General features: G+C 44.4%; 2 protein-coding genes across 2 annotated transcripts; both read left to right on the forward strand.

The window, feature by feature from the left end:
* Nucleotides 1–353: 353 nt before the first annotated feature.
* On the forward strand, nucleotides 354–67,507 carry LOC309553268 (solute carrier organic anion transporter family member 1A2-like). Its single transcript, XM_082254269.1, has 14 exons — nucleotides 354–444; nucleotides 30,405–30,546; nucleotides 44,218–44,350; nucleotides 47,578–47,687; nucleotides 47,786–47,935; nucleotides 48,197–48,295; nucleotides 48,461–48,688; nucleotides 51,439–51,603; nucleotides 51,769–51,964; nucleotides 53,318–53,480; nucleotides 60,252–60,421; nucleotides 62,536–62,600; nucleotides 63,365–63,482; nucleotides 67,065–67,507. The coding sequence occupies exons 1-14, from the start codon at nucleotides 388–390 to the stop codon at nucleotides 67,171–67,173; spliced, it is 1,905 nt and encodes a 634-aa protein (XP_082110395.1). The 5' UTR covers nucleotides 354–387; the 3' UTR covers nucleotides 67,174–67,507.
* Nucleotides 67,508–127,747: 60,240 nt separating this feature from the next.
* On the forward strand, nucleotides 127,748–133,530 carry IAPP (islet amyloid polypeptide). Its single transcript, XM_082256010.1, has 4 exons — nucleotides 127,748–127,952; nucleotides 128,132–128,228; nucleotides 128,320–128,445; nucleotides 133,096–133,530. Exons 1-4 carry the CDS (start codon nucleotides 127,868–127,870, stop codon nucleotides 133,283–133,285), a joined length of 498 nt encoding a protein of 165 aa, XP_082112136.1. The 5' UTR covers nucleotides 127,748–127,867; the 3' UTR covers nucleotides 133,286–133,530.
* The last annotated feature ends 10,649 nt before the right edge of the window (nucleotides 133,531–144,179 follow it).

Genomic DNA, 144,179 nt, shown 5'->3' on the forward strand with positions numbered 1-144,179 from the left:
ATGTTGCCTTTCATAAACGGTTGCGCTAATGTCATGTAACATAAAAACATTTGAGTTAAAAACATTTTATTTTGTAAGGTGTCTGCTTTCAAAAAATAATAATAATATTTTGGGGGCTTTAGGCAATCTTCAGGCGTAAAACATGTAAAAAAAAATGTAAAATTAAAAAAATGGCTTCAGGCCTGCCATTGTGGAGGGGGTGGTGGGAGGACGGCAAAATGCACCTTGGCCTAAGTAGACAAAAATCCTTTCATCGGCCCTGGAAGGGTGTATGCAATACTTTGACAGGCAGGCTCGCAATACAGTTGATTGTTTTTTTTTATCACCTCTTACTGTCATTTGTTTTCTTGCAGAAAATATATTTTGGAAACAAACTAAAATTTTAGAATGACACAATCTTCAACTCCCCCGACACAACGGAAATGTCACCTGTCCAAACTGAAGGTAGGTCACCATAAACAGAACCGAGAAATATGAGACTGCTACATAGCAATCTGTATCATTACTCGTTATTTAATGTGCATTTTGTATTGCTGCACCTACAGAGTCTAAAGTCTTCCTGATCTCTGACACCTGGTCCTTTTGTCATCATGGAATCTCTAATCAGATATGTAAATCCCAAATCTAGTACTATCAAATAGTAAATACTAACTATTGCTTAGCACTGTTCCATTTGTGGGTCATATTTACCAGAGATGCTCGATTTTCCTTAGGCTACAGGATCTCCAGGCTCAATTCTCCATCTGCCCTCTAATTGACAGAAGTGACAGCAGCATCACTCCTGTCAGAGAGAGCAGAGGGGCCTTGATAGCTGCTGGATGGAGGATTCTTTCCTCTCCTCCCTCCAGTGGAAGCCTAGAGAGAGAGGGTGCCTGCTGAACACAGACCTCCTTCTCAGTATGGGTACCTGCTGGGCATGTGACATACGCATGACTATAGACAGGTCCTCTGCTGCCCATCCCATCCCTATTCTCAGGCTCACTCATATACAAATATGCCCAGATATGCATAATTTGATAATAGCAGAAATTATACTGTAATTGCTTTGGCTGAATTATTGTCTTTTTGCGTGCATTTTTTAAAAAATTTGGGCAAGTGTTTTGTCATGTGTTGACATCAGTGCCGGGACAAGGTCATCCAGCGCCCAGGTTAAGGATGCCAAACTGCACCCCCCTTCCCTTAGGGTTAGGGTCAAGGCGTCCCCCCATCCCTGCAATAAACCATTGCACCCAGGTCAACTAACCCTCCTGCCCACCCCTTGTCCCAGCCCTTCTGTCAGGGAAAAATGCCTTGTTGAGGTCAGAGGAGAATGGGCAGACTGGTTCCAGATGATAGAAAGGCAACAGTAACTCAAATAACCACTTGTTAAAACCAAGGTATGCAGAATACCATCTCTGAACGCACAACACATTGAACCTTGAAGCTGATGGGATACAGCAGCAGAAGACCATACCGGGTGCCACTTCTGTCTGCTAGGAACAGAAAACTGAGTCTACAATTCACACAGACTCACCAAAATTTGACAATAGAAGATTGGAAAAATAATGTCTGGTCTGATGAGTCTCGATTTCAGCAGCGACATTCAGATTGTACGGTCAAAATTTGGAGTAAACAACATGAAAGCGTTGTTTGCCTTGTATCAATGGTTCAGGCTGGTGGTGTAATAGTGCGGGGGATATTTTCTTGCACTCTTTGGGCCCCTTAGTACCAATTGAGGATCATTTACTGCAAACACCGCAGCCTACCTGAGTATTGTTGCTGACCATGTCCATCCCTTTATGACTACAGTGTATCCATCTTCTGATGGCTCCTTCCAGCAGGATAATTCACCATGTCACAAAGCTCAAATCAGCTCACCACTGGTTTCTTGAACATGACAATGAGTTCACTGTAACCCAATAGAGCACCTTTGGGATGTGGTTCGTATCACGGATGTGCAGCCGACAAATCTGCAGCAACTGCGTGATGCTATCATATCAATATGGTCCAAAATCTCTGAGGAATGTTTCCAACACCTTGTTGAATCTCTGAAACCAAGAATTAAGGCAATTCTGAAGGCAAAAAGGGGTCCAGCCCAGTACCAGCAAGGTGTACCTAAGAAGGTGGCCGGTGAGTGTATGTATATATATATATATATATATATATATATATATACACTGTATTTCTCCCGCTGATAGCAATGATGGAACACTATTCCTATCACTGGCATCAATGTTGGGGCACTATTCCTCACACTGACACCAATGATGAGGCACTATTCCTCACACTGACACCAATGATGGGGCATTATTCCTCACACTGACACTAATGATGGGGCACTATTCCTCACACTGACACCAATGATGAGTCACTATTCCTCACACTGACACTAATGATGGGGCACTATTCCTCACACTGACACTAATGATGGGGCACTATTCCTCACACTGACACTAATGATGGGGCACTATTCCTCACACTGACACTAATGATGGGGCACTATTCCTCACACTGACACTAATGATGGGGCACTATTCCTCACACTGACACCAATGATGAGGCACTATTCCTCACACTGACACTAATGATGGGGCACTATTCCTCACACTGACACTAATGATGGGGCACTATTCCTCACACTGACACCAATGATGGGGCACTATTCCTCACACTGACACTAATGATGGGGCACTATTCCTCACACTGACACCAATGATGGGGCACTATTCCTCACACTGACACCAATGATGGGGCACTATTCCTCACACTGACACTAATGATGGGGCACTATTCCTCACACTGACACCAATGATGGGGCACTATTCCTCACACTGACACTAATGATGGGGCACTATTCCTCACACTGACACCAATGATGGGGCACTATTCCTCACACTGACACTAATGATGGGGCACTATTCCTCACACTGACACCAATGATGGGGCACTATTGATCTTTTATTGAAAAGGATCAAGCAACATATTTTATACAAAAGTAAAATAACATAACTATAGTACAATATTCCAACCGAAAACAAAGGAATACACATCCATGTGCAGAATATATACAATATATACATAATCCACTTCCAACATTTTTAGAAAACTATTTACATAAAGCAACAGAGAGGGCCTAAGAGGCACAACCCATCACCTATGTATGCAGCCATTTATCAAAAACTAAGCATTAAGAAAAAATCTAGGGTGATAAGAGACAGAAAGCCACACCCGGGAAAGAGACTCCTGGCAGTCAGGGAGGCTTGAAACCCCTCCACGCCTTCAGCCAATCCCTCTGACCCCACTTGTCTCTCTCAAGCGCTCGAATCTTCCCCACCTCATGCAGAATGTCACACACCACCACCTGAACAGGAAGGATTTTACGCCGAAGGGTGACCTGACACCGTGCGTTCCATGTGTAATAACGGACTACTAAACTAACTAAAAAAAGTGTATCCAAACAAAAGCCCCCACCAGTGTTGAATGCTCCGTACACCCACTCAGCATAACCCAGCCTGGAGAGGAAAGGAACACCGAGGGCCCGCCCCACCTGTTTGTATACCTCTATGTTAAAAGGGCAACGAAGCAGAAAATGGTCCATAGTCTCCTCCTCACCTGTACATTCCTCCCGAGGACAACCACGATCCACCCCACTGCGGAAATTCAAATTGCCCCGAACATGGAGCCTCCCGTGGAAGCACAACCAGGCCAGATCCCTGAATTTAAGGGGGACTCTAGCCAAATTAATCAATCTTAACCCTTCCCTCAAAATTGGGCCTGGGCAATCCCTTAAGGCCAGTGGGTCATGAAAGACTTCGCTCAAGACTCGTCTCATAAGGACTTTCCTCGGAGCGGATCTGAGATCTTCAGCCGACAGTCGCCACTGCCGCAGCAACTTCAGACACGGAGCGACATAGGCTGGAAGCTGACCACGATGACCCCTGAGATTCTTCACTTGGCCACCTTCTTCCCAAAGTCGCAGAAAAGGCCTAAACCAAGATCTAAACATGCCTGCCCATCCAGGAGGTTCCACTGCAAGCATACTACCAATGTTAAACTTGAGAAATAGCAGCGAAAAGAAAAGAACGGGGTTGACCATACCTAAGCCACCCTCCCTCCTGGATAGATAGGTGACATTCCTCTTGATGGGGTTCAGTCTGTTCCCCCACAGCATCTGGAAGAACACACTATAGATCCTAGCATAGAGAGACACTGGCAAGATGCAGACAGGGCTGACATACAAGAAGATCGGTATCAGGTAAGTCTTAATCAGATCAACCCTTTCCCTCAGAGATAACTTCCATCTCTTCCAGCTGACCACTCTAGTATTGGCAACTTCCAGCCTGCCTTCCCAGTTTTTGAGGCCATAATCGCCAGGTCCAAATTCAATGCCTAATATCTTAATTTTTTCCTGGGGCACTGGAAAGGTGTCCGGGAGATCAAACCCCTCACCTTCCTTTCCCATCCAAAAAACTTCACTCTTTTCCTGATTGATCTTGGAGCCTGATGCTTCAGAGTACCGTGATGTCAGAGAGACCACCTCCTCCGCTTCATCTGTCCCAGTGACAATCACTGACACATCATCCGCATAGGCAACAACCCTCAAAGGCGGCTCACCCGGGATTCCCACTGGTACCCCACACAACATGCTGCTCTCTAGTTTCCTGATGAAGGGGTCGATTGCAAACACATAGAGCAGGGGACTCAGGGGACAACCCTGGCGCACCCCAGAGCCAACCTCAAAGGACTGTCCAACCCAACCATTAACAAGAGGGAAGCTTTCTGCCCCCTTATACAAAACTTTTAACCAATCGACAAAACCACCCGGCAGACCGTACTTACTAAAGAGCAACCACAGGTACTCATGATTGACACGATCGAAAGCCTTTGCCTGATCCAATGCCAGTAGATACTTTCCCCAGCCTGCAGCCCTGCACTGCTCCAAGGCCTCCCGGACAGCTAAAACTGCTGTGAAGGTGCTCCTACCCTGGATCGAACAGTGCTGATGGCGAGAAAGCAAAGACTCTGCTACTGCCGATAGGCGCCAGAAAAGTACCTTCGCCAGCACCTTTCTATCGACATTTAGAAGGCTGATGGGGCGCCAATTCTCAATCATCGAAGGATCTTTACCTTTTGAAAGAAGAATCACAGCTGAGTGTCTCATGGAAGGGGGAAGCACCCCCTCAGCAAGACAACTATTAAAAACCTCTACCAGATGTGGGGCCAGAACAGACTTAAAGGCTTTGTAAAACTCAGCCGTCAGACCATCCGGTCCAGGTGACTTCTTGATGGCAAGCTGTTCAATTGCCCTCGTCACCTCTTCAACTGTGATCTCTTCTGTCAAATTCATCAAAGGGACATCTCCACCATTTAGACCTGGAGTAGAGTCCAAAAAGCTTTCCATCTTGTCCCGGTCAAGCTCTTTCCTCCCAAGAAGTTCAGCATAAAAAGACCTCACGACCTCCAGGATCCCTGACCTGGACTTTGTCAAGGAACCCGTACTATCCTTAAGGCCAACGACCATCTTAACAGCTACACCCTGTTTGCAGTTCTGGTAAGGGTCAGGCGAGTGGTATTTCCCATAGTCCTGCTCCAGAACCAAAGAGGTATGCCGGTCATATTGACACTTCCTGAGGAGGATTTTCACTTCAGAGATTGCCCCAGGATCTCCTCCTCTCGAGACAAGAATATCCAGCTTCCTCCGCAAACGTTGGTAGGTCATGTATCTATTAAACTGTTTTTTATTGGCTAGGCCCCTGAAGAATCCAGCAATCCTCTTTTTGGTCAGCTCCCACCACTCAGCCTTGCTGCTACAAAAGTCCAGGATGGTCACCTGTGCCTGAAAGAATTCCTCAAAGGATTGTCTAACATGTTCTTCCTCAAGGAGAGTCGAATTTAATCTCCAGATGCCTTTGCCCCTCTGAGGGAAGTCTGAAGCATTCAAGACCGCAGAAAGCATACAGTGATCAGAGAACTCCACTGCCTGCACCACTGGGGGTGAGAAAGCAGAGGCCTCCTTCAAAAAAAACCTATCTATCCTACTCTGACTATTACCTCGATGAAAGGTGAACCCTGTGTCATCCGGAAGGTGCTTAATGTGCACATCCACAAGACCAGCATCCCTAACCATACTATTTAAAAAAACGCTATCATATCCCAGCCTGTCATTGAAGTCCTTCCTGTCCTTGGGCCTAGTCACAGTATTAAAGTCACCTCCAAAAACCACTTGCCGGGATGTAAAAAGAAATGGCTTGATCCTTGTAAAAAGGCATTTCCTGTCCCACTTTGTGTGCGGCCCATATATATTAATTAGGCGCAGGTCCTGCCCTCCCACAAGAACGTCTAAGACCATACATCTCCCAATCTCCACCTCAATAACCCGCCGGACAGTTACCATGCCGGTTTTAAACAACACCGCCACCCCGCCGTAAGGCTCGGCCGCAAGAGACCAGTAAGATGGACCATACCTCCACTCTCTCTTGGCCATATGAATATCTGCCAAGGAGGTGAGCCTAGTCTCTTGCAAAAATAAAATTTCAGCATCTAATTGGCTGAACAAAAAGAAGGCCATAGAACGAGCTCTTACTGACTTAATACTGGCGACATTTATTGTCACCACTTTTAACGGAGGGGGAACCGCCATTTGGGTTATTGGGTGGACTGCTTCTTAGCTCCCCTCTGCAGCTCATCACCAGAAGCCTCTCTTTTTCTTGAGGCCTCCTCCAACTCCATTTCTGAGTCTGAATTTTGTTCAGAGGAAGCTCCAGATGAGGAAATATCCCATGCAGAAGCCCTAGAACGGTTAGGGACAGACACTGGGGCTTCCTGCTCCGTCCTCACCGCCTGTCTCTTCCGCCTCACAACCTTCCTTCTCTCCTCCAGGTACTGCAGGTCAGACTCCAAGATGTTTTCATCTCTTGTTTTCTTCTTCAAAGTCTTTGCAGAAGACTTCTTTACAGAAGAAGCAGCAGCACCCTTTTTGGCACATCCCACCACTCCGGGTGGGGGGGGGGACCTTCCTTTAAGTCAGACCTAGGAGACTCATGGGGCAAGACTGACTCAGGGGGCACAGACTTGGAAGGTTCTGACACAAGAGGAGCGGGTACAGTAGGCTGGGGGGACACAGAGACAGCCACAGAAGGAATACCTACAGACACAGGAGGGTTTGCCACAGAAACTGGGGAGGGATCCTGAACAGGACCAGGGGAGTCAGTCACCGCAGGGGAAGATGGTACACCAGGGGCCTCATCCTCCATCCTGTCCAGCCTCAACAGATCATCTACTACCTCCTTCTCCATATTGTGCCAGGCCTCCGGACATCGGCTGTAGGGGTGGCCAAGGCGCAGGCACAGGTTGCACCTTATCGCCTGGGTGCAGTCCCTGGCCACATGACCCTGTCCCCGACATACCGAACATATTAAGGCTGAACAGGAGGAGCTAAAATGCCCCTTTTCTCCACAGCGGTGACATAGCTTTGGCTGACCAGGATAAAAAACAGTCATCCTATCCCTCCCTATGAAAGCTGAGGAGGGCAGGTGACGGACAACATTCCCATCCCTGGCCAACCTGACCGTTACTGACCAACCCCCAGTCCATATGCCACGTTCATCAAGAATTTTATTTGGTGTTGTCAAAACCTCACCATAGTTCCTTAACCAGACCTCTAAGTCCCGAGCAGGAACACTCTCGTTAGTGAGAATGATGGTTATTTTTTTAACCGTTGATCTCTGCGAAACAGCAACTGGTGCCAGATCTTCCCATTCGGGTCTTGACCTGCACCGAGCTTCATATTGTTCCCAGAACAGGTCAAGACCCTCTGGCCTGGTGAAGCTGATTGTGTACTCCCGGCTCCCAGCTACGTGTATTAGGGCATAAAGGTCATTCGCCCCAAAGCCCATCTCCAAAATCATATCCACCACCACACGCCGTGCTGGAGAGACTGCACCACCTTCCCATTTAAGTATAACGACATTACGTCTTGGACCCCCAGCAGAAGCCAGAGACCCAAGACCGGAACCAGGGGTGCTCAAAGTGGCAGTTTGTGGTGTTAATCTCTGCCTGGAAGCAGGGTTCCTCATTGGCTGCAGCCCTGGCCTAATAATATTACCAGGAGCAGAGCGTACCACCTGAGCAAAAGAAGGCTTATCAGGGCCAAGACCCCACACTGGTGTAACTTTAGCCGGTACATTATTATTATTATCCTTATTATTAACTTCTTGTACTGAGCCAGCAGGATTGTCCATTAAACACACATTAGTAGGATTATTCAGAACACCTGTGTTGGAAGAAATGTCAGAACAATCAGTATTCACTATCACAGTTTCTGCTGTAGTACGACAGGTGGCCTGATGCTGCAGTATAGAGACAGCAGCTGTGACTGGACAAACAGCCTTTGACTCAGCAAAAGGGGGGTTAATTGGTTGCTCTGGCTCTTGTAGTTCCTTTGCTGCAATGTCATTTTTTAAACGCAGTTTTTCCTGCAAGGAAACATCAGCTGCTGAAATATTGCTGGATATGAAATTACCAGCCTGGGTGTCATTGGGCAAAACATCAGCATTAGCCAAGGTGTTAAATGGCACAAAAATAGTTTTATCAGTCACTTGGGACTTGCTAGGCTTTACCTTATCAGGCACATTATCAGGAAAGTTCTCCTCACCAAACACCAGCTGATCCGCCCGTAATGGAGACTCCACTGCCTGGATCACTGTCAGCATGCCTCCTGAGCCCTGAGAAGGCAACGGGTTGCTTACCTCACCTTGGGGAGTCAGGGGGTCAGAACCGGGGGTCCCCTCCTCCACCTCCATCTTTGCTATCCTTGCAAATCTCCGGTCATTGCAAAACTTTTCCTTAAAGGGCCCCTCTTTACCTTCCATCATGGCCACAATGGTTTCCTGGTGTTGAACCCGGACCTTTGCCAACTGGATTTCCGAATCCATAGATCCACGGCTGCGGCTGTGCAAACCTTCACGTTGCTTTCGCAGACGCTTCAACTCCGCTCTCAATTTGTAGAGCTGGTCTCTCTCCCTATTCAGGACCTTGATCCCGGCCACCACTCGCTCCCGAATGGACTCGGTATCCTCATCCTCACCAGGGGCAGAGAGATCCCCAGCCATGGCTTGTCCAGGAGCAGGTATGTCATCCAGCTGCCCAGGGGATGGTTCAGAGCTTCCAGCAGGAGAGGCCCTGCTGGCCTGCATGGCCTCCCCAGATAGGGGCCAGCAGGGCTGGGAGAGATTTTACCGAACTTCCCTTCTCACAGAAATCACCTGGAGCAGACACACAGCCAGAGAACCTTCCTGCAGCCACACCCGAAGCTGAATAATGGGAAACTACTCCTCCCACTGACAGCAATGATTGGACACTATTCCTCACACTGATACCAATGATGGGGCACTATTCCTCACACTGACACTAATGATGGGGCACTATTCCTCACACTGACACCAATGATGGGGCACTATTCCTCACACTGACACTAATGATGGGGCACTATTCCTCACACTGACACCAATGATGGGGCACTATTCCTCACACTGACACTAATGATGGGGCACTATTCCTCACACTGACACCAATGATGGGGCACTATTCCTCACACTGACACTAATGATGGGGCACTATTCCTCACACTGACACCAATGATGGGGCACTATTCCTCACACTGACACTAATGATGGGGCACTATTCCTCACACTGACACCAATGACGAGGCACTATTCCTCACACTGACATTAATGATGGAGCACTATTCCTCACACTGACACCAATGATGAGGCACCATTCCTCAACTGACACTAATGATGGGGCACTATTCCTCACACTGACACTAATGATGGGGTACTATTCCTCACACTGACACCAATGATGGGGCACTATTCCTCACACTGACACTCATGATGGGGCACTATTCCTCACACTGACACCAATGATGAGGCACTATTCCTCACACTGACACCAATGATGAGGCACTATTCCTCACACTGACACTAATGATGGGGCACTATTCCTCACACTGACACCAATGATGAGGCACTATTCCTCACACTGACACTAATGATGGGGCACTATTCCTCACACTGACACCAATGATGGGGCACTATTCCTCACACTGACACTAATGATGGGGCACTATTCCTCACACTGACACTAATGATGGGGCACTATTCCTCACACTGACACCAATGATGAGGCACTATTCCTCACCCTGACACTAATGATGGAGCACTATTCCTCACACTAACACCAATGATGAGGCACTATTCCTCAACTGACACTAATGATAGGGCACTATTCCTCACACTGACACTAATGATGGGGTACTATTCCTCACACTGACACCAATGATGGGGCACTATTCCTCACACTGACACTAATGATGGGGCACTATTCCTCACACTGACACCAATGATGAAGCACTATTCCTCACACTGACACTAATGATGGGGCACTATTCCTCACACTGACACTAATGATGGGGCACTATTCCTCACACTGACACTAATGATGGGGCACTATTCCTCACACTGACACTAATGATGGGGCACTATTCCTAACGCTGACACCACTGATGGGGCACTATTCCTCACTCTGACACTAATGATGGGGTACTATTCCTCACACTGATACCAATGATGGGGCACTATTCCTCACACTGACACTAATGATGGGGTACTATTCCTCACACTGACAACAATGATGAGGCACTATTCCTCACACTGACACCAATGATGGGGCACAATTCCTCCCATTGAGACCAATAAAAGGGCACTTTTCGGCCCATTGATATCAATGATGGGGCACTATTCCTCCCATTAATACCAATGATGGGGCACTATTCCTCCAGTTGATACCAATGAGGGGGCACTATTCCTCCCACTAATACCAATGATGGGGCATTGTTTACTCCCACTGACACCAGATAATTTTCTGCTCCCACTGGCCACAGTCCAGCCCTCCTAAAGTATGAAGGACAGTAAACTGGCTCTTTGTTTAGAAAGTTTGGAGACCCCTGCTATAGTGTATACAAAAACAAAAAAAAATGAGCCGTGCGCCACTAAAGTGTTCAGGTTTGGCTTGAAGAAAAAGTAGCAACTCTATGAGCAGCACCAGTCAGCACACTGACACCAATGATGGGGCACTATTCCTCACACTGACACTAATGATGGGGCACTATTCCTCACACTGACACCAATGATGAGGCACTATTCCTCACACTGACACTAATGATGGGGCACTATTCCTCACACTGACACTAATGATGGGGCACTATTCCTCACACTGACACTAATGATGGGGCACTATTGATCTTTTATTGAAAAGAATCAAGCAACATATTTTATACAAAAGTAAAAAACAGAACTATAGTACAATATTCCAACAAAAAAAAAAACAAAGGAATTCACATCCATGTGCAGAATATATACAATATATACATAATCCACTTCCAACATTCTTAGAAAACTATTTACATAAAGCAGCAGAGAGGGCCTAAGAGGCACAACCCATCACCTATGTATGCAGCCATTTATCAAAAACTGAGCATTAAGAAAAAATCTAGGGTGATAAGAGACAGAAAGCCACACCCGGGAAAGAGACTCCTGGCAGTCAGGCAGGCTTGAAACCCCTCCACACCTTCAGCCAAGCCCTCTGACCCCACTTGTCTCTCTCAAGCGCCCGAATCTTCCCCACCTCATGCAGAATGTCACACACCACCACCTGAACAGGAAGGATTTTACGCCGAAGGGTGACCTGAAACCGTGCGTTCCATGTGTAATAACGGACTACTAAACTAACTAAAAAAAGTGTATCCAAACAAAAGCCCCCACCAGTATTGAATGCTCCGTACACCCACTCAGCATAACCCAGCCTGGAGAGGAAAGGAACACCGAGGGCCCGCCCAACCTGTTTGTATACCTCTATGTTAAAAGGGCAACGAAGCAGAAAATGGTCCATAGTCTCCTCCTCACCTGCACATTCCTCCCGAGGACAACCACGATCCATCCCACTGCGGAATTTCAAATTGCCCCGAACATAGAGCCTCCCGTGGAAGCACAACCAGGCCACATCCCTGAATTTAAGGGGGACTCTAGCCAAATTAATCAATCTTAACCCTTCCCTCAAAATTGGGCCTGGGCAATCCCTTAAGGCCAGTGGGTCATGAAAGACTTCACTCAAGACTCGGCTCATAAGGACTTTCCTCGGAGCGGATCTGAGATCTTCAGCCGACAGTCGCCACTGCCGCAGCAACTTCAGACACGGAGCGACATAGGCTGGGAGCTGACCACGATGACCCCTGAGATTCTTCACTTGGCCACCTTCTTCCCAAAGTCGCAGAAAAGGCCTAAACCAAGATCTAAACATGCCTGCCCATCCAGGAGGTTTCACTGCAAGCATACTACCAATATTAAACTTGAGAAATAGCAGTGAAAAGAAAAGAACGGGGTTGACCATACCTAAGCCACCCTCCCTCCTGGATAGATAGGTGACATTCCTCTTGATGGGGTTCAGTCTGTTCCCCCACAGCATCTGGAAGAACACACTATAGATCCTAGCATAGAGAGACACTGGCAAGATGCAGACAGGGCTGACATATAAGAAGATCGGTATCAGGTAAGTCTTAATCAGATCAACCCTTTCCCTCAGAGATAACTTCCATCTCTTCCAGCTGACCACCTTAGTATTGGCAACTTCCAGCCTGCCTTCCCAGTTTTTGAGGCCATAATCGGCAGGTCCAAATTCAATGCCTAATATCTTAATTTTTTCCTGGGGCACTGGAAAAGTGTCCGGGAGATCAAACCCCTCACCTTCCTTTCCCATCCAAAAAACTTCACTCTTTTCCTGATTGATCTTGGAGCCTGATGCTTCAGAGTACCGTGATGTCAGAGAGACCACCTCCTCCGCTTCATCTGTCCCAGTGACAATCACTGACACATCATCGCATAGGCAACAACCCTCAAAGGCGGCTCACCCGGGATTCCCACTGGTACCCCACACAACATGCTGCTCTCTAGCCTCCTGATGAAGGGGTCGATTGCAAACACATAGAGCAGGGGACTCAGCGGACAACCCTGGCGCACCCCAGAACCAACCTCAAAGGACTGTCCAACCCAACCATTAACAAGAGGGAAACTTTCTGCCCCCTTATACAAAACTTTTAACCAATCGACAAAACCACCCGGCAGACCGTACTTACTAAAGAGCAACCACAGGTACTCATGGTTGACACGATCGAAAGCCTTTGCCTGATCCAATGCCAGTAGATACTTTCCCCAGCCTGCAGCCCTGCACTGCTCCAAGGCCTCCCGGACAGCTAAAACCGCTGTGAAGGTGCTCCTACCCTGGATCGAACAGTGCTGATGGCGAGAAAGCAAAGACTCTGCTACTGCCGATAGGCGCCAGAAAAGTATCTTCGCCAGCACCTTTCTATCGACATTGAGAAGGCTGATGGGGCGCCAATTCTCAATCATCGAAGGATCTTTACCTTTTGAAAGAAGAATCACAGCTGAGTGTCTCATGGAAGTGGGAAGCACCCCCTCAGCAAGACAACTGTTAAAAATCTCTACCAAATGTGGGGCCAGAATAGACTTAAAGGCTTTGTAAAACTCAGCCGTCAGACCATCCGGTCCAGGTGACTTCTTGATGGCAAGCTGTTCAATTGCCCTCGTCACCTCTTCAACTGTGATCTCTTCTGTCAAATTCATCAAAGGGACATCTCCACCATTTAGACCTGGAATAGAGTCCAAAAAGCTTTCCATCTTGTCCCGGTCAAGCTCCTTCCTCCCAAGAAGTTCAGCATAAAAAGACCTCACGACCTCCAGGATCCCTGACCTGGACTTTGTCAAGGAACCTGTACTATCCTTAAGGCCAACGACCATCTTAACAGCTACACCCTGTTTGCAGTTCTGGTAAGGGTCAGGCGAGTGGTATTTCCCATAGTCCCGCTCCAGAGCCAAAGAGGTATGCCGGTCATATTGACACTTCCTGAGGAGGATTTTCACTTCAGAGATTGCCCCAGGATCTCCTCCTCTCGAGACAAGAATATCCAGCTTCCTCCGCAAACGTTGGTAGGTCATGTATCTATTAAAATGTTTTTTATTGGCTAGGCCCCTGAAGAATCCAGCAATCCTCTTTTTGGTCAGCTCCCACCACTCAGCCTTGCTGCTACAAAAGTCCAGGATGGTCACCTGTGCCTGAAAGAATTCCTCAAAGGATTGTCTAACATGTTCTTCCTCAAGGAGAGTCGAATTTAATCTCCAGATGCCTTTTCCCCTCTGAGGGAAATCTGAAGCATTCAAGACCACAGATAGCATACAGTGATCAGAGAACTCCACCGCCTGCACCACTGGGGGTGAGAAAGCAGAGGCCTCCTTCAAAAAAAACCTATCTATCCTACTCTGACTATTACCTCGATGAAAGGTGAACCCTGTGTCATCCGGGAGGTGCTTAATGTGCACATCCACAAGACCAGCATCCCTAACCATACTATTTAAAAAAACGCTATCATATCCCAGCCGGTCATTGTAGTCCTTCCTGTCCTTGGGCCTAGTCACAGTATTAAAGTCACCTCCAAAAACCACTTGCCGGGATGTAAAAAGAAATGGCTTGATCCTTGTAAAAAGGCATTTCCTGTCCCACTTTGTGTGCGGCCCATAAATATTAATTAGGCGCAGGTCCTGCCCTCCCACAAGGACGTCTAAGACCATACATCTCCCAATCTCCACCTCAATAACCCGCCGGACAGTTACCATGCCGGTTTTAAACAACACCGCCACCCCGCCGTAAGGCTCGGCCGCAAGAGACCAGTAGGATGGACCATACCTCCACTCTCTCTTGGCCATATGAATATCTGCCAAGGAGGTGAGCCTAGTCTCCTGCAAAAATAAAATTTCAGCATCTAATTGGCTGAACAAAAATAAGGCCATAGAACGAGCTCTTACCGACTTAATGCTGGCGACATTTATTGTCACCACTTTTAACGTAGGGGGAACCGCCATTTGGGTTATTGGGTGGATTGCTTCTTAGCTCCCCTCTGCTGCTCATCACCAGAAGCCTCTCTCTTTCTTGAAGCCTCCTCCAACTCCATTTCAATATCTGAATTCTGCTCAGAAGAATCCCCAGATGAGGAGATATCCCAAGCAGAAGCCCTAGAACGGTTGGAGACAGTCACTGAGGCATCCTGTCCCTGTTCCGTCCTCACCGTCTGTCTCTTCCGCCTCACAACCTTCCTTCTCTCCTCCAGGTACTGAAGGTCAGATTCAGAGATGCTTTCATCTCTTGTTTTCTTCTTCTTCTTTGAAGTCTTCACAGAAGACTTCTTTACAGAGGAAGCCGCAGCAGCACCCTTTTTGGTACCCTCTACCACTCCTGGTGGGTGGGGGGCTTCTTTAAGGTCACACTTAGGAAGGGAAGACTGATCGGGAATAACTGACTCAGGGGGCACAGACTTGGCAGATTCTGACACAAGAGGAGCAGGGACAGTAGGCTGGGGGGACACAGAGACAGACACAGAAGGAAAACTTACAGATACAGGAGGGGTGGGCACAGGGACTAGGGAGGGATCCTGCACAAGACCAGGGGGGTCAGTCACCGCAGAGGAGGGTGGTACAACAGGGGCCTCATCCTCCATCCTGTCCATCCTTAACAGATCATCTATCACCTCTCTATCCATATTATGCCAGGCTTCAGGACATCGGCTGTAGGGGTGGCCAAGGCGCAGGCACAGGTTGCACCTTATCGCCTGGGTGCAGTCCCTGGCCACATGACCCTGTCCCCGACACACTGAACAGATCAGTGCTGAACAAGAGGAGCTAAAATGCCCCTTTTCTCCACAGCGGTGACACAGTTTTGGCTGACCGGGATAAAAAATAGTCATCCTATCCCTCCCTATAAAAGCAGAGGAGGGCAGGTGACGGACAACATTCCCATCCCTAGCCAACCTGACTATTACCGACCAACCCCCGGTCCAGATGCCACACTCATCATGAATTTTATCCGGCCTGGTCAAAACATCCCCATAATTTCTCAACCAGACCTCTAAGTCCCGAGCAGGAACACTCTCATTTGTAAGGACAATAGTAATTTTCTTCACTGTTGACCTTTGGGAAACTGCCACTGGCACCAGACCTTCCCATTCGGGTCTTGACCTGCACCGAGCCATATATCGTTCCCAGAACAAGTCAAGACCCTCTGGTCTGGTGAAACTAACTGTGTATTCCCGGCTTCCAGCCACATGTATCAGGGCATATAGGTCATTAGCCCCAAAACCCATATCTAAGATCAGGTCCACCACCATACGCCTTGCTAGAGGGACTGCACCACCTTCCCATTTAAGGAGGACTACGTTCCGCCTTGGACCCCCAGCAGAAGCCATAGATCCAATACCAGATCCAATGGTGCTCATAGTGGCAGCCCGCGAGGGAAAACCCTGATTAGAAGCAGAGCTCCTCCTTGATTGTAACCCTGGCTTGGTGATATTGCCAGGAGCACAGCTTACCACCTGTGCAAATGTAGGTTTTTTAGGGCCAAGACCCCACACTGATGTCACATTATCAGGTACACTACTATTATTATTTTTACCAGCTTGGCCTTAACAAGCAGCATTATCAGTTCCACATATAATGGTGGGATCCACCATGCCTGCAATGTTATTAGGGATAACTGTTTCTGATGCAGTACCAGATGTTTCCTGCTGCTGCGCTGTAGAGTCCTGTTCAACAGTGACTGAAATAGTTTTAAGCTCAGCAGAAGGGGGGTTAATCGGCTCTTCTGGGTTTTGTGGTTCTTCAGCAGAAATGTCATTTTTTAAACACAACTTTTCCTGTGTAGAGACATCAGCAGCAGGCACAACATTGCTGAGCATAGGGGAATCACCCTGAGTGTCATTAGGAAACCCATCACTAGGCAAGGTGCTAAAAGGCACAAAAACTGTTTTATCTGTAAGCTGGGGCTTTATATACTTTACTTTATCAGGCACACTCTCAGGTAAGTCCTCCACATCACCAAACACCAGCTGATCTTCCTGCATTGGAGACTCCATTACCTGTATAACTTTCAACATGCCTCCTGAGCCCTGAGATGGCAATGGGCTGCTTACCTCACCTTGAGGGGGAAGGGGGTCAGAACCGGGGGTCTCCTCCTCCACCTCCATCTTTGCAAACCTCCGTTCATTGCAAAATTTCTCCCTGAAGGGACCATCCCTGCCTTCCATCATGGCCACGATAGTTTCTTGATGATCCACACGGACTTTCGCTAATTGGACCTCTAAATCCATGGATCCGCGGTTCTTGCTGAACAAGCCTTCACGCTGCTTTCTCAGGCGCTTTAAATCCGCTCTAAGCTTGTAGAGCTTGTCTCTCTCCTTATTGAGGACTTTGATCCCGGCCACCACTCGCTCCCGAATGGATCCAGCATCTTCATCCTCACCAGGTGCAGAGAGATCACCAACCACGGGCTGCACAGGAGCAGGGGTGCCATCCATCCGCCCAGGGGATGTCTGAGAGCCTCCAGCAGGAGAGGCCCTGCTGGCCTCCATGGCTTCCCCAGAAGGGGGCCAGGAGAGCTGGGAGGGATTTCACCTCACACCCTCTTACACAGATCACCTGCAGCAGCTCCAGACACACAGCCAGAGAACCTTCCAGCAGCCACACCCGAAGCTGAATGATGGGAAACTACTCCTCCCACTGACAGCAATGATTGGACACTATTCCTCACACTGATACCAATGATGGGGCACTATTCCTCACACTGACACTAATGATGGGGCACTATTCCTCACACTGACACCAATGATGGGGCACTATTCCTCACACTGACACTAATGATGGGGCACTATTCCTCACACTGACACCAATGATGGGGCACTATTCCTCACACTGACACTAATGATGGGGCACTATTCCTCACACTGACACCAATGATGGGGCACTATTCCTCACACTGACACTAATGATGGGGCACTATTCCTCACACTGACACCAATGATGGGGCACTATTCCTCACACTGACACTAATGATGGGGCACTATTCCTCACACTGACACCAATGATGAGGCACCATTCCTCAACTGACACTAATGATGGGGCACTATTCCTCACACTGACACTAATGATGGGGTACTATTCCTCACACTGACACCAATGATGGGGCACTATTCCTCACACTGACACTCATGATGGGGCACTATTCCTCACACTGACACCAATGATGAGGCACTATTCCTCACACTGACACCAATGATGAGGCACTATTCCTCACACTGACACTAATGATGGGGCACTATTCCTCACACTGACACCAATGATGGGGCACTATTCCTCACACTGACACTAATGATGGGGCACTATTCCTCACACTGACACCAATGATGGGGCACTATTCCTCACACTGACACTAATGATGGGGCACTATTCCTCACACTGACACTAATGATGGGGCACTATTCCTCACACTGACACCAATGATGAGGCACTATTCCTCACCCTGACACTAATGATGGAGCACTATTCCTCACACTGACACCAATGATGGGGCACTATTCCTCACACTGACACTAATGATGGGGCACTATTCCTCACACTGACACCAATGATGAAGCACTATTCCTCACACTGACACTAATGATGGGGCACTATTCCTCACACTGACACTAATGATGGGGCACTATTCCTCACACTGACACTAATGATGGGGCACTATTCCTCACACTGACACTAATGATGGGGCACTATTCCTCACGCTGACACCACTGATGGGGCACTATTGATCTTTTATTGAAAAGAATCAAGCAACATATTTTATACAAAAGTAAAAAACAGAACTATAGTACAATATTCCAACAAAAAAAACAAAGGAATTCACATCCATGTGCAGAATATATACAATATATACATAATCCACTTCCAACATTCTTAGAAAACTATTTACATAAAGCAGCAGAGAGGGCCTAAGAGGCACAACCCATCACCTATGTATGCAGCCATTTATCAAAAACTGAGCATTAAGAAAAAATCTAGGGTGATAAGAGACAGAAAGCCACACCCGGGAAAGAGACTCCTGGCAGTCAGGGAGGCTTGAAACCCCTCCACGCCTTCAGCCAAGCCCTCTGACCCCACTTGTCTCTCTCAAGCGCCCGAATCTTCCCCACCTCATGCAGAATGTCACACACCACCACCTGAACAGGAAGGATTTTACGCCGAAGGGTGACCTGACACCGTGCGTTCCATGTGTAATAACGGACTACTAAACTAACTAAAAAAAGTGTATCCAAACAAAAGCCCCCACCAGTATTGAATGCTCCGTACACCCACTCAGCATAACCCAGCCTGGAGAGGAAAGGAACACCGAGGGCCTGCCCAACCTGTTTGTATACCTCTATGTTAAAAGGGCAACGAAGCAGAAAATGGTCCATAGTCTCCTCCTCACCTGCACATTCCTCCCGAGGACAACCACGATCCATCCCACTGCGGAATTTCAAATTGCCCCGAACATAGAGCCTCCCGTGGAAGCACAACCAGGCCAGATCCCTGAATTTAAGGGGGACTCTAGCCAAATTAATCAATCTTAACCCTTCCCTCAAAATTGGGCCTAGGCAATCCCTTAAGGCCAGTGGGTCATGAAAGACTTCACTCAAGACTCGGCTCATAAGGACTTTCCTCGGAGCGGATCTGAGATCTTCAGCCGACAGTCGCCACTGCCGCAGCAACTTCAGACACGGAGCGACATAGGCTGGGAGCTGACCACGATGACCCCTGAGATTCTTCACTTGGCCACCTTCTTCCCAAAGTCGCAGAAAAGGCCTAAACCAAGATCTAAACATGCCTGCCCATCCAGGAGGTTCCACTGCAAGCATACTACCAATGTTAAACTTGAGAAATAGCAGTGAAAAGAAAAGAACGGGGTTGACCATACCTAAGCCACCCTCCCTCCTGGATAGATAGGTGACATTCCTCTTGATGGGGTTCAGTCTGTTCCCCCACAGCATCTGGAAGAACACACTATAGATCCTAGCATAGAGAGACACTGGCAAGATGCAGACAGGGCTGACATACAAGAAGATCGGTATCAGGTAAGTCTTAATCAGATCAACCCTTTCCCTCAGAGATAACTTCCATCTCTTCCAGCTGACCACCTTAGTATTGGCAACTTCCAGCCTGCCCTCCCAGTTTTTGAGGCCATAATCGCCAGGTCCAAATTCAATGCCTAATATCTTAATTTTTTCCTGGGGCACTGGAAAAGTGTCCGGGAGATCAAACCCCTCACCTTCCTTTCCCATCCAAAAAACTTCACTCTTTTCCTGATTGATCTTGGAGCCTGATGCTTCAGAGTACCGTGATGTCAGAGAGACCACCTCCTCCGCTTCATCTGTCCCAGTGACAATCACTGACACATCATCCGCATAGGCAACAACCCTCAAAGGCGGCTCACCCGGGATTCCCACTGGTACCCCACACAACATGCTGCTCTCTAGCCTCCTGATGAAGGGGTCGATTGCAAACACATAGAGCAGGGGACTCAGCGGACAACCCTGGCGCACCCCAGAACCAACCTCAAAGGACTGTCCAACCCAACCATTAACAAGAGGGAAGCTTTCTGCCCCCTTATACAAAACTTTTAACCAATCGACAAAACCACCCGGCAGACCGTACTTACTAAAGAGCAACCACAGGTACTCATGGTTGACACGATCGAAAGCCTTTGCCTGATCCAATGCCAGTAGATACTTTCCCCAGCCTGCAGCCCTGCACTGCTCCAAGGCCTCCCGGACAGCTAAAACCGCTGTGAAGGTGCTCCCACCCTGGATCGAACAGTGCTGATGGCGAGAAAGCAAAGACTCTGCTACTGCCGATAGGCGCCAGAAAAGTATCTTCGCCAGCACCTTTCTATCGACATTGAGAAGGCTGATGGGGCGCCAATTCTCAATCATCGAAGGATCTTTACCTTTTGAAAGAAGAATCACAGCTGAGTGTCTCATGGAAGGGGGAAGCACCCCCTCAGCAAGACAACTGTTAAAAATCTCTACCAAATGTGGGGCCAGAATAGACTTAAAGGCTTTGTAAAACTCAGCCGTCAGACTATCCGGTCCAGGTGACTTCTTGATGGCAAGCTGTTCAATTGCCCTCGTCACCTCTTCAACTGTGATCTCTTCTGTCAAATTCATCAAAGGGACATCTCCACCATTTAGACCTGGAATAGAGTCCAAAAAGCTTTCCATCTTGTCTCGGTCAAGCTCCTTCCTCCCAAGAAGTTCAGCATAAAAAGACCTCACGACCTCCAGGATCCCTGACCTGGACTTTGTCAAGGAACCTGTACTATCCTTAAGGCCAACGACCATCTTAACAGCTACACCCTGTTTGCAGTTCTGGTAAGGGTCAGGCGAGTGGTATTTCCCATAGTCCCGCTCCAGAACCAAAGAGGTATGCCGGTCATATTGACACTTCCTGAGGAGGATTTTCACTTCAGAGATTGCCCCAGGATCTCCTCCTCTCGAGACAAGAATATCCAGCTTCCTCCGCAAACGTTGGTAGGTCATGTATCTATTAAACTGTTTTTTATTGGCTAGGCCCCTGAAGAATCCAGCAATCCTCTTTTTGGTCAGCTCCCACCACTCAGCCTTGCTGCTACAAAAGTCCAGGATGGTCACCTGTGCCTGAAAGAATTCCTCAAAGGATTGTCTAACATGTTCTTCCTCAAGGAGAGTCGAATTTAATCTCCAGATGCCTTTGCCCCTCTGAGGGAAATCTGAAGCATTCAAGACCACAGATAGCATACAGTGATCAGAGAACTCCACCGCCTGCACCACTGGGGGTGAGAAAGCAGAGGCCTCCTTCAAAAAAAACCTATCTATCCTACTCTGACTATTACCTCGATGAAAGGTGAACCCTGTGTCATCCGGGAGGTGCTTAATGTGCACATCCACAAGACCAGCATCCCTAACCATACTATTTAAAAAAACGCTATCATATCCCAGCCGGTCATTGAAGTCCTTCCTGTCCTTGGGCCTAGTCACAGTATTAAAGTCACCTCCAAAAACCACTTGCCGGGATGTAAAAAGAAATGGCTTGATCCTTGTAAAAAGGCATTTCCTGTCCCACTTTGTGTGCGGCCCATAAATATTAATTAGGCGCAGGTCCTGCCCTCCCACAAGAACGTCTAAGACCATACATCTCCCAATCTCCACCTCAATAACCCGCCGGACAGTTACCATGCCGGTTTTAAACAACACCGCCACCCCGCCGTAAGGCTCGGCCGCAAGAGACCAGTAAGATGGACCATACCTCCACTCTCTCTTGGCCATATGAATATCTGCCAAGGAGGTGAGCCTAGTCTCCTGCAAAAATAAAATTTCAGCATCTAATTGGCTGTACAAAAATAAGGCCATAGAACGAGCTCTTACCGACTTAATGCTGGCGACATTTATTGTCACCACTTTTAACGGAGGGGGAACCGCCATTTGGGTTATTGGGTGGATTGCTTCTTAGCTCCCCTCTGCTGCTCATCACCAGAAGCCTCTCTCTTTCTTGAAGCCTCCTCCAACTCCATTTCAATTTCTGAATTCTGCTCAGAAGAATCCCCAGATGAGGAGATATTCCAAGCAGAAGCCCTAGAACGGTTGGAGACAGTCACTGAGGCATCCTGTCCCTGTTCCGTCCTCACCGTCTGTCTCTTCCGCCTCACAACCTTCCTTCTCTCCTCCAGGTACTGAAGGTCAGATTCAGAGATGCTTTCATCTCTTGTTTTCTTCTTCTTCTTTGAAGTCTTCACAGAAGACTTCTTTACAGAGGAAGCCGCAGCAGCACCCTTTTTGGTACCCTCTACCACTCCTGGTGGGTGGGGGGCTTCTTTAAGGTCACACTTAGGAAGGGAAGACTGATCGGGAATAACTGACTCAGGGGGCACAGACTTGGCAGATTCTGACACAAGAGGAGCCGGTACAGTAGGCTGGGGGGACACAGGGACAGACACAGAAGGAAAACTTACAGATACAGGAGGGGTGGGCACAGGGACTAGGGAGGGATCCTGCACAAGACCAGGGGGGTCAGTCACCGCAGAGGAGGGTGGTACAACAGGGGCCTCATCCTCCATCCTGTCCAGCCTTAACAGATCATCTATCACCTCTCTATCCATATTATGCCAGGCTTCAGGACATCGGCTGTAGGGGTGGCCAAGGCGCAGGCACAGGTTGCACCTTATCGCCTGGGTGCAGTCCCTGGCCACATGACCCTGCCCCCGACACACTGAACAGATCAGAGCTGAACAAGAGGAGCTAAAATGCCCCTTTTCTCCACAGCGGTGACACAGTTTTGGCTGACCGGGATAAAAAATGGTCATCCTATCCCTCCCTATAAAGGCAGAGGAGGGCAGGTGACGGACAACATTCCCATCCCTAGCCAACCTGACCGTTACCGACCAACCCCCGGTCCAGATGCCACGCTCATCATGAATTTTATCCGGCCTGGTCAAAACATCCCCATAATTTCTCAACCAGACCTCTAAGTCCCGAGCAGGAACACTCTCATTTGTAAGGACAATAGTAATTTTCTTCACTGTTGACCTTTGGGAAACTGCCACTGGCACCAGACCTTCCCATTCGGGTCTTGACCTGCACCGAGCCATATATCGTTCCCAGAACAAGTCAAGACCCTCTGGTCTGGTGAAACTAACTGTGTATTCCCGGCTTCCAGCCACATGTATCAGGGCATATAGGTCATTAGCCCCAAAACCCATATCTAAGATCAGGTCCACCACCATACGCCTTGCTAGAGGGACTGCACCACCTTCCCATTTAAGGAGGACTACGTTCCGCCTTGGACCCCCAGCAGAAGCCATAGATCCAATACCAGATCCAATGGTGCTCATAGTGGCAGCCCGCGAGGGAAAACCCTGATTAGAAGCAGAGCTCCTCCTTGATTGTAACCCTGGCTTGGTGATATTGCCAGGAGCACAGCTTACCACCTGTGCAAATGTAGGCTTATTAGGGCCAAGACCCCACACTGATGTCACATTATCAGGTACACTACTATTATTATTTTTACCAGCTTGGCCTAAACAAGCAGCATTATCAGTTCCACATATAATGGTGGGATCCACCATGCCTGCAATGTTATTAGGGATAACTGTTTCTGATGCAGTACCAGATGTTTCCTGCTGCTGCGCTGTAGAGTCCTGTTCAACAGTGACTGAAATAGTTTTAAGCTCAGCAGAAGGGGGGTTAATCGGCTCTTCTGGGTTTTGTGGTTCTTCAGCAGAAATGTCATTTTTTAAACACAACTTTTCCTGTTTAGAGACATCAGCAGCAGGCACAACATTGCTGAGCATAGGGGAATCACACTGAGTGTCATTAGGAAACCCATCATTAGGCAAGGTGCTAAAAGGCACAAAAACTGTTTTATCTGTAAGCTGGGGCTTTATATACTTTACTTTATCAGGCACACTCTCAGGTAAGTCCTCCACATCACCAAACACCAGCTGATCTTCCTGCATTGGAGACTCCATTACCTGTATAACTTTCAACATGCCTCCTGAGCCCTGAGATGGCAATGGGCTGCTTACCTCACCTTGGGGGGGAAGGGGGTCAGAACCGGGGGTCTCCTCCTCCACCTCCATCTTTGCAAACCTCCGTTCATTGCAAAACTTCTCCCTGAAGGGACCATCCCTGCCTTCCATCATGGCCACGATAGTTTCTTGATGATCCACACGGACTTTCGCTAATTGGACCTCTGAATCCATTGATCCACGGTTCTTGCTGAACAAGCCTTCACGCTGCTTTCTCAGGCGCTTTAAATCCGCTCTAAGCTTGTAGAGCTTGTCTCTCTCCTTATTGAGGACTTTGATCCCGGCCACCACTCGCTCCCGAATGGATCCAGCATCTTCATCCTCACCAGGTGCAGAGAGATCACCAACCACGGGCTGCACAGGAGCAGGGGTGCCATCCATCCGCCCAGGGGATGTCTGAGAGCCTCCAGCAGGAGAGGCCCTGCTGGCCTCCATGGCTTCCCCAGAAGGGGGCCAGGAGAGCTGGGAGGGATTTCACCTCACTCCCCTCTCAAACAGATCACCTGGAGCAGCAACAGACACACAGCCAGAGAACCTTCCAGCAGCCACACCCGAAGCTGAATGATGGGAAACGACTCCTCCCACTGACAGCAATGATGGGGCACTATTCCTCCCACTGACACTAATGATGGGGCACTATTCCTCACACTGACACTAATGATGGGGCACTATTCCTCACACTGACACTAATGATGGGGCACTATTCCTAACGCTGACACCACTGATGGGGCACTATTCCTCACTCTGACACTAATGATGGGGTACTATTCCTCACACTGATACCAATGATGGGGCACTATTCCTCACACTGACACTAATGATGGGGTACTATTCCTCACACTGACAACAATGATGAGGCACTATTCCTCACACTGACACCAATGATGGGGCACTATTCCTCACACTGACACTAATGATGGGGTACTATTCCTCACACTGACACCAATGATGGGGCACTATTCCTCACACTGACACTAATGATGGGGCACTATTCCTCACACTGACACCAATGATGGAGCACTATTCCTCACACTGACACTAATGATGGGGTACTATTCCTCACACTGACACCAATGATGGGGCACTATTCCTCACACTGACACTAATGATGGGGTACTATTCCTCACACTGACAACAATGATGAGGCACTATTCCTCACACTGACACCAATGATGGGGCACAATTCCTCCCATTGAGACCAATAAAAGGGCACTTTTCGGCCCATTGATATCAATGATGGGGCACTATTCCTCCCATTAATACCAATGATGGGGCACTATTCCTCCAGTTGATACCAATGAGGGGGCACTATTCCTCCCACTAATACCAATGATGGGGCATTGTTTACTCCCACTGACACCAGATAATTTTCTGCTCCCACTGGCCACAGTCCAGCCCTCCTAAAGTATGAAGGACAGTAAACTGGCTCTTTGTTTAGAAAGTTTGGAGACCCCTGCTATAGTGTATACAAAAACAAAAAAAATGAGCCGTGCGCCACTAAAGTGTTCAGGTTTGGCTTGAAGAAAAAGTAGCAACTCTATGAGCAGCACCAGTCAGCAACAGTTGCATAATTTGACCAACAACAAATTTGCCCAGAAAAAAAGCATAAACAATGCAAAACACAAATCGCTGCAAAATCGCAGTTAAAAGCACTACAGAAGCACTCAAAAGCAAACTGCATAGGCATAAATACACACGGGCTGAATGTCAGGAGAAAAAAAAATGGCTGACATTCAGCCTGTGTATATGTCTGTCAGTCCGACAGAAGCTGGCGATGCCAGACGAGCATTCTGGAAATCTAGCAGCCAACTGACTCCCACTCCACAAATAGCAGAGAGCTCTGATCAGAGTGTTCTGGTGGGGGGCCGGCCCCACTGGCAGAACACAATAGCTAGGCGGGGGAGATCGATGTACTAATGTCGGATGGTTAGTACAGTGGCTCCTGAAAAAACTGTTAGTGTGTACCAGGCTTTAGTTTAATTTTGTTGAGCCCATGGGCTGAAGGGATATTATATTCTGACTGTAGCTCCCATTACTGTTAGAATACAATGATCAGCAGTTGCAGCAGCTTCAGCAGCTGATCGAGAAAAGTTTTCTAACTTGTCTATTTGAATACATTATCAACTTCTGTTGAACAGAGACTTCCGCAAACTGATTTAAATTTGTCTTTTCCCTGCCAAATACGCCAAATTTCAAACAGTGTATGGATGGCTTTATCATAAATGAAGACACCCTGAAAATATATACAGTATCTGATGACAGCCCCATTTAAAGCCTATTAAGAGATACTTTAAGCCCATTCTCAGCCATTTGCTGTTGTTTATTCCCTTTTATGTCACCTCAGTGGAAAGTAGGACAGTTCTCATTAAATGGAGGAGGTTTCATTTTTTGTCTACTGAGTATACAGTGCCTTAAAAAAGTATTCACACCCCTTGAAATTTTCCACATTTTGTCATGTTACAACCAAAAACGTAAATGTATTTTATTGGGATTTTATGTGATAGACCATCAAAAACTGGCACATAATTGTGAAATGGAAGTAAAATGATAAATGGTTTTCAAAATTTTTTACAAAAAAATATCTGAAAAGTGTGGCAGCATTTGTATTCAGCCCCCCGAGTCAATACTTTGTAGAACCACCTTTTGCTGCAATTACAGCTGCAAGTCATTTTGGGTATGTCTCTACCAACTTTGCACATCTAGAGGTAGACATTTTGCCCATTCTTCTTTGTAAAATAGCTCAAGCTCTGTCAGATTGGATGGAGAGCATCTGTGAACAGCAATTTTCAAGTCTTGTCACATATTCTCAATTGGATTTAGGTCTGGACTTTGACTGGACCATTCTAACACATGAATATGCTTTGATCTAAACCAGTGGCAGAACTACCAGGGTTGCAGCAGTCGCACTTGTGACTGGGCCCTGGAGTTCAGCCACTGTGGGGGGGGGGGCCCGGCCACTGCCTCCGCTTCTAGGCAAAGATCAGGGCAATACATCCCGGACATAGTTGTACACTGTGGGCGCCACCCACTGCTGCCGCTGCTAATTTCAGGCATCATGTCAGTCGGGACATTATATTACTGTGCCTGAGTGAGCACTCACTACTTCTGGCACAGCGCTCCGCCCATTCCTCCAAGCAGATCAATGTCGGGTGGAGGAGAAAGTCGGCTGATCAGCTGATGGGCCAGTAGTGTGAAGAGGGCCAATCCCATGTCGGGAGAGCTGCTAATGGTGGCACTGTGAAGCCAGGCCTAGAGCGCTGAGCAAGGAGGGGGATCGACTGACACTGAGAACAGGTGAGTGCCAGTGTCACCATCCCATCCCCCTCACTATCCCTCTGCCACTGATCCCATCCCCCTACCACCATCCCTTCCCCACACCATCCCTCTGCCCCTGATCCCATCTCCCCACCATTCCTCTGCCACTGATCCTATCACTCCATCCCATCTCCCTGCCCCTGATCCTATCCCAACCCACCATACCCCCTACCATCCCTCTGTCCCTGATCCCATCCCTCCACCACCATCCCTCTGCTACTGATCCCACCCCTCCCCATAATCCATCTGCCCCTGACCTCATACCTCCATCTCATCCCCCCACCATCCCACTGCCCCTGATCCCATATCTCCTTCCATCTCATCCCTCTCACCATCCCATCTCCCCCACCATCCCTCTGCCCCTGATCCCATCCCTCCCACCATCCCTCTGCCACTAATCCCATCCCTCCCATCATTCCTCTGCCCCTGATCCCATCCCTTCACCACCATCCCTCTTCCACTGTTCCCATCCCTCCATCCCACCCCCCACATTCCCTCTGCCCCTGATCCCATCCCTACATCCCATCACCCCACCATCCCTCTGCCACTGATCCCATCCCTCCACCCCCCCCCACCATCCCTCTGCCACTGATCCCATCCCCCAATCCCATACCCCCCACCATCCCTCTGCCCCTGATCCCATCCCTTTACCACAATGCCATCCCCCCGCCATTGATCCTTTCCCTCCATCCCATCACCCCCACCATCCCTCTGACCCTGATCCCATTCCCCCCACCATCCCTCTGCCCCTGATCCCATTCCCCCCACCATCCCTCTGCCACTGATCTCATTCCTCCCACCATCCCTCTGCCACTGGTCCCATCCCTCCTACCACCACCACTACTAATCCCACCCCCACAACCACTACTGCCACTGATTCCAAGGGGGCACTCAGGAGGATGTAAGGGGGTGCTCTGCAGGTACTGTTTTAGTACCTGCAGACTGCCCCCATATATCTTCAAGAGTGCTCCCTTACATCCTCCAAAATGCCTGCAAGTAATAGTAAGGTCAGTGGCAGAACTACCAGGGTCTTAAAGGTCGCACTTGCAACTGGGCCCTGGAGTTCCACTGCCATGTGCGGGCCTCAAGACAGCAGGAGGGGGCCTGCTGCAAAACATGAAAAAGGGCCCCGGGATGGGGTCGGAGGGCCCCCCATGGTTTCTTGCACTGGGGCGCTTAAGGTTGTAGTTACACCTCTGATCTAAACCATTTCATTGTAGCTCTGGCTGTATGTTTAGGGTCGTTGTCTTGCTAGATGGTGAACCTCGGCACCAGTCTCAAGTCTTTTGCAGACTCTAACAGGTTTTCATCTAAGCTTGCCCTGTATTTGGCTCCATTCAACTTCCCATCAACTCTGATCAGCTTCCCTGTCCCTACTGAAGAAAAGCATCCCCACAACATGATGCTGGCACCACCATGTTTCATGGTGTGTTCACGGTGATTTGCAATGTTAGTTTTCTGCCATACATATATTTTGCTTTTAGGCAAAAATTTAATTTTGGTCTCATCTGACCAGAGCACCTTCTTCCACATGTTTGCTGTGTCCCCCACATCGCTTCTCGCAAACTGCAAACGGGACTTCTTATGGCTTTCTTTCAACAATGGCTTTCTTCTTGCCACTCTTCCATAAAGGCCAGATTTGTGGAGCGCATGATTAATAGTTGTCCTATGGACAGATTCTCCCACCTGAGCTGTGGATCTCTGCAGCCCCTCCAGATTTACCATGGCTGCTTCTCTGATTAATGCCATGTCTTGGTAGGTTTGCATTTGTGGCATAATCTTTCCATTTTCGGATGATGGATTGAACAGTGCTCCGTGAGATGTTTAATGCTTGTTTTTTTTTTTATATAGTTATTTGTAAAAAAAAATGAAATTAATTTATCATTTTACTTCCACTTCACAATTATGTTCCACTTTGTGTTGGTTTATCACATAAAAATCCCAGTTAAATACATTCAAGGTTTTGATTGTAACATGACAAAATGTGGAAAATTTCAAGGAGTATGAATACTTTTTCAAGGCACTGTAAGTGATGAAAGTCCAGAGGCAGTGAATGAGGTCATGTGGAAAGAATTCTTGAGGAATGATTACTGATCATGTGCCATATACATATTATAGATTTACAATTAGGGCAATAAGATACAATTGCCCTATAATTGCAGCACTGTTCTGTAAATTGAGGTGTGGCTGCAGAAATTACACAGTGACATCCGAATTGTTGTCTTCTCAGCACATTTCTGTGTCAACGATTAGGAAATCATTTATCTGAGGTTTGGGTATTCCTGGTGCTGCAGAACCACAAGTGCCAGCATTTGGGCTACATAAAGAGAGGAGTGTCAGACCTCAGAGACTAGTTCTCATTTATTACCTCTCATTACTATTTGTCCTTATAAGATTTATCATGGTGTCTTCCCCTGTGCTTTCAGGTTTTTCTCTTCTCCTTGTCCATTGCCTACATCACCAAATCCCTGGCGCTTGTCTATTCCCGCAGCATGATCACCCAGATAGATCATTACTATTTGTCCTTATAAGATTTATCATGGTGTCTTCCCCTGTGCTTTCAGGTTTTTCTCTTCTCCTTGTCCATTGCCTACATCACCAAATCCCTGGCGCTTGTCTATTCCCGCAGCATGATCACCCAGATAGAGAGACGTTTCAATATCCCCTCCAAGCTGGTCGGGGTCATCGATGGCAGCTTTGATATTGGTAAATTTTACAATATGTTACAAAACGATGGGTCTGGGTCACTGATGGGGTCCAGTGATTTGTGAATGAGATGTCCACGAGTGTGAAATGTGTATTTGTGATTTAGATAGTAGGTTCACCATGTCCGGCTGCAGTTTGCAGTCCAGAGTCTGGCGTAATTTTGTTTACTGGTTCAGGTGCGATTCAGGTGCAAATTTTTACCTAACTTCGCATCAAAATCGCACAGGATCCTTTTCAGAAATTAACCGCGCCTGCCCCGGACATGGGAAAACCGGCTCCATTGAAAGCCAGTCCGATTCACATGTTATGCGAATCGTATGTGGTTGAAAACGCATTTGATTCGCATATATGTGAACCTAGCCTATAAGTGGTTAAAAACTGATTGAAATTGCCATGTGTATGGCCAGCGTAGGTTGCTGAGTGACTGGAGTTGTGACACTGATGTCACTACTCCTGGCAGCCAATCAGAAGATGAACTGGAAAGAACTCTCAGCATGCCAGAGACTCTGTAATCTGATTTATTATCCTGAGTCTTCAGACAAAACCCAGAGTTCCCAGCTACAGTATGTACGTGCATCTAGCTTCTTAATGCAACCACACAAATCCTTCACTTTTATGTTCACCTGTTTTGTTTTGTTGTGTTGTTGTTGTTGCTGTTGTTATTATGATTTTATAATATTACATACCTTCCAATTTTTTGAGGTGGGAACGAGGGACACCATTTAGACATGTGCGGTTCGTTTTATTCCGAATCGAAATTCAGACAAATTTTTTGTTATTTGAGATTTTGGATTTCCAATGGAATTCTAATTTAATCCGAACGGTATTTGAATTGATTTGAATTTTCTGAATTTGATTGAATTGAGTTCAATTTGACCGAATTCAGAAAATTTGAATTGATCTGAACTTGAATAAAGGAACCAAATCCTGAAAACAAATTTAACTAATTAAACAATTTTAAATCAATAAATTTATGTAAATAGCAAATTGAAATGAAACAAATGTTTTCATTCTGCACATGTCTAACGCCTATTAGCAAAAGTATGTGGTCATTTGACAGACCCCCTGCCATAGAAAAAAAAAATTAGTTAAACCCACAAGTGCTTTTTTTACCACTACTATTCATTTATACTGGCTTTTAAAATTTACAAATGCAGCAATTTAGAAATTGGATGAAAGGTTTAGCACTGGGATACACTTTTTGAAAGATAAAAAGTGCATTTTATATATAACTATATAGATCAGACCAAACTGGGGGAAAAATGAGGACGAAATATGGACAGAGGGACTTTGTTTAAAATCAGGGACAGTTAAGAGCTATGATATTATTACTAGAAAATTGTATCAGTTCTAGAACAGGCAGAATTCAGGATATTATGAAGCATCTTAAAGCATGTTGCAGTATGCAAAAAGTAAAGAGTATGACAGCAGGGAGTATGTAAAGAAGAGTGCAGAGGGTATGACAAGGGCAGCATGTACAGGTAAGGAGTGTGAAGAGTCTTACAGTCGGAAGCAGTACAGGGGAGGAGTACTGGAGTGTAGGACAGTAGGCAGTATGTGTAGGAGAGGAGAGCAGAGGGTATGGCGGCAGCCAGTATGTACATGGAAATGATGGAGAATATGTGCAGGAGAGAAGTAGGATGGGTCAGGCAGGCGGCAGTATATAGAGGAATGTGAAGGGACTTAAATGGGACAGAATAGAGAGTTTAACTGCAGGCTGTATGTACAGGAGAGGAGTGCAGAGGGGTTGATGTGACAGACTCAACCAGGACAGGGGCTTTTGGAGGAGACTGCAGGGTGGCCTCTTGCCTACTGACTACGTGCCCTGGCTTTTAAGGGAACACTACTCTTTGGGATTGTCTCCCCGAAATACATAGACTCTGGGAATCTAGGCCTCGGATCTATATTTAGGGCCTCTATGCCCACAACAAGCAATGACTGCTTTAGATTGTGATATTCAGAGCATCAGCTCAAAGTAACCAGATTCTGCTAAGTATGCCTCTTCCATTGTTAATTGCGTTCATTGAGTCACCTATTGTTTCTGTCTGTCTGCTTGTCTCTCTGTTTATACTTATAATAATGTGTAATGTACAGTACTTTATTTTCAGGGTTGTAGGTGCAGACGGATCAGGTCGCCTAGGCTGGTTTAAGTGACTAGTTAATAAACTCATTCATTTATCACTGTCAGTTATTAGTTGCTACAGGTGGATTAGCATTATGTTTCTGTTGGCTGTTTCTTAGATGTGCTAATCAGTTAGGATAACGTGATCAAGCTTTTATCTGGTATATACAGGAGAGGAGTGCATAGGGTCTGTGGGTGGTCAATATGTACAGGGGAGGATTAATTTTATTTATTTTTTTTTGTTTGCTTGCAGATATCCTTACCAAGATATCAGAGGTCTATTAGACCCCTGATGTCTCCCGTGTGACAATTTGATACAAATCAGGGATAGAGAATTGCTGATCCGTATCTAAACTGGCTTAGTACACTGACAGCTTGAAGGTGAGAACCTGGCAGGTATTCTAGTCATAGAAGAGATTGATGAAAAGCAATTCACTGATCTTCTCCTGCTCACCATTCTGTTCAACTCTTACTGCAGAATGGCTGTTAAAGTGACAGCTCTGTGCTGCACATAGCTCTGACCGAGCCTCTGTCTAGTGTAATGGGCAGGGCTGTGCTGTTTATTCAAAGTGCTACCATAGGGCAAGAAGTTTGGCAGCTCTCTTATAATCCAGTGTCCCACTGGCAAAATGCAAGCCCAGCTTAAATATTATATACTTATGTAATATTATCATTATTTCTATTTTTATTATCATCACTTTTTTGTGTTGTGGGATTGTTGAGCACTGTATCACTTTTTATTTTTAATTGTCCACTTGCGCGGTCAATTTCACATTTATTTTGTTTGTTACGTTTTTTATGCTTTATGATGTATCGCCACATTAATAATATTTATTTAATTACTGGGATTTTGTTATTAATCCTCTGCGCAAGTGTAGGGGTGTTTTTTACCTCACTTAATTAATTGACTTTCCATACTCTCTACGTTGGAACAGAATATATAGAACAAAATGACCCCCAGGCATCTTCGCTGGGACTTGGGTCCTAATGATGGATTGGTAGACCATGAGTAGGAAAACGAATGGTTCAATTTCTTTAATCAAAGTGAATCTAAACTTTTAACTTTGATTGTATCAAGGAGAAAGAAGAAAATGCTAAAATTGGAAAAAAAGATTGCTGAATTAAAAGAATTATTGAATCCATTTCAGGATTCTTATGAATAAAGAAAAAACATTCAGATCCAAAAATTCTTGGAAAAATTGGATAACGATGTTAAACATATAAGGTAACAGAGTGTTGTAAGGGGGATGGGTGCGCTGATAGTGTGTTGAAGCTGCTCCCGGTATTCAGTGCTTTTGAATATGGATAAATGTATATGTAGTGTGGGGTGCGCTAAACAACAAATAAATAATGAATATATAACATATATTTATATGTGAACCAAATCAACAAAAGTAAATATATATAACATATATCAATCTGTGAAGCCAATTAATAATACAAATCAATTGGTGCATAAACATAAAAGTTCATAAGTGTCCATAAATATTGTGCAGGTGAGTAGAATTGTATTCTATCCAAATAATACGTGTATCCACCACCGAGTGAAATTCATCCTTACCAAACGGAAATAAATAAGGTGCAACTATATTTTCTTGTGCTGAAAAAATATCCAATCTCCTTGTTAACAAACACCACGTGTAAATCACCAAGAATTAGCCTCTTACCAGATGGTAATAGGTATGCACTTGTTCAGTGAAACCACCGCCTTGCTTCCTCTTTAAAATCCTGAAGTGGGATGTAGAACCGCTCTACCTTTCTTTCTCCACTAGATGGCAACGAGTACCAGCAAGAAACACAGCCTCCTCCTTCTTCACAAGCTCACAAAACCACTGTGTATTAAAGGAAAAAGGAGGACTAATAGTGTATTACCCTTGAGATTTATTCAAAAAACAGTTGATATTGCACTTTCAATTAGATGTCTTGTATTCAGCATAAACCTAGGCATACGAATTCCTGCAAAGGCTTGCGGCCGGCTGCAGCACGGACCGCAAGTTGTGTGTGACGTGTGCGCCTCCTAATCTGACCGGTTTCTTCCCATAGGACTTCTACTGAGACAGAAGTAACAGAGACCTGAAGGATTACAATGAGCATACAGTTTATAGGTGGCAGGATGCCACAGAGGATTTAGTGGTTGATTCAACCTACTCCTCACCAGTTGGGGAAATGGGAACACGGGAGAGAGATGCTATCCCCACCCCAGTCCGCGTGGGTTATCCGACTACCCCAGTACAGTCTGTAGGAACTGGGAAGAGGAGTGGGAACTCAACCATGAGGGGAAACATGGGTCCTAAATCTTTAGGAAATAGGCCCCATAATAACCATCCACCTGAGGATATGCCTAATTATAGCGTCCTCATTCAGAATGCTGATGAACCATAGAGAAAGCTACTACTCAGAGGTTTTCAGTGGAGGGAACGAGGGGGTACCCCAGGTCCATGAGGGAGAGGTGCTGGCTACCACCAGAACAGAGGTCGCCCAGAGGTCTGGCTACCACCAGAACCAAAAGAAAAGGAGAACAATAGGTCATGGCATCTTTAAACTTAGCGATGCTGTATTCACTATCTATGAATTGCTAGTGCTGGAATTGGGTCTAAAATATGCCCCAGATAAGAGTTTCCATAAATGTGATGCATTTTATAGATGTGTAGAAGTTCATTAGGAAAATAAAGATAAAAAAAAAAACATTTTTTAGAGAAACAGGCCCAGGAAAATATTGTTAATAGGGAATATAAAGATAGTGGTTTAACCGCTTGCCGACTGCTCACAGTATATTTACTGCGGCAGTCAGCCCCGGCCAGGCAGAGTGACGTAGGTCTACGTCGCTCGCCTGTCACTCCTTCTAGAGCCAATAGCGGGCGCGCCCGCCTTGGCTCGTTCACGGAGGAGTGCGGGAGTGTGACTGGCGGACCCGATGTCCGCCGGTCACACTACGATCGCCGGTACAGCGGGAGAAAGACAGAGCGGCTTATGTAAACAAGCCGCCTGTCAGTTCTCCCTGTGTAAAAATGAAGAACCGTTGATCTTCGTTTTTACACCAATAGCAATGTCCCTACACAGTTAGAAGCACGCCCCTAGGACACACTTAACCCCTCCCTGTCCAATACAGTTAACCCCTTCCCTGCCAGTGTCATTTTTGCAGTAACAGTGCATATATATAGCACTGATTACTGCAGTAATGTCACTGGTACCCCCAAAAGTGTCAAAAATGTCAGTCAAGGGTCCGATCTGTCCGCTGCAATGTCGCAGTACCCAAAAAAAAATTGCAGATCGCCGCCATTACTCGTTAAAAAAAAACCACCAAAAATGACAAAAATCTTTACCTTTGTTAGTAAACGCGATAACTTTTGCGCAAACCAATCAAAATACGCTTTTTGTGATTTTTTTTACCAAACATAGGTAGCGTAAAACAAATTGGCCGAAAATGTTAAAAAATTTTGATTTTTACATTTTTTTGGGGGGGAATTTCATATAAAAAAAAGTGAAAAATATTGTTATTTTTGCAAAAATTACGCTCTTTTTTTGTTTATAGCGCGTGATCAAAAAATCGCACAGGTGATCAAATACCACCAAAAGAAAGCTCTGTTTGTGGGAAAAAAAGGACGTGAAATTCGTTTAGGTACTGCGTCGCACGACCGCGCAATTGTCCGTTAAAGCCACGCAGTAAAAAATCGCAAAAAACCCCCTGGTCAGGAAGGGGGTAAAATCTTCCGGGGCTTAAGTGGTTAAGAAATCACATTTAATCAAGCATTCTTATATTAAGTGGGGACCCTGCGCTAAATGTGAAACAAGAACAAATAATAATAATATTAATTCAAAATATTAGTGTACCAAAATGATAAAAATAAAAGCAGCTAAACACTGGACCTATAGGAATCCAACACAATATATACCAAATTAGTGTAGCGCTAATAGACAAACAGAAGATGTGCATATGAGTGCCACATAAATCTTAAATACACGTGTTGTGACACAACAAAAAACAATACAGTCCACAAAAAAACGTGAGTCCAATCCCAATAGATGGTGAGGCAGGAGGGAAGACACCTGTGAAAGGTAATGAGAGATAGCTGCTTACCAGAATATATGGGCCCCCAAATTAATGGACAGGCCACAAAGGGCTTGGTAGAAATTCAGCATACAATCTTGCCTCCACATACACAGGGATATGGGCATGGATCCATAAGCCAATAATCAACCTTGACTTCAAATGTAAGGAGGTGAAGCGATAGACTCAAATGCAGCTCCAACAGTGTGTGATATCATACACATGGGAAGGAAGATTAAGGGAGACCATAGTGTACTCCAGTAAGATGTACCAAAGCAAGGTTGATTATTGGCTTATGGATCCATGCCCATATCCCTGTGTATGTGGAGGCAAGATTGTATGCTGAATTTCTACAAAGCCCTTTGTGGCCTGTCCATTAATTTGGGGGCCCATATATTCTGGTAAGCAGCTATCTCTCATTACCTTTCACGGGTGTCTTCCCTCCTGCCTCACCATCTATTGGGATTCCATCTTTGGATTACAGCTTTCCATCCACAAACCATTCTTGGACTCACGTTTTTTTGTGGACTGTATTGTTTTTTGTTGCGTCACAACACGTGTATTTAAGATTTATGTGGCATTCATATGCACATCTTCTGTTTGTCTATTAGCGCTACACTAATTTGGTATATAATAAAGCAATCTTGCAATCAATATTTGGAGGTATTCAAATCTATGTTGGAACAGGATATTAGAATGAGTAATGGTCAGAAGTTTAAAAAGAATGAAATCTACAAAAAGGTATAAAAGCGTTGGAAGAGAGGAAAGATATAGTCATAAGGATGGCGGATAAGGGAGTGGATATCGTGGTTCTTAATAAAATTGATTATGATTAAGAACTGGATAGGCTAGTAGGTGACCATAATATTTATAAAAAGCTGAAGGGAAATCCAGCCAGCATATTAAGAATAAAAGTAAAAGGTATGGTTAAAACGGCCTACAAGGAGGGTGTAATATCAAAGAAAGAAGCTAGATACCTTGTGCCTGATGCCCCCAGATTACCCGTTATATACCAATTGCCCAAAATACAGAACAAAACCAATCCCCCGGGTAGGCCAATCATTAGCGGGATAAATCTAGTTTTCTCAAGGATAGGAGAATATGTGGATTGCTTCTTGCAGCCATTAGTACAGGAATACCCCTCCTACCTACAGGATAGCAAGCACCACATCAACATTCTAGAGAATATATCTGTTAGTGATAATACTCTATTGGTCACTATTGATGTAGAGTTATAATACACCAGCCTAGGACAGCAGGATGTGTTAGCAACTACTAAAAGTGCTTTGGACACTAAATCTAGCCTTAGGACAAAACAAAAAGAATTCCTGTTGCGAGCCCTAGAGCTGGCCATGGCCAACAATTATTTTTGACACAATGGCTCCTACTTCAAGCAAGTAAGGGGTGCAGCAATGGGCACAAAAATTGCAACCGCTAACATATTGTTGAGCCAGTGGGAGGAAAATTAGATTTTTGTGAGACAGCAACCTGAGATTATTCTTTATAAAAGGTTTACTGATGATCTAATAATTCTTTGGGATGGGACGGAGGAAAGTCTGATCAATTTCATAGAAAGGATCAATAACAACACATATGGTCTCAAGTTCACAGCAAATTGGGATAAACATACAGTCCATTTCCTTGATTTGGTTTTGCCAAAAAAGGATAGTTCAATCGACACTAAGACATTCTTCAAGGAGACCGATAGGAATAGTTACATCCCAACCGCTAGTTCCCACCCCCCAAAATGGCTGGGGGGTATACCAAAAGGCCAATGAATGCGTATTAGGTGAAATTGTAAACACATAGAGGAATATGTTAAGCAATCCAAAATATTAGTGAATGGGTTCAAAGAAAAAGGGTATGACCTGAGAACTCTATTGTCTATACAAAATAAGATCAAAAATAGGAATAGAATGGAATTGCTAGCTAATAAGCACAAAAGGGCAAGCAATATAGGACAAGGGGCTTTTCTTACTAATTTTAATCGTGATTATAAATAATTTGAACATATTATTCATAAACACTGGCATATTTTGCTGAGAGACAAAACCCTAAAAAGTGTCTTACCAAAAAAAACACAATTCAAACATTGTAAGGCCAATAATCTGAGAAACAATGTAGCTCCTATTATTCCTGATCCACCAAAAAAAAAAAGAACCATATTTATCGGCATATAACGCGCACCGGTGTATAACACACACCTTCATTTTAAGAAGGAAGTTTCAGGAAAGAAACGTTTTAAACAATTAAAAATAACAGTACACAGCCCCTTCATTATACAGCCCCCCTTTACATTACACAGTTCCCCCCATGCACAGTACAAACCCCTTTTTTATAAAGCCCCCTTTACACTGCACAGCCCCCTTGCACTCCCAGGAGACCCCCAGTCTCCTAGGACAGCCCTGCCAGCGTACTCTGAAGTTAAAAAAAAATCAGTGCCAGCCCCTTTTCAAAGATGCTTCCAACATTGTGTCACTGTTATTGTAAACCGATGCCCCTAAATACCTTGTTATCGCCGTTCTTTCATGGGCATTCATGTGCTCGCTCTCCTCTGACGTTTAATGGCTGGTCATGTGATTGCTCCCCTCCACCAATCTGAAGCTACACTCAGAGGAGGAGGAGCGGGAGGAGAAGAGCGGCCAGAAAGAAGGGAGCTAACAAGGTATTTAGAGGCACAGTTTTTAAATGACAGTGATATAATGTAGGAAGGATCTATAAAAAGGGGCTGGCAGTGATTTTTTCTTAACTGCAGAGTACGCAGGCAGGGCTGTCCCAGGGCCAGGAGAGGCGGGGCGGGGCGGCCAGCCTGACACCCTTCCTCCGGACCACCGATCCCTGCCCCCCACATTGGTAAAAAAAATATCGGCGTATAACCCACACTCATTGTTTGCACTATAAAAATGCGTGTTATACTCCGATAAATATGGTAACTTTTTTTGACCAGATGGAATTTTTTCATTGTAAAAGATGTAAGGCATGTAGGACTGTGAAAAACAAAGCTAGTAAGGTAACTTTATTTGCGTCCAGTAGCACAGGGAAAACCTATAAAATAAAGAATTGTACCACTTGCCAGTCTACTCATGTAAGCCGTACTACTAGGAAATTAGGGATCAGGATGAGAGAGCATGTAAACACCATAATTAAGGGTTTCTCAAAACATAGTTTGTCCAACCATTTTAGGACTCATCATAATAGAGACCCTAGCCTTAAGGTTTTTGTGGCATAGATAGGATTGGACAACATTGGAGGGGGGGGGGGGGATATGACCCAGAAGGTGTCTAAAAACAAAACGGAATGTATTTTCAAGATGAATACAGTATACCCTATGAGTATGAATATAGACATTGATTTAAATTACTTAATTTTGAATTATTGATTTTTTAGCTTATATTTCATTTATCCATTTATTTATAATGACTTATTTATTAAATTCATTGTTTATAATTTTATTGTAAATGGTCCAGTCAGATTCATTCCTATGGGATGGTTTGGTATTGTGTGGCAAAATCACTAGAGGGCAATAATTTGGCCTTAGGTTTAATCAACCAGTTGGTTGCCTATTGTAATAGATGGCAACCTATGTGGATGTATTACTATAAATCCCCACTAGCGGCCTTAAGCTGAGTATAAGCCTAACTTAATTTATAATTCAATCAATATGCTGTAATATAAATAGAGCCATATGTGAGAAGTCCATGCGGCCAGTTTGCATATAATAGTGCCGATTGGTCCTGAAGAATTGAAGCAGATTGGATCATCATGCAGCAGTTGTGTATATAAGTCATGCTGAAGTGACGTACGTGATCATGTAACCCTTGATGGCGTCAGGCAGACACTGACGAAATGCGTAGGGTGGGACTAGGATGTGATACGTCAATTACGCTGTTTGGAATGCAGGTGGAGCGCTGAACAGCGTCCCCTGCTATTTTTAATGCCTGAGATCAGTTATTCTTTGTAAGTGCAATTTCATTACTTCAATTAAACTGTTTTTACATATTACACTATGAGAGGCCTATCTCTGCTTTTTTCACCCATATCACACCTTGAGTATACGCATCTTTATTGGGAGGCTCTCCTTTGAGGTTTATGGACTATTATTTCTGCTGCGTTAGACTGCCTGTAATGTCTGCCTGATAAATCAGTAGGGGGATTAGGGGGTGGGGCACCAGATATTAAGGGATATTACACAGCAACTATACTTTCACGAATGATAAATTGGAAAAAGAGAGATTTAGAAAAAAGATGGGTAGGGTTGGAATTTCTGTTAAGTCAAGTACAATTAGATAGGAATATTTGGATTCCACCAAAGTGTAGGGAAATACACGAGGAGACTCACAAAATGACGAGAGTGCCGTATAGGACCTGGGTTGCTTTTTATAAGCAGGCCAGGTGGGAATACAACTCTCCGTTACCGCTAGAGGGCACAACATTTTTTTTACCTGGGTTAGAGAAGAAATTTGGAGGAGGGTTAAGAGATTTAAGATTAAAAGATATAGTACATAAAGGAAAGATTATGTCTTTAGATAAGCTTAACACAAAGAGAAATTTGACACTGAATGAATGAACTTATAGGCAATTATCACATTTTGTTGGATCCCTGCAACAACCCATCAGATCAGGGAAGGAATTATCCCCTATGAAAAAACTATGCAACCCACAAAGGTAAAACATGGTTTGTCTCAGGTCTATTGGATACTTTCTGATCTGGTGCGATTGAGTAGGCCTCCATTTATTGAGAAATGGGAAAAAAAAATTGGAGTTAGTTTAGAGGGTCAGGGAGAGAAAACAGTGCTGAGAGCTGTCCACTGTACTGCCAGAGACATGAACACCATAGAGATGAATTACAAATGTTTGGTAAGATGGTATATAAAACCAGTTATTGTGCATCAATATCAACCAGAGAAGTCGGAATTGTGCTGGAGGGGATGTCAGGTGGAAGGTACAATGTTACATATCTGGTGAGAATGCCCTAAGATGCGCACATTCTGGTTGAAGATACAATACCATATTAAACATATTACCGGAGAAAAAGTTGTAGACGACCCATGGCCATGGGTATGTTTATTTCATCGAGTAGATAGCTCCTTTAGGAAGTATAGAAATACAATTGTCCCAAATCTACTCAATGCTGCCAAGGGAGCAAACCCAAAGAGATGGCTTGAATTAGAAGCTCCCACTGTTGAGAAATGGTATAAGAGAGTGGTATACCATGTATACTTGAGTATAAGCCGACCCGAGTATAAGCCGAGGCCCCTATTTTTACCAAAAAAAGATGGGAAAAATGATTGACTCGAGTATAAGCCTAGGGTGAGAATGCAGGGTGGCGGGCATGGTACAGGAGAATGCAGGGTGGCAGGCATGGTACAGGAGAATGCAGGGTGGCTGGCATGGTACAGGAGAATGCAGGGTGGCTGGCATGGTACAGGAGTATGCAGGGTGCCAGGCATGGTACAGGAGAATGCAGGGTGGCTGGCATGGTACAGGAGAATGCAGTGTGGCTGGCATGGTACAGGAGAATGCAGGGTGGCTGGCATGGTACAGGAGAATGCAGGGTGGCAGGCATGGTACAGGAGAATGCAGGGTGGCAGGCATGGTACAGGAGAATGCAGGGTGGCTGGCATGGTACAGGAGAATGCAGGGTGGCTGGCATGGTACAGGAGAATGCAGGGTGGCAGGCATGGTACAGGAGAATGCAGGGTGGCAGGCATGGTACAGGAGAATGCAGTGTGGCTGGCATGGTACAGGAGAATGCAGTGTGGCTGGCATGGTACAGGAGAATTCAGGGTGGCAAGCATGGTACAGGAGAATGCAGTGTGGCTGGCATGTGCAGGAGAATTCAGGGTGGCAAGCATGGTACAAGAGGATGCGGGGTTGCGGGCATACTAGTGCGGCTGTGTTTCACTTACCTGTTCCAGAGGCGCCTTCATTTTAAAAATGGCGCCGCCCGGCGCCGACACGCCATTGTGCATGCGCCGCCGCTGCTCGGGAAAGTTGGTATACGTTCGGCTTTTCCCGGCCTGTCCCGAGCGGTGGCGGCGCTTGCGCGGTGACATGTATTAAATCTTAAACACATCGGAGCGGCCGGGAACTTTTATTTTTTTTGTTGACTCGAGTATAAGCCGCTGAAATGTGTTGAAAAACTCGGCTTATACTCGAGTATATACGGTATATTTAGAATATGAAATACATGTGTTGTAGAGATGAAGAAATGAATGATATTTTTTCAAATAAGTGGAAAATGTGAAAAAACTTTAAAGAAACTGGAGACTTTATACAAATATGGGTAAATAAATCGTAGAAAATATAAGAAATATTAGAAGATGGATAAATTTGATAGCTAGGGGAAATCATGGGGGGGGGGGGGGGTAAGGGGGTTAGATATGAAAATGTTATAAGTGTTATAAAATAAGAATTGGATTTATTTTCTTCTTTTTTGTTTTATACTGATTGCTTTGTATATTTTGATTGAATTATTAGAAAACATAATAAAAAAAAAAAGCCTGTAATGAGGGTCATAACGGTCTGGTGAGTGTCCTGTGCACGTTAAAGAGGTTGTAAACCCCAAATTTTAATTTTTTTTTTAACCTGAAAGAGAAACACATAATGAGCTAGTATGCATCGCATACTAGCTCATTATGAAATACTTACCTTAGAACGAGCCCCCGCCGTGCCGCCCGCTTACCTCTATGACAGGCGACATGTTCAGTCGCCTGTCTTCCGGGATCGCGGCATCCGGTCATCTGATTATCCGGAGCCGCGGTGACGTCACTCCCCCGCCACTCCCCCGGTCACGGCACAGGGCTCTGAAGGAACAGCACCAGCGGCCGTTCCTTCAGAGCGCATGCACCAGTGATGTCACTGGCTGCATGTAAGGTAAATATCTCCTAAACGGTACATGTTTAGGAGATATTTACAGTACCTATAGGTAAGCCTTATCATAGGCTTACCTATAGGTAAAAGTTGCAGAGGAGGGTATACTTCCTCTTTAATGTCAGTGGAGAAGGGGTTCACAGGTTAATTCTTGGCTGGAAACATCCTGCAGGAGATCTAATTTATTTTTAGGGATTGTGTTGTGGGATTGTTGAGCACTGTATCACTTTTTATTTTTAATTATATACTGTGAGCACGGTCAATTTCACATTTATTTTGTTTGTTACATTTTTATGCTTTATGACATGCTGCCACATTAATAATATGTATTTAACTACTGGGATTTTGTTATTTATCCTCTGTGCAAGTGTAGCAGTGTTTTTTACCTCGCTTAATTCATTTATTATCACTTTTTGTTGCATTGTTTGGCGTCTTTTACTTTTTACCACATTTTCTCTTTGCTATCTCAATATGTTTTTTCAGTTTTCACAAACTTAGGAAAATGTATCTCTTAAATCCAGTAAATAGCAGAGAATAAAACACAGTTTGCATCACTTTATAAAGAGATTTAGATTTGTATGATCAGCGCTGGGGTGGATCTGATTATCTTCCTTCTATTTATTGCCAGGCAATTTATTGGTTATTACTTTGGTCAGCTACTTTGGAGCAAAATTACATCGGCCGAGAATAATCGCCACCGGATGTTTGATAATGTTTGTGGGCAGCTGTGTGACGGCTATACCCCATTTTATTATGAAGAGGTGAGGATGAAAAAAATAATTACCTGGAAAGATTTGTGATGTCAGATAATAACAGTATATTAAATATATAAAACTTCCTGTGTTTTACAAATGTATTCTCTGCATTAATCAATTCCTGCTATAGTGTAATTCATTGGAGATGTTGAAATTCAATTATACATAAAAAAAAACTTGTCGGGGGGGGGGGGGGGGTGGGGGAGTGGGGGGATTTGAGAATATAGAGGGGTTTGTATTAATAAACTCAGTTATACTTATGCTTATACAGTATCTCACAAAAGTGAGTACACCCCTCACATTTTTTGTAAATATTTCATTATATCTTTTCATGTAACAACAGTGAAGAAATGACACTTTGCTACAATGTAAAGTAGTGAGTGTACAGCTTGTATAACAGTGTAAATATGATGTCTCCTCAAAATAACTCAACGCACAGTCATTAATGGCTAAACCACTGGCAACAAAAGTGAGTACACCCCTGAGTAAAAATTTCCAAATTGGGCCCAATTAGCCATTTTCCTTCCCGTTGTCATGTGACTCGTTACTGTTGCAAGGTCCCAGGTGTGAATGGGGAGCAGGTGTGCTTTATTGGTTGTTATCGCTCTCACTCTCTCATACTGGTCACTGGAAATTCAACATGGCACTTCATGGCAAAGAACTCTCTGAGAATCTGAAAAAAAGAATTGTTGTTCCACATAAATATGGCCTAGGCTATGCCTTGCCATGCCTAAGATTGCCAAGACCCTGAAACTGAGCTGCAGCACGGTGGCAAAAACCATACAGTGGTTTACCAGAACAGGTTCAAATCAGAACAGGCCTCGCCATGGTCCACCAAAGAAGTTGAGCGCACATGCTCAGTGTCATATCCAGAGGTTGTCTTTGAGAAATAGACGTATGAGTGCTGCCAGTATTGCTGCAGAGGTTGAAGGGGTGGGGGTTAGCCTGTCAGTGCTCAGACCATACGCACTGACTGCATCAAAGTGGTCTGCATGGCTGTCGTCCCAGAAGAAAGCCTCTTGTAAAGATGATGCACAAGAAAGTCCGCAAACAGTTTGCTGAAGACAAGCAGACTAAGGACATAGATTACTGGAAAAATGTACTGATGAGACCAAGATAAACTTATTTGGTTCAGATGGTGTCAAGCGTGTGTGGTGCCAACCAGGTGAGGAGTACAAAGACAAGTGTGTCTTGCCTACAGTCAAGCATGGTGGTGGGAATGTCATGATCTGGGGTTGCATGAGTGCTGCCGACACTGGGGAGCTACAGTTCATTGAGGGAACCATGAATGCCAACATGTTCTGTGACATACTGAAACAGAGCATGATCCCCTCCCTTCGGAGACTGGACCGCAGGGCAGTGTTTCAAACACACCTCCAAGATGACTACTGCCTTGCTAAAGAAGCTGAGGGTAAAGGTGATGGCCAAGCATGTCTCCAGACCTAAACCCTATCGAGTATCTGTGGGGCATCCTCAAAGGGAAGGCGGGGGAGCGAAAGGTCTCTAACATCCACCAGCTCTGTGATGTCATCATGGAGGAATGGAAGAGGACTCCAGTGGCAAACTGTGAAGCTCTGGTGAACTCCATGCCCAAGAGGGTTAAGGCAGTGCAGAAAATATTGGTGGCCACACAAAATATTGACACTTTGGGCCCAATTTGCACATTTTTACTTAGGGGTGTACTCACTTTTGTTGCCAGTGGTTTAGACATTAATGGCTGTGTGTTGAGTTATTTTGAGGGGACAGCAAATTTACACTGGTATACAAGCTGTACACTCACTACTTTACATCGAAGCATAGTGTAATTTCTTCATTGTTGTTACTTATATAATAGAATATTTACAAAAATGTGAGGGGTGTACTCACTTTTGTGAGATATTGCATAAGCATTTTGTGACCCCTCTGCACAGCTTCAATCAGATAGGAAGAGGGAAGGGTAATATTGGGAGCCAAAGAGGGCTCTGGGCTGTCAGACAACAGTTTGAATATGAAGGAGGAGAGTGATGACCTCACCAGGGTGTACTGCTTATCCTTCATTGTCAAATGACAGGCTGAAGGTGAGTAGGTGACCAAGCTGCATTCCTTTACTATGCTGAAAATAAACAGCTGTGGCTATGCGGTTTCTCAGGAGTGCCTGGATCACAAGACTGGCTTAGCATAAGTCCATAATTGTTTGCCTGAAGTTTAGTGTTGAATGTTATTAGTAATATTCAGTAAAAAATGATTTAAATTTATAGGTGCAATAGGGATAGATAAGAGAGGTCAATGCTGAACACTCTTAAGGATGTTATGCAACCCTTAAAGTGTTACTAAACCCAGGAGCCTGTATTCACTGTATCTGGTCTCCCACAATACACAGAACATGGAAATGAAATTATTTTAGTAAATATAAACTGCTAAACAAACACCTTTTCTCATCAGCAGCATATAGCAGTCTTGTATCAGTGTCTGGTTAAAGCTTGTAGGAGTCGTTTTCATTCTGCACTGACTGTCCTATCAGGATGCAGGACCCCTAACCCTCTATCTGGACAGTGCTGATTGGCCCTGTGCTGATCACATGCACCCTGTCAAGAAAAGAAAAAAAAAACTCTCTAGCTATACACACCAAACTGAGCATGTGCAGCCTGCCCCATGGCTCTGTATTATCAATAAATATATTGAGGAAAGTGAAAGAAGGGGAGGATCAGAGCAGACAGGATCAAACAGCCTTTTTACATAATGCCGAGGATTACCCCTTAGTTTCCACAATGAGTATAACAAGCATGCCTTACTACATATACAGGCTGATTTTACTGTTGTGGGTTTACCGTAGTAACTCTTGGCAACTGAAAAATGATCCCTTGCAGGGGTTGTGCCTGCACTACAAGGGTCAATTGCTCATTTGGCCTAGGGGAACAAAATAACATGATCTACTTATCCGCTTGTCCCGCAGCTAGACTGGTCCCCTCAGCTTCTTCACCCCCCCCCCCCATGCTCCAGCTGTCTAGGATCCTGACTTCATGAGGACCAAAGAGCAGGGTCCATAGCCCTGCGCTGGACGTGAGGATGCTGAGGGACAGTCCAAAGCAGGTAAGTAAAACTATTTCTCATTTCCCCTGGACAAACTGATCAATAACCCTTGCAGAGAGGGTGCATCCCCACTGCAAGGGATAATTTTACATTTTCCCAGAGTTGGGCTTTAAATTAAATGTAATGCTTTATATTATCCCTGACTGATTTTCTGTCCTATACAGATATCAGTTTAACAGAGCGGCTGATTACACATCAGACAATATGACATCTCATGCACACTTGTGTCTGGCCAATCACAGCCGTCTCTCCGCTGAGTTGGACTTCCCGGAAGGTAACTTCTAGAATTAGGTTCCTGGTAGTTCATCAAATGCAAAAAGGCTGCTTTGTACCGTTATCCTTTCATCACGCTGTGGTCTCTCTCTCTGACAGAGTGTGCAGTTGGCTCCTCCGAATCCCTCATGTGGATTTTTGTTCTGGTTGGAAATATTCTACAAGGAATCGGTGAGACCCCAGTAGAGCCTTTGGGACTCTCCTATGTGGATGATTTTGCAAAAGTGGAAAACTCACCATTTTATATTGGTAAGTCGTATTTAATGAGAGAGGCATGAATATTTAATATATTTTTCATTTTCTTGGTTTTGAAATATTATAAAGCAATTGGTCAGATAAATGGAAACCCTGCTACAAAAGTGTCCTTCCCACTCTACGGGCATTCATATTATCATAAACATGTAACTATGCATGTTTTGTTCCTTAAGATGGGGACTGTCATGTAGACATCCCATAATCCTACGAGAGGCAAAATGGATGCTGCATCTGATTTCTTTCTCTGCCCTGCAGGAATAATACAGACTCTGTCCATCCTCGGGCCTCTGCTGGGTTCCTTGTTGGCGTCTTACTTGGCACAGATCTTCGTTGATGTTGGTTTCATAAATCTGGGTAATGTCATGTGGGTCAATTTTATTTCTCTACAATTTACACACTTTAAGGGCAGAGATTTCTGGAGTTAAATGCTATTCATTACAGCCAACTATATTATAAGGAAATAGTGATATCATCAAGGCTTGAGGGGTGTACATTGTTTCACCATCTCTCTCCATGCAGATGAGGTCTATATATCCATGACAGACACGCGTTGGGTTGGAGCTTGGTGGATGGGGTTCCTGGTCAGCGGAGTCCTCAACCTCTTCGCTGCTGTTCCCTTCTTCTTCATCCCAAAGACTCTGCCCAAAGAGGGGGAAGAGGGTCTGACCGAGCTGAGGGAGACACTGCAGCCAGCAGTAACCGACAACAAAACAGAGACTGCCAAGAGCAAGGAGCTCAAAGTGCAAGGTGAGATCAGCCATATTGTCACATAGTGATCTCATTGGGCCACTCAGGCTTAATAGAGTGAAAGGTAACAGTCTTATGATGTTATGTGATTACTGAGAGCCAATGTAGTAAAAACTGTTAGTCTGATGATATCTTGAAAAACAAAGGACTGAGATAATAAATGAACTGAATTATTATCACAATCAGAGCCGGTTCACACTACCACGACCAGAAAGTCGCCCCGTGACTTGAAGAGACTTGTTTAGAGATTTGGAAGAGACTTGGAAGAGACTCGGAAGAGACTTGTGCACTACTTTGAAGAGACAGGCGACTTTGTCTGTGGGGAATGCCTGGCTAATCTCTTTCTTCTTCCTGGAAAGTCTGATAACAAGTCGCTTCAATTAAGATAAGGAGGCAACTCCCATTGAAGTATATGGGACAGTCGGATCACAGGTCGCCTCAAAGTAGTACAGGACCCTTTTCTGAAGTCGGAGCGACTTCAGTAGTGCCAATTAAGATGGCACTGATTGATTAACATTGCTTTTGTTATGTCAAGCGACCTGGGGCTACACAAGTCGCCTCACAAGTCGTGCTAGTGTGAATGGGCTCTCACCCCACGCTTAGGCGATTTAACAAAGCCTGTAAAACAATAAATAAATAGAACTGCATAAGCCCCCATTCACATACAAGCGACGCTACTTCGCACCGCGACCTCGGAGCGGCCGCCACGGACTTCATAACATTGAAGTCTATGGCGGTCGCCTCCAGGTCGCCCCAAAGAAGCTCCGGACCCTTTTTCTAAGTCGGAGCGACTTGTGTCGCTCCTATTAGAACGGGTCCGCAGCTTCCCTATGGGAGGCGACCTACGGCGACCTGTGAGTTGACCAGGTCGCCTCACAGGTCGCCTTAGTGTGAACGTGGACTAAAAGCATCACAAGCTGCTACTCAATGAATAATAACAAAATGTAAAACAATGTGTCAATCCCTTCAGAAGTAAATATATGAAAAGTCCAACACATGAGCAGCGCTGTTTTTACATGTTTCGTCAACAAACTGACTTCTACAGAGGGCGTGGGCGCGCGGCACCGCAACCTCCTTTTATCTCCCCCCTCTCCCATTACTTAACCCTTTCAACCGGCCGGCAACCCATGCGGGCGCAACAGTCTGCAGAGCGGGACAGCACAGGATCATTGGAGATCAGAGATCATACTGCAACAGTCCCTGAATGTATCGGTTGTACCAGGCAAAGTATATAGCTATACCTATCCTAAGCAAAGTCAGCTTCACACGTCGGGGAGAATATGTATGTGTAAAAGACATACTGACCATGCATACTGTATATAAGGAGTTGTCATCAAACTGCAAAAGCAGTAATGATAATGGGTGTATGCCAGAATGTTCAATACCAGCAATCAAATAGATGTAATCTAGATCGTGGGTGGACAAAGAGGGAAGCCCCCCAGACCATACATTCAGAGATCTGTGCTGCAGTTTAACACTTTATATACATGATAAAAATATATAAAAAAACAGTATTCACATCTGAAGTGGCAGTCTCCACTACAGTCACCATCATAAAAACATCAAATAGCGGCATAAACATATACTATATATATATATAATCGACCAGGGCTGCTCATGTGTTGGACTTTTCATATATTTACTTCTGAAGGGACTGATGTAAGGGATGTCAGGTACCCCATAAAAAAAAAACACATTTCTGTTTAATGGCATTTCTAATAAATCACCAGTAGATGGCAGCACAAAGTTCAACTGCAAGCAAGGCATGGGAGGAACTAAAAAGTTAGACCTTTTGTTCCTGGGGGAACAGAATAGCAGTTTGCTGTCCACCAGACTAAAAGGTCATCATACCTCACTCATGTCCTTGTAATTGCAGGTAAGAAGAAGAATATTTAGGGCTATAAACAGGGCGAAATTGATTTCATTTACATCCCTGTGATAAGTAAAGGCTCCTGTCACTACTGTGTGATTAAATAACACTGCACACATGTTAGTGGGTCACATTGTCGCCTCACATGACTACAGTGTACCAGGAATGTGGTTATCATAGTGTTATGTTTTTATATCTTATATTAGATTGTATTATGAGACCACTGTGATACAGGAGGAGTAACAACATATCAGCACATGGTTTAGTTGGTTATTATTTTCTATGAGGATGTTATTCCTGTATATCAGAATGTTGATATTAATATATATATAGTTATGTAATAGTATGTATGAACAGAATAGCAGTTGCTGTCCACCAGATTAAAAGGTCATCATACCTCACTCATGTCCTTGTAATTGCAGAAAAGTTTTCAATAAAAATAATTCTGGTTTCACCCGGTCCGATCCCTTCGCACATTGGAATTATTGACCATACTTTCAGCATACGTGCAACAATGACACATGTTTTACATTCTGATGATATCTTGTTATCATTTGAAGTCAATGTAGTAAAAACTGGTGGTGTTATGTCATGTGATCAGTATATTCATAAAGCTGGCCATTTCATGATGTCATGTGATCAGTCAGAGCCAGTGTCATTATAGCTGGCAGTGGAAATAATGTTATGCAATCAGTGAGAGAGCCAGCATAGTGAAAGCTAGGAATGTGATGTCATGTAAACAGTGAGAGCCAGTGTAGCAAAAGCTGACAGTCCGAAAGTGTCATATGATCACTTGGAATCAATAAGCTATCCTTCCACATGTACAATACATATACAATCCATCAGCTGCTATTAAATTCAACCTTCTTTGTTCTTGCAGGATTTATATTCTTTTTAAAGAATTTGTTGAAGAATAAGGTCTACATGCTGTTCATTCTGGTCACAGTCATTCAGTTCAGTGCTTATGTTGGTTTATTTTCATTCTTTCCCAAATACCTGGAGCAGCAGTATGGGAAGTCTGCATCAGAGGCCATTTTTTTGATAGGTGAGTTCAAAGACTGGCGAGCTTAGGTACCTCTGGAAGCTGGAAACTAGGGGGAAACCCATGGACGTCCGGAGGTACCAGGAGCTCTCTAGGAACATCGCCTGATGAATATCTGTCTATGTCCTTCCCCAAGGCCCTGTCAACTAATATGTCCTGTCTCTGCAGGGGTGTACAGCCTGCCTGTCATTGCTGTGGGCTACTTCCTGGGTGGATTTTTAATGAAGAAATACAAGGTCTCCACCTTTTTGGCTGCCAAGATTGGATTTTTCACCTCCATAACAGAATACCTTATCTATTTTCTGGCTTTCGCTATGTTGTGCAAGAACGCGACTGTGGCGGGACTCACTGTTACATATGATGGGTACGAAACGGGTAAATGGGGGGAACCCCTATATAATTTTATGAGGGGTTCTGTCTTCTGAGGAGACCCTGTACCACTCTCATGCAAGGCTTGAGCGCTTATGATCCAACTTGGTTAATCTAGTGTCAGGGTTAATTCAGTTATTTTGGTAGCGTGTGCAATATTCTGGCAGTATTAATGTTGAAGTGAAGGTACAGTGATTTTAGGGTTTTTTTCTTCATTTCTTTTTCTAATCTATAACAGGAGTGTCAAACTCAATGTTATCGCGGGCAGAATCAGCATTTTGGCTGCCTCAAAATTGCTGGTTGTATCTGTAAAACTATGCATCTGCTCAGACACATAGGAGTACTAAGGAGTATACAACATACAGAGTACAGAGTTCAGGGGTGCGCTTTGTACAGAGTGCAGTGTTGAGGGGTAAGCTACATACAAAGTGCAGGGTTTAAGGGTTCGCTACGTACAGAGTACAGGGTTCAGGAGTAAATTACGTACAGAGTGCTGAGTCCAGGAGTACGTGGCCTGCAGACTTCAGGGGGTGCACTACATACAGAGTGCAAGGCTTAGGGATGTGCTATGCACAAAGTGCAGAGATTGGCTCTCTTTCACAGGTTGTCCACATTTCACTTCCACCCCTCAACCCTCGGATCTGACCTCTGCAGCACACTCCCCCCATCCTCATGCCCTCTGCACATATCTCCCTCCACAGGCTTCATCTCTCCCTCCTCCCCCCAAAAGCTTCCTTGCATCTCACCTACCCGGCCCTTGTCTAGTACCTCCTGGCAGCATAGGTGGCTCTGCCTCTATCTCTAACTTCCAGGGAGATCATTAGTTGGCATCTGTTCCCACCATGCAGAACCATGAGTGCTGTCCTTGTAAACACAGAAGGCTTCTATGTTTATAAATGACGAGACCCAGAGGTAGTGGAATGGAGTTCCACCACGTTTTGGCTGAAAAAAAGCTTGAGTGCATGGATTTGGCCCCTGGACCTGGTATTTGGCACATGTGATCTATAGTATACCTGCTCAAAAAAAAAAAATAGATAGCAGGGAAGATCAGACTATACACACTGCTATAAAAGTCAGAGGGGGTATATCCCATCCCGCTCAATAAACATGCAGGCAGCACTGAGCTGTACAGTTAGAGCACTCAACTCTGTGTAAATTTGTAAAATAAGGGTTTTCATACAAATTGTGGAAAAAAGAAAAAATATGTAAAATATCTTTATTATATTTTATAAAAAATCTAACAAAACAAATCTGAACTTTTTCCATTTAATAAACATATACGTGTTGCTGTGTGAATATTGCACGGCAGGTTTGGTCCACACAAATAAAAAATCTTCATGTGTTTCAGGATTGAGAGCACTTCCTATTCAGATAATTTAACGGCGGACTGTAACCTGAACTGCAACTGCCCTACGGATGTCTGGGACCCTGTGTGTGGTGATAACGGTGTGGCCTTTGTCTCTGCCTGTTTAGCTGGCTGCTCCTCCTCTCGTGGAAGTGGACAGGATGTGGTACGTAGTGATGGGCAGCGTTATTCCACTGAAATTAGTTGCCCAGAAAAGTTCTAATTTTCTTCATCAAAATGTTGTAAAAAGCAGCCTCAGGTTCTAAAATACTAAACACCATTATCTATCGTGACAACATTCCTAAATAAATATGTAAAAATATGTGATAAAGCTCATAAAGTCAGTGCTCAAAGGAATGATCCTTTCCATGTTCAAGTCAGCAAAAACTTTTAAGGACCCTTTCACCCCGAACACAGTTGGGTGCATTTTGAACTGCACTCCAACTGCATAGACAGCACAAAATCAAGGTAATCCTATGGGCACAATTCACATCATTGCAGTGCAGTTCAGCGCAGTTAAAAAAAGTAATTGCGCTGACAGTAACAGCTTCAACGCTTCTGGGAAGGCTGCCCACAAGGTTTGGGAGTGTGTCTATGGGAATGCTTGACCATTCTTCCAGAAGTGCATTTGTGGGTTCAGATTTTGTGTGAGAAGGCCTGGCTCGCAGTCTGCACTCTAATTCACCCCAAAGGTGTTCTATTGGGTTGAGGTAAGGACTCTGTGCAGGTCAGTCAAGTTCCTCCACCCCAAACTCATCCATGTCTTTATGGACCTTGCTTTGTGCACTGGTTCAAATCATTTGGTGGAGAGGGGAGTATGGTGTGGGGTTGTTTTTCAGGGGTTGGGCTTGGCACCTTAGTTCCAGTGAAGAGAACTGTTATGGCGTCAGCATACCAAGACATTTTGGACAATTTCATGCTCCCAACTTTGTGAGGACAGTTTGGGGATGACCTCTTCCCTTTCCAACATCACTGCGCACTGGTGCCAAAGCAAGGTCCATAAAGACATGGATGAGCGAGTTTGGGATGGAGGAACTTGACTAGCCTGCACAGAGTCCTGAGCTCAACCCGACAGAACATCTTTGGGATGAATTAGAGTGCAGACTGAGAGCCAAGCGTTCTCTCCAACATCAGTGCCTGACCTCATAAATGCGCTTCTGGAAGAATTGTCAAACATTCCCATAGAAACATTCCTAAACCTTGTGGACAGCCTTCCCAAAAGAGTTGAAGCTGTTATAGCTGCAAAAGGTGAGTCCTCAATATTGGACCCTACGGACTAAGACTGGGATGCCATGAAAGTTCATGTGCGTGCAAAGGTAAGTGTCCCAATAATTTTGGTAATATAGTGTACTTTAAAGTGGAAGTCCGGGGCTAACTCTATCTTATCTTAAAGTGACATTAAGAGCCGGTCCACACTAGCGCGACTTGTCAGGCGACTTGTCAGCCTGACAAGTTGCGCTCCCTCGCGGTCCACTGACAGCTACAGGACCCATTCTAATAGGAGCGACACAAGTCGCTCCAACTTAGAAAAAGGGTCCTGTACTAATTCGGGGTGACCTCGGAGCGACTTGCATAGAATTCCATTATGTGAAGTCCATGCAAGTCACTCCGAAGTCGTGGTGCATGGTAATGCACAAGTCGCCCCCGAAGTAGTACAGAGTCGTGTCGCCCCAGTGTGAACCGACTCTTAAGGTTCATTAAAAAAAAACAAAAACAAACATGATATACTTACCTGCTCTGTGCAAAGGTTTTGCACAGAACAGCCCCCGATCCTTCTCTTTTCGGGTCCCCTGACTGCCTGACTGCGCTCCTGGCTCCTCCTCTTCAGTCAGTGCCCCCAATAGCAAGCTGCTTGCTCTGGAGGCACTGGTGTGTCCATAGGACACACAGTGCCACAGCTTGGCCCTGCCCCCCGCTTTCTACCCATTGGTTCACTGGCTGTGATTAACAGTAGCAAGAGCCAATGGCTCCCGCTGCTGTCTCAGCCAATGAGGAATGAGAGACTCTGGAGAAGCCCAGCTCTCATGGACATCACTGGATCGAGAGGGGGCTCAGGTGACTATTAGGGAGAACTGGGGGGGCAGCTGCACACAGAAGGGTTTTTAGCTTCATGCATAGAATGCATGAAGGTAAAAAACCTTGAGCCTTTACAATCACTTTAAATTGGCTTCCACTCCCTATGCTAACTACTGTAGACTGTAGTGGAAAGATGTGTATACTGACCTATTCTATGGGCCCAGTTCAGTCACGTGATCGGCCCCCAGCACTGGCTTTAGGGGAGAGGAGGGGCAGTCGCTGACGGATGGCCCATAGTAAGTCTTTGGGTGATGTCACCACCCAGGCATTGCAGCTGTTGTCAGCGATCCCTCCTCTAACCTGAAGCTAGACGCTAGGGAGATCACATGACTATATCGGAGCACCCTAAGAATTGGTAAATATAGACATCTTTCCTCTACAGGCTAGTTAGTATGGGACTTAGTATGGGGATGGCAGCAGAATTAGGATTAGATAATATAACCCTTTAGGAGTTTCTTACTAAAACTAACACAAAATTTCTGCCATTACATGCGCAAAAAAGAATAAAAGAAAACACTTTAATTTTCTCAGTTCCCCTTAGCTCTAATGAATTTACCAGAAAAGGCAGAATTTGGTAAAATTACCTAATTCTCTTCAAACTTTCACTGCCACTTTGTTTCAGCTCTTGTAAATTACAAGGAGTTTCCCTTCATCATTCTATTATCTCTAATATTAGATGGCATTCCGCCTCTGAAGAAAGTCGCAGCTCACACTGTTCGTTCTTCCCTTTGACGTGTAGTGCGTTGTACGCTGCTGTGTAAATATTGTTAGGGTCCATTCAAACCAGATGCGCTGACATATGCTAACGTATACACATTGTAAAAGCAATGTATTTTAATAGGAACAGTTCGCACCAGTGCGTTGCACTGATGCGCCCTGCCCTACGCTGAAAAAAAAAAAGTAGAACATCATCTATTTTTTTCACACGGCAACACACATAAATGCAAAAGTCAATACAGTCAGTTACAGTTTCCTTTACATATAAAGATTAGTGAAGCTTAAAAATAAAAATGTAAAAGTATTTCAGCACATTTTAAAACGCAACGCAAAACAGCATGCAAATTCATGTTAAAGCTCAATGCACAAATTTTTCCTCCTAGACTGCAAGCTTAAATGAGCAGGGCCCTTGGATCCCTCTGTATTAATGCCGGTTCACATATGTGCAATGACAGGCAAATCAATTACTCTGCAGATCACATGCGATGTCTGTGCGATGCAAATTCAGCCATACAGATTGTATGGATGAATCGGATTGCATGGGTGTTGATGCGATCCGATTCATGTCCGAACTGACAGTTTACACTGCGATATGCGAACTGATCTAGGGGTGTCGTCAACTATGTATTGACACCCCCAGCGATTCGCACATGGCAATGTGAACTGCCTGCAAGTTTAATGCGATGCGGGAACCTGCAATGGATTTTCAGGGTTCCCACATTGCATATGTGTGAACCGGCACTTAAATTGTATTGTAACTTTACTGTCTGCCCTGTTAAAGTGCTGTGCAAACTGTTGGCACTATATAAATCCTGTATAATAATAATAATTATAACATTGCAGTGTGAATGGACCCTTATAGAGGCAACACTATGGGGTTGATTTACTAAAGGAAAATAGACTGTGCACTTTTGCAAGTGCAGCTGCACTCTACAAGATCAGTTGCTCCAGAACTTAGTAAATGAAGGAGTTTTCTGCTAAGTTCCATCATGCAATTATATGCAAGCAAAAAAAGATGTTTTTTTATTTTTCCTTAAATGTGATTGGGTATTCTTTGTAAAGTGAAGCTTTACCTCATTTACTAAGCTTTGGAGCAACTGCACTTGCAGAGCGCAAGTGCACAGTCTATTTGCCTTTAGTAAATCAACCCTATTTGTCATAAAAAGCTGCTTCAGTTAATATGACCAGAAGGTGTCAGAGTTGCTCCAACAATTTCCTTATGCTCTGTGATCTCCAATCTCCATAAACATTAACCAGATTGACACATACTGTATGTTACTATTACATTCAAAGGGAATATGGACAATGTAAATATTTACAGAAAAAGAATTATGAGAGAACATGGTATTTATTTATTCATTAGTGTTCTTAAATATGGTCATACCAATGTTTCCAATGTGTCATACATTTATTAGGATTTTTCTTGTAGATGTAATATGTTTTTTATAAAGTAATGACATTTTATTGAAATAAATAGTTAATAAAAATAATTTTTATAATTTAAAATGACTTTATTAAAAATGATAAAAATGTATGAAAAATCAAATAAAAATGATTAATCATAAAAAATGAAATAAATAATTAAACATGAAATACAAAAAGTTAAAAAACTGAAAAAGAAAAAAAATTTCCCAGATAAAAAAAAATAAACCGAAAATGGAAAAAAGTTAATAAAAACTTTAATGAAATAAAGTAATGAAATTTGAATAAAGCAATTAAATTTGAGAGGGTATCATACAATTCTTTACATTTAGGAATAATTTCAGACTTCCAATATTTTGTTATCAATTATTTTTCTACTTTCAATGTAGAGTTGGCAGTATACATTTTAGCTGTGTCACAACTCTGAATCTGGGTATGAAAAAATATTTTTTTAATTTTATCTATTTTGTTTGTGTATGTACTGATAATAATAATTGTAATATAGCATCCCAAAATGGGGCAGGTTAGCTTCATATGTTATAGTCTGTAGTAACCACTCCATTCATTCTTACCATCAGAACTATAATTTTATTTCAAGAAGAGTTAAATAAAATGCCATTTATGTAAAAGCTTATATTGAAGTTCCTGTTATTTTGTAAAAAGTTATCTTACACGTATAATATTTTTTATTCCATTTTTATTTAAAATATTGAAAACAAACCTAAAATACAAGACATATAGTTTACATCCTTAAAGCTGAAATGTAATCTGTTTACATTTTGTCCTCCCTGGTTCCTCTTTCCCCCCTCATCAACAGGCCAATAAAATTTTTAAATAAAACATTTCTGCTATATATACCTCATTATATTTTATATGCCTCATTATATACCTCATTTTAAACCCAGTGATGTACCAACTGAGTCTCTGTACTTCTCTATTTAATACAGGCAGATAATGGCTGATAGGAGGGCCAGTAGGGTGCTGTGCATAGCATTCTAAAAATATCAAAGCTCCCATCCTCAGTACTCCTCTTAACCACTTAAGCCACGGAAGATTTTACCCCCTTCCTAACCAGGGGGTATTTTGCGATTCGGCACTGCGTGACTTTAACGGACAATTGCGGGGTCGTGCGATGCTGTACCCAAATGAAATTGACGTCCTTTTGTTTCCACAAACAGAGCTTTCTTTTGGTGGTATTTGATCACCAGTGCGATTTTTTGATCATGCGCTATAAACAAAAAAATAGCGACAATTTTGCAAAAATAACAATATTTTTCACATTTTTTTATATGAAATTCCCTAAAAAAAATGTAAAAATCAAATTTTTTTTACATTTTAGGCCAATTTGTTTTCTGATACATATGTTTGGTAAAAAAAAAATCCCAATAAGCGTATTTTGATTGGTTTGCGCAAAAGTTATTGTGTTTACAACTAAGGGAAAGATTTTTGTCATTTTTATTGTTTTTTTTTTAACGAGTAATGGTGGCGATCTGCGATTTTTTTTTTACGGGACTGCGACATTGCGGCGGACAGATCGGACCCTTGACTGACATTTTTGACAATTTTGGGGGTACCACTGACATTACTACAGTAATCAGTGCTATACATATGCACTGTTACTGCAAAAATGACACTGGCAGGGAAGGGGTTAACTTTATTGGAGAAGGAGGGTTAAATGTGTCCCTAGGGGCGTGTTTCTTACTGTGCAGGGATGTGGCCTTTCATGTAACAGCAGAGATCTACGATCCTACATAGCAGGACCGTATGATCTCTGCTGTTGCACAAGGGAGAATGACAGGCGGCTTTGTTTACATTAGCCATCTGCCTTTCTCCCTCTGTAACTGACGATCGCAAGTGACCAGCGGACATCGGGTCCGCCGGTCACACGCGCAGGGATCCCAGTGAGCGAGCGGCGGCGCGCGCTCGCCCCCTATTGGCTCGCAGGCGAGTGACGTACCGGTACGTCAATTTGCCTGCACGGGGCTGACCGCCGCAGTATATGTACTTGCGTCGGTCGGCAAACGGTTAAGTGCCGGTTCACATTTATGCGATGCGGGAAAGCTGCAAATATACAGTGTGTTCCCACATCGCATCCGCAGCACAGGCAGTTCACACTGCCATATGCGATACGCTGGGGGTGTCAATTCAAAGTTAACGACACCCCCAGATCAGAGCGCATATCGCAGTGCGATCTGAGAGTTCGCACAGAATCGGATCGCACTAGTGTGAACCACCATGCGATTCTGCTGCGGACCAAAAAAAGGGTCCTGTGCGTGTTCAGTGCAATTGCGGTGTGAATTCAGCCATACAATCTGTTTGGCTGAATTTGCACCGGACAGACATCGCATGTAACTTTAGGAGCAGTGCGCTCCGAATTACATGCGATCTCTGTGATCGCATAAATGTGAACCGGCACTAAGAGTTCACAGAAGAGATAAAAGCAGTGGGTTGGCTCTTGGGAGGAGATATGAAAATATCAAAATGCCCTTTGGTGAGTTGGTGTCAGTCTTGAGGAATGGGTGTTAGGCAAGCTGTATTTGCATGCAGACCACCCTAGGTAATGCCTGTATGTGATGCCGAGCCTCCATAACTGAAAGAACTAAAATTCATTAGTACTTTAATTTGCTGAGTATTTTGTCTGTGGTGATTTTGTTTTCTACATCTTTGATATAAAATGATGTTCCTGTGGATTTGTAATGTGACTCTGGTCACCTTTCTGCAGGTTTTTCACAACTGCAGCTGTGTCCTGTCCCCGAACAGCACCGCCATACTGGGCCAGTGTCCTCGGGAGGAAAAATGTAACACTATGCTGCTATACTTCATGATCCTCAACCTGGTCTGCTGTTTCATTTATTCCCTGGGGGCCATGCCGGGATACATGGTGCTCATAAGGTAACGTGTGCTGAGCTAACAACCTTTCCATTTGCTCAGTGGGTCAGCTAATGAAAAATTAGGACTTTGGTTATAGGGGGTAAGCTGGTAGGCTGACCTACCTGTGGTCTTTAAGAGTAGAGTATTCAGAAGTGAGATCCTCCAGAAGTGAGATCGTCTCACCAAAGACCAAGTACAGTTCCTTCCCACCTATGAACCCTTCATAATGGGCACAGCAGAAGAGACCCAGGAACGCAGTTCAGGGATGGTGGGTTCCCCTCATAATGGGCACAGCAGGTGTAGAGACCTGGGAATTCAAGCCATTGATGGTAGGAACTGCCCAAAGTGGGTACATCTGGTGTGCAGGCCTGGAAACTCACAAGAATGAAATATTTGTTCTGGGTGAACTGGGCCTTGAATTTCATATCTCAGAACCCCAGCCTCCTTCCTACTTCTTCCTACATTATGTGTACATAGTGACTATTCGCTATTATTATTTGTTGTCACAAAGGGGTTAAAATCTTATTTTCTGGGGCATCCAGGCTAGGAGTGACAGACAGGCAAGTAATAAAGCTAGGATCTTCTCTTGGGGATTTAGAAAGCTGGGAGGCAAATTGCTGAAAAGACCGCCAAGTCACTGCATTGGGGATGTCACTCCACCAGCTCTAACCAACATGTGTCCTCCACATACTCTGAGCGGTCAGTGACCCTACCAGGGGCAGAGTTCTGAAAAAATACAGAATAAATATTGTTACCTTAGGCCATTTAAATCCTAAAATATATATATTTTTAAAGCTGAAGTTCTATTTTTGTAGCAACTCCCTAGTGTAGGCTGCTAGGCAAATTTAGGTTTTGCTCCTTCTGTAATCAATGGAGCAGTAATTGTTTATTCTGGCTTGTTCAGGGTCTTATAGGTTGGGAGTTTGATTGCTTCCCTCTGCCTCTGAAAGAATATTCCAGAGCATAGGTTGGGAGATTTAAAATAACCGGCCTAAATATTTATCAGGTTTAGCCAATCCCAGGAGAGGAGTGTCCAGTAGGGAGAGAGATTGGAGATAAATAGTCTGAGACACTGGAGACCAGGGTTCCTTCTTCCCAGGAGGGTTACAGAGACAAAGAGGCTGATGCTCTCAGGCAGCCAATAAACTATACAGCTGCCCTAGAGGCCTCGGCAGTCCCAGAGCTGGGGGCCTGGAAGGACTTTGCTTAGAGCTGATTACAGAAACACACGGGATCTGGTCCAGATAGGTGCCATCTCACTCGCTAGACAGTGTCTGGAGGAAGCTGCCCTGGGGACTTGTGAGTAGTGACTTTAAATTGATCCCTGTGACTGATTCTTGTGGGTGGTGTGCTTGAAGCTGCACTGGGTACCAGAAGTTGTGTGTTACTGCAAGGTAACCAGATACCAAAAAGACTTGCCCCATGGTCTTCAGCTGTGGGGCCTTGGACTTTCCAGCACTAGCTACTACTTCTAGAAAATATTGTCCTCTAATTGCTAACTACCAAGTACCCTATGTTTAAGTTTCCCTCTACGGTTGTTTTGATGAACAGTAGTAGAGGGAAACTTAAACAATAAAATAAAAACAATAAAATACCACAAGGACATTCCTTAAACTGGAGTCTGGGGAAGTCAGGCTGGGGAGAAGAGTGCTGGAAGATGTTGTCAAGAATTAGGCAGGTTGTGTCTGAGCTGCTGTGGCTTCTGATGCACATTGTCAGAAGCTCACAGTGTGCAGTGAATTCAGAATAAGCAATGTCAGGACAGGAGATGCGCCTGTACAACTTTTCAAGACTGAAGGTAAGGCTGGAGTTTCTCTATAAATACAGAAAATAAAATATTACAAAGCCTCCAAAACAAAAAGTTGGAGTCGCCCAGTAAAATTATTATATACTGTATATCTAACATATATATGTACAACTTATAGATCTAACATATACAAAATATAATATATAGTATGCATTCAATCTGATCCAGTAAATAAAGCAAAACTCTCAGTGACCTTAGTAGCTGCGAGCACTGTGGAGCAGCTTTATATAGATGAAAACGAGCTGATGTTCTGCAGCTTCTATTATTGTGTCAATATGGTTGTTTTGTGCAGTTGTTTCTGTTGATGCTATTTTCTGTTCTGTCCCAGGAGTCTCACCCCTGAGGAAAAGTCTTTTGGTCTTGGACTCCACCTCTTAGCTGCACGCGCGATCGGTAAGGATGCAGTGTGGATAGGATAGATAGGCCTGTTTGTCAAGGGATAATCAAGGGGTTGCTAACAGGTTTTATCATTCATAAGCTGAACTCTAGGTTGGTAGCTGAACACACCTCGCTCAAATACATACAGTATATGGGACCTGCCAAAGGATTTCTTATTCTGTTTGGCCAGCAATGGGATCCAGGCAAAGTTGCCATTCTCTGCAGCTAGATAGTTACACTATTACTCTAAACCTGCATCTCTGCAGTTTCCTGTGTCAGCCCGTCAGGCTGTTATTCTAGCATTAGTTCACATTTTTGAATAGTTACAAAACTGAGATTTTTTTTATGCGTCCATTACTCATGTATAAAGCAGTGCCATTGTAAGCACAATTAAAGCATACGGGTATATGAAAAAAAAATACAAATTTGGTGGTGAAACTCTGTAAATGCCAAACCACTGTGCTGAAACCATGTTCATTGCACATGTTCGCAGGACAGTTGCAGCTCAGCCCCATACATTTAACTGGGTTGCATTTGGCTGTGGCAACATCCTGTTTAATTTTAGCATGTGTACAACCCTGAGTAACTGTATGCCCTTCTTTGGGTGGGCAATAAAAAAGCAACCTCACAAGTGGGAAAAAAATGCTTTGTACAGGAAACCTAATTTTATTTCCAATTTGCAGCTAAGACCCCTATCTGTGGGAGGTGATCCTCTGTCTCTAAAGTACAAATTTAACAATTTTGCTTTGATAAGAAATGTTATTGTCCTCCTGTTACAGGTGGGATCCCCTCCCCGATATACTACGGAGCCGCCATAGACTCAACCTGTATAAAATGGGGAACTAATAACTGTGGTGAGCCTGGGGCATGCCGGATGTATGATTCTGATGCCTACAGGTATTTATTTATTGCAGGTATTTATAGAGTGCCGACAATAATGTAGTACATTATATGTAAAGTATGTTCACATCAGTGCCTTCTCTCAAAGAGCTTATAACCTCAGATTTCTACCTCACATGCATACAGACAAGGGAAAGGGGTGTTTTCTGAAAGCAGTAGGCCTATGTGCCAGAATATATATTGGGCCCTCTAGCCTGCAAACAAGAAAATGTGGTGCGCACAGCGCACTGTGGCAAACAGTAGGCATGCTTCTAATTGTGTTGAATATTGGGAGTGGCTCAAAGAGTGTAGATAAAGTCTGAGTTATCTTACATAGTAAAGAATGAGGCAGCGTTTGTTAAATCGTGAATATACAGCACAGTGTTTGTGGAGGTACATTGGTGGGTCCAGGGCCCAATATTAGATGTTGGAGCACCTGTTCGGGGTCAGTAAAAAGTGGCCTATTTACATACTGACTCCTGAACTCTGCATCATATACTACTGACCTTTCCATCTTTACTGACCCCTGAACTCTGCATCACTTACTACTGACCCCTGAACTCTGCATCACTTACTACTGACCACTGAACTCTGCATCACTTACTACTGACCCCTGAACTCTGCATCACTTACTACTGACCACTGAACTCTGCATCACTTACTACTGACCACTGAACTCTGCATCACTTACTACTGACCCCTGAACTCTGCATCGCTTACTACTGACCACTGAACTCTGCATCATTTATTATTGCCCTTTGCACCACTACTGACCTCTAAATTCTCCATCACTTACTACGGACCCTTGAACTTTGCTTTACTTACTAATGATCTTTGCACCACTACTGACCCGTGAACTCTGCATCACCTACTACTGACTCCTGAACTCTGGATCACTTATTACTCCCCTTTGCACCACTATTGACCTCTAAATTCTTTATCACTTACTACTGACCCCTGAACTCTGCTTTACTTACTACTGACCTTTGCACCACTATTGGCCCTTTAAATTCTCCATCACATACTACTGACCCCTGAACTCTGCATCACTTACTAATGACCTTTGCATCTCTACTGACCCCTGAACTCTGCATCACTAACTACTGGCCTCTGCATCACTACTGAACTCTGCATTAGTTACTACTGACCTCTTAATTCTGTGTCACTTACTACTGACCTCTGAGTTACTACTGACCTCTAAACTCTCCATCACTTACTACTAACCTCTGAACTCTACATCAATTTCTACTGACCGCTGAAGTCTGTGTCAATTATTACTGTCCTCTGTGTCACTGCTGATCTCTGAACCTTGTGTCGCTTAATATAGAGATCTGGGGTCGAAGTTCAGTGATGAAGAATTAGGGGTCAGAAGTAAATGATGCAGAGTTCAGAGGTCAATAGTGGCGCAGGTTGCAGAGGGCAGTAGAAAGTGGCCCTCTGACTCAGTACAGTCAAACACAGCTTACCTCTGTTCTTCTCATTGAACAGTACCCAGGATGTACTATGGCTCTGGATCTTCTACTCCTCCTCCTCCTCTTCCTTGGTTTAGTAGATGGGGCTATTATATCACAGCCAATTACAGCTCTGCTACAGAGGCCTGCCCCCTGCCCCTACTCCTACACCAGCCTTTAGCACCATTCCACTCATTGGCATAAACAAACAGTATTTCTGCTGCAGCTGCCTGTGACAAGTGTATCTGCAGCAGAGACAGAGGGGCAAACCCCCTTGGGGCCCATGTACACCACACACATTGCATGGAAGATATGCTGCTGATTAGGACCAATTTAGACAGGGAATAATAAACCTACCACTGTGTCTTCGGAATGTGAAAGGAAATCAGTGTACCCAGAAAGAACATGCAAACTCCATGCAGGTAGCATTGTGATTGGCATTCAAACCAATTACCATAGTGTTGCATTGCAGAAATGCTAGCCACAAAGCAACTGTGCTGGCCCAAGTGACACCTTCCATGTGACAATATGCTGCATTTTGTGCTCCCTGGCATCCATCAACTTTCACTGTCTAAATGTGAATTTATATTTGTTGCACAGATTGCATTATTCCTGTGTCCCACACTGACACACTAATGGATGGACTAGGGCCCTGACATTCCTGGACTTCAGGGCTATGCCTGACCAGCTGTCATCTCCATGTCCAATGATAGTGTTTCAGTGGGCAATCGTTGGCATGTGGGATGGCACTTGGTGAGGGGTAACTCTAAAGTTGCACCCCTTGAAATAAAATGAAACTAGATTCAGAGGGGCACACAAAGGATTATTTTCTGCCTAAACAGATGTTAATGGTTAACAGACATCTTGTGGTGTCTGGTCTTAGGCAAGGTTTTTACATTTTAAAGGTTGATTGGTTGGCAACCCCATCTAGCTACCACCAATCAAATCCCTTCTTGGTATCTCTGGGAAATCCATATCATATGCAGTGCATAGGCATTCACAGAGGTCATAGCTTGCTCCTTGATGCTGATAACAGTGGCCTGCATCATGGCGCCCTCAACTGCAAGTATTACATGTAGCACCCTCCTAGGTAGGTGCTAGTGAGAAAGTATAGTTTGAGTTCTGTCTGCTTACCAGAAGAGTTGCATGTAAATCTATATTGTTCTCTGCCTACTAGAGAGCAGGATCTGTTAGTGAGGTCTGCTCATTGTGCTCAGCATGCAATTCATTCAGTCTAGAGGGTGTTTCACACTGGTCCAATAGGGAGGCATGTTGGACAGTGGGAGGAAACCTGACGAATGGGTGCATAGGCTTTTGATACAGTCCTGATGATTGGCAGAGGGCAGGGCGCCTCGGTGCATTTTTGGATACTGTATAAAAGCCTGGAGCACATGTGCTGGAGGCCTTTCATTGGGGAGCGGAGTCTTCCTCTGTAGAGGTGCTATGTGGCCTAAGGGAGTCGTCCTGAGGGACTGGAGAGTAGCAGTGAGAATCTGAACCCAGAGGTCCAGAGGAGCTGACTGAGAAGGGAGACACTGGAGGATCTGTCTATGCAGTACAGTGAGTACAGAATCTCATGTCAAGGGGCCTGACCTGAGGGGGGCCACCCCTGCTCCTAGAATAGACAGTGGACAAGTGTCAGCTGAAAGAGAATGCTGGTGAGTGTCCTGAAGATAAGATATCAATCACCAAGTTTTCTTGTCAGAGAGTAAAGAGAGCAAGAGACTCAACCCCATCTACACCTGTGGCAGTGTGGATTAACAGCCTGGCTGCTCCTGATAACTAGAGAAGTTCTGAAGATAGAAGTCCTCATCTATGTGAATAGTTCAGTTGGAGTATCCCACTATTCCCTTCTCCTATCCCAATTACAAAATAAACAACAAAAAACCAACACCCCTAGACTGTTTATTTCTGTAAAGAGCCAACAGGAGCAAGGAGGGATTTAGGAACTGTATCTACTTATAGCCATGTGTTGGTAACCGGGGGAACCCGCAGAGTAGGTATCCAGCAGTCCCTATGGGGGCAGTGCTACACACATATGGTCAGTTTATCATTTTTATGTCTCTGAACCCATCAGTGGATCCTCATATCTATTATGGCAGGAAGCGGTGTATCTTACTGTTATATAATGCCCTCCATGTTTCCACAGATATCTGTACATTGGGATCCCCTCTGTACTGCGATTCCTCTCATACATCCCCTGTGTCTTCATCCTCACGGCCCTCAGACGGACATCCCGCTCAGAGGTGGTGGGATAAAAATCTCCAAGAATGGAGGAGAGATGGAAATTATCACAAAATCTTCTAAATATTTCTGTAGGAAAAACAACTTCCATGGAGCTTACCAATAGGAGTCACACCGCAAAATCCTATCCATATAATGGGAGAAGGGTGGACATGCAATTGTAGCACACCATTCGGAAGCTGCTGGGCCAAGAGCCAGGGCACCTGCATGCGACTAACGAAACCATGATCCATCCTGGGAACTGAGCTCATGGACAAATTGTATTATTATTCTGAATGAAATGAATGTGAATTGAATTTCAAATCAGCCATCAGATTGTCATTAAAGCAGAACTCCAGCAAAAAAAAAATGCAATTGAATAGCCCCTAAAAATAATAAATAATTTTTTGCTGCAATATTCAGCTATACTTCAAATATTTCCCCTGCAGTATTTTCCGTCTCTAGATGTCCTCATTCTGATGGCTAGCATCCCTCTTGTGGGTTGCCTTGGACACACCCCCAGCCTGTGACAGTCAATGAAAATGGAAATCAGCACAGTGATAAGATCATTTCTCTGTTGCTCTGCTTTCTCCCCATATCAACATGCTTGTTCTCTGCATATAAACTGATTGGTTCTTTGCACTGCTTCTTCCTCTCACACTCCAGCTCTGCTGTACAGGGGCTATAAGGGCTGATATCAAGTCAACTTTAGATACCTACACTGCTTGTATTCAAAAAATACATTTTTTAATGTATTAATGATTACAGAGCTGCATTAATTTGTGTCTTTTACATCTGCCTGGCGTTCAGCTTTAAAGTATAACAGTGACTGGATCAATATGGAGCACACGGCAGGGTGGATGAAACACTCATCTGCTTTTAGGTTTCACTCTCTTGCTGGCTACTTACATTCTGCAGTGTGACATTTATACCCTTAGCCTCACCCTGCACAGATATTTTTCAGCTTGTGGGACAATAAAGCACTAGCAGACTGAGAATGGTTGTCACTTAGCCAGGATAAAGCTGAACTAAACCCACTGATTTTTACTGTTTGCCATTTACTGTACATTCAAGCCATGCCGGGAATTATAACTTTAACAGTTGCTTGTGCTCTCAATGAAACTGTCAAGCCATCTCAATGAAACTGTCAAGCCATCAAATGGTGTCATAACTGATTACATGTGCAGCACCATGGCAGCTCCATATTGATGGCAGCTTCCTTGAGTGTAGGAGGGTTTAGTTCCAGTATGAGAGGGAGGGGAAGTGCTAAAGCAAAAGATTCATGGCACTATTCCGAAATGAATTAAATAATGGAGGTTCCCGTCTGCTTTTAGATGAGAGAGAAGGGCAGGGACAATGTGGGGGATTTAAAGTGCCTAGTGCTGATGTAAACAAAAATACATAGAAAATCCAAATATAAAATTTTTAAAAAATGTATTAGTACATAGAAAGTTTAAAAACACATTTCTTATGATCAGTACAACAGTATTCTGATCCAGTATTCATATAATGAACCCGATATTGGTGAGATCCAAAAGATAGCATATATGTGCCTAATGATTAACGTGTTTCGCGCTATTCAGGGGCTTCCTCAGGATCCAGGATTATATGCATTACATAAACAAAAATGGTACATATAAAGCCAAATAATAAATTAATTACATGATATTCAATAAAACCATCTAATACGACATTTTTTGTACAACTTATACAGTTATCAATCTTAACAAAAAAAAGGGCAGCAAGCATAAGGGATAAAGCGGGAGGGAGAAAAAAAAAAAGGGGGGGGGATCAATCTGAGGGAGGTAAGTCAAGCCATCAAATGGCTGGTGTCATAACTGGTTACATGTGCAGCACCATGGCAACTGCATATTGAACACAGGCTAGGATGGCAGCTTCCTTGATTGCAGGAGGGTTTAGTTCCACTTGAACTGAGTAGTTAACCCTTTAAACACAGTAGCCACAACCACATGTTTTATTAGAAACATGGACCATTCATAGCATCTGCTATTGCAATTCTGACCTTTAAAAAACAAAGTCTATATCACTTGCTGTCATGGCTAGACAGGAATGTGTACATTATATTCATTATATCATTGTTCTTCACAAAGTTCTTTTATTTCAAATTAGAGCATTCAGAGATTTGGTTTAACACATTTTAAAGAAACAAAAAAAAAAAAAAAAAAACAGTACAATAAATATTTTCAGAAAATATATTACAAAACAGACATAAACAGCAATAAAAATAAAAGGGGTTTAAAAGTGCAAAAATATTTGCTGAGATCAGTTCACTTGCAGCGTCAAAGTTTAATCTGATATAGCAGAGTTACTGTCCTCCGAAATGTGACTCCCAGTAGTCTTGGTATGTTCAATGTCAAAGGAGAGCTCAGAGATGCCAAATGCAACAATTTTACTACTAATTCCTCGAGAGTGTGTTATAAAGCTAACTTCATCCAACCAAAGGTTAAGAAGGGTGTGAGGAAAGTGTGCTTAAGAGCATTTTATTATGCTCAGCAGACACACCCTTAATGCCAACTGTCCTAAAGACATCTATATTTCCATATGATAAGATTTCACAATCTGACAAACAGTATGTTATTTAGCAGGATGAAATTACGATTTGTTAGATATCAGATAGGATGTAGATCTTATGCAAATTTCTCTTTTCCCTATTAGTCTTTCGGACATTATAAGTTAGGCATGTTTTGTGTCTAAATGATTGGTTATAATCTTGTTCATTAAGGTAACCACTTTTTATGTTGCTAATTCAATTACAATAACAGTTAGAGATTATGAATTAGAGTTGAAGATTTAAAGTGAACGTTCATTTTCAGGTCAAAAAGACTGTTTATGACAGGGCCTTTTATGACAGAATCTCTTTGGCAGTTGTTTGAAGACCCTGCTAGTGGATGTTTAAATGTGTCGGGAGCTGAGCTGTGGTTGCCAATGTGTGTCGTATTCCATAAATGCCTAGCACGGATTTAAACCTGACCATTTTTCTTTTCTGAATAAAACCAAGATAACCGCGCTCCTATAGGTATAAATTAAAAAAGAAACATTAGCACAGTGAATACACAAGTACATATAAGTGACTCCAAATTTATAAAAAGTGAATAAAAATTGTGAAGTCCATAATAGGGCTGCAACTGACCATTATTTTCATAATCAATTAGTTGGCCGATTATTGTTTCGATTAATCGACTAATCGGATAAAAACCTCAACAAAAAAAAAAGCTGGTGTATAATTTAGTTAATGTTCTTGAATATCTAAATTCAGTGGTAAATATAAATATCCAGCTATATAGTTGGATATTTAATCCACTCGGAGACAGAAATATGTATTATTGAAGATTTAAATTAGGGATCGACCGATTATCGGCAAGGCCGATATATCGAGGGCCGATATTGATTTTTGCCAATATATCTGTATCGGCCCCTGGAACTGGCCGATATTGCCTATATTCCAAATATTGCTCATGTAAGGGTAAAATTATGTCACATAGCATAATTCCGTTTACAAATGTTATTGAATATGCCACTCACATATGTACAAATTAAAGATATAAGCAATTCCACATTAGCAGATCTGCTGGCAGATCAGTATCTCTCACCCACTTGCCGTAAGTGATACCTGGGTGATACCGCTTTGTTCGGCATCCACTCAATACTGCTCTGTCTCTCACCCGCTCCATCTCCCACCCACCCGATACCGAACTGATATACGTCTGGCATACGATGACGATCTCAGAGGTCACGTGGTCACGCCGGGCATGACCACGTACGTGACCTCCAAGATCGTGTGCCGGACGGACAAATGTTCAAATAGTGTATGTGGTTTTTGCTCAGGAGTTATATTCATTTTAAAATTGAATGTTAAATGCAAGTGGAATTTTCAAACAACACTCGTCCATTCAACAAATATACAAATCATTTTTGTATAAATATAGATGCAAATATTTTTGTCCAAAAATCCAATACATGTATGGGCAGCATAAGACATTTAGTAGCAGCAGCATGCTTTTTTTATCACCTGTCATGATGGGGTAAAAAAAGTAGCAGTAAAAAAAAAAAAACAGCAGATAATCGCTACTGTAATATAATTATAATTTCTACAGTGATACAATGTGTATGTATATAAAAAAAAATATGCCCAGAAGTCGGATATGCAGGATATTTTAACTGGGAGTCAAACATGAAGCTATATGAAGGGTGGAGGGGGGGGAATAACATTTATATATTAAAGTAGCTCAGACTTTTTTCATGGATACAATAATTTTAAATATAATGCACAATACTAGTATAGTAGTAAACTTTTACTCTAAATGTAATTGAAATGCCTTATATCACCTCTAGTCTATCAGCCTCCACCTTCTCTGGGTTCAGATGCTGATCTTCCCTGCGCAGAGCCCTTAAAGTGATTGTAAGCAAGGTATATAGCGAGGTAACAAAAAAAAAACCTCTGCCTTTAGAATTACTTGTTCCTTCTCTTGCCCGGGATTACATTTCCCATGAGGCATTGCTCCTCACACATTCACAAGTTCTCTGCCATCTACTGACATATATGGACCGTGTACTAAGCTGTATGTGCGTTGCACTGTATTTTCTGATATGTAGACAAATAATGCATTCTGTATGCAGGACAACTAATCGGCTGACCGATTAATCGATTGCGAAAATAGTTGACAACTATTTTAATAATCGATTAGTAGTCGATTAATCGATTAGTTGTTTCAGCCCTAGTCCATAATATATCCCAGGTGCAAATATCGTTCTTTTGTAAGTATAGGAAAGTCTCCTCTCCACCAGCATGTGGACACACTACACACCCTTCAGACTTATTTGACCCCTATTACAGGGAATCAAAGTGCACATAAGGGGGGAAATCCCAAGGAATCACACATAAGGTCACATAGATGAAATCCAAGTCACTGCTGCCATCTGATTAATGTGTAGATAAATAATGTATTCAAAACTCCAATGACGCCATATAAAGGTGAAGAATTTTAAATCATTTATTTTAAAACAGTTGTATTGCTTTTACATATAGGAAGACAAAGATCAGCGTGTAAAGTATTGGGAACGCCGGTTAGTGCTCCACCTGACCGTAAACGACATAGCTCGAGAAGGGTGGTGTATGCAGGTGTAATACACTCTAAACTGCGCAGCTCCTTATTGTAATTTATCTGATTTTGAGATTTGTTTTATTAATCCCTAATTTATTTTAATTTGCGTAGGTCTGGAACCTCTATTGGTTCCTTTACTCTCCTAACATTTTTGCTACTGACTTGTGAATTCTGGGGAAAATAAGCATTGTACTGTGTTCAGTAGTCAGTACGACTCTCACGTCATTCCATTCTCTCACACAGTTTTGGGTTCATTAGACTTTGCTATGGTCACATGCAGAATTTATGGCAGTGATACACATACAAGCAGGTGAGTTTTATTCCTGCCAATAGTAGCATTCCTATTGCTGACACTTTTCCAGTACTGACTGCATTGGAAGTGTGATATAGGCTTTACTGGGAGTGTGTGCCTGGCTTTCACGTTATTCTTTATGATGTGTGTGTGCCAGCTTTCACTTTATCCTTAACGATATCGGCTCTGCAGCTCTCACAATGCAGATCAGTCTCTGAGCAATGTGAGTCTCCAGCCATGGTCAGACCCCTACATGCCTCATAATATAAATCTAAAGGTCTATTTAATTTGCAGCGAATGTGATGATTGATTTCATGGTCATTGCAGAAATTTCATTATACTCGCTACAGAAAATTAAATATATCTTGTTATGAGCGAGATTACAGGCCAGTCACATGACTTTCCTCCATGTTGTACAAGAGTGATATTGGTATAGACTATGATCATTTGAAAAGAGAAGAGACTGCTTGTGACTGTGTCGGGATAATAGAGCATAGGTGTCTCTGGTGAAGAGACTGATGTGAATTGATTAGCGTTCTCTGTAAAGCCCTATAGAATATTTCAGAGCTTTATAAAATTATAATATTAATAATAGTGTGTGACCGAGGTGGGACATTAGAGCGTAAGATCTAGGTATGAGGTATAAATTCAGGGCAATGAAGGCCTTCTCATGAACATTTTCAAGCTTTGGTGAACTAAATAACCTGCTTGGTCACCCTCCACAGCCAACCTCCTGCTGTGCAGGAAGTCATTCATTAGTGGCAGTGATATTACCACTACTACTAAACGAAAGCTTCCCATCCAGGGCTACATCCCTGCCCCTGCTAAAAGTAAAAAGTGAGGCCAGCAGTAGCGGCTGGTGCTCCAAATTTTTGGGGGGCGCAAACAGGGACAGGGGGGGGGGACACAGCTCCTCCATCCACGACTTCTCAGCTCAAGTAGTGACGGTTCCCCTGCATCATCTAGAAGGTAGCATATAGTGACCCCCCCCCATCATCTATGACAGGCAGCATGTAGTGGCTCCCCAACATCTAGACAAGTAGCATGTAGTGACCCCCCATCTATTGACAAGTAGCATGTAGTGACCCCCCCCCCATCATCTATACACAAGCAGCTTGTAGGGACACCCCCCATCTATTGACAAGCAGTATAAAGTGAATCCTATCATCTGTAGTCCCCCCAATATAAAAATGTACCATATAGTGACCCCCATCATCTATACACAAGCAGCATGCAGTAGCCACTGTCTAGGACATGCAGTGTCCCCAATGACACCCATGTAGCAGCAACAGCCAGTACAGACATGCAGTGCCCCCCATCTGACACTCACCGATCCGGGTGCGAAGGTCAGTGAACATCGGGCCTCCGGGTCACATAGACAGCAGAGCCGCTGCCTCCTGCACGCACACACAGGACGGAGGGATGGGGGAGGAGGGCGGACGCCCAGCTCTTCTCTCCGGGTCACCCGCTCCACTCATCCAGCGCTCTGCATCCTGGCACGGCCCCCCCCGCACATTCACTTCACTCCTCATCACTGACACTTACCGGGCTGCTGCTGGACTCTTAATTGTGTGTCACTCTCACGCTGCGCCTGCGGCCTGAGCCTGGCTGCGATGATGCGGAGTCGACTGCGGAGCGGACTGGTCTGGAGTGACTCTGGGTGTCACATCGTCGCCGCAAGAAGAAGGATCGCCGGGCCCGAAGTTCCGATCCGACTCCTGGACTTGTCCTGGACTCACTCAGATCAATGCAGATCACACGTGGCTCTCGCTTTCTTTCTCCGTCCTCTGTCCTCTCCTGTCCGACACTCGTCGGGCGGGAACGGAAGCCGAAAGCGGTGATCGTGACGCCGGGGCGGTGCAATGCCCCCACGCGTCACGTCACCAGGTCCATGTTCTACTGTGATTGGTCCAGGCTGGAGTCTGGACCAATCACAGCCCGGACATCAGAAAAGTGGGGAGTGTCGGGGCGCATTGCTCTGCGCCCCGATGACCCCCAGAAGAGCGCCAATCGGCGCCTCTGCCGGCCGAGGGTGGGGTCAAAAACCCCACCCCCCCATACCCAGCACTAAGTCCGGCACCCCTAGTGGGCGAAAAATAGACACATTTTTTTTTTTTTAATCTTCTTCTTTCTTCTTATTTTTGGGGGGTGGCGACCCTGCGCCCCCTATCGGCCGGCCACCACTGGAGGCTAGGGATACTGGCTGACATCATTGACCATGCGACTGCTAGTATTGTAGAATCCACTATTGCTGTACATGACAGAATTGAAGCTATGCTGTCACTCATGGCAAGAGTATCGGCAGAAGAGAATTGGCAGCAGAGGATCGTAGTGTTGCTTCCAGGTTAGGAAGTCTTCAAACAAGACCTTTAAGATGAGATAGTGAGTCCAAATTGATAAAAGAAAAGGTGCATTTATTCACTGCAGTGGACAGGATACAGTTTTACAAAAGCTCAATTTGAAGTGAACTTGGCAAAAGTATTGTCTAGCTAACAAGCATTAGGCTAACTCAGTGGTTCTTAACCTGGGTTAGATCGAACCCCAGGGGTTCGGTGAGTCAGTCTCAGGGGTTCGGCGGGGGGGGCAACAGGGCAATTGCTCCCCCCGAGAAAATATTACTGATTGTGAGGCCAACCCCCCCCCCCCCCCCCCTGGGAAATCAGAGCTGCAGTCGGGACGACTCACGGCCATTACACATAGACACTTGACGCTCTGCCCCCTGTACCTCCCCCCAGCAGGTTTCCAGCCTATCTCCTGCAGGCTGCTTGCTGCTTGAGTGGGCGGGATGGGGATGTACCTGACCACGGAGATCGCGCCCGCCTGGAAGAGCGAAGTGTGAGCAGCTGAGAAGAGGGAGCCGAGTGAATGTTCCTGGAGGTAGGCTCAGCTAGCTGTACATGGTGGATTAGTTTGAAAGCTCCTCTATGCTAAGTCTGCGGAGTTACTGAAGCTTAGCATAGAGGTGCTGTTAGCTGACAAATGGAAATGCATGTCCTTTTCATTTAGCTCAATAAGCATTGTGAATACCCCCTGGTGTGTGCCCTCCCAACCCCCCCAAGTGTGTGCCCCCCTGACACCCCATGGTATGCCCTCCCCCCCCCCCAGTGTGTGCCCTCCTGATACCCCATGGTATGCCTTCCCAACCCCCCCCCCCCCCAGTGTGTGCCCTCCTGGCTCCCCCAGTGTGTGCCCTCCCAACCACAGATGTGTGCCCTCCTGACACCCAGTGTGTGGCCTCCTGACTCTCCACTGGTGTGTGCCCTCACTACCCTCCCCCACAGTGTGTCCTCCTGACCCCCCCCCCCAGTGTATGCCCTCATAACCCCCCGGTGTGTGCCCTCCCAGCCCCCTGGTGTGTGGCTTTACTGATCCCTGTACACTGTCCTATCCTCTCTCCTGTCAACTCCTGTCCTCTGCCCTATTCTCTGTACACCGTCCTACAGCCTACTGACCACTGTATCCTTCCCTACAATCAACTGACCCGTATACACTGCCCTACATGCTACTGGCCTCTGTACACTGCCCTACATCCTACTGACCTTTCTACACCGCCCTAAAAGCTACTGACCCCTATACACTGCCATACATGCTACTGACCTCGCTACACTGCCCTACAAACTACTGAGCACTGTACGCTACCCTACAAACTACTGAGCACTGTACGCTACCCTACAAACTACTGAGCACTGTACGCTGCCCTACAAACTACTGAGCACTGCACGCTGCCCTACAAACTACTGAGCACTGCACGCTGCCCTACAAACTACTGACCAATGCACGCTGCCCTGCAAACTACTCACTACTGCACGCTGCCCTTACAGCCTACTGACCTCTGTACGCTGCCCTACAGCCTACTGACCCCTGTACATTTTACTTTGTATGATACGTTTAATTCAGTTCTGTAAACAACACCTTATTTTCTGGCAGTGCCCCTCCCGAGACTAGACATCATATTTTATTTTTCCAATTAAGAAGGGTTCGGTGAATGCGCATATGAAGCTGGTGGGGTTCAGTAACTCCAACAAGGTTAAGAACCACTGGGCTAACTCATTTATAGTAATGAATATGTATAAGGCATAGGCGTGTTCTAGGTTGTATTCTAGGTGTGATCGTATTATCAATCCAATCAGTGTCCATATCGTCTGAATAGCAAGCTAATAGTTAAATGGCTGTTAACATCATGTGACTGACACAAAAAGGAAACTAGCAGTAGTCCGCCATGACAGTTGTTGGTTCAAACTGGTTCTGACCACAAATGTCTATTCTTTGATCAAACAGGAAGGTAGGTGGTTGGTTTTCATCAGGCGGTGAGTGTCATAACACGCTCAGACTTTTGTTTCCTACAGTTAACAGAAAAGTGTACATTAGCTCTTTAACAGAAATGACAGTGAAAAAGCAGAAGTAACAATAAATATATATACTGTATGTATACGTATACAGAGAACACATTTGTCAGAACCCCAATATATTTTTACTGAGTAGGGCTGGGCGATAATGCGATAACGATATGTATCGCAATAGTGCCATTTTCGATAGCAATAACGATAACACGTTCGATATTAGAATATTACAACTTGAAAGTACTTTTTCCGCTTGTGCAGCCATACACAACACACCCTGGGGGTCCAGCCAGTTCGTAGTCCGCCGCACAGTAACCCCCTAACTCCCCAGTAACGGACCACCGCCTCGCGCCGCGCCTGGATGTGACGTCAGCTGCGGGTGGTGCGTCTGTACAGGGGCTGCGGCGCGCTGTGATGACAGGTACAGAGAACTTCCTGGCCTGGATGTGACGTCAGTCAGCTGCCGGGAGAGGAAGCGGGCGGTGCGTCTGTACAGGCCAGGGGCTGTGATAGGATAGGTACTATCCTATCACAGCCCCTGGCCTGTACAGACGCACCGCCCGTTTCCTCTCCCGGCAGCTGACGTCACATCCAGGCCGGGGGAGTTCTCTGTACCTATCACAGCGCGCCGCAGCCCCTGTACAGACGCACCGCCCCCAGCTGACGTCACATCCAGGCACGGCGCGAGGCGGTGGTCCGTTACTGGGGAGTTAGGTGGTTACTGTGCGGCGGACTACGAGCTGGCTGGACCCCCAGGGTGTGGGGGCTGGCTGCACAAGCAGAAAAAGTACTTTCAAGAACTGTTCTAATATTCTAATAAGAATAGCAGGCGAAAAAAACAATTGTACATGTACAACAAAAACTGAGTTGGAAAAAAAAAAAAATAGTACTTTCATTCAAGTTTCTTTCAACTAAAAAAGGTGGCCGATTATTACTGGGGAGTTCTTCTCTCTCTGTACCTATCACAGCGCAGCCCCTGGGGGTGGTCCGTCAGGTCAGAGTCAGAGTGTCACAGTCAGAGTCAGACACACATATACAGCAGCGCTTCTCCAGACTCCTCCTCAGTCCTCCCTCCACACAGTGAGCTCTCCTCCCTCCCCGCCCAGCCCTAGTTGCTAGGTTACCAAAAGTGTGAGTGCCTTTGTTAATAATGCAACCAATGCAAAAAATGAGTGCCGCAGCGAGTGAGGAAATTGTAAATAAAAGAGGAAAAGTCAGCTCGCCAGTATGGCAGTTTTTTGGATATTATAAGTCTGACCGTACCAGGGGCGTACCTAGAGCATTTGGCACCCGGGGCGGATCCTATATCTGGCACCCCCCCCCCCCCCCCCGGCGTGCAGGCGACGAACCGCACATTGACCCGGCGACCAGGCCCCTCCTCCTCTGCAAAAACGGCGCCCATTGACCTGAGGCGCCAGACAGAAATACATGTAACTGGCAGTGGCATACTTACTGTGTGCTACTGCCAGTGGTGTCACTAGGGTTGGTGTCACCTGGTGCAGTAAACCATGGTGTCACTCCCCCCAAAAAATTTTTCCTGTTTTCTGAAAGCGTGCCAAAGATGCAGCATGCAAGACTTTTGGTGCCCTTTCAGAAAATGCAGAAAAAAAAAAAATCTATAGGACTGCAGTAATAACTGCGAGTAAAATGTAGGAAGACCCCCTTTACATTACACAGCCCCCGTACCCCTGGACCCCTTTACATTACACAGCCCCCGTACCCCTGGACCCCTTTACATTACACAGCCCCCGTACCCCTGGACCCCTTTACATTACACAGCCCGCCCATTGGAACCCTTTACATTACACAGCCCCCCCCTCATGGAACCCTTTACATTACACAGCCCACACCCCCCTCATGGAAACCTTTATGTTACACAGCCCCCGCCCCCCATAAAACCTTTTACATTATACAGCCCCCATCCCCCAATAGAACCCCTTACATTACACAGCCCCCACCCCCCATGGAACCCTTCACATTACACAGCCCCTGCCCCCCAAAAGAACCCCTTACATTACACAGCCCCCACCCCCCCATAGAACCCTTTACATGACACAGCCCTCGCCCCCCCCTCAACAGAACTCTTTACATTATACAGCCCCCCAATAGAACCCCTTTACAATACAAAGCCCCACCAATAGAACGCCTTTACAATACAAACCCCCCCAATTGAACCCCTCTACAATGCAAACCCCCCTATAGAACCCCTTTACAATGCAGACCCCCCAATAGAACCCCTTTACAATGCAACCCCCCCAATAGAACCCCTCTACAATGCAAGCCCCCCTATAGAACCCCTTTACAATGCAGACCCCCCAATAGAACCCCTCTACAATGCAAACCCCCTATAGAACCCCTTTACAATGCAGACCCCCCCCCAATAGAACCCCTTTACAATACAACCCCCCCAATAGTACCCCTTTACAATACAAACCCCCCCTCCAATAGAACCCTTTACAATACAAACCCCCCCCCCCCCCATAGAACCCCTCTAAAATGCAGACCCCCCCAATAGAACCCCTTTACAATGCAGACAACCCCCCCCCCCCCAATAAAACCCCACTACAATGCAGACACCCCCCAATAGAACCCCTTTATAATGCAGACACCCCCCCCAATAGAACCCCTTTACAATGTAGACAACCCCCCCCCAATAAATCCCCTCTATAATGCAGACACCCCCCCAATAGAACCCCTTTACAATGTAGACAACCCCCCTCCAATAAAACCCCTTTACAATGAAGACCCCCCCCCATAAAATCCCTCTACAATGCAGACCCCCCCCCAATAAAACCCCTCTACAATGCAGACACCCCCCCTCTACAATGCAGACACCCCCCCCCAATAGAACCCCTTTATAATGCAGACACCCCCCCCCCAATAGAACCCCTTTACAATGTAGACAACCCCCCCCCAATAAAACCCCTCTACAATGCAGACCCCAGCAATAAAACCCCTCTATAATGCAGACACCCCCCCCCAATAGAACAACTTTAAAATACAAATCGCTATTCCCCCCTCCCCTCACCTTATGTAGAGCAGAGAGGGAGGAACTGTTCAAAGAGAATGGGAGAGAGGCTCACGAGCCCTGCATACACAGCGGTCAGTGGGAAATGCCGAAGTGCTTAGTAGTTAATGAGCCGTGATTGGTTGCTAGGCGGTCCTAGCAACCAATCGCCTTCTCATTATCTAGCACACTTAACTCCGGCATTTCCTGCAGTGTATGCAGGGCTCGTGAGCGAAGTGAGTCTCTCTCCCTTTCTCTGCTATACAGTTTCTCCTCCGGCGGCCGGCCCCGGGTGTCACCCTGGCGCTCGCTGACACCCCCCTAATGTGTGGCACCCGGGGCGGACCGCCCCCCCGCCCCCCCTATTGGTACGCCACTGGACCGTACTCAGACCAATGTCGTCTGCAGGTTATGCAAGACCGTCGTACCTACCAAGACTGGTAATACCACAAACTTGTTTTACCACCTTAGCCGCGCTCATCCTTTGGAGCACAGCCGTATTCAACCAACAACATCTGCAACACCGCACAAGCAGCAGACCACCATGGAGAGGTACTCTGCATCAGTGCCTTATGACAAAGAATCTAAACGGTACAAAGAAATAACGGAGGCAGTGGCATATCATATAGCCAAAGACATGCTTCCGCTTAGCACTGTCGAGAAGCCAGGTTATAAAAAGCTCATACACGTGCTTGACCCACGCTATGTTATTCCTGGCCGAAAGTACTTTTCTAAGACTGCCATTCCTAAGCTGTATGTAATGTGCAAAGAATCTGTGCAGCAAGAAATATTGTCAGCCAAGTACTTTGCAACAACCTCTGACCTGTGGTCAAGCCGTACTTCTGAGCCATACATTAGCTTGACCATTCACTTCATCGACAATGAATGGGGTTTGAAAACCAGATGTCTTGAGACTGCATATTTCCCCGAAGATCACACAGGAGAAGTGATAGCAGAAGGCTTGAAGGAGGCACTGTTGTCCTGGAGTCTGAATGAAGACAAAATGGTGTGCATCACCACAGACAGCGGGGCAAATGTAGTGAAGGCGACTTCACTGAACAACTGGACACGGCCAGGGCCGGCGCTACCACTAGGCAAGTTAGGCGATCGCCTAGAGCGCACTGCCTGTTGGAGCGCCTGGCCGCTGCTTTTCTTCTTAGTCTCTCCCTCTCCTGAGTCCCCCCCGCCGCCTGTGCAGCCGCTCTGGTCTCTGTCAAGGCGCCAGCCCAGCCGTCCGTGCCGTGGCAATGCTTAAAAACTGACCTGGCGATCTGTCAGGGTCTCCCTCCGAGTCCCTGACAGTCTGAGATGCAGTGAGGGACAGAACAGAGGCTGCCTGCGCCGCGCCTCTATGATCACAGTGAGTGACAGACAGGTCACAGTCTGTGACCTGTCTGTATCTCTCAGAGACTGTCTGGTGCCCTTAGATTGAACCTTTAGAAGCGGTGATCGTCCGTCCCTCCCTCCTCCCAGCATGAATCTTCATCCTCCATAAGACCAGACACTCCACACTCAACAGCCAGCACTGAAGAGCTGCAGAGAAAAATCTGATCAGTGACAGTGGCACTGGCGCTCCGGGGGTCGGTTCAGTGTGGTGTGTGTGACAGTGTCACTGACACAGCCTGGACTGGAGACACCGCAGAGGCAGGCTTTGCTGTGTCTGCCCTGGAGAGAGAGAGAGAGAGAGCCATTGGGAGCAGAGCCTTGGTGGTAAGTAATCAGTAAAGAACATATTGAGTGTTTTTTTTTTTTTTTTGGACTTCTTTCTACTGTTCTGTAAATGTATTTAAATAAAACTTTGAAATCCTGAAAAAAAGAAAAAAACATTGAGTTTTTTAACTGTCTGTGTACTGTACTTGTCCCTAAATTCCTGAAATGTGTGATGGCATCCCCTCCTCCACCTTCTTACCCCCACCCTCCCCTCCTCCTCCTCACGTTACTCCCTCTTCCACCCCCTTACCCCCTTCCTCCTCTCTCCCCACCCCTTCCTCCTTACCCCCTTTCCCCTCCACCCACCCCCCTCCTCCTCCTCTCCCCCCTCCCTCATCCTTACCCCATATCCCCTTCTCCTCCCCCCACCCCCCTCCTGTCCCCCTCTTCCTTACCCTCTCCCCCACCCCCTACTCCTCTCCCCTTCCTCCTCTCCCCCCACCCCCACCCCCATCTCTCCTTACCCTCTCCCCCCTCCTCCTTACCCTCTCCCCCCAGGCCCCCACCCCCTACTCCTCTCCCCTTCCTCCTCTCCCCCCACCCCCACCTCTCCTTACCCTCTCCCCCTCCCCTTCCTCCTCACCCCCGACCCCTCCTCCGCCTCCTCTCCCCCCTCCCTCATCCTTACCCCATATCCCCTTCTCCTCCCCCCACCCCCCCCCCTCCTGTCCCCCTCTTCATTACCCTCTCCCCCCCTCCTTTCCCTCTCCCCCCTCCTTACCCTCTCCCACCCCCACCACTCCTTCTCCTTACCTCACCCCCGAACCTCCTCCGCCTCCTTTTCCTCCCCCTCCTCCCCTCCTCCTTACCCCCTTCCTCCTCTCTCCCTACCCCTTACTCCTTACCCCCTTTCCCCTCCACCCACCCCCCTCCTCCTCTCCCCCCTCCTCCTTACCCTCTCCCCCCAACCCCCTACTCCTCTCCCCCACCCCACCTCTCCTTCCCCTCTCCCCCTCCCTCCGCCTCCTTTCCCCCCTCCTTCTCCTCCCCTCCTCCTCACCCCCTTCCTCCTCTCTCCCTACCCCTATCTCCTTACCCCTTTTCCCCTCCAACCACCCCCCTCCTCCTCTCCCCCCTCCCTCATCCTTACCCCATATCCCCTTCTCCTCTCCCCACCCCCCTCCTGTCCCCCTCTTCCTTACCCTCTCCCCCCTCCTTTCCCTCTCCCCTCCCCTCCCTCTCCCCCCTCCGCTTTATCCTCTCCCCCCACCCCCACCTCTCCTTCTCCCCCCCTCCTTACCCTCTCCCCCCTCCCCTTCCTCCTCACCCCCCGACCCCTCCTTCGCCTCCTTTTCCCCCTCCTTCTCCTCCCCCTCTTCCCCTCCCCCTCCTTACCCGCCCCCCTCTCCTTCCCCTCCTCTCCTCCTTACCCTCTCCCCCCTCCCCCTCTCTCCTCTTGCCTCCTCCTCCTCCCCTTCCCCTCTCTCCTTCTCTCCCCTCCTCCTCTCCTCTCCTCCCCCTCCTTAGCTGGTCTAGCAATGCAAAATGGTAGCAGTCATTAAAAAGGTGGGGTATACATATGCAGGGCAAAGGAGGTGGAGTCAGGGCGGAGCCAAGGGGCGGAGCCAAGGGGGCAGAAAAATGAGGTTTTGCCTAGGGTGTCAAAAATCCTTGCACCGGCCCTGGACACGGCTGCAGTGTTTTGGCCATCGTTTGCACTCTGCTATTGGTGAGTAGCTTTGTTATTTTAATGCTTGTCATCAATGTTGTACACGATCTATTCTATTATCAGTTATGTACACTGGCATTGTTTTTCTGCAGGTGCTGCAGGAAAAGATAAAAGAGTGGAGAGGGCTGTAGGTGTGTGCAAGAAAGTGGTATCTGCCTTTTCTTACTCGTGGAAGAAAAAGAGTGCGCTCTCTAAAGCACAGGAACGTCTCCATCTTCCCACACACCAGCTGGTCACAGAGTCACTAACCAGGTGGGGCTCAAGACAAAAGATGGTGGCAAGGGTCCTAGAGCAACAAAAGACCATCATTGAAGTTCTGTCTTCTGACAAAAACAACAGGCACCTGATCCCAACGTGGCAGGATATTGATGTCCTTGAGTCAATGCATGCGGCCTTAACTCCTCTCCTGGAGTTCACAGACTCCCTTTCTGGGGAGTCATATGTGACGGTCTCGTACGTGAAGCCTGTGCTCCACCTTTTCCGCTTCAGTTTGCTGAAAGTTAATGAGGGGGACACTGAGCTCACAAAAGAGCTAAAGACAAAGATAATGACTTATCTCGACGAGAAATATGCTGACCCTGACACAGATGATCTTCTTGACATGGCTACCTTCGTCGACCTTAGATTTAAAGGCCAATACATCAGACCAGAGAAGGTAGGGGCCATTCACATGAGAGCTGTGTCTGAGATCATGGATGAAGACCAGGGCCAACAATCACAGGCAGGGCCTTCTGAAGGAGCAGCAGACCAAGGTGCAGAAGGAGGAGCTGCAAGTGGACCACCTCTGCCACTGGGCGTGAAGAAGCAACGCAAGTCATTGGGGAGCTTTTTCAAAAAACAGTGCTAAGATGATGATGCTTTGCCTCTCACTGAGAAACAAAAAGTGGAGAGCGAGCTGGAAAGTTACCTGAGGTGCCCTGATGCAGACAGTGAGTCTAACCCTCTGGACTGGTGGAGGCTACATGAACACAACTTCCCCAGATTGTCTCAGCTGGCGAAAAAGTACTTGTGCATTCCAGCCACCAGCACCCCCTCAGAAAGAATTTTTAGTACTGGGGGTAATATTGTTACATGCACCAGGGCAGCTTTAGACCCAGAGAAGGTCAACCAGCTGGTGTTCCTAGCACAAAACCTGGACTAAAATATACTTGAATAGTTCAACTAAGTATGATGATTAGAGTAAGAATAGCTTGAAGACTGAGTTACTTTTTCATATTTCTGCAGGTTTTATATTTCAAGCAATGTTACTACTGTAGGTTTGTTTTTTATGTTACAGATGTACTGTACCTCTACCTCAGTTTTATTTGTTTACAAAACACTGCACATACAGTACATAGCAGCTGCTACTACTACAGTGCATTACAGCATACCCAGCAGCCACATTCACACTGGCAATCTGAATCCTGACACAGCTGTGAGCGGCTAGATGTGGCTGCCGGCCCTGTTAACTGGAATGATAGGTCGCAGCTATTCGCGGCTAGCTAGCCTTAAAGTGGTTTGTTAGGGCCAGCTTGGCCCAAATTACAGGCCAAGTTCACCTTTTGGAACATGTTAGTTTCAACTTACAGCCTATGCAGGTTGCAGTTGGTTGGTGCGGTTTTTTTTTGTTTTTACACATATTTGATGCAATGTGTGTTTTTGGGATGGGTCTGTTCTGTCATGCGGTAGAAACTAAACCCTTTATTCACCAGAAGGTGAACAGCTAGTGAACCAGGCTCCTAGCACTAAACTTGCACTAAATTCTCAGGTTTCTCTGTTTATATTTAACAGTTTGCACTATTTTATTACACTTTATTAAGCATTTCTTACATTTTCTTTCATTTTGCACCTAAATTTAAGATAATTGTTAAGTGTTCATTGTGACTTATCTTTACATTTTAATTATTTGAGTTTTACATGGTTGTGTTGACATTTTATTGTCTTAAGAACTGAGGGGATTATTATGATCAGACTGGAGGAAGGTTAAGTTTAAAATAAAAATGTTTAAATGTAACATTTTTCTCCTGGTCCTTATTTTAAATGGGTAATAAAAAAATATCAATAATTATCGATATCGACCGATATGAAACACTGATATCGTGATATAGTTTTCAGCCATATCGCCCAGCCCTATTACTGAGTAGTGGGACATTTACTTTGTGACGCATTCTTTTTGGACATTGTGCAGCATTATTTTTGGACATCCTAAATTTAAACTCTGCAAATTAGAAAAAATCTACCATACACTGCAAGGTTTAAATGCTCATTTAGTCTAGGGCCCCACCACAAGGGTAGATTTTGTCTTAATTCCCAGAGTTCAGCTTTCTGATTCGACTTTGCAACTTCAGGCCAACTTTAATCCGACTTAATGTGACTTTTCACAGTCTATGGCATTGAAGTCGTATCAAAGTCGAACCAAAGTAGTTGTAGCACTACTCCCATGGGAGCTGCTAGTTACGGGTTCCCCTGGGTTACCATTAGCAACAGCATGACAATTAGGCATTTTCCAAGTGATTTTGGCTCAGTCAGGAAACAGTCCAGTAGCTTTGGTTTTTATGTTTTATTTGGAACTTGGATGGGAGAAGGGAATGAATGGGATACTCCAACTTTATACACTATGCACAATAGGCTGGGACGACTTGAAAATGCTAAGTAACGCTAGTCACGGCTAGGCCGCTGCTTCAGTGTTTCACAAGCTGTGACGCAGGACTGAATGAAGTTTCTGAGGTAAACTGTATCCTGAGGTAAACTGTACTGTACTGCAGAACAACTTCAGGGCCCTTCCTGGCACCCCCTTTGTTCCTAGTCTTCAGGGTCAACTACACGGCACCCCCTTTACTGATAAACTCCCTGTGTGAGCTAGCTCCTTGATCCCCTGACTTCTCTGGGGTGGTCCCCTCTCCTAGGCAGACCCTTAGGCAGATCTCCTGGTACTCACGATACTGTTTTTCCCAAGATGATTCTGCCAGCAGCTCCACTTGTCAGCACTCTGGATCCTCTGCAGCTCAGCTCCACACCCGGTTTAATAGGCCGACTGCCTGAACCACCTTCTTCACACCTGCAGGAGGAGAGACCATCTGTCTCCTCCTGGGACTCTGCTTCCCGCCAAAGATGCCCTGTAACATGCTCCCTCTGGATTTATAGCCAATCCCAGGATGCACTGCAGCAATGCCCACCCACTGAGACAGCCATAAACCCTGGTGTGCTACTGGTTAGGTTTCCTCCACTGTCCAACAAGCTCCCTTATTGGATACAGTAGGGAGACTCCCTTAGACCCAATAAATCACACCTGGAAACATGTGACAGGCTAAACTAAATGATCAGTCTCTCCTGATAAGCAGAACAGAGCCACCAAATGCATTTTCCTAGCACCTACCTAGGAGAATGCTACATTGTGCAAGAACCTTTTCTAAAGTCAGGGCGACTTGTGTTGGATCAGTTAAGACAGCTCTCTTAGGGAAACATTGATATTGACATGTCATGCAACATGTGCTCTCACAACTTGGATCCCATATTGCACCAGTTTGAACTGGGCCTAGTAATTATGTACATGTGTGTGTTTGTTTACTATTTACTTTTCTGTGTCTGAGTAATCCTGCAATCCATACCAGACCCTTATTCTAGATCAGGCATGTCCAACCTGCGGCCCGGGGGCCGCATGCGGCCCGGAACTGCAGGCAATGCGGCCCACTGCCCCCTGACAATTTTTTTTTTTTTTTTGCTGGGGAGGAAGGAAGTCAAGTCGGGGGCACTGCCACAGAGGCAGCCTTGGAGGGGATCATCCCCTAGTTGTGTTAAATTAGTGCTGGGGGGGAGGCGCGGTAGCATGGGAAGGGCGCAGCGGCGTTTTATTACTTATATACCTTAACTATAGTATATATTTTATATGCAGCCCGAGAAAATGTCTCTACACTCAATGTGGCCCAGAGAAGCCAAAAGGTTGGACACCCATGTTCTAGATAAAGGTTTGGTATACATGTTAAAGGTAACTCCTAATGTTTGTTCACAAAAAGCAGCTTGAAACTGTCATTTATTGGCAATTAAAATGTTTTTTCTTTATAAATATAACTTTGACTGTAGTACATTGTACACATCGTATGGATGCACGGATTCACAGGCAGGTATAGGGAATCCCCCAAGTATCTTATTTGAAGGAATATTGCATCTGTATGTTTTAAAACTTAAGCATTTTACAAGTGAAGCTTCCTGCACTTGTAAGAAAAAAATATATTTTTTACATTGGTACAAGTTCCCCCTGGCAGTGCAGAGCCTCCCATGCCCTTTGTTTGACAATCCCTTTACTATTAGCCTTGAAAATAGAGGGAATTAACCATTTACTGCGGGCGGGCGGGTGGCAGCTCTGGGCTAAGCAACGTATGGGTACATCGCAGCTTATTTCCTGGTTTTCGGGGGCGCTGCTCGAGCCCCCTGCTGACCACAGCACAAGTCTGTCAGAGGGTTACAGCCAGTGGCGGCCTGTCCATTGGGGGCCCAGGGGGCCGCCCCTCCTATCAATGCATCCGGTCCCCTAATCTACATGCAGGGCGCCGGACGCATGGATTCCAATGGGTTTTTTTTATTTATTTTGAAGCACCTGATTAGAGTCAGAGGCTCTAATAGGCTTCAAAAAAGTGTGGGCTCGGGGTGCAGAGCACTGCGCCCTGAGCCCACCCAGTTGTGTGACAATAGCGAATGAATATTTGCTATTGCCACACTGATTCTCCTCCCGGGCCAATCAGGAAGCGGGTCCTGAGACCTGTTTCCCGATTGGCCAAAAGGAGAAGGCATGTTATTGGCCAAGAAGGTAGGAGGAGAAGGCTGCCGAGAAGGGACATGAAGGAGCCTGAAAGGGAAGCCGCTGCCACTGCCTGTCATTGTGGAGGAACAGAGTAAGTAAACTGACTGACTGACGGATGGGGGGAGAGTTGTGGTGGTGCAGGCTGGAGTGATATGGGGGGGGGGGGGCAGGTCCATCTGCCGCCCCCCGACTGATGGAGCACCAGTGTTTTTGGCTGTATACCTGCTGATCAGCTGTGGCCAATCACAGCACAGAATTCTGTGAATTTGTAAATAGAACACTCAGGATTTGGCCGGTTTCTTCCTCCCTAAGCTCTTTTCATTCAGGGAGAGAAGCCAGCCACATTCTGTATGAGTACAAACAGCACATATACACTTACATACACATGTTAAGTATTTAACCCCTTGATTGTTCTCTACAGTTAACCCTTTGATTGCCCTGTTACCCAGCCAGTGCCATTAGTACAGTGACAGTGTACAGTATTATCACTGATCACTATATTAGTGTCACTAGTGACATCAGTGTCAGCGTCCCTCCCAGCCAGTGTCAGTTAACGCCAGATTGACACACAGATCCTAATTCTATTTTTAGATCTGGTCTAAACTGTTCGATCTATTTTTAGATACTAGATCTATTTTTAGATCATTGTCTAATCTATTCGATCTATTTTTAGATCCTAGATCTATTTTTAGAACCTTTTCCAAACTGTTTGATCTATTTTTAGATCCTAAATCTATTTTTAGATCCTGGTCCAAACTGTTCAATCTATTTTTGGATCCTTGTCCAAATTGATCAATCTATTTTTAGATTCTAGATCTATTTTTAGATCCTGGTCCAAACTGATCAATCTATTTTTAGATCCTAATTCTATTTTTAGATCCTGGTCCAAACTGTTCGATCTATTTTTAGATCGTAGATCTATTTTTAGATCTGGTCTAAAGTCACACTATAAGTTGCTGATCACCTCCATTACTAGTATAGTGTCTGTACGGATCAGTATCCTGATCACTTTTATAACTATACTAGTGTCCCCAACAGTATAGTGTCCCCACAAATGCAGTGTTAGATGTGTGATTTTTTTTTTTTACTAAAGACATGTAGCAGAATACATTTTGGCCTAAACTTATAAAAAATAAATAGATTTTATCCGATATGTTTTATAACAAAAAGTAGAAAATATTGTTTGTTTTTTCTCAAAAATGTTCAGTCTTTTTTCCTTTATATTAAAAAAAAAAAAATCAGTGGTGATCAAATTCCACCAAAAGATAGCTTTGTTTGTATGGAAAATAATGATATAAATTTATTTGCGTACAGTGTTGAGCAATTGCCTGTTAAAGTAGCAAAGAGCTGAATAGCGAAAAAATGCCCTGATCATGAAGGGGGTAAAATCTTCTGGAGGTCAAGTGGTAATATGCACAATTTGTCCTCCTCCACCCCCCCCCCCCCCCCCACACACACACCCCACCCTCCATAGACTTGTTGGATTCAGGGAAGGTTTGCAATTTCTATACTTTTTTTATCTGTTTGGCGAACAGCCCTAGAACAAAACCTATGCACATTCAGTCCATCAGTGAGCTCTTCTGATGCAGAAAATTATGTGAATGGATTAGTGTTTTCTGTACAGCACTGTGAAATATGTCAGAGCTATATAAATGTATAATAATAATAATAATAATAGTGTAGGACTGTGGTGGGGAAATTAGAGTGTAAGCTCCTCTGGTGCTGAGCTATGTGAATAGTTTAGGCCCCTTTCACACGGGTGGTTGTTGTGCCGTTGGTAAAAGCATGTTTTGTTATTTTTAAATTCCAACACTCCTGGCACAAAGATTATTCGCATTGGTACATTGCAATTATGTGGGATTACTTGCTTTTACATGCGGCTGCGTTTAGCTGCAGTAGTAAATTCTTGCCTTTACTATAGCAACAGTTTACTTATTTTTTCTTTGTACTGCGATTAACTGCGTTCATATACAGATGGCTGCGGTACATCGCTCCTGGGTGCTGTCAACTTTATTTTTTGTAAAATCACAAAACCGTATGTTGTCAAAACATTGCTAAACGTAGTGTGTGAATGGGGCCATAGGGATGCATTGTCTGCATTTAGCTGCCGTAAATAAGTTCCTTTTTCCGCAGCTAAATGCTGATATCTAACCGTTCGTGTGAAAGGGGCCTTAGTGTTCTCTGCAAAGCACTAATAGTGTGCCTGTGGTGGAGCATTAGAGTGTAAATTTTTGTTTATTAAAAATCTTACACACATAATAAAAACATATTTACATATATATATACAAAATAAATCAAAATATATATGAACAAAAATAGTTTACATCAGCATAGACACAGAAAATTGCTTTTTTTGCCAGAAAAAAACAAAGAAAACTAAATATACCAACCAAGACACATTTTCATATTATTATTATTATGATTCAAATCAACATAGCCCTAACCTCCACCTAAACACAACCCTCAGGCTAATAAATTATTACACATTTAACCCAGGCTTTAGAGTGTAAATTTTGTTTATTAAAAATCTTACAAACATACAGTCAGGTCCATAAATATTGGGACATCGACACAATTCTAATTTGAAATGAAACAAACAAGATGTGTTTTAACTGCAGACTTTCAGCTTTAATTTGAGGGTATTTACATCCAAATCAGGTGAACGGTGTAGGAATTACAACAGTTTGTATATGTGCCTCCCACTTTTTAGGGGACCAAAAGTAATGGGACAGATTAACAATCATAAATCAAACTTTCACTTTTTAATACTTGGTTGCAAATCCTTTGCAGTCAATTACAGCCTGAAGTCTGGAATGCATAGACATCACCAGACACTGGGTTTCATCCCTGGTGATGCTCTGCCAGGCCTCTACTGCAACTGTCTTCATTTCCTGCTGGGGCATTTTCCCTTCAGTTTTGTCTTCGGCAAGTGAAATGCATGCTCAATCGGATTCAGGTCAGGTGATTGACTTGGCCATTGCATAACATTCCACTTCTTTCCCTTAAAAAACTCTTTGGTTGCTTTCGCAGTATGCTTCGGGTCATTGTCCGTCTGCACTTTAAAGCACTGTCCAATGAGTTCTGAAGCATTTGGCTGAATATGAGCAGGTAATATTGCCCTAAACACTTCAGAATTCATCCCGCTGCTTTTATCAGTAGTTACATCATCAATAAATACAAGAGAACCAGTTCTATTGGCAGCCATACATGCCCACACCATGACTCTACCACCACCATGCTTCACTGATGAGGTGGTATGCTTTGGATCATGAGCAGTTCCTTTCCTTTTCTATACTCTTCTCTTCCCATCACTCTGGTACAAGTTGATCTTGGCCTCATACATCCATAGGATGTTGTTCCAGAACTGTGAAGGCTTTTTTAGATGTTGTTTGGCAAACTCTAATCTGGCCTTCCTGTTTTTGAGGCTCACCAATGGTTTACATCTTGTGGTGAACCCTCTGTATTCACTCTGGTGAAGTCTTCTCTTGATTGTTGACTTTGACACAGATACACCTACCTCCTGGAGAGTGTTCTTGATCTGGCTAACTGTTGTGAAGGGTGTTTTCTTCACCAGGGAAATAATTCTTCGGTCATCCACCACAGTTGTTTTCCGTGGTCTTCCGGGTCTTTTGGTGTTGGTGAGCTCACCGGTGCGTTCTTTCTTTTTAAGGATGTTCCAAACAGTTGATTTGGCCACACCTAATGTTTTTGCTATCTCTCTGATGGGTTTGTTTTGTTTTTTCAGCCTAATGATGGCTTGCTTCACTGATAGTGACAGCTCTTTGGATCGTATATTGAGAGTTGACAGCAACAGATTCCAACTGCAAATAGCACACTTGAAATGAACTCTGGACCTTTTATCTGCTCTTTTGTAAATGGGATAATGAGGGAAAAACACACACCTGGCCATGGAACAGCTGAGCAGCCAATTGTCCCATTACTTTTGGTCCCTTAAAAAGTGGGAGGCACATATACAAACTGATGTAATTCCTACACCTTTCACCTTATTTGGATGTAAATACCCTCAAATTAAAGCTGAAAGTCTGCAGTTAAAGCACATCATGTTTGTTTCATTTTAAATCCATTGTGGTGGTGTATAGAGCCAAAAAGATTAGAATTGTGTTGATGTCCCAATATTTATGGACTTGACTGTATGTAGCACCCTACAGGTAGGTGCTAGGTAAAGGTATAGTGGGCCTTGTCTGCCTAACAGCAGGGCTGTGATTTATTAGTCAGGGTGTCATGGTTTCCAGGTGTGCCTGCTGAAGGGGGAGTCTCCCCACTGGCTCTTGTGAGAGGCTTCTCATAGGGCGGTGGAGGAAACCCAATCAGGGGACACACATCCAGGCTTGTAACTACCCCAGAAGGCAGATTGTGCTTGGACTTTAAGTCAAGGATTCAGCACGTCTATTAACCACTTTACCCCCCAGCCCTATTTCGGACACTTTTTGTTCACAAGTTAAAACCAGTATTTTTTCCTAGAAAACTACTTAGAACCCCCAAACATTATATATATTTTTTTAGCAAAGACTCTGGAGAATAAAATGTCGGTCTTTAAAACGCCATTTTTTTGGGAAAAATTTGAAAAATCACATTTCACTGCATTTAAAAAATACTAAACAGTAAAGTTAGCCCATTTTTTTGTATATTGTGAAAGATGATGTCACGCCGAGTAAATAGATACCAAACATGTTACAGTTTAAAATTGCGCCCCCCCCCCCGTGGAATGGCGACAAACTACGGTCTCAATCTGAGAGAGATCTCAATCTGTGACGCTTTAAATTTATTTAACGGTTACCAGTTTAGAGTTAGAGTGTAGCTCTTTTTTTTAAATTATTGCCCACGCTCTGGCGATCGCGGCGATACCTCACATGTGTGGTTTGAACAGCGATTTCATTTGCGGCTCGACTTTCGTATACGTTTTTTTTTGTGCGCGAGCTAACGGTGACGGGGGCGGCTACATTTTTTTTTTTTTTTTCTATTTATTTTTTCTTTTTTTTTAACTTTATTACAGGTTTTTAAAAAAAAAAAATCTGATCACTTTTATTGCTGTCACAAGCAATGTAAACATCCCTTGTGACACCAATATGTAGTGACAGGTACACTTTATGGAGGGATCCTAGACCCCTCCACTACACTTCCCTGTATTCAAAACTCCGAAAACGGCATTTTTGCATACAGCCGTTTTTTAAATCTGCCGCCTTTTGCAGCACAGTAACCCGGATGTGACGTCATGGACGCCGCCTCCGGGTTACGTCATCGGAGACCCGATCGATGCCTTTTCCGGCATTCATCGGGACTCCATCCAGCCGGCAGACGCGCCAGCTGGGTGCTCGGAGCTCCCGGTGGGACGTGACCCCCGAGCAAAGCCGCGGAAGGCGGCGGGAGGGGGGGGACGTCCCCTCCCGCCCCCCGGGTAACGATCGAGCGGCTCCCGAGCCGCATCGATCATTACCGACGGAAAGCCGACCGTCGGCTTCAAACAACGGTACCGGGATGATGCCTCTAGCTAGAGGCATCATCCCGGTATAACCACTCAAAGTCAGCCGACGTAGATCTACGTGGCTGGTCGTTAAGTGGTTAAGCTACAGAGTATTCTCAGAGTTAGTGAGCGTCAGCTGGCGCCGGCCGGCGTCAAGGAAACGCCAACGGCATTTTTCAGGAACCAAGTCCCAAGTGTACATAGTTGAAGCCTAAAGGAGTATCCCACTCATTCCCTTCTCCCATCCCCTTTATCTACAATAAAACAACAAAACCAAAACCAAGATGCCGGCAGCTTTCCAAAGATTCATAAACTACATCTTTAGAGACTTACTTGATGTCTGTGTTGTAGTATACCTGGACGATATACTTATTTATTCTCGATCTATGCCTGAACACATAAAACATGTAAGACTTGTGTTGTCCAGACTGCTCTCACACAGACTATATGTGAAATTAAAAAAATGTCTATTTCATAAAGAAAAAATATTATTTCTAGGATACTTCATATCCAAAACTGGAATTAAGATGGATATGAGTAAGATATCCTGTATTCTGGACTGGCCTATACCAACAACTCGTAAGGCCCTACAGCGATTCCTTGGATTCTCGAACTTCTATAGGAAGTTCATCAAGAACTTTTCCGCTATTGTTAGACCTCTCACACAACTGACAAGTATAAAAAAAACATTCAAATGGTCAGAAGAAGCAAATCAAGCTTTCTGCTTGTTAAAATCAAGCTTTACTTCTGCTCCCATACTACGCCATCCAGACCCATCCCTCCAATATATTCTAGAGGTAGATGCGTCAAATATGGCAGTAGGAGCAGTTCTCTCCCAACGACCAACAAACACTTCATCACTTCACCCAGTTGCTTTCTTTTCAAAATCACTAAGCAGCCCAGAGGTGAATTACCCAGTGGGTGAAAAGGAGTTGCTTGCCATAAAACTGGCACTGGAGAATTGGCGACATCTGCTCGAAGGTACCCAGTTACCAATACTCATATATACAGATCATAAAAACCTTCAATACCTCCAGACTAACAAGACTCTCTCCCACCGGCAGGTACGATGGTCATTATTCTTTTTAAGATTTAATTTCCTAGCGACCTACACGCCTGCAGACAAAAATAAAAAAGCGGATGCGCTATCACGATTAACCGAAGATAACTGCGCCAAAATCCCTTCCATTCCCATAATACCCTATGAACGCATTATTGGTGTTGTCCGTTCCTTGAAGGAAGAGATTTTGCACAGTATAAGAATGGATTCACCTCCACCACAACTAAGTACTGATGCAGAAGGCTTCCTCTATTACAATGACAAACTCTACATACCCCCTACTATGCGCACCAAGATTTTGGAGTTATCGCATGATGTGCCCATGGCAGGACATATGGGTATAACGAAAACCTTTAATTTGCTCACCAGGCAGTTTTGTCAAATTTTACGCATTGAGCGAAAGCTCACTTCTCCCTACCATCCTCAGACCAACGGACAGACTGAAAGAGGCAACCAGTGCATTGAGCAATATCTACGTTGCTACACATCATACTTGCAGGATGATTGGGTGGATCTCCTTCCTCTAGCAGAATTTGCTTACAACAACGCAACCCACAGTACCACGAAGCAAAGTCCGTTCTACTTGAACTATGGGTTTCATACCACTCTTCTTCCACCACGCATCCTGCCATCGAGTAACCCAGTAGCCTCGGATTACCTTACCCAAATAAAAGACTCCTTGGGCTTACTCAATACCACTATATCACACGCTCACAGTCAACAAAAAAAGTACTACGACCTACGTAGAAGACCTTCTCCTCAGTATGCTATTGGGGACCTTGTTTGGCTATCGACAGAGAACTTAAAATTAAAAATCCCTAGCAAGAAGCTTGGACCTTTATTTTTGGGACCCTTCCCAATTAAAAAACTTATCGGAAAAGCTGCAGTACAGCTCACCCTACCAGCAGATCTCAAGATCCATCCCATCTTCCATGTGTCGCTACTGAAGCCCCATGTTCCTAACCAAGGAATAAGGCCTACCATCTTGCCTCCACCTCCAATACAAGTTGAAGGCGGAGAAGAGTATGAGATCAAGGAAATTTTGGATTCTCGCATCCATAGAGGAAGACTCCAGTATCTCATAAGATGGAAGAATTATGGACCCCAAGACGACACCTGGCTAGATACCTCTGATATTCATGCTCCTAGACTTATACGGAACTTTCACTCGAAACACCCAGAGAAACCTGTCCTATAGGCCTTCCGGAGCCGGCCTTAAGGGGGGGTACTGTAAGATTCTGGTACCTCCGGTACCCTTAATCACCACTTTCCTCTGTAATGCGTCCCACCTTTCTCTTCAGGTGGTACGCATATACCTTTAAGAACGATGATGTCACTGCTGAGCGCCGCAGAGCGGCTATTTCAACCGCCGGCGGTCTCACTCACATTGTTCGTTCAACCTGCCTTGTTACCCACATGCTTTCAAGCCTGTCTCTCGATTGGAACCTCCAGCCATTCCCTTTACCTGGAGCAGACCGGAACCTCGCTACTGATCCCTGTATCTCGCTACCGGATCATTCCTCATCTACTGGACCTCTCTAAACTACTAACATTACAAGTGATAAGTACCCCGCAGGGGAACCCTCCATAACCTTATTGCACTATCTACCTATGCACATTAAGGACTGTTAATACCTATCTATACTATCCTATCATCTGCACTGTTACATAGATTGCTAGCTCTTCAGCCTACTACCATCTATCATCTGCACTGCTGCATAGATTGCTGGCTCTCCTGTCTACTACTATCTATCCTTGCACTGGGTTAGTCTATCCTGTATTTGTCATCTGCTGTCCTCACCACCTGTTAGCATACTCGATACTAACCTATCTGCATTCCTAATACCATCTTGAACTCTCCTATACAACCCTATCAAGTGATTACCATCCTTGTCACTGTTCACACCTGTCCCTTCAGCACATCACCTTCATACTATCATATACATACTATCACTCCAGGAACATCTCATTGAGTGTGTATATATCTGTATGTTGAAGCTGACAGGCCCACGGTGATGAGTCCTGGAGAGTTGGATCTGGTATTCAACACATCTCTACATGACTACTGAGTGGAGATTTTGCAGCTGCAAATCCAGCCTATACTAAAAACGCAGGAGCGTTAAAGAGAGCCAGGCAAAATCCCGAAACATTAAAGGGATTCTCTATAGATTAATAAAATGCAGACCCTCCCTCATAACAGGGTCTGGGCAATCCCTCAAGGCCAGTGACTCGCTAAAGGCAGATTCCACAACCGTCCCCTCCAGGGCCTTCCTAGGAAGAGACTTAATTTCCTCCGCCATCACTGACAAAGCATTTTCAGGCACGGGGCAACGTAAACTGGGAGCTTACCATGTTGGATCCTCAGACTTTTCACTGGCCCCCTATTCTCCCAGCTTTGCAGAAAAGTCCTAAACCAGGACTGAAAAATACCAACCCACTGAAAAATACCAACCCACCCAGGCGTTTCCTCTGCTAGCATATTACCAAAATTATGTTTCAAAAACATCAGAGAAAAAAATATCACTGGGTTAACCGTACCTAGGTCGCCCATTCGCCTGCAAAGGTAGGTTACAGACCTCCTAATGAGGTTCAGTTTGTACCCCCACAACAGGTGGAAGAAACAGCTGTAGATCCTCACATAGAGAGACAGTGGCAAAACACAGACAAAGCTGACATACAGAAATACTGGGTTTAGGAAAATTCCTTCCAGCTGGCAACCATGGCATCGGATTCTTGTAGCTCCCATTCCCAATTTGCAAGGCCATAATCGCCAGGAACAAATTTGATGCCTAAAACTTTTAATTTCCTGCTGGGGCCCTGGGAGGGCGTCTGAAAGATCAAAGCTATCGCCTTCCTCTCCTATCCAAAAAACATCACTCTTATCCTGATTGATTCTTGAGCCAGATGCCTCAGCATACTGCTCCATCACAGAGACCACCTCCCCCGCCTCCTCTGACCCAGAGATGAAAACAGACACAACATCAGCATAGGCCACAACCCTCACAGGGGGCTTACAAGGAATGCCCAAAGGTATCACGCAAAATGATAACCTCCTGATGAAAGGATCAATTCCGAACGCATATAGCAGAGGACTTAAAGGACACCCCTGACGCACACCAGAGCCAACCTCAAAGGGCTGTTCAATCCAACCATTCACAAGCATGAAGATTTTAGCCCTTCTGTACAAAGTCTTCAGCCAATCTATAAAGCCCCCAACCAGGCCATACTTGTTAAGAAGCAGCCAAAGGTACTCATGATTGACCTGATGAAAAGCTTTAGCCTGATCCAATACAAGCAAGTAATTTCTTCAGGCTGCAGCCCTGCACCGCTCCAAGGCCTCCAGGACAGCTAACACTGCTGAAAAAGTGCTTCTACCTTGAACCGAACAGTGCTGGTGGTGTGAAAGTAGATTGCCCGTTACATACGATAAATGCCAGAAAATCATTTTTGCCAGTATCTTCCTATCAACATAGAGAAGGCTAATAGGCTGCCAATTCTCAAAGAATATTTACCCTTTGACAGAAGAATCACCGCAGATTGTCGCATGGAGGGAGAGAGTGAACCCTCTCTCAAACAGCCATTAAAACCTCCACCAAATAGGGGGCCAGAGTAACCTTAAAGTACTTTTAAAACTCGGCTGTAAGTCCATCTGGTCCGGGCAACTTCCTAATGGCAAGCCTATTAATTGCCTTAACCACCTCATCTGCAGTGATGTCCTCTGTCAAACTGACAAAAGAACTACCATTTCCCAGTCCTGGAATAGAATCCAGAAAACTACACATGCCAGCCCGATCGAGGTCTCTACTACCCAGGAGGTCAGCATATTATGACCCTTTGGTTTCCAAGAATCCCGACTTGGACTTTGTCAAGGAACCCATACTGTCAACCAGGCCTAAAACTGACTTAACTGCTCTACCTTGTTTGCAATTCAGGTAAGGGTCAGGCAAGTGATATTTCCCATAATCCCTTTCCAGAACCCGAGACATGCCTGTAATATTGACACTCCCTGAGCAAGAGTTTAACCTCAGAGATCATCCCTGGATCTCCATTATTAGAGACAAGCCTATCAAGCTTTCTCCCCAGATGCTGGTAGGTGACATACTTATCAAGCTGTTTATTTCTTCCAATGGCCTTGAAAAACCCAACGATCCTTCATTTTGTAAACTCCCACCACTCTGATTTACTGCTGCAAAAGTCCATGATTGATACCTGTGCCTGAAAAAAATCCTCAAAGGATTGACTCACCTTCTCATCATCCAGGAGTGCCAAATTCAGCTTCCAGGTACCCCTCCCCTTAGGTAGTGTATCACGGTTATTCAAAGTCACAGACAGAAAACAGTGATCGGAAAACTCCAACGCCTAACACACTGGTGGCGAGAAGGCGAAGTTCCCCTTTAAAAAAAAAATAATAATCTATTCTACTCTGACTACTACCTCGCTAAAAAGTGAATCCCGTGTCGTCTGGACAGGAGAGGCTGGGAGGAGAGTCAGTGTGACAAAAGCGATTATTCATTCGCTATTGTCACACAACTGGGTGGGCTCAGGGTGCAGTGCTCTGCGCTCCGAGCCCACCCTTTTTTGAAGCCTATTAGAGCCTCTGGCTCTAATCACGTGCTTAAAAAAAACAAAAATCCCCATTGGAATACATGCGTCCGGCGCCCCGCATGTAGATTAGGGGGCCGGACGCAGGGATATGGGGGTGGCGCCCCGGCACCCCTGGTTCATTCATCTATTAGTTTTTTCACTTTGGATTTATACATCTTGGTTGCACCTTATTTAATCAGAGACGGTGTCTCTGCAATACATCGCACTTTATTAAGATACTTACCTTATTTGGCACAACATTTTTATGTATGGTACTTAATGTATGTTTTTTACACTGCCTACCTTGATAAAATATGTCACTATCTTGACAAGGAATAAGACACGACAGATCCTGAGACAGGGGTGGTACTGGGGCCACATGTGAAGGCACTTCCTTACCCCCCCATCCGTACTGTCGCCGTTGCTGTGGCATCCACCCCCTGGCTGGTACTCACACTGGCATTCTCCTTCATCTGTTGGAATCTTTCCTCATTTTCATACTTCTCTTTAAACATACTGCTGCTCTCTTTTAGAGAGGCGACTTCTCTTTTTCAATGCCTCCTCCAGAGACTTCAGTTTGGAGTCTTCCCTCCTACTGCTCCTGGTCTTACTATGCAGAGATTTATTTTTACTGAAATCCACTTTCAGAACAGCAAGCTTCTGTTCCTCCTTAGTAGAAGTCTATTCACCACTCTATCCTGGAAGGCAGGTAAGGACTCCCCTTGCATAGGGACAATCCCAGGATCCATTGCAGCTTGAGCACATAGTGTAGGTCTCAGTGCCTCTGCAGAGCCTCCACCTTCGTATTCCCCCACCTGCTGCATGGTGGCTGGAAGGCAACCTGTAGGCGAGCCCCCAGGCTTGATGTTTCCTTCAACTGAGACCAAAACAGAGTGAGCCAGCAGCACCTTGCAGAACAGCACCACCTAATGGAGAGTGTAAGCTCCTCTGGTGCAGAGACTGATGTGGATGGCTCAGTGAGTACTATGTCACAGCTATATACAGTAAATATATAAATATAGTAAGTGAGTGTGGAGGATCATTACAGTGTAAATTCCTCTGGTACAGAGACTGACGTGACTGGCTTGGTATTTTCTGTATAACACTGTGGCATGTTCACCTGTTGTGGCATATTAATAATAATAATGTGTGACTATGGTGGGACAATAGAGTGTGAGATCCTCAAGTGTACAGGCTGATGTGAATAGTGCTCTCTGTACAACACTGTAGAATATGTCAGAGTTATATAGATGTATATTAATAGTGTATGACTGTGTTGGGAATATTAGAGTGTAAGCTCCCCTGGTGCAGAGTTTTGTGAATGGCTCAGTGTTCTCTGCACTGCACTGACAAATATGTCACAGCTATATAAATGTATATTAAAAGTATGTGGGTGTGGAGGGACATTACAATGTTAATTCCTCTGATGCAGAGACTGACGTGACTGTCTTAGTGTTTTCTGTAAAACACTGCGGAATATGTCATGTATAATAATAATAGTGCATGACTATGGTGGAACAATAGAGTGTAAGCTCCTCAGGTGTACAGACTGATGTGAATAGTGCTCTCTGTACAGCACTGTAGAATATGTCATAGTTGAATAGATGTATAATAATAATGTAGCACTACTCCCATTGGAGCTGCTGGTTACAGATTCACCTGGGTTACCCATAGCAACAACTTGACAATATAGCATATTCTAAGTGCTTTGCTCAGTCAGAAAACAGTCCAGGGGTGTGGGTTTTTGTTGTTTTATTGGAGAACTGGGATGGGAGAAGGGATGAGTGGGATACTCCAACTGAATAAACTATGCACAATTGCTGGGACTTCTGAATAAAGCTGAGCGTGACAAGGCCGCTGCTTCACCTTGCCACTAAGTGAAGAAGAATTAGATGAACTGTACTGTACTGTGAATTGCTCTTCAGGGTCCTACTCTGCACCCCCTTTGTCCCTACTCTTCAGGGTTCTATATGGCACCCCCTTTAATCTGACACTCTGTGTGAGCTGACCCCTTGATTCCTATGACTTCACTGGAGTGGTCCCCCTTCCTGGGCAGACCCTTTGGCAAGTCCACTGGTACTCACGGACACTGGTTTTCCCGGAAGACTCTGCCAGCAGCTTCCCTGTCAGCTCCACTGGATCCTCTGCAGCTCAGCTCCACACCTGGTTCACTAGGCCGACTGCCTAAGACCACTTTCCTCATGCAACAGGAGGAGAGACCAGCCGTCAGCCTACTCCTGGGACTCTGCTTCCTGCTAAAGATGGGTTTCCTCTACTGTCCAACAAGCTCCCTTATTGGATACAGTGGGGACACTCCCTCAGACCCAGTGAATCACACCTGGAAACATGCAACAGGCAACCTAATAGATCAGGCTCCCCTGATAAGCAGAAGGAGCATAATTTTGCCTAGCACCTACCTAGGAGGGTGCTACAATAATAATAGTGTATGACTATTAGAGTGTAAGCTCCTCTGGTGCAGAAACTGATTGGAATGCCTTCTCTGTACAACATTGCAGCATATTTGAGAGATTTACATTCACCTTCTTCCCTGGCTGGATTTCTGTAGAAGTGATGTCTTCGGATTCTTATAAATAAAGTTATAGTTTTTCCAACTTGCAGAAAATAACGTCTGTTTAATACACATGGACAGTCTGTGACGCTTGATTCTATTTAAAGATGTAGCAGAGCGCAGGGCACTTCACAGTTGTCCTCATAGATTCCGGGATTGGGTTTCAATTAAATGAGAAAACCTCCACCAGAGCGTTACCTGCTCTTGTCTTATCATGAAAGATATCAAGGTTGTGTCATGTATGCTGTATAATAATATTCTGTATTTCACATGGCCTTGGGCACTGAAGGGTCAGTCCACCAAAACAGATATTTTAGTGTTTAGACTAGGTATCTCCAAACTACGACCCTCCAGCTGTTGTGGAACCACACGTCCCATGAGGCATCGTAAAACTCTGACATTCACAGACATGACTGGGCATGATGGGAATTGTAGTTCCTGAACAACTGGAGAGCCATAGTTTGGAGATCCCCTGTTTAGACAATGCTGCAGAGTTATGACTCCTGACAGTCTCATCTATCTCTCAATTACACTGTTGGTGTCCACAGATAAGTCTCTGGGTCTGCACACGTGGTGTTCCCATTATAAGGAGTACAAAGAATGTCTGCTTGGATCCCTGGAGGTGGGAACACAGGAAGGTGAGCAGATACATTCAAAGGTGGGGTTACAGTGGGCAGCATTTTCTCTAATCAATACTTCTTACCCCTGCACTCTGTGTATTATATAGTACTGGCCTCCACGCTCTGTAAAAGGCCGCTCCGTGAGGACGTCAAATGACGAAACTAGGGCGGGGCTAGGACGCTGGACACTACTGCGCATTCCAAACTTGTACTCGTGGCTTCAGAGTTATGACCGGAGGCGATGGATATATTGTAACCTTAATGCTACAATCCTTAGTGTCAGGGCACACTTGTACAACGTGAGTGTTACATTTTGTTTTTAAATAAATGAGTACGTTTTTATGGATTTACACTATGTGTATTCTTCTTTCCTTCTAAAAATCACATATCCTCATACATCCCTATGAAAGTGCCCTGTATGTGAAGACGGGAACATCCAGTGTTAGATTGTGAACCGGCCTGCTGGATATTTTATATAAAAAGGCGCATTAGCTGGTTTATAATTTTACCAGCCACTCCATCTGGTGAGTCAGTTTGGGGTGATTGTGGCAGGATTGCACAGGGCGTGTTGCACATATCTGTTTACAGAGGAATTTGCACAGTATTATATGCACTTTTTTGGATTCTTTGGGACTTTATTAAATATATGGGACATAATTTGTGAATTTATTCGGACCACTTTATAGGTTATTGAAGTTTGTATTCACAGCACATGTTTTTTTTATGTATGATCGGCATTTAAAAATATTGAATATTTAATTGGTTTTCTTCATAATATTTACTTTTATTGCACATATATATTATAATTTTGATGATCGTGATTATTCAATATTGTTGCACTAGCACTTTAGATATTTTGTCTTATGAATTAGGGGAGTGTAGATCTGCGCTGATATATTTTTTCATCAATTTTGATACTGGATACACCTGCAGACAATTAGCAGCGGCTATGTATTGCATTAAAAAACTCCTCTAATAGTGGCTCACAATCATTGATAACTTTGGCGCCAGTTCTCCTTTGTTTATAAAACTCTGTAAATTACATACCCATGCCCCATGTACATAACATACACCTGACCTCTTCACTTTTGTACATTACATACTCCTGATCCCTGCACTATGTATACTACATACTCCTAACCCCTGCATTATGTGCAATACATAATTCTGACCCTGCACTATGGACTTTGCAAATTCCTGACCCCTGCACTATGTACATTACACACTCCTATCCCCTGCACTCCTTATGCAGTCTTCCAATTTTGCACACCCACAGTTTGCTACAGTGGACTAGCCAACCTGCCTCATTCTTCTCCTCTGTGTGTTCAAGGAAGGAAGGGGGGGCTGTTGGGTAGGCAATATTTCGAATGGCAACTGGCTAATTGATCCAACGCCAGCCCATATGCAAGGTAGGAAAGGGGGGGGGGAGAGGGGGGAGAGAGGGCTAAGGGATATGAAATTCTCCAAGGACCTTGTGACTATGTTCATAATTATTGACTGGATTTCCTTAAAGTGTTACTAAACCTACAACAGTAAAATCAGTCTGTATATGCAGTAAAGCATGCTTGTTTTATTGTGAAATCTAAGGGGTTAATCCTCTGCATTGTGTAAAAAGGCTGTTTGATCCTGTCTTCTTTGATCCTCCCTTTGTCCACTATCCCCAATCCATCTCCTGATAGTACAGAGCCTTGGAGGCACTCTGCACATGCTCAGTTTGGTGTGTATTGCTAGAGAGTTTCTTTTTCTTCTTGGGAGGGTGTATGTGATAAGCACAGGGCCAATCAGCAGGGGAGGACTGGGCCAGGGGGCGGGGGGGGGGGGGAATGCACTGCTTCTGCCACAGACATGCCTAAAGAATTCCTGGTGAAGAGGAGTGAAAAATCTCCATCGCTGACCTACTATGTGCAGGATGAAGACAAGGACAGAGTGCTGGCCTCCCTCCCAAGCATGGATGGTGTAAACTGTGTCTGAGCAGAGGCCAGTTCCATGCCCCACTTGAGGCCAGCCCTAACTGAGCTGTCCCAGCTCCCCCCAACCGTTACCTGCTGGCCAGGCTGGGAACCCGGATTCAGCCGGTGAGTAGAGAATACCTTGAGCCAGTGGCGTACCTAGAGCATTTGACGCCCGGGGTGGATCCTATATCTGGCACCCCCCAACTTAAAAAAGGCAAAAACACCCGCAAAAAGTTGTGATGTTTCCAAGAATATTTATTGCACAAATGTCGCAGCCCCCCTATCAGAGTGCCCTTTGCAGCCTGCCCCCCCCCCCCCCCGGTCTCTCTAATCACAGTTCCCCCTTTTGCACTCTCTGCCTCCCCTGCACAGTCCTACCTTTGGCATAAAAAGATAGCTAATACTATTATCAATGTGTTTAAGTTTGAGTAAGTGATTGGAAACATGCTAAAGGAGATGGTCAGAGACTTGGGGACATGGTACAGGAGATGGTCAGAGACTGAGGACATGATACAAGAGATGGTCAGAGACTGAGGACATGATACAAGAGATGGTCAGAGACTGAGAACATAATACAAGAGATGGTCAGAGACTGAGGACATGATACAAGAGATGGTCAGAGACTACGGACCTAATACAAGAGAAATCAGAGACTGAGGACAGGATACACAAGATGGTCAGAGACTACGGACGGGATACTAGAGATGGTCAGAGACTGCAGACAACATACAGGAGATGGTCAGAGACTGAAGACATGATACAGGAGATGGTCAGAGACTGAAGACATGATACAGGAGATGATCAGAGACTGAAGACATGATACAGGAGATGGTCAGAGACTGAGGACATGATACAGGAGATGGTCAGAGACTAAGGACATGATACAAGAAATGGTCAGAGACTGAGGACATGATACAAGAGGTGGTCAGAGACTGAGGACATGATACAAGAGATGGTCAGAGACTGAGGATATGATACAAGAGATGGTCAGTGACTGAGAACATGATACAGGAGATGGTCAGAGACTACAGACATTATACAGGAGATGGTCAGAGACTACAGACATGATATAGGAGATGATCAGAGACTGCAGACATGATACAAGAGATGGTCAGAGACTGCAGACATGATACAGTAGATGGTCAGACACTGCAGACACGATACAAGAGATGATCAGAGACTGCAGACACGATACAGTAGATGGTCAGACACTGCAGATGTCATACAAGAGATGGTCAGAGACTGCGGACGTGATACAAGAGATGATCCGAGACTGCGGACATGATCCAAGAGATGATCAGAGACTGAGGACATGATCCAAGAGATGGTCTGAGACTGAAGCCATGATCCAAGAGATGGTCAGAGACTGAGGACATGATACAAGAGATGGTCAGAGACTGAGGACATGATACAAGAGATGGTCAGAGACTGCAGACACAATACAGTAGATGGTCAGACACTGCAGATGTGATACAAGAGATGGTCAGAGACTGAAAACGTGATACAAGAGATGGTGTGAAGAGCAGGGGGGGTGTTAAGAGCAATGGGAGGGGGGGTGGAGAGCACTAGGGGGCCAGCAAAAGAAGTTGTATAGGAGATGGGATGGGACAGCTGCATATGGATGAATTGATCTTTCCATATTCCTCCTGCTGATGCTGAATGCCTGCAGGAGGGAGAGGAGAATCAGCCATTCAGCGGCTGCAGGAGGAATACGGAAAGATTAATTCCTCTATATGCAGCTGTCCCATCCCCCTGGAGCAGGGCTTCAGCTTGGAATGGGGGTCAGGAGGAGGACCGGAAGAGGGAGAGTGGGGCCAAGTCGCTGCACTATGGGCCTCTGGTTTCTACTTGCCCCCTGGGCTGAAAGTTGCCAGTCTGCCCCTGCCAATCAGCACTGTTCAGACAGAGGATCAGGGGTCATGAAGCCTCATGGGACAGAGGAGAATAAAAACTCTTCCTACAAGCTTTAACCAGTGCTCGGCCGAACACTGTTATATACTGCTGATGAGAAAAGGTATTTAGCAGTTTATATTTACTAAAATGATTGCATTTCCATGTGCTGTGTACTGTGGGAGTGAATGCAGGGTCCTGGGTTTAGTAACCTTTTAATTCCTACTCCCTATGTAAGAGGTGCTGTGAAAATGAAAAACATATACAGTAATATGCTAATGAGGGTCTAGCAGGTGAAGAACAGGCCCAAGATAGATAAAAGGAGCTTCTGTCATTCTTACTATACATACTGTATAAGACCATTGGAACTACCAAAAGCCACTTTAACCCCTTTATTACCGCAATACAGCTTTTAAAGGCCAAATGTAAAATGCCCCTGGCCATGAGAATGTTAATTAACATTACAGCTAAGAACTAGAATGTGTAATTGTGTGCGTTGCTTGTTCTCAAATCTACTTTCAATCAGAAAAAATGGTCATACCAGTGCTGCAAAACATGGTCTGGGCTTCTATGCTTCAAAAACAAGAGTTTATTTTATCTTACCCATTGACTTCAATGCATATTACCAAAATGCTGATGTTGGAGAAATGTCACGATAATTTCAGAAATTTTGGCACAGCAAAACTCCCACTTTCACTCTTATATTCTACTATTCTACTTTTCCCAGGTTTTTCTTCCCAGCTTGTCAGACTTACAACATTAGGAAGATGGTGACATTTAGAGGTGAATTGTTGCAAATTCCCCAATTCTATACATGAAAACCCCAACGAAGAGATATTTATGTTTCTAAATAAAACATTAAATAGCTCCAATACTCATTTCAGGAAAAGCCAATTCTAGGCTTCCGGAAGGATCTTTAACCCATTGTGAGAAGTGATGGCGGTAGATAAAATGCTATTTATAGCTCGATATTCTCAGGATTAATCCCTCCACAGACAGAAGTTCTGTGTAATACGCACACTGTTAATGGCTGCAGCCTCCTACGTGAAAGCCGCCACAATTGCATTTTGAGATATGTGTTACTAAAAACATTCATTGTGAAATCTGTTTGAGTGTCAGTGAATTGCGCGGTCTGTCAGCTGTAATCCTGGATCTGTCGGAGAAGAAGCTGAAATCACTTCTGTCTAAGTTGCTGTCAACTTTGGTGAACCGGAAAAGTTCCTATACTCTCCGTTTCCAGACTCCATATTGAACTACTAGGGCCCATCAACGCAAACGGCAAGGGACCAAATCAGCAATCAAAGTGCAGAGTGCTACAGACTCTTCTCCTGTATTGAAAATATTCTGATTTCATACCTGCCAACTGTCCCGTTTTTCCCGGGACAATCCCGGCAAATAGGAGCCTGTCCCGGGTAATTTACATTGTCCCTGTTAATCAGGGACAATGTAAATCATTAAAAAAAATGTTTTAATTTTGTTCCACACAGTGTTGCTCTCACCCCAGCTAGGTGTTGTAGTTCTGGCAGCAGGTTGTCTCTCTCTCGGTGCCCGCTCACTCTTCCCGCCTGTTGCAAATTTAACGTGTCACCGGAGGCAGGGTGACAGCATGGTGCACTTTCGAAATCCGCCAGCAGGGGGAGGCAGAGCACCTTCCGACAAGCTGACACTTTAGAATTGCAGGGAATTGTGATGAGAATTTTAAACTTTAGGCAGAAGTAGTGCATCTGAATGGGAGAATTATTCCAACTCTGCTACTTTGGCCTCAAGTTTTTAATTCCCTTTTCAAATTCCTGTAATTCTCTCTTTATGAAGTAGACCCTATAATCTGATAAGTAGGTGGAGATTAATTATGCAGAGTGGGCGGAGCTTCAGGGAAGTGGGTGTGGTAAGTAATTGATAGCTGTGCTGCAAAGTGTCCCTGGAAATTTTTTTCAAATGTTGGCAACTATGTGATTTTACTGCACAATCTGAGCTTCTCATAATGTGCATTAGAAGCTGCTGCAGCTGTCAGATAGAGCCCGCCTCATTTCCTGGCTAGAGCATATTCAGCATGTGGGCGGAGCCAGGAGTTAGGGTACCCAATAGCAAAGGAGCGTGCTCAAAGAGAACAGCTGTCTGTATAAATTCTGGCATTTGAAGAAAATAGTGGTCACAGCAATATTTCAGTAACCGATGATTACACCTGCGGTGATCACTGTTACTCAGCTCTAACATAGCATAGGAGCATAGGAGAGGGCAGGGTAATAGTCCAGGCCTTAAAGCCGTATTAAACCCAAAAGCAATACTGCACTATATTGCAGCTTACCAAATCTTTGATGTAGTGGCTGCATTTGTTTTCTTTTTTTAGTTTTTTTTTTCCCTCGGTTTTTACCTGGTGATCTGGCCAGTAACACACCTCCTGTATTAGGCTCCGTTCACATATTGGTGTCTTTGATCGCGGGCAGAATCGCTGTGATTCTGCCCACCATCCCGAATCATTGCAAATGGCGGGACGCCCGTGTGATTTCCATGACTTGCAATTGCACCCCAAACACGGTGCGATTTTGCTGCGATTTGTCGGGCGACAATTTACTACCCCAAACACAGCGCAATATTTCCGCAATTCGGCGGGCGACAATTTACCACCCCAAGCGCACCGCGATTTGTTGGGTGACAATTTACTACCCCAAATGCGTAGCGATTTTTCCGCGATTCGTCGGGCGACAATTTACCACCCCAAACACACCGTGATTTCACTGTGTTTGCCGCCCAACGAATCGCAGTAAAGTTGCGGAAACAGTTCTTGTACTTTTTTTGGGCAACAGGCATCCCCCGATTCTGTTTGCGCGATTTTACTGTGATAAGTCGGGAGACAATTGTGGCAAAATCGCTCTGCGTTTGGGGTGTCCTTGCAAGTCACGGGAATTGCACGGGTGTCCCGCGATTTGCAATGATTCAGAATTGCGGGCAGAATTGTGGCGGTTATGCCCGGGATCTGAGGCGCCAATATGTGAACTGAGCCTTAGAGTGCCCCCACTCTAGATGAAGGAGTAGAGAGGCACCTTTGGACAGCACCATTGTCAGTCTGGTGGGAGGGGTGTGTTAGATGTACTAATAGATTTACATACACTAACAAACTAAAGTTGAACTCCAGCTCACACTTAATAATCAAACAGTTTTGTTCCTTTTTGGGCTAAAGGTTTTACATTAATAAATAAAAGCTGATCTTTGTAAGCACCCCTGTCAGTGGTGGTTAGCCATCACTGTTCTAGGCTGACAAGATGATAGGGGCAACAGCTCCAGTGATCAGATATAGCACAGCAATTCAGCAATGTCCCTAATCTGTCCCTGCACATGCAGGAATCCTTTCCTCACACTACGTCTCCCTATCCTGTCCACTCACAGAAGGAGTGACAAATCCAGATGGGCACTTAAATTTATTAACACTGCGCACACTAAAGTTGGCTGCCAAAGGCTACTCAGTGGGAAAGCTACTCCCCTGGTGACACCTAGAGGAATAATGTTCCTCTCAGCCTCTGCTCCATCTCCTCAGTGGCACTGCAAAACAACACCACCTACAGGATGGAGGACAAGCTGCACCTGCCTACAAAGATCATCTAGCGCAGTGGTCACCATCCTTTCGCACCTCACAGGCCACTAACATGAATTGTACATAGGTTTTTGTAGTGAAGGTAAATTGTTTGGCTTGGCTGGCAGCCAAGCCTGTGCTTTTAAACCTGGGTCAGGGTGAGTGATTCAGGGAGGCCGGATGACTCATCAGGCAGCACCTGTGGTACCTCCCCCTACTTGCTAGAACGTTTGGAGAAACTTCCAGAAGAATGGGAGGGAGGTTAGGAGGAGCCGCCTTAAGTATTGATGAGGGCCCCAGCCAATCCCTAGCCAAATGGGCCGGCAGGGGGGTGCGCACCTCCTAAATACCCTGAGTCAGTCCAGCAGGGGCAGTGTGGTGTTGGGTGGAAGATTTGAGATGGAGTGCTGAGGGGGTTGTTGGAGGCCCTTGAGGGTACCCCCTACTGTGGGGGGGGGGGGGGTGACCTCGGGCCTGGGGTTTGGGTGCTGGGGGAATCCTCTACAACACACAGAGTCCTGTCCTGGATGCACGGGAGCAAGTGTGAGGACAGAGGGAGAGAGTCAGCATGTCTGGGAGATCTCCAGGGAGCAGTCAGCCACAAGGTTGGGTGAGTGTGCAGTCTGGGAGGATTGTGGGAAGTAGCCAGATGGGCTTGTGAAAGAGGCAGCTGCAGCCAAGTGGGCTGGCAGTGCCTGAAGCTGGGAGCTGTAGCCACAGAGATGGAAGCTGGACACTGACTTTTGCTACACAGTTAAGGGACCTGCGGTCCCTGCCTGTAAGGAGCCTTTGCTGCATCTTAGGGCTCTTTCACAAGGGCGATCCGATCAGATCCACCTGTCAGTTTTTTAGGCAGATCTGATCGGATCCTCCATGCAGCTCTATGGGGCAGCGGATGTCAGCGGAGACACCTCCCCTGACACCCGCTGCCATCCGCATCCGATCCTGTCCGTGAAATCTGGACGGATGGAAACCCTATTTTTCCATCCGTTCAGGGATCGGATTGGATGAGAGCAGACAGGCGGTCCGCTCTCATCCGATCCCCCATAGAGAGCAGCGGGAGCTGTGACACCTCCCTCTCCGCACTGCAATCGGAGACGGAGCTGTCATCCGCCGGCTCAGCGGGGATCGGCGGATCGATCCCCGCTGAGCAGCACGGATCTGCCTACGGAGGCGGACCGTGTGAAAGAGCCCTTACTGTTGCATTTGTCAGATTAACTAACAGTGTGCCAGCTGGCTCTGTGGTTTTGTGCTGCAAGCAAGTGATGTGCTGGAGGAAGCTGAGGAGTGTGTAAATAGACTGTACATATGAGAGTGTCCCTGAAGAGTTGTTTGAAGTCAAGTGGGCATCCCATATTATTCCCATCCCTATCCAAGTTCAAATACCCCTAATAAATACAAAAACAAAGCTGCTGGACTGTTTCCTGGCTCTAGTGTGCCTGTGGAATTCGGTGTGCCTGGCTGTGCAGGGTGAGGGATCCCATTCAATAAATATATATATATTCATATCTGTATCTGTCTGGCTGACCAGATGAGCTCAACCTATAATTATTGATGTAGATTATTGAGGTGCTAGCATAGGTGTGCACAGCCTATTGGATTAGGGTGTGCACTCCAAAGCTCAAACGCATATACTTGTGCATGTGTATATACTGATGGTGGCAGTAGAGCAGTGGACAGTATCATTAGAGCAGAGCTTGGTGTCAGTAGAGCAGTGGTAGGGGTCAGTTGTTTTTATTTTTATTATTTTATATTATTGTTTACAATTACATTTTTCTTTTTGTTTTTGAGCCCCGTTAGGGGAGCTTTGGTGAAATATCAGGGGTCTAAACGAGGAATCTGCAACACACTGGGTGATTTGGATGTTCCCATGCACACCTGGCACAGCCTATGCGCACGGCTATGGGTGCTAAGATAGTTAATACATTTAGTTGCCACACTGTAGTCAGTGTGCTTGTAATTTTGGTTTAGGTAAAAGCATAGTTTGGCTCACTGTACTCAGTGAGCTGCAATCGTTTAGTCAGGCCTGACCTGTGTGCTCTGCTGCTGCGAGTCTGCTGGATAGCTCCCTCTGTATCCAGGCAACTTGGGAAGTTTCTGGATGATAGGTGTGGAGCTATGCAGAGAGCAGCATGAGTATTTATACAGCCTGGGCCTATCATAGAGAGGCAGGTTCTGAAGGTGGGCTGGGAGACTGTATTTATTCTTAGAGCACACAGAGCTCTTGGTCTTTTCCCAGAGTAAAAGAGTCCAACCTGAGGGGGGCACACTGCCCTCTTTAGACACAGGGTACCATATGGAGGCCTCAGGTGGGCAACCTGAGAAATGAATGCAGAGACCCAGGTCCTTAGAAGAAGCAGACTGAGGGGAGCTGTCTGCTACAAATCTGTCTGGTATCACTGGAGGGCTTTGCTTGGAAGATTGGATGGAGGCTTTCATCTGTCCTTGAACCTTGTGAGTGGAAAAGATCTTGGAACCATTGTGCTCTAGCTATCCCTCTGGTGCCTAGTTATAGTCAGCTGTGGGTCGGTTAAAAGGGACACCGGCTGGTGTCCTGAAGAGCTCTGTCCAGATACTTGTCCACTAAAGAAAAAGGGGCTCTTCTGGCTCTACTACTACCTAAGCAGAAAGGAACTAAGAGTCCTCAGTTGTACATAGTTCTTACCTTGGAGCATCCCACCACTTCCCTCAACCCTATCCAAGTTCTCCAAAAATAAAACAACAAAAACATCATCCCTTAGACTGTTTTTTGGAGAAAGAGTGAATGAGCCTGTTGTGTGCCTGGCTGCGGGGCTGAAGTTGGGAAGACCTAGACAAGTAATTTGTGCAGGTCCTACAGGAGGAGCGCTACATTATTATGGAAAAAAATATTATTATATACAGTATAGGGATGCACCGATACCGGTATCAGTATCAATGCCAATACCAAGCATTTGAGCAAGTATCAGTACTTGCCCAAATGCTCCCAATACCGAAACTGATACATTGCAGTGCGATTTGCATCAATACAAAATGAATGGGCACAAATCGCAAAGAATTGCATGCGATTTGAACAGGAATACGGTGTTATTTCCTCCACTGCTCCTATGTGTGGAAAGGGATTAAAGCACCATCTAGTGGGTAATTTAAAAATGTTAGAATTTACAGTACATATCTCGTCACCAGCAAAATAATCTACATAGGTCTCCTGGTCCCGCCAATGGTAGCAAATCAGGGCCACTGAAGGTGCTCACAGGGCTGGAGGAGTTGTACAGGTAGTCTGCCCCCAAGCTGCCATCACTTCTGCCCTATACCTACGGGTCCCTGTGAGCACCTCCAGCGGCCTTGATTTGCTACCATCGGCAGATTGGTACACCTATGTGTAGATAGAGCTTTAATCCATTTCTAAACACACACACACACTTAGGGGCAGTGGGGAAAATCGCCACATTCCTGTTCAAATTGCATTAGACTCTGCAGTGTAAATTGCACCAATTTTTTGTATTAGCGCAAATCGCACCATAAAGTATCGGTATCAGTGAGTACTTGACCAAAAATATTGGTAATCGTACTCGCCAATAAAAAAAAAGGGTATCGGTTCAACCCTAATTACACATATACAGTATCTCACAAAAGTGAGTACACCCCTCACATTTATGTAAATATTTATATCTTTTTATGTGACAACGCTGAAGAAATGACACTTTGCTACAATGTAAAGTAGTGAGTGTACAGCTTGTATAAAAGTGTAAAATTGCTGTCCTCTCAAAATAACTTAACACACAGCCATTAATGTCTAAACCGCTGGCAACAAAAGTGAGTACACCCCCTAAGTGAAAATGTCCAAATTGGGCCCAATTAGCCATTTCACCTCCCCGGTGTCATGTGACTCATTAGTGTTACAAGGTCTCAGGTGTGAATGGGGAGCAGGTGTGTTAAATGTGGTGTTATCGCTCTCATTCTCTCATACTGGTCACTGGAAGTTCAACATGGCACCTCATGGCAAAGAACTCTGAGGATCTGAAAAAAAGAGTTGTTGCTCTACATAATGATGGCCTAGGCCAGCAGTTCCCAAACTGTGGGTCGGGACCCACTGGTGGGTCGCGAGCTGTGTTTCAGTGGGTCGCACTGAGCCGGAAATCACAGAGCGGGCCCGCTTAAATTGTGCTGTGTGAGCCCGCCAAATTATAGAGAGCCAGAGCAGTCAAATTGCGATGGATTCAGGACCCCGCCTGCTCAGTTTACGGAGGCTGGTTTGCATTTCCTGCAAAGAGGATACCTGCATCAGTAAGTAACCATTTCTATGGCATTGTAATGTTGTATTTGTACGTATGTGGGCTGTTATGTAGGATAGGTTCATGGGGTGCAGTGCCAGCTCCTCTGTCCTGCTGGCGGCAGGAGTGGTGGCTAGACTGGCGGCGGGATTCTCTCAGCTAGAGCGGGCAGAGACGGCAGCCTCTGTCATAGAAGGACCAGGTAGCCCGGCGGTGTCAGGAGTTCATGGCATCTTCTGTGACCCCAGTAGAGGATCTGAAGGAGAAAAGCCAGGACACCAAGACCAGCATAGAGCTCCTCATCATGGAGACTCTGGCTGAGGTGTGCTGGGCCCTGGAGAGGGCAAACCGGGGCATCACCTTCACTGTGGACCGCTGGGAGAGGAAGGAGGGTGAGTGCCATATAGCCTGCTGATGACTGTCCTGGGGTGGTTGATTTCTGTCCTCTGCCTGCCTTATACTGTCTATGAGGGTGCTGATTACTTACAACTATTATTTTCATTTATATAGCACCAACAAGTTCTGTAGCGCTTTACAATATTCAATTACAAATAAGTGGGTCCCGAAAAATAACTGTATTCGGAAGTGGGTCTCAGCCCAAAAAAGTTTGGGAAGCCCTGGCCTAGGCTATAAAAAAATTGCCAAGACTCTGAAACTGAGCTGCAGCACGGTGGCCAAGACCATACAGCGGTTAAACAGGACAGATTCCACTCAGAACAGGCCTTGCCATGGTCGACCAAAGAAGTTGAGTGCACGTGCTCAGCGTCATATCCAGAGGTTGACTTTGGGAAATAGACGTAGGAGTGCTGCCTGCATTGCTGCAGAGGTTGAAGGGGTGGGGGGTCAGCCTGTCAGTGCTCAGACTATACGCCGCTTACTGTAGCAAACTAGTCTGCATGACTGTCATCCCAGAAGAAAGCCTTTTCTAAAGATGATGCACAAGAAAGCCCGCAAACAGTTTACTGAAAACAAGCAGACTAAGGACATGGGTTACTGGATAATGTCCTGGCGTCTGATGAGACCAAGATAAACTTATTTGGTTCAGATGGTGTCAAGCGTGTGTGGTGGCAACCAGGTGAGGAGTACAAAGACAAGTGTGTCTTGCCTACAGTCGAGCATGGTGGTGGGAGTGTCATGGTCTGGGGCTGCATGAGTCCTGCCGGCACTGGGGAGCATCCTCAAGAGGAAGGTGGAGGAGTGCAAGGTCTCTAACATCCACCAGCTCCGTGATGTCGTCATGGAGGAGTGGAAGAGGACTCCAGTGGCAACCTGTGAAGCTCTGGTGAACTCCATGCCCAAGAGGGTTAATCCAGTGCTGTAAAATAATGGTGGCCAGTGCCACACAAAATATTGTCACTTTGGGCCCAATTTGGACATTTTAACTTAGGGATGTACTCACTTTTGTTGCTAGCAGTTTAGACATTAATGGCTGTGTGTTTATTTATTTTCAGGGGACTTTTTTCTTTTTCTCAGATCCTCAGAGAGTTCTTCCATGAGGTGCCATGTTGAACTTGTTGGAGATACAACAACTTTAAAGCTTAGCCTATTATAGATTAACTGCAGTTCACAAATAGGACAGTAGATGTCGCTAATGCTCAGTGATATGCTATGCATTCTCTATGATGTATTGTCATTTCCTGTACACAGCACTGTACTTGTTGGTTATCTCTTCCTGTCTGTGTTTTTCTCACCATGAGAAGGTAATCTGTGGTTATGTTCCAATAAAGAAGCCAGTTCCTGTTTACTCCACAATGTCTGATCTGAATGGACTCCGCTGCACCCAGTGATCGCACTCTGCAACAGAACTTCCAGTGACCAGTATGAGAGAGTGAGAGCGATAACACCAAATTTAAAACACCTACTCCCCATTCACACCTGAGACCTTGTAACACTAACGAGTCACATGACACCAGGGAGGGAAAATGGCTAATTGGGGCCAACTTGGGGTGTACTCACTTTTGTTGCCAGCGGTTTAGACATTAATGACTGTGTGTTGAGATATTTTGAGGGGACAACAAATTTAAACTGTTATACAAGCTGTACACTCACTACTTTACATTTAGCAAAGTGTAATTTCTTCAATGTTGTCACATGAAAAGATATAATAAAATATTTACAAAAATGTGAGGGGTGTACTCACTTTTGTGAGATACTGTATATATATATATATATATATATATATATTTTTTTTTTTTTTTGTTTTTTTAATTAATAATAATAGGCCGATCCCTGGTGCCTAGTAGGATGGAGACCCCTGATCTAGTGCTTTCCTCCCCCACCAGATTGCCTCTGGATTTCCCCTTCATTAATTGGAGTTCTTTCAGTTCTGGAGGTTCAGTATCACATGTGTTACCTAGGATGGTCTGCATGCAAACAGTCTGCTTTGGAAAGCCCACTCTTACCGACTGAGATCCTCCTCACATTTTTTATATGTAACCTGCACAGTATTCTCTCTTTTTAAATAAAAACTTTCCATTTTCATGTTTTTAGTGGTTCTCTGTTCTTCACTATGCAGTGCAGGCAGATCTTGGTAAACCAATTGCCAACCACGTAACATACATTTACCGTGGCAGGTCAGCTCTATTTCGCGAAATCACGTACCTGTACGTCATGTCGGCAAATAGCCTCTAGGCTGCCGGAGGCCCGATCGAGCACTGATTGGAAAGAGGGGGAGCCAATTAGAAGGTCCAGTGGGCCCGATGTCCGCTGGGCACCCACGATTGTTCCCGAGAGTGGCAGATCGCTGTTCTGACAGGGGAGAAGATGGAGATGGGGCAGGCCAGGGACAGCCGTTGTGAAACTACACATACCATGAGACAATGGAAAACTCTGACATTCACAGACATGACCAGGCATGATGGGAACTGTATTTCCTGAACAATTGGCAGGCCATCAGGGGAGGACTGGGGCAGGGGGGTAATTGCCCCCTGAGCCCCTCTGATGCCCATAAAAAGGCTGCACCGCTTCTGCCACAGACATGCCTATAGGATTCCTGGTGAAGAGAAGTAAAAGTCCCCAGTGTGGAATAAAGCCAAGGACAGAGCGCAGGCTCCCCCCGAGCATGGATGGTGTAAACTGTGTCTGAGCGGAGGCCGGTTCCATGCCCCATTGGAGACTCTCTCTTCCCCCAGCCAGTCCTGTCTGAGCTGTACCAGCTCCCCCCAAACCGCCCCCTGCTGGCCACGTCAGGAACCCAGATTCGACTCGGTGAGTAGAGAGTACCTGGAGAGGAGCTTTAGCCTGGAATGGTAGTCGGGATGGGGGCCAGGAAAAGGGAGAGGGGGAGGGGGGCCAAGTCGCTGCACCATGGGCCTCTGGTTTGTACTTGGCCCCTGGGCCGATAGTTGCCAGTCAGCCCCTGAAGGCCATAGTTTGAAGACCCTGGGTTAGATGATGCTGGACATGCTCCAGAAAGCACATGAAGTGGGCTCTATCTGACTTGCTGCATCTTCTGATGTGAGAAGCTCACAGTGTGCAGTGAAATCAGAGTAAGCCATTTCAGTTTAGGAGAGAAGCCTGTACAAATGTGCAAGAATGAAGGGAAGACTAGAGTTCAGCTTTTAGATTCTTGACTGGTCCTCTTTAAGTTGCACTGCTTTAAATAGATCTTCTCAGAAACAGTAAAGATATTACAGCACATTTAATAGAAGTTTACATTCAGCTGCAATTCACGATCTCGTATTGTGATGACAAGTAATGGGCTGCGCAGAGACAAATGACTTTTAATTGCAGGATGATCTGTATTGTCAGTCATGATTCCGCCCATAATTCTCATTACTCCTGTTTGTTACTGGAATGATGCGTGGAGGGGAGGCTTTGTTCCCTGGGATCTGTCTTTATACATACACCTTTATTATTATATCTGTATTATATCTGTATCTGCGTGGGGAAATATTTCTAATTTATCTCTCATCTGCCGATCCAGGGATTTAACAATTTTGTGATTGAAGTGAGTGAGCTCTGGAAGGAGACTGCCTTAACCGCTTGCCGACTGCCCACAGTATATTTACTGCGGCAGTCAGCCCCTCACAGGCAAAGCGACGTAGGTCTACGTCGCTAGCCTGTGAGGGTCTCGGGAGCGAGCGCGCGCCTCCGGAGGCGCGGTCACGGACCCCCCCGCGCGTGTGACTCGTGATCGTCGATGGAGAGGGAGAAAGGCAGGCGGCTAATGTAAACAAGCCGCCTGTCATTCTCCCCTGTGTAGGAATAGTGATCATACGGTTCTACTATGTAGGACCGTTGATCACTGTTCCTACACCTCAAGCCACAGCCAATCACAGTTAGAATCACGCCCCTAGGGACACACATAACCCCTCCCTCTCAAAAAAGTTAACCCCTTCACTGCCAGTGTAATTTTACAGTAACAGTGCATATTTATAGCACTGATTACTGTAGTAATGTCACTGGTAACCCCAAAAGTGTCAAAAATGTCAGACAAGGGTCCGATCTGTCCGCCGCAATGTCGCAGTACCGCAAAAAAATTGCATTAACTTTTGCGCAAACTAATCAAAATACGCTTTTTGCAATTTTTTTTACCAAACATATGTAGCATAAAACAAATTGGCCGAAAATGTTAAAAAGTTTTGATTTTTACATTTTTTTTTTGGGGAATTTCATATAAAAAAAGGACGTCAAATTCGTTTAGGTACAGCGTCACACGACCGCGCAATTTTCTGTTAAAGTCACGCAGTGCCGAATCGCAAAATAGGCCCTGGTCAGGAAGGGGGTAAAATCTTCCGGGGCTTAAGTGGTTCCGTTCACACCTGAGCGAACTGGTTTGTGGTTCTGCCTACGATTACAGAGTCACGGTAAAACGCAGAATGCCTTTGCAATGCCATTATTTCTTAATGGCGCCCCAAACACGGATTTGGAGCATTTTTGGAGCAGAGGGAGGCCCATTCAAATGAATAGTGTTGCTCCAAAACCAAAAAAGCCCCTACGCCCCAAAAACTAAAACAAAAAGTCCCACTTCCTGGGTCCCTCTATTGAACTGATGGGGCCCAGGCAAATGTAATTTAGGCCATGGTAAACAAGTAGGAGGAGGGGGGGGGATGTGGTCTAGTAAAATCCATTTCTTCATTTAGGAAGAAATGAACCATAAAGTTGCTCCGGGCCCCCCTGTTTAGCTGATGAGGTTTGGGCCCAGTACATCACGACCAGTTGCACTGCCTTATCAGCGGCCCTGGTCCTAATAGTGCTTCTGCATTGTCACCCTGTCACATGCACCTGGAGAAGACTACAAACAACTGTGCACATAGGGCTGGGTTACACCATAAAAACAAAAAACACACTCCAGATCCGTTCCGGATGCATTTTATGCGCCAATAGCGGAAGGTAGTCCCAGGCAGCTAAAACACTCCTGCAACATCGCTGGATAAGGAGGGGCTCAGATAAGTATTAGGGGGCTTCTGCACACAGAAGGTTTTTTTTTTTTATCTTAATACATAGAATCCATTAGGATAAAAAACCTGCTGTCTTTACAATCCCTTTAAATTATTAAAGTGCAAAAAACAAATATATATTTTGTGATATTCTAGGGGTATTTTATGTAGTGCTTACCAGTGAGTTCAGCCTAGCCAAACAGTCCTGTTTTAGGGCCTGTTGGCCCTTTTTTAAAAAAGAAATCAAAAGTTTCACAAGGCAAATGGCTGCCCTCGCAGGGGTTTCCACCATCACTTCAAAACACTTAAAGTGATTGTAAATCCTTACATATCCCCAGACCTTGATGCAGCCTGGCAGGTCAGGAAAGGGAGGGGACGAGCAAGTGCCCCCCCCCCTCCTGAATCATACCAGGCCACATACCTTCAACTTGGGAGGGGTACATGTTAATGGGGACAAGGGCCTCCTCCCCACAACACTGGGCTGCGGTTGTGGGGGTCTGCGGGCAGGGGCTTATCGGAATATAGAAGCCCCCTTTAACAAGGGGGTCCCCAGATCCCAGTCCCCTCCCTGTGTGAATGAGCATGGGGTAGTACCCCTACCCATTCACCAAAAAGGTGTAAAATTGAATAAAGACAGGAGCCAGTTTTTGACAATTTCTATAATAACCACTTTAAGACTGGAAGGATTTGCCCCCTTAATGACAAGGCCACTTTTTTCAACTTGGCACTGCGTGACTTTAACTGACAATTGCGCAGTCGTGCAACACTGTGCCCAAACTAAATTTACGTCCTTTTATTTCCCACAAATAGAGCTTTTTTATGGTGGTAATTGATCACCTGTGCGATTTTTTTTTTTTGCGCTTTAAACAAAAAAGAGCGACAATTCTGAAAAAAAAATCAATATTTTTCACATTCTGCTATATAACATGCCCAAAAAAAATTAATTTAAAAATCAAAATTTTTTTAAAATTTTAGGCCAATTTGTTTTTTGCTACATATTTTTGGTAAAAAAAATTGCAATAAGCGTATTTTGATTGGTTTGCGCAAAAGTATTGTGTCTACTAACTACAGGAAAGATTTATGTAATTTTTATTGTTTTTTTTTTTACTAGTAACGGAGGCGATCAGCGATTTTTTTGCGGGACTGCGACATTGCAGTGGACAGATCGGACCTCTGACTGACATTTTTACACTTTTGGGGGGACCAGTGACATTACTACAGTAATCAGTGCTAAAAATATGCACTGTTACTGTAATAATGACACTGACAGGGAATGGGTTAACATTGTGGGTGATCAAGGGGTTAAATGTGAGCCTAGGTGAGTGATTCTAACTGTGGGGGGGGGCGTGGCTTGTGAAATTATATATATATATATATATATAGAGGGATCACAGGGGCTCTATGATCATTCCAGGGGGAAGAACGGTCAGCTGTGTTTACAACAGCTGACCGTTCTTCTCTCTCAGCGGGGAACAATTGCGGGTGTTAGGCGGCAATTAGAGCCACCTGCCCGCTGCAACGGCTTCCCCGCGGGAGCGCGCCGCCGGCTTACATGCATACGCACAGCCTGCTGGTCTCCAGTAAAACCTGGACAGAAGATCAAGGCTTTTCCCCCCATCAAAAACATTTTGACGCCTCTGGACTCCAGACCCCAATTCGAGCAATACAAAATCCCTCTGGAGCCCCTTAATCAGCATCCGTGAGAAACGTGTGTGCAACTTACCTCTTCTTACACTGTGGCAGGCCCTAGCACTGTCACAGAATGTGTGTGTGTATATATATATATATATACTGTAAATATATATATATATATATATATATATATATATATATATAAATATAGATATATATATATATATATATATACAGTAAAACCTTGGTTTGAGAGTAACTTGGTTTGAGAGCGCTTTGCAAGACAAGCAAATTTTTTAAATAAATTTTGACTTGATATACAAGCAATGTCTTGATATACAAGTAGCGTCATGTATAAAAAAGAAGAGAGGAGCCTCTAAGTGTAGCAATATGATTACATTTAACCACTTGCCGACCGCCGCACGACTATCTACGTCGGCGGTCAGCCCCTCACAGGCAAACTAACGTAGGGCTACGTTGCTTGCTTGTGAGGGTCTAGGGAGCGAGCGCGCGCCCCCGGGGGCGCGCTCCCGCGTGGTCACGGACCCCCCCGCGCGTGTGACCAGCGGACCCGATGTCCGCCGGTCACTCGGCGATCGGCGGGGGAGAGGGAGAATGTCAGGCAGCTTGTGTAAACAAACTGCCTGTCATTCTCCTCGCTGCAAAGACACTGATAAAACGGATCTGGTATGTAGATCCGTTGATCAGTGTCCTTACAGCTAGAGCCACAGCCAATCACAGTAGAAACCACGCCCCTAGGGACACACACAGCCCCTCCCTTCCAAATAAAGTTAACCCCTTCACTACCAGTGTATTTTTACAGTAACAGTGCATATGTATAGCACTGATTACTGTAGAAATGTCACTGGTAACCCCAAAAGTGTCAAAAATGTCAGTCAAGGGTCCGATCTGTCCGCCGCAATGTCGCAGTACCGCAAAAAAAATCGCAGATCGCCGCCATTACGCGTTAAAAAAAAAAACAACAAAAATGACAAAAATCTTTCCCTTTGTTAGTAAACGCGATAACTTTTGCGCAAACCAATCAAAATACGCTTTTTGCGATTTTTTTTACCAAACATAGGTAGCATAAAACAAATTGGCCGAAAATTTTTAAAAATTTTGATTTTTACATTTTTTTTGGGGGGAATTTCATATAAAAAAATGTGAAAAATATTGCTATTTTTGCAAAATTGACGCTCTTTTTTTGTTTATAGCGCGTGATCAAAAAATCGCACAGGTGATCAAATACCACCAAAAGAAAGCTCTGTTTGTGGGAAAAAAAGGACGTCAAATTCGTTTAGGTACAGCGTCGCACGACCGCGCAATTGTGCGTTAAATTCACGCAGTGCCGAATCGCAAAATACCCCCTGGTCGGAATGGGGGTAAAATCTTCCGGGGCTTAAGTGGTTAATGAAGGTTCAACATTTAGCAACTCACATGGTTGATGATTAAAACAAACACATCTAAGTATGCAGGCATCTGGGGTAAAGCTGTCCACATAGACCATCCTCTGCACAGCCATCTTCATCATCCCTTCCCTGCTGCACTCCACAAGTGATTCAAAGCCTCACTTTCAGATCGCTCTACTGCAGGCTATTCTTCCTGGTCATGATTGCAGACTGACAGTGGTGAGAGCCGGTGGTTCAGAAGATGGTCTATGTGGACAGCTTTACCCCGGATGCCTGCATACTTAGGTGTGCCTATTTTAATAATCAACCATGTGAGTTGCTAAATGTTGAACCTTCATTAAATGTAACCATATTGCTACACTTAGAGGCGCCTCTCATCTCTCTTATATTCTGTAGCTCTGCTAGATTTTGCTTCTAATCCCCTTGGGAAGGCTGCATATTGTGGATGGACATTTTATGGTTACACAACCCATCACATTGCTATAATCTTTGTATATAGACTATAAACTGAAGGACTTGTGGAACGAATCATCTGAGTTTCCATTATTTCTTATGGGGAAATTCGCTTTGATATAAGAGTGCTTTGGATTACAAGCATGTTTCCAGAACGAATTATGCTCGCAATCCAAGGTTTTACTGTATATATATATATATATATATATATATATATATATATATATATATATACTGTATATATATATATATATATATATATATATATATATATATATTTATATATACACACACAGTGGGTAAAACAAGTATTGAACGAGTCACCATTTTTCTAGGTAAATATATTCCTAAGGTGCTATGGGCATGAAATTTTCACCACATGTCAGTAACATCCCATGCAATCCATACATACAAAGAAACCAAAACAAATATGTTCAGAAATTATGTAAAAATGTAAAAAAAAATTATCAGAAGTTATGTGTAATAAAATGGGAAAAAGTATTGAACATGCTAACTGAAATGTATTTAATACTTTGTACAAAATCCTTTGTTGGTAATGACAACTTTAAGACGCCTCCTCTTGTATGGAGAAACTAGTCGCATGCATTGCTCAGGTGGGATTTTGGCCCATTCTTCCACACAAACCGTCTTCAAATCTTAAAGAAACCGTGGACCTCTTCTATGAACTCTGATCTTTAGTTCTTTCCATAGATTTCTATTGGATTCAAGTCAGGTGATTGGCTGGGCCATTCTAGAAGCGCTATTTTCTCTCTTTGAAACCACTTTAGAGTTTCCTTGGCTTTGTGTTTGGGATCATTGTCTTGCTGAAATGTCAACCCTCGATTCATCTTCATCATCCTGGTGGATGGCAGCAGATTTTTATCAAGAATGTCCTTTTTTCCATTCATCCTTCCTTCAATAACATGAAGTTTGCCAGTATTGTATGTTGAAAAACAGCCCCACACTATGATGTTCCCACCCACCTTCAAACTTCACTGTTGGTATGGGGGTGTTTTTGGGGTAATGTGCAATGCCATTTGTCCACCAAACATGGTTTGTTTTATGGCATCCAAAGAGCTCAATTTTGGTCCCATCTGACCAGACTTTATTCTTCCAGTATTTCCCAGGCTTGTCTAAATGTTGTGCAGCAAACTTTAAACAATCTTACATGCTTTTTCTTCAGCAATGGAGTCTTGCGTGGTGAGTGTGCTTACATGCCATGGCATTATAGTGCATTACATATTGTTTTTTTTTTTTAAAGAATTGTACCTGCTACTTCTAGGTCTTTCTGAAGCTCTCCACAAGTGGTCCTTGGCTCTTGGACAACTCTTCTGATAATTATTTTTTTCCCTCAGAAATCTTGGGAGGAGCACCTGGTCGTGGTCGGTTTATGGTGAAATGATGTTCATTCCAGTTCAAGATTATGGCCCCAACAGTAGGGCCCTGTTAGAAATCATGGAGCTCCATACAGCCCTCCTGATGGGGGTCCCCCTAACCATGCCTACACCCCACCAAACCCCCAGGGGTGCAGCAGAAAAGCAGCGCTGACTTTATCCGCCTACAACCCGAAAATGAAAAAAAGTCCCTCCTCTGCTCCCACCTTCTAGGCCCCTCAGTTAACCTGATGAGGCCTAGGGAAATGTAATTTTATCCCTGGTTAGCAAGTAGTAGTGAGGGTGTTGTCTAGTAAAATCAATTTATTCATTTAGGCAGACATGAACAATAAAGCTGCCCCGGGCCCCCCTGTTTAGCTGATGGGGCCTAGGCCCAGTACAACATGACCAGTTGTACTGCCCAACAGTGCTTACTGGAGCATTCAGAAGTTTAGAAATCCTTCTATAACCAATGGCATCAGTATGTTTTCTAACAATAAGGTTGCGAAGGTCTTGAGAAAGCTTTTTGCTTTTACTCACCATTAGATGTTTCTTGTGTGACACCTTGGTAATGAGACGCTTTTAGATAGGCCATCAGTTGAGACTGAACTAGATAATATTAATTTGCACTGACAAGGGGCAGGATTACTTTCTAATTACTAATATAATTCAGCTGATGTCCTGGCTTTCCATGCATGTTTGCACCTCCCATTCTTCACGTGTTCAATACTTTTTCCCTATGCCATTCCATTTTATTACACATAACTTATTTTCTGAACTTATTTGTTTGTTTCTTTGTATGTATGGATTGCACGAGTTGTTCCCGACGTGGTGAAAACTAGAAAAATAACGGTAACGTGTTCAATACTTACTTTACTGTGTGTGTCTCTGTATGTCTATGTAAATCCAGGAAGTGAACAGGCAGCAGCTTCAGCTGCCCACAGTTAAAATGGCTGAAGCCAGACTTAGTGGAGGGAGATTTCTGCAGCAGATTTAGCAAGTACAGAATCACAGTATATATAAAATAATATGCAAAGTGGTTGGAGGGAAGCTTCAGAATGGCAAATATGTTTTTATTACAAATTATGTGAGCAGACTGCAGTTCCTCTTTAAGGTATATTATATATATTTAGGGCAGTATGATGGTATAAGCACTGTAGATATTGTTATATGATTTACTGTTACTGAATTGCCTTTTGCACTTTGTGAACTGTAGCTGCTGGATTCAATTATAAGAGTGGATAGCAGAGCGCTTCAGATACTGTATTATATATCATTATCACATATACATTTCAAGTTTATTGTTTAAAAATTGTTATGACTTTACATGGGAGGAATGTGTAAGCCTCTATCCATATACTGTATATACACTATATCTGAAATAACCGCCAGGATTTATTCTGCAATGGCACCTGACAGGTTAGGTATGATAGAATAACAGCTCCCAATGTATGTATCAGCCACTATCTACAGTGGATATAAAAAGCCTACACACCCCTGTTAAATGTCAGATTTCTGTGATGTAAAAAAATGAGGCAAAGATAACTAATTTCAGAACTTTTTAATATGACCTATAAACTGTACAACTCAGTTGAACAACAAACTGAAATCTTTTAGGTGGAGGGAAGTAGAAATAAAAAACTATAATAATATGGTTGCATAAGTGTGCACACCCTTAAACTAATACTTTGTTGAATCACCTTTTGATTTTATTACAGCACTCAGTCTTTTTGGGTATGAGTCTATCAGTGTGGCACATCTTGACTTGGCAATATTTGCCCACTCTTCTTTGCAAAAACACTCCAAATCTGTCAGATTGCGGGCGGTCTCCTGTGCACAGCGCTCTTCAGATCACCCCACAGATTTTCAATTGGATTCAGGTCTGAGCTCTGGCTGGGCCATTACAAAACTTTAATCTTCTTCTGGTGAAGCCATTCTTTTGTTGGTTTGGATGTATGCTTTGGGTCGTTGTCATGCTGAAAAGATGAAGTTCCTCTTTATGATCAGCTTTCTATCAGAAGCCTGAAGGTTTTGTGTCAATATTGACTGGTATTTGGAACTGTTCATAATTCCCTCTACCTTGACTAAGGCCCCTGTTCCAGCTGAAGGAAAACAGCCCCAAAGCATGATGCTGCCACCACCATGCTTCACTGTGGGTATGGTGTTCTTTTGGTGATGTGCAGTGTTGTTTTTGCGCCAAACATATCTTTTGGAATTATGGCCAAAAAGTTCAACCTTGGTTTTATCAGAACATAACACATTTTCCCACATGCTTTTGGGAGACTTCAGATGTGTTTTTGCAAAATTTAGCCGGTCTTGGATGTTTTTCTTTGTAAGAAAAGGCTTCCATCTTGCCACTCGACCCCATAGCCCAGACATATGAAGAATATGGGAGATTGTCATCACATGTACCACACAGCCAGTACTTGCCAGATATTCCTGCAGCTTCTTTAATGTTGCTGTAGATCTATTGGCAGTCTCTCTGACCAGTTTTCTTCTCGTCTTTTCATTAATTTTGGTAGGAAGTCCAGTTCTTGGTGATGTCACTGTTATTCCATATTTTCTCCACTTGATGATGACTGTCTTCACTGTGTTCCATGGTATATCTAATGTATTGGAAATTCTTTTGTACCCTTCTCCTGACTGACTGACTGACAATGAGATCCCTCTGATGCTTTGGTAGCTCTCTGCAGACCATGGCTTTTGCTGTAGGATGTGACTAAGAAAATGTCAGGAAAGACCTACTAGGACAGCTGAACTTTATTTTGCGTTAATCAAAGGCAATTTAAATGATGGCAGGTGTGTACAGACTCCTATTTAACATGAGTTTGAATGTGATTGCCTAATTCTGATTACAGCTGAATCCTCAGCTATAAGAGGGTGTGCACACTTGTGCAACCACATTATTTAATTTTTTTTATTTTTACTTCCCTGTGTCTTCTCCCCCCCAAAGATTTTAGTATGTTTATTAATTGAGTTGTATAGTTTTATAGGTCACAATAAAGGTGGAAAAAGTTCTTAAATTATTTATCTTTGTCTCATTTTTTTAAATCAAAGAAACCTGACATTTTAACAGGGGTGTGTAGACTTTTTATATCCACTGTAATATATAGGAAGCAGGGAAGACTTCCCATATAGATTCAGATGAAGCAATAGAACATATTTCTTTCTATTGAAGCCTTTCACAAACCTTAATTCTGATGGGTATTAACCCTTATAAAATATGACAATTTATAGATTTACTCTCTATCTGCTTTCTATGACATAATTAAAAAGGAAAATATTGTTTATACTATTTAATTGATGTATTGCCCTTGCCCTCCCACCAGTGCTGTCACCTCCTATGGAGCTGTACATAAACTAGAAGTAGCTGTCACAGTACAGAAAACTCTCTGAATCTTTTCACAATGATAGTTTGGGAAGATCAGGCATGCTGAATGGAGCTGTGGGAGTCACATGACTGTTGCCCTGTGTTGGTGAGGAGCCCTTGGCTTATGACGTCAGCCATCCCCCAGGTGTGAGGGGTATAAAACAGCCGGCTGGCTGCCAACCCAAGATGAGACGTCAGCCACAAGACTTCCACAGATGCCAGAAGTAAGGAATTCCCAGGCTGGCCAAACTGACACCAACATTTCACTACTGCAAACATCCTCGGAGTGCCATCACCCAGGTGAGCCTTACTCATCCATCTCTGTACCCTTCCCTTCTTTCCCTTTATATATTATACTTTACATTGAGAATGTTCTCACACTTTTCTCGGTGACACACAAAGAGTTACGTGGAATTCTGCAGCATCGTATCCTTCATTGTCTCTGTTGTGCCTCTAATTCCTATTATTTCTCTCTGCAGCCCGTCGAGGGGAGACAATGAAGCACCTGAGACTAATGGCTCTGCTCATTATTTTTTCCGTCACCGTCAGCATATCAAACGCAGCCCCTGTGGTCAGGTCAGTTGGGGAAGGGCAGGGAGCAGGGGGGCACAGGGTCCTTTCCTTCTGGAGGAATCAAACTCACGTTGTTCTTTCTTTTCTTAACTAGACAGAAAAATTCCGATATTGCCAATGGGACATCACAGAACGGATGGACGATTGCAGTACAGACCAAACACACCTTGATCACACCGACCAATCGGATGTCGCCGCTGGGGACAACCAGAGAGAAGAGGTAGGGAGCTTTGCTCTACTCAGGGGAACAGTGGTCTGATTATAAAAAATGTGGGGAAAGTTCAGAAGAAAAGTAAGAAAGATAACATTTAAGGTGATTTTGTAGAAGAGTCAATAAATATGTGATTTGTATTATATATAAATTACGTATATTTATGTTATATTTTCTATATATTACATTGTGTCGTGAATATAACTTAAATAATCTGGATCTATTGTTTGTGTTTCTTTCATTATTACATTAATAATTCTACGAATCTCTCCAAAAAACACTGAACAATCTTTACTCCCATCTATAGCAAGAGAGATACAAACTAATAGATTCTATACCTTATTCCACAGAAGTGTCCTATCTATATTCTGCAGATTATCCCATCACTACCCCCTCCAGAGATCTGCAGAACCTTGCTTCTTCCCTTCTCCCTCCTTACAGATACATTTAGATATATTCTGCAGGTTATAGATCTGCAGAACATTGCTTCTTCCCTTCTCCCTCCTTACAGATACATTTAGATATATTCTGCAGATTATTTCATCACTGACCTCTCCAGAGATCTGCAGAACATTGCTTCTTCCCTTCTTTCTCCTTACAGATACATTTAGATATATTCTGCAGGTTATTCCATCACTGACCTCTCCAGAGATCTGCAGAACATTGCTTCTTCCCTTCTTCCTCCTTACAGATACATTTAGATATATTCTGCAGGTTATTCCATCACTGACCTCTCCAGAGATCTGCAGAGCACTGCTTCTTCTCTTCTCCCTCCTTAAAGATACATTTAGACATATTCTGCAGATTATTCAATCATTGACCTCTCCAGAGATCTGCAGAACATTGCTTCTTCCCTTCTCCCTCCTTACAGATACATTTAGATATATTCTGCAGGGTATTCCATCACTGACCTCTCAAGACTCCAGAGATCTGCAGAACATTGCTTCTTCCCTTCTCCCTCCTTACAGATACATTTAGATATATTCTGCAGATTATTCCATCACTGACCTCTCCAGAGATCTGCAGAACATTGCTTCTTCCCTTCTCCCTCCCTACAGATACATATTGATATATTCTGCAGATTATTCCATCATTGACCTCACCAGAGATCTGCAGAACATCGCTCCAGCCCATCAACTTCCTGAGAAATACATAGATACATTCTTCAGATTATCCCATCACTGCCCTCTTTAAAAATCTGCAGAACATTGCTCCATCCCATCTCTCTCCTGACAGATATATAGATTGAGATATTCTGCAGATTATTCAATTACTGAACTCTCTAGAGATCTGCAAAACATTGCACTGTCCCCTCTATCCCTTATATTTTCATATTGATATATTCTGCAGATTATTCCATCACTGACCTCTCTAAAGGGTTCCAGGACATTGCTCCATCCCATTTCCACCAGACATATACATATATTCTTAGGAATTTTCCATCAGTGACTTTAGAGATCTGCAGAATATTGCTCCCTGCCATCTCCATCTTGGCAGATATACAGGATATTGATGTATTCGGCAGATTATTCCATCACTAATCCCTTCAGAGATCTGCAGAACATTGTTCTGCCCCACCTACCTCCTGAAAGATTTATATTGACATATTCTGCAGATTATGCCATCACTGACTGCTTTGTCGATCTGCAGAACATTGCACCATGCCATCTACCTCCTGACAGATATATATTAGTATATGTTGCAAATTATTCTGTCACTGACCTCTCTAGAGGTCTGAAGAACATTGCACTATCCCATCTACATTTTATAGATACATATTAATATATTCCATAAGATATTCCATTGCTGACACTTTTAGTGATCTACAGAACATCGTTCCATCCCAGCTCTATTCTGGCAGATAAATATTGATATAGTCTGCAGATTTTCCCATCACTAACCTCTTTTGAGATCTGCAGAATGTTTCTCCCTTCCATCTCCATCCTAGCAGATACATGTTGATATATTCTGCAGATTATTGCATCAATAACTTCTCTAGAGATCTGCAGAACTTTGCTCCATCCCATCTACCTTCTGACCAATACATATTGATATATACTGCAGATTATTCCGCCACTGACCTCTTAAGAGATCTGCAGAACATTGCTCCCTCTTATCTCAATCCTGGCAAATACATGTTGATATATTCTGCAGATTATTTAATTAATGACATTGCTAACGATCTGCAGAACATTGCTCCAATATGTTTAACTCTTGACAGATACATATTGATTTATTTTGCAGATTATTCTATCACTGGCCTCCCTAGAGATCTGCAAAACATCGCACTGTCCCATCTACTCCCTACTGATATAAATAATATAGTCTGCAGATTATTCCATCACTAACACTTTTAGTGATCTGTAGAGCATTGCTCTATCCCATTTGCCTCCTAACAGATCAGTATTGATACTGTAGATTCTGCAGTTCATTTTTATTGCTGATCTCTCTGAAGAGCTTCAGAACATTGGTGTGTCCCATCTACCTCTATAACTGACCTCTGTAAGGATCTGCAGAATATCACTCTATCCCATCTCCCCACCATAGATACATATAGATATATTCTGCTGAATATCATATCACTGATACTTTAAGGCTCGGGTCACACTATTGCGATGCGGGAAGGCTGCGAATTCGCAGCCTGTTCCCGCATCGCACACGCACCCCCGGCAGTTCACACTGCCATATGCGATCCGCTGGGGGTGTCAATGTAATCTTAACGACACCCCCAGTTTGATCGCATATCGCAGTGCGATCGTGCAGTTCGCACAGGATGGGATCGCACAAGTGTGAACCGCTGTGCGATCCGATCCTGATGCGGCTGCAAAAATGCCTCCTGTGCGTGTTTGCACCGGGTGCGATGCGAATTTAGCCATACAAACTGTATGGCTAAACTCGCACCACACAGCTGATCGCATGTAATGTCGGAGCAGTGCGCTCCGACATTACATGCGAACCCGGCACTCGCATCAGTGTGAACCGGGTCTTAGTGAACTGTAGAGCAATGCTTTGCCCCAACTCCATCCACACAAATACAAATGAATATATTCTGCAGATTATTTCTGTCCGATCTACCATCTGACAGATGTATATTGATATATTCTGCAGACTATCCCTTCAATGCCCTCTCTAAAGAGTTTTATAACAATGCTTTGCTCCATCAATCAACTGATAGATGTATATTGATATATTCTGCAGACTATCCCTTCTCTGCCCTCTCTAAAGAGTTTTAGGACAAAGCTTTGCTTCAGCAAGTAGCTGACAGATATATATCGATATATTCTGCAGACTATCCCTTCACTGCCCTCTCTAAAGAGTTTTACGACAAAGCTTTGCTTCATCAAGTAACTGACAGATATATATTGATATATTCTGCAGACTATCCCTTCACTGCCTTCTCTAAAGAGTTTTAGGACAAAGTTTTGCTCCATCAAACAACTTATAGATGTATATTTATATATTCTGCAGACTATCCCTTCACTGCCCTCTCTAAAGAGTTTTAGGACAAAGCTTTGCTTCAGCAAGTAGCTGACGGATATATATTGATATATTCTGCAGACTATCTCTTCACTGCCCTCTCTAAAGAGTTTTAGGACAAAGCTTTGCTTCATCAAGTAACTGACAGATATATATTGATATATTCTGCAGACTATCTCTTCACTGCCCTCTCTAAAGAGTTTTACGACAAAGCTTTGCTTCATCAAGTAACTGACAGATATATATTGATATATTCTGCAGACTATCTCTTCACTGCCCTCTCTAAAGAGTTTTACGACAAAGCTTTGCTTCAGCAAGTAGCTGACAGATATATATCGATATATTCTGCAGACTATCCCTTCACTGCCCTCTCTAAAGAGTTTTAGGACAAAGCTTTGCTTCATCAAGTAACTGACAGATATATATTGATATATTCTGCAGACTATCCCTTCACTGCCCTCTCTAAAGAGTTTTAGGACAAAGTTTTGCTCCATCAATCAACTTATAGATGTATATTTACATATTCTGCAGACTATCCCTTCACCGCCCTCTCTAAAGAGTTTTAGGACAAAGCTTTGCTTCAGCAAGTAGCTGACAGATATATATTGATATATTCTGCAGACTATCCCTTCACTGCCCTCTCTAAAGAGCTTCAGAACAATGCTTTGTCCCATCAATCAATTGACAGATACATACTGATATATTCTGCAGACTATTTAATCACGTACTTCCCTAGACAGCTGATTAGAGGTAGTTTGTGTAATGTATCTTTGTGTGAATATAATATGCAGATTAGATTGAAAGCTTCTGTGGCCAGAGACTGATATGTGTGTCCTTAATAACCCCCCAGCATCAGGTAAATAACCAGTAATTGTATTTTTAGGAAAAGCAATGTCAATTTTCTCTTTGTTGAAGCAAATTCTCTGAGAGTCGGAACAATTATACACTCATCCATGACTCTCAGCAACACTGTGTGAAGTCAGTAAGGTAACTTTGGAGAACTTTAAGTGGCTTTATCTAAAAATCTTTTGTCTTTCCTGACACATCAGCTGTTTCGTGACAACCGTCTGACTCTCCGTGCCTGCAACGCCTTTTTCTAATAGCTGAGTTGTTAGGGATGAAGTGGGTGGAAAGTGGTAGAAAAACTCTTCGTAAACTGTTTTTTTTTTTTTCCCTTCGCAGGAACCAGGTAGAAAAGAGGAAATGCAACACGGCGACCTGCGTCACGCAACGTCTAGCCGACTTTCTGGTCCGATCTAACAACCACCACGGTCCCATCCACTCACCCACCAATGTTGGGTCTTTTACTTACGGCAAAAGAGATGTAGTGGGCCTTTTACGGCGCGAGTCCTTCGATTATCTACATCACTAACTGGCGCATGCCATTCTACAAACTGTGAACTAATATGAAGGGAAATGACTGACAACTTTTCACCTTCAATATATTTTCAGTAATATCATTCTTCTGATGTTAAATTGAAGCTAAACTGTATTTCCAAGATGTCTCAGCCCCCTTATCCACCCAGCTGTCTGGTTGCCTCTGTGTCTAGATCAGTTGTCTCCAGCCAGTGGCTTGGGTATCACATGACTCGCGGCTCCCTCTAACGTTGCTTGCGACAGCCTATCTTGAGGTCTTCGGTAGCCGTCTGTCTGGCCTCCTCCCACATTGTACATTTTCTATAGCCATGTAAATGAGCAAAAGATGCATAACTTATTAAAACATTTCATTGTATTGCTCCTTTTTCATATTCCTTGTTCACTTGTTACACTTGAATGTGGCCTTTAAGATGGTTATGTATGGATTCAGATCCCATGTCTAGAACACATTAGGACAATTGACCAGAAGTTGTCAGATGAATAGATTTTCCCAGCCTGTCAGATCCAGAAACCTCTGAAATATATTTCAGTATACACACAGGTGTCTGTGGAGTCTCATATTTAGCAGGCATTTGGCAAGCTTAAGTGACCATTTAATAAAGTGTATATAAACCCAAGAAGAAAAAATATAATATATTGCAGAGTGGCAGTCTTAGGCCCCTTTCACACAGGTGGACCGTTCAGATCCGCCTGTCCGTTTTTTTGGCGGATCTGAACGGTCCCCCCATGCATCCCTATGGGGCATCGGATGTCAGCAGAGACATGTCCGCTGACATCTGATCCGATCCGTCAAATCTGGTGGGATGGAAACCCTATCTTCCATCCGTCCAGCAGATCGGATCGGATGGGATCGGATGAGAACGGACCAACGGTCCATTTTCCCCCCCTGTTTATACTCATTTATGACAAGTTCATCAGAACCTTAGCTTCTAGGATTTTGCCAAAGTCCATCATATAATTCACACATAAGAGTCAGGGGTAAAGTTCTTGAATTCGTCCTCATCTGGTTCAGAATCAAGTCCAGAGTATTGTCCGTCTAGGTCCCTTTGAAGATACATAGTCTTTGTTAAAGAGGTGTCAATGAAACGTTGAAGGAGTCCTCGAACACAGGGAATGCAACAGCAACCACACACAGTTAGCACTGTGGCGGCCATTATTATTGAAATCAACGCATTTTTCACCAGTTCACCCCACCTACCGAACCAAGTCTCAAAGAGTCCAGTTAAGGGGTTTACCACCCCCAGAATTCTCTTCTAGTTCCTCAGAAAACATCTGCAATCCTTGCAGAGCCCTCATTATGCTACCATCGGGAGCTGTATTGTTAGGAATGAAGGTGCAACAAAAAGTTCCAAACATCTTACACACACCTCCTTTTTCTGCCAACAGCATATCGAGAGCAATACGATTCTGCCAGGCTACCAACGAAGTTGCATCCAGTTGTCTGGCTAGTTCTTTAAGAGCGTCTCGGGTATAGTTCACAAACCTTTGCTGGTTATAGTAGATGTAATTTATCCAGTCAACGTTCTTGTTGGGCTGTACCCATGGGAAGATGGAGGTGAGTCCGGCTAATACTTGGTTCTGTGCTTTGAACTCATCAGGGACTCCTCGTGGCACTCAGATGGAATCAACATAGACTCGATTGTCAAACGATCCTCGAGGTGTTTCTCTTTTCATGCGAAAGTGGTGCTTCTCCAACCGAGGCATTTTTACTTCAGCACCTAATCATATAAAAGGGAAAAAGCAAGTGTGTTAAATCACAGTTCCCTTTCCACCTGGGAGGGAGTTTAGGCCTAAGCTTCATATCCCCACATAACCACCATACATCAGCTAATTGCTTCTCCTGATCCTCAAACCATGTCTGTTGGTAAGGTGAACTTGTGATAAGTACGTTCTGAGGGCAGTAAGACGAGGGTAGCTCCCCTACTTGTTGTCCCGTCTCATCAGTACTGATGAAACAAGTAAAATTTCCGGGAACTACTCTAATTAATGGGGGCACACTCCACATTTTAGTTGCCAGTCATAACTCCCGCTCATTTTTGCACTGGTCATCTGTTACATTATCTTTAAACATCATTATTATGCACGTCAAATCTGTTTTGTCAGCCAGAAAGGGGACTGTTGCTAAGTAGGGTCGTGAGTTGGCACATGAAATGCAATTTCCCTGCTCCTTACTTTTAGTAGTTCATCTAACCCATTCTATCCATTCATTCTTATCTCCATATCCTGTTTCAATACTTAGTTGTTCTTTGTAGGTAAAATCTGTTTTAAATAGGTATTCAGATTTAGTATCAGGAAGATTTAAGTCGGGGTTTACTGGGAGTGGTGTTGGTGTGACTTGGATTCTTATTCTCATCAAAAGGTCTGATCCGTAATTCCATGGGACAGCTATTCCTAAACCATAATCTCCAGAGTCAGTGCTTTTAGGATTTTTTAAGGTTACAGTCAAAAAGTTATGGTTCTAGCCCGCGTAAGTAAAGTGACTTATTGACAGTCTGGATACCAAATCCTTTTTACTCTCAGGGACTACAGCACCTTTGCTGTAATAACCTAACTTATCTGTTGTCCACCATACATTACTCCAGGATGAACAGGTGGGGTCTCTGCACAGATATCTCTCATATTTTTTACTATTATACCTTACATTCCAATTACTGGGGCAGTAGTTAATGCTACAGATATCAATTTGCATCATTGTGGTAACCCCCTCATTGACCGTCATAGTATACAGTATACTCCATCTTTGTCCCCTCTTCTTATCTCTCTTTTTGTCATTCCTGACTTTACCCTGTTGACACACTGAGGGGAGTTGATGTCCAAGAGTATCAATCTCAGTGCTATAATCCCTCCGACTACCATTCCACCTAATAAGATCCTACCTGTCCATGTCTTATTAAAATACCCAGGTTCTAATAGCTGTCTTTCCCTAAGCTGTTTTATCGCCCCTATGAGCCTATCTTGTTCCATTTTCTTCACTGGGTTTGAGACGAGTGGTCCCTATTGGAGTCACCCCCCTTTGTACCTGGACTTACAATCAAGGCTCTGTGGGCGCTCCCTCTTCTGGCCCTAAATACTTTGCTTTCTTGCAGTGTGATAGATGTATCCAAGGTACTCTTTCTGCTATTTTTACAGCTGTGGGTGTAGACAATAGTAACTGATAAGGCCCTTCCCACCTTGGATCTGACCACTGTTTTCTCTTGATTATTTTGATCCACACCCAATCCCCTGGTTGCACAAGGATGCCCTGCTCTGCCGGAGTTTCTTGACCTGTAAGAGAGTTTGGAGACAATATTTCCTTAGATGTTAACAGTTTTCTCATATAGTTTGCTAGTTCACAATCCATTTCCTCATCTTCCCTAACAAATGGCCTAAGTTGTGGAATATAGTATGGTCTCCCGTACAGTATCTCATAAGGTGTCAACCCCCTTGCTGTGGGAGTTACTCTCATGCTTAGCAAGGCTATTGGCAGACACTGTATCCAGTTTTTACCAGTCTCTTCCATTAATTTTCTCAATTTACCTTTTAAAATACCATTATGTCTTTCTACGGTACCTGCAGACTGTGCGTGATAGACGCAATGGTTTTTTAAGTCAATACTGTACCATTTGCCGATCTGCTGTATTGTCTGATTCACAAAATGAGAACCATTATCACTGTAAATGATGGAAGGGATCCCAAACCTGGGAACTATTTCCTTTATGATTACCTTGGCCACTGACTGCCCATCAGGGTGTGTCAGGGGAAAGCTTTCCACCCATTTTGTGTGTAAATCAACTATTATTAGGCAAAATTTCTTATTTTCGCATTTGTTCAGTTCAATAAAATCCATTCATATCGTGTGAAAGGGGTAAGGAGGCTTAGGGAACCGACCTCGTAGAGGTCTAAGTGCCCCCTGCACATGATACCTATTGCAGGTTGAACATGTCAAACAAAAATTTTTTGAGTAATTAGTGAAACCATACGTTGTGAACACTTTGTTAACCATCTGTACCATCCCCCCTTTTGAGACATGGCTTTGCCCATGGCTCAATAAGGCTGCATATCTAAACAAGGAGGAAGGCAAGATAGGTTTGCCTTCAGTACTTGTGTAGATACCTTTCGCCTGTGTCGCTCCTTTTGATAACCATTTTTGTTTTTCGCTTTCAGGTGCTGTTCTCTGCATTTCTGTCAGCCAGGTCTCATCTATTGTTTTCTGTATTTCTACTGGTTTAGCAAGATAGGAGTGTGTTTCCTTTTTTACCTCCAGCTGCCTCTTTCGCTGCCTTGTCTGCTAAGGCATTCCCTTGTGTGATAGGATCGGTCCCTTTCTCATGGGCTGCACACTTACATATAGCTACTTGAGCTGGCTTCTGTACATTGTCTAGTAGGGCTAGGATGAGGTCCCTATGTTGGATAGGTTTGCCTGTTGATGTGACCATGCCCCTATTTTTCCATTGTTGTGTGAATACATGTATAGTGGAGAACGCATACTGACTATCTGTATATATGTTCACCTTTTTCCCTTTACCCAGGTCACATGCCCTGGTTAACGCTATGATCTCTGCTTGTTGAGCTGAATAGGAATTGTGTAATTTACCTGTTTCAACAATCTGGTTATGTGTTACCATGGCATAGCCCGTTTGGTTTGTACCTATATCATTCTTTTTGCTGGATCCATCAACAAAATACGTAATATCAGCAATATCAAGTGGTACATCTGTGAGATCTTTTCTTGTAAGTATTCTTTCATCAATTTGAGCTATACAATCGTGTGGCTCTCCTTCAACAGGTGTAGGCATAAGTGTGGAAGGGTTCAGTGTAGTACATCTTTCAATGATAATATGGGGTTGCCCTAAAAGAGTGGTCATGCATGACAGATGCCTTGCTGGAGGCAAGTAGGAGATTTTGTCCTGCAGAAAAACTACTGAAATGGCATGTGGAGCCCATAAGACGAGGGGGTGAAAGAGAACTATCGTGGCTGAAGACTTAATGGCCATTGAGGCTGCTACAACAGCTTGGACACAGTGGGGTAAACTTTATGCCGCTGGATCCAACCTGGTAGAGTAAAATGCAATTGGTTTGTGCTTGTCACCATATACCTGAGTGAGGACAGAGGTCATATACCCATCCTTACAATCTACTGTTTGATAGAAAGTCTTTTTGTAGTTGGGAAATCCAAGAACCGCTGACCCTACAGTCAATTGTTTAATCTAAGTAAAGGCTTCCTCTGCCTTTGAAGTCCATTGTATTTTATCTCTAGCTGACATTGGAGTGCTATGAATCAGTTCAGCTAAGGGAGCTATTTCTGTTGCATAGTTTGCTATCCAAGGCCTGCAAAAATTAGCCATCCCAAGAAAAGACATAATTTCCTTCTTAGTGCATGGTCTAGGAACCTGAAGTATAGCCGTCTTACGGCCATCATCCAGATGCCTACCTTCCTGTGATATAGTATATCCTAAGTACTTCACCTGTGTCTTCCAAAGCTGCAACTTATCTTTACTGACCTTGTGTCCCTGCTCAGCAAGAAAGGACAACAGGGCCAGCGTATCTCTTTGGCAGATTAATTCTGTAGGAGATGCCACCAATATGTCATCCACGTACAGAAGTATTTGGCTGTCACATGGAGGTGTAAACCTGGACAAGTTGTTGGACATTTCTTGTGAGAAAATCGTAGGACTTTCACAATACCCTTGCGGTAATCGCGTATGTGTATACTTTTTTTGCTTATAAGTAAATGCAAACCAGAACTGACTATCTTTATGCAAAGATATTGAAAAGAACGCATTACTTATATCAATGACAGAGAATATTTGTTTTCAGGCTGAAGATCATTCAGGAGGACATGGGGGTCAGGCACAACTGGGGCCCGTGGCACCACAGCCTGTAGGTCCTGAAACGAGCCTCCACCCTCCCTGCGGTTTCTTAACAGCTAACAATGGTGTATTACAGGGCGAATCTGGACATTCTATGATTATACCTCTATCCAACAATTCTTTAATTACAGGATCCACCCCTGCTTCTGCATCTTTTCTTAAAGGGTATTGTTTTTGATAGGGTCTCATAGTACTTTTAGGGGTGATTTGTACTTCACTTGCCGTTTTGATCAGTCCAACATCACTCTTTCCTTTTGACCAAAGATAGTCGGGGATGTCTTTCAATGCATCCTCTTCCTCTTGGGTCAAGAGCAATAGTCATTCCTTGTCGTAGTACCCTCCTGAAAGGTGCACTCCTGGAGTACATTGTGTGACCCAATTAAGGTTGAAAGACTGGATTCCCTTTATTTTCTGTTGTTCAGGTGTCATATGTACCCAGTCAGTCAAAAGTTCCCCTAACTCATACCAATCTAACCAGACATTTCGAGTAATTGATACATGGGGTACAGTTCTTACCCTATGAAACTTGACTATCTCATCAGGAAGGAGACAGGTGGCCACGCTGTTCCCCTCCTGATCCCAGTATAAAGTTTTCAACGTCATTCTGACCCCCAAAAATGTACCCAATTTTCTTTCATAATCAACATCAGTTCCTATGGAATGTTTAAAATACATAGTGCAGTGTAAATTATGTTGAACCTCATAGCTTTTCCCTTTAACCTTTTCTTCTGCTATTTTGAGAAGGGGTTGCTGCATGCTTCCTGGACCTGTGGAACTTAAGTCTAAGCTGTACCAGTAATAAGGTTCACTGTCAGCCTTCATCACATATGTTCCGCAGGCTCAGGGGGCTCTCAAACCTCCCTCTGCTGGTATAACTGAAATGTCTAGTGCATGCAGCAAGTCCCTGCCCAATAGGTTAATCGGACACTTTTCAGATATCACAGTTTTACACTCTATTTTTCTTTCTTTTCGTTTGTGGGTCCTCTACAAGAAGTTTTTCAGACACATCTTCTTCACATATTACACCACTCGCTGATTTTACAAAAATTGTTCCTTTTCTTTTGATCCCTTCAGGTAAATCCTAAGGGTGAATCAAAGTTTTACATGCCCCCGTGTGACACAAAAAGTTCATTTGTTTCCCTTGTACAGTGAGTGTTATTTCTGGTTTTATCTCATTTTGTAAATACATTTCCACTGCAATTTCCATTGCATATGTCCAACATGTCAAGTTCTCCTGAATCTATTTAATTCTTGATAGATTCTATTTCATTCTTCTCCTTTCCCACTAGTCATGCTTTCTCCTCTCTCTCTTTATCTCTCCTTGACTTACACTCTCTTGCCATGTGGCCCTTTTTACCACACAAAAAACATTTCCCTCTTTCCTTCCTACCCTCGTAATCCTTGATACGAGGTCTCCGTTGGGGCCTTCTTACCTTACCAGTACCTTTTTCAATGACATATGCATCAGTATCTTCCTCTACAATGAAAACTTTTCCTTTCTTGTTTTTCTTTTTTAAATGAAAATTACGCTCAGCGTGGCGTGCATATTCAATGAACTCATGGAGCCTGCAAGTTCTGTGGGTTATCATATGCTTGGTCACGAAACCAGAAATGGGGGCTTGGAGTCCCTTTAAAATCGCATTTTTTAATTGTTGTTCATACGGAGTATCATTAACTAGATTTGCTGGGACCTCAATTCCAGAGTTATTATTGAACACTTCCCTCATTCTTATTATGAAGTTGTCAACGGTTTCATCCTCACCTTGAATACATTGATTAATGGCTGCCCAGTTAGCCCTTTGCACCCATCGCTGTTCTATTCTTGTTATCAGTGCATTTGTGTTTACCCCTAATTGGGCATTATTATAAGGTAGCACTATACAGAGTTGTATAAAGTACCCGAAACCCATACTTGAGTAAAAGTACAAGTGCTCGATCAAAAGGTGACTTGAGTAGAAGTGGAAGTGTTCGATCAAAAAGTGACTTGAGTAGAAGTACTAAAGTATTCAACATTTTTTGTACTTAAGTATTGCAAGTAGTTTTTAAAAAAATTTTGCTACTCAAGTACTGAAAGTAAAAGTACCAGTAGTTTTGAAAAAAAAAATGCTACTCAAGTACTGAAAATAAAAGTACAAGTACTGTGTTATGTAGTTATTAAAGAAAGAAGTCAAAAGTTTGAACATCATATTGTTTTTTATTATTTCAAATTCAGCTTTTATTTATGCATACAGTAGCTTTTATTTTCGTATGCGCTGATAATACACATGTTTTGAGCTTCATGAAACCTGCCATCTACTGTTCTGGCAGTGGTAATTTTTATAATAGTAACAAGTAACTATGCAGCACAAAAAAAAAAAAAATCAGAGTAGAAGTATTGAAATCATCGAAAAAATGTAGTGAAGTAAAAGTGGAAGTAGGAGAAAAAAATTCTACTCCAGGAAAGTACAGATACCGCCTTTCGGTACTTAAGTACAGTAGTGAAGTAGTTCTACTTAGTTACTATACATCTCTGGCACTATACCATTATTGTCTAAAGCCGTCCAATCCCCTGCCACATGGTGCCAATCTGGTCCTAGTATCTGTCTTACAACCTGTTCTATTTTCCTGCCATTTAGATTATAACTGGCAATCATTCCCCTTACCCCATCCCTAAATTGTCTTATATTTAACTTAGGATGTGGGATGCCCTCTGTGGCTTTCTTTACATCTTCAGGTGTCCATGGTCTGTAGACCATGAGGGTATCAGGTAAAATATCAGGCTGTTGATCAGTACCTATATTCTGTCCTGCCCTGGGGTTGGGAACTTGGATCATGGGACATTCCTCTATTTTCCCGTGTTGTTTCTGTAGTTATAGGAGTTCTCTAATAGGGTTTAAGAGACCTACGATTTAATCTGTAAGAGAACCTGTTACAGCGGCGCTATAAGGAGTACCCTGTCTGGTCCTTTTGACAGACAAGGTTGTTCTTAGGGGCGGCATAGGCTCCCTTGGAACCTCAGGGTAAATTTGATACGCTGGTGGGAGAGGAGGCACTACTAGTTGAGCTGATAGGGGTGCAGTTGCCTCAAGTGGGGGATCTGGAGCTGCAGGATTTTGTAAGGCTTTCTGAAGGACATTGGTAAGGCTTTGTAAGACAACAGAATTATTATCTTGTTCTTTATCTATGAACATCGTCTTTTTATGATTTTGGGAACTTATTCTCCTATTAGACTCTTCAAGCCACTTTTTGGCCTGAGGTAGTCCTAGTTTCTTTTGTTTCTTAATCTTGGTACCGGCTTCACTTTTAATTCTCCTGCACAACTTGACACATGAATTTTTTTCTAACGATGCATCAAAATCATAACATTTCATCCATTTCCCAAGATACTTCACATTCTTTCTGTCTAATTCAAACATATATCTAGTATCCTTATTCATTTCTTCTTGGTTCACACATCTCTGACCTATTTTCACACAACTTTGGCCCATTCTTACACAATTTTGACCTTTTTTTTTTTTTTTTTTAGCGTGCACGCAAATTATACACAATACTTTTGTTATCTCGCAGACAGCCACAGATTCTCTGGAAAACTTACTATACTCCTTCAATCTTCCAGTTCTATGTTCTATTAAAAAGTATTGGTATTCCTAACACTTATGCACAGTACTTTGTTATCTCACAGGCACTCACGGACTTAGTACAGCTGTACGTTGCTGTAGAATGCAACGATCTTGCGTCCTGCTAAAAATACAGGCATGCAGTTTTTTTTTTTTTTTTTTATTTGATTCAGGGATATTTATGTTGTCTGCACAGGACTTTTCTACAGATTTACAAGGCTGCATTGGACTTAAAGGGTCCCGCAAATTTCCATTGTCTGTAACCTGGCGTTTAGAGACCACATCCCTGTATCAAGCTAAGACAGAGACACTTAAGACAGACCGATATGCAGTTGTTGATCTCACGGATATTTATGTTGTCTGCACGGGACTTCTTTACAGATTTACAAGGCTGCTTTGGACTTAAAAGTCCTACAAATTTCCTTTATCTGTGGCCCGGCTATATTATAGACTATATCCGTACATCAAACCAGACACAGAAACAAAATAAGACTGACAAGAACACACTCTGATACATAGACAACAAGAGGAGATAGAGAAATTGATCTGCAGTGCTCGACTGTCTTCTCAGGACGCCTTACAAAAACGCAGATCGGTCACTTTATCTGCCCATCCAAGATGGCCACAGATGTTCGTAACGAGGAGTGCGTGACAACTCACTTCCTCTCATCAAGAATAGTACAAGTCAAACAAATAATATACATAGACAAACAAATAAACCTTTTAACCATTTACACAACTAACATTCTTAGTGTTATCGATATACAGTGGGTACGGAAAGTATTCAGACCCCCTTAAATTTTTCACTCTTTGTTATATTGCAGCCATTTGCTAAAATCATTTAGGTTCATTCTTCTTCCTCAGTATTCTTTTTCTGTCAGTATGGGGTGCTATGTGTTCATTCATGAGGAAGAAGAATGAACTTAAATGATTTTAGCAAATGGCTGCAATATAACAAAGAGTGAAAAATTTAAGGGGGTCTGAATACTTTCCGTACCCACTGTATGCATATATAATTAAAATGTTCTTACCTTGAACCAGATTGGGTCTCTTTCTTACTGATTCATGGAAAACCCGTCACCTGTTACTATGGGCCAGCCGCAGTTAACCGGCCTCTGATAACGCCAATTCAGACGGAGGATTTTAAGATAGGAATTCCGCTTGTACCGGAAATTCCCCTGTACAGTATCGGTCACCGGTGTCTAGCCCTTCACAGGATTTTTGGGTTCCCGGGTATCGGAACTAAAGATGTAAGGGAAATCCCCTTTAGACCACAAGCTGATAAAAGGAAAGATTAATTTCTCATATACGAGGAGACAAGTACAGGAGATTTTCAGATATTCACCCACCGGTTCTAGCCGCCTGTGACCCATGGTATAGGGCACCATACACAGTAGCTAGCCTAGTTGTCTTCTTATCTGAGACTTGTCTGCCTTCTTAAGCT

Source organism: Pelophylax lessonae (genome assembly GCF_965119305.1).
Source record: "Pelophylax lessonae genome assembly, chromosome: 4".
Lineage (NCBI taxonomy): Eukaryota > Metazoa > Chordata > Amphibia > Anura > Ranidae > Pelophylax > Pelophylax lessonae.

What these genes read in the sequence shown, in the direction of transcription:
- LOC309553268 (XM_082254269.1), top strand. Translation starts at nt 388, where the DNA reads ATGACACAATCTTCAACTCCCCCGACACAACGGAAATGTCACCTGTCC. An exon ending in AAACTCACCATTTTATATTG is followed by an intron (nt 47,936 to 48,196) that starts GTAAGTCGTATT and finishes TCTGCCCTGCAG; the next exon opens with GAATAATACAGACTCTGTCC. An exon ending in CTTAGCTGCACGCGCGATCG is followed by an intron (nt 62,601 to 63,364) that starts GTAAGGATGCAG and finishes CTCCTGTTACAG; the next exon opens with GTGGGATCCCCTCCCCGATA.
- IAPP (XM_082256010.1), top strand. Translation starts at nt 127,868, where the DNA reads ATGCCAGAAGTAAGGAATTCCCAGGCTGGCCAAACTGACACCAACATT. An exon ending in CTCGGAGTGCCATCACCCAG is followed by an intron (nt 127,953 to 128,131) that starts GTGAGCCTTACT and finishes TTCTCTCTGCAG; the next exon opens with CCCGTCGAGGGGAGACAATG. An exon ending in GGGACAACCAGAGAGAAGAG is followed by an intron (nt 128,446 to 133,095) that starts GTAGGGAGCTTT and finishes TTCCCTTCGCAG; the next exon opens with GAACCAGGTAGAAAAGAGGA.